This window comes from Passer domesticus, chromosome Z (assembly GCF_036417665.1).
Source record: "Passer domesticus isolate bPasDom1 chromosome Z, bPasDom1.hap1, whole genome shotgun sequence".
Lineage (NCBI taxonomy): Eukaryota > Metazoa > Chordata > Aves > Passeriformes > Passeridae > Passer > Passer domesticus.
The window spans coordinates 65,168,871-65,313,049 of NC_087512.1; the positions used below are offsets into that span (position 1 = coordinate 65,168,871).

At 36.7% G+C, this 144,179-nt stretch overlaps 1 protein-coding gene and 1 long non-coding RNA gene across 3 annotated transcripts; both read left to right on the top strand.

The window, feature by feature from the left end:
* The first annotated feature begins 374 nt into the window (after positions 1-374).
* Positions 375-63,643, top strand: HSD17B4 (hydroxysteroid 17-beta dehydrogenase 4). Of its 2 annotated transcripts, none has more exons than XM_064402820.1 (24): positions 375-530; positions 3,344-3,397; positions 7,474-7,581; positions 8,110-8,169; positions 9,195-9,216; positions 9,313-9,359; positions 10,308-10,392; positions 13,142-13,329; positions 15,702-15,793; positions 16,384-16,408; positions 18,036-18,164; positions 23,923-24,029; positions 24,681-24,914; positions 25,330-25,381; positions 26,709-26,780; positions 28,280-28,383; positions 31,026-31,091; positions 41,181-41,250; positions 45,425-45,531; positions 45,840-45,926; positions 48,329-48,418; positions 50,944-51,082; positions 61,161-61,288; positions 63,226-63,643. In XM_064402820.1, the coding sequence occupies exons 1-24, from the start codon at positions 470-472 to the stop codon at positions 63,313-63,315; spliced, it is 2,217 nt and encodes a 738-aa protein (XP_064258890.1). In that variant the 5' UTR covers positions 375-469; the 3' UTR covers positions 63,316-63,643. The 2 variants fall into 2 exon arrangements, with proteins under 2 accessions (XP_064258890.1, XP_064258891.1); XM_064402821.1 differs by lacking the exon at positions 375-530 and adding an exon at positions 2,986-3,084.
* A 62,577-nt stretch (positions 63,644-126,220) lies between these two features.
* Positions 126,221-134,010, top strand: LOC135291411 (uncharacterized). Its single transcript, XR_010354211.1, has 3 exons — positions 126,221-126,404; positions 126,679-126,799; positions 133,442-134,010. It is a non-coding gene; the product is annotated as an uncharacterized LOC135291411 (long non-coding RNA).
* Positions 134,011-144,179: the final 10,169 nt, after the last annotated feature.

Genomic DNA, 144,179 nt, shown 5'->3' on the forward strand with positions numbered 1-144,179 from the left:
GAACTGTTTGTAAAGACAGTAGCACACATCTTCCCTATCACTTTCCCCTGCTCATGCTCCTCCTTTCCCCATCTCTTCCTCTTCTTCCTTTCTTTCCCTCTCTTCATCCCATCCCATCGTATTTCCCCCCTTCTTTTGCACAAGGCTTCCTTCCCCTTCCCCCTCCTCCCCCGTTCCTTCCTAACCTTCCCTCTCCTTCCCCGTTCCTTCCTATCCCTTCGCTCCCGCCCCTCCATTCCCCACCCCTTCCTTTCCCCTCCCCATCCCTTCCTCTCCTCCTCCTTTCCCCTTCCTCTGCCCATCCCAGCGCACACTACAGTTCCCAGCGGGCGGCGCTGCTGGCGCATGCGCGCTGCGGGCGCGCCTCCCCGCCCCGTGTTGTCCCTCCCGCGGGCGGGCCGGGGCCGGGGCCGGGCGCTGGGGTCGGGGCGGCTGTGCCGGGCGGCGCGGAGCGGAGCGGAGCGGAGCGATGGCAGCGGCGGGGCTGAGGTTCGACGGGCGGGTGGTGCTGGTGACAGGCGCCGGAGGAGGTGAGCGCCGGCCGGGCTCTGCGCACCCGCGGGACAGGCGGAACGGCTCGGGGGCAGCCCGGGCGGTGCGGGCTCCGAGCCGCCGTGGCCCCGGCAGGTGCCCCGGGAGCGGCCGGTCCAGCTTCGGGTGGGAAAAGCGGGTTGTTTCCGCAGCGGGGAGAAGCGGGGCTGCGAGAAGTGCTGTCCGTGCCGTGCCTGGCCGTGCCAAGGCCGTGCAGGGGTCAGGGCCGTGCTCCTGCCGTGGCGAGCTGCTGCCGTCCCAGGCCGGCCCGGCGCTGCCCACGCTGGGGACCCCTCCGAACGTGGGGCATTTCTGCTGTTTAAACACCCGCGGGGAGCAGCGCCGCTGCGTCCCGCTCGGTAGTGGATGTCCTCCTCCTCCTGTCCTGGTGTCCTGATTCCTTCCACCTGAGCTTGGACGTAGCGTCTGAGGCGTGTGACCCGTGCGGCTTGGCACAGCGCTGCTGCAGCACGGCTTTCACGGGTGCCGTCGGTGCTGCGGAAAGCAGCCGCCCACCTGCTGCTGCCTTCCCGGCCCGCAGGCAGGTGGGAGCGGAGGGAGATCCATCTCCGCCAGCAGCAGGGCTGGCCTGCGCTGTTGGTGGTCTGCAGGCTTGATCTGTCCGGGGAGCGCAGTCTGCCGTGGAATGCTTGGTTTAGCCAGGAAATGTTTTTGTATTTCCTGTTACGGCGTGGCGTTGGTTGGGTGGTTGGGGTTTTTTGTTGTTTGTTTCTTCCCCCTTTCATTATTATTTCTTTTTAATTTCTCTGCGCCCATGCTTTGACCATTGCCTGCTGTGGTGGCTGAGCAAAAATACTGTCAGTGTGGATGATGAGTGAGAGGCAAAGTTTGTGTTGGTGATGAGCTCTTTAGGAAACTTATTTAGCCATACTCGGAAAAGGTTGTGCCCTTCCCACAGTGGAGTTTTGCTCTCATTTTGTGGTGCGCACATAGGCAGAGGAGTCATTTTGAGGCCCTAGATTAAGTGATGTCTTGTGAAGAAATTGTTTTGGAAAGCACTGAACAGTCCATGCACATCACCTGAAAGTGACCAACCTAATAATAATTGAGACCAGGTTTTTTAATGGTGCTTTTCTGCTTTTACCAGATCTGTATTTGTGGCCTTTTCCCTATATAGTAATTTTCACTGAAGAACAGGTTAAGATCTTGCATAATAGCAAAACAAGGTCACTGTGGCAGTCACAAAGCTTCTGAGTAAAAGTTGCATGTCATAAGTGTGTGTACAGTGACCCTTGTACTCCTAGGGTTAGACTGCTTAAAAATGGTTTGCTAATAGAGAAAATTCCTCTTGTATGTTTTATTTCACAACAGCTTTTTAGTAAGCGTTGATTAAATTTAAGCCAAGATTAAGGGAGGTCCTGTTGTCTACAGATTAGTTATTGTTTTGCTTTTATTTAATTTACATCACTGTAGTAGGATTGCATTACTCATAGCATTGTTTTCTGGCATTGATTTTTTGGATGCTGGTGATGAGAGCTGGGAATTTATTTAGACATCTGAATCGCTAATTTGTGTCAAAGTGATACCTGTTTTCACAGGCGCACATATGTGAATAGTGTTTCTTTTCAGTTTGAGCAGATCCTCTGTGAAGTACTGTGTTGGACATTGTTTATGCAACCTGCCTTGTTTTTTTTTTTTTTTTTTTTTTTAAAGGTTAGTTCTGGTTCTTAAACGTTCAATCCTTGCTTAGCAGTTGAGAAGGCGAGCTCATATAACATGGCCTGAGTTTTGTGTGCTTATTAGTGGCTTTCCAAAACAAAAAAAGGTTTTCTTGGACTTGGGTTACGTGAGCAGTGGGTATATATGCACCTCACATGTGAAATTCTCCGTTGCTGAGGTCTAAGAGAGTCTTAAGGAAATTTTCAACTTATTGCTGTGAAATTAGTGTGCTTCAAAACAGTATATACGGTTCTTATTTTTTTCCCCCTTTTGTTTTGAGTAGTGGCTTTGAATGTCCAAGTGAGGTGCAAAGAGATACTGTTTGTATTCTAAGAAACCTTCTTCTGACAGATGATTTTTTAATCATTCCAGTCCCCTTTTTTTTTTAAATTAATAAAAAAAGGATCAGTGCCATTAATCCCAACAACTTTTGATTGGTACAGTGGATAGTATATCTGTAAATAATTTATTGCAATGAATGCCAAACACAGCTAGAATCTAAGCCAGAGTGAAGGTTCAAGACCCTTGCTTTTGTTTGCAATGCAGAAATGACAGTTTCTCTTAGGACAGGCAAACTATGTATCTGTTTGGTTAACTGAGGTATTAGGCATTCCTTTGTATCCAAATGATTTTGTCACTATATCTTCAATCACAGTTAAATTTTGTTCAGTTTCTTTTTCAAATCTTAACTTTAACTAGGAAAGTATCTTATTCACTTAGTGCGTAATTAATTAACTTGAAACATGCCCTCCTTCTTCAGTGTTACCTTAGGACGTTAAAGGTTCTTCCTTTCAAATATATTTTTCTATCACAAGCACAAGCACAGCAGCATACAGCTTTCCCAGATGCTTCGGTTGAATCCCATAACAAAGCGTAAGCATGGTTTGTTTGGGGTTTTTTTCTCTTGACCGGAAGTTTTACTTACTATTTATCTGCTTGTTTACTTTTATATTTTGTTCTTATAAAAGATTTTTTGCTCCTGGGGGAAATAATGTTTTACTTTGAACCTGCAAGGTGTTTGTTTTGAATTGGTGCATTTTCCTTAATGCGATTCATTTTTGTGTAGCTTTTGTTTGAATTGTGATCCAGGAAACAAATTCACTCTTGTTTTTCTTTTTTTTTTAAAAACTAGGTTTGGGCAGAGCATATGCTCTGGCTTTTGCTGAAAGAGGAGCTTCAGTAGTTGGTAAGTTTTATCTTAACTAACTTGATCTAGACAGTAACCTTTGCCTTTTCACATAGCTTGCCTCCGACAGTCCATGCCCTTTTTGACAGTAACCTTTGTTATTCAGTGGTTTTCTGTCTTATCTTTTGCTGTTTAATTTTGCCTCTAAGCTTTATTTTCTTATGAAACAAGTTGCCCAAGTTTCTCCAAGGGCTTACCTTTGCTGGAAAGCCAGTTTCAGATAATTTCTTCAGATTCTTCAGATTTAACTTTCATCTATGCATACAAGTCTTTACTGCAGTGTGTGGCCAGGGAGTGTGTTGTCTTAGGTAAATTCTGCTCAGAAGCTTCCAATATGACCATTTGAATATGTGAATATGTTGTCTTATTGTGCTTTCTCCCAAGAAATAAGTTACTGAAATGTAACTCAATAGCATTGTTTCTTTCTGCAGCTCATGGGACAGAAGAGCTGTCTGGTATCAGTGTCAGTGCCAAATAGCTGTCAGTAGGGGATTTCTGGTGGTTTTGTAGTTCCTTGGTTGAACCTTAGCAGGACATATTTAGTTATGAAAAATGCTGTATCACAAGGCAATCCTGAAAGTTGAGCTGTATTTTGGGTACTCACCTGCAGTCAGCATTGCCATTTTTAGACTGGCTCTTTGGAGAAGTCTATTCCCTGAAAGGCTTGTCAGGCACTGGAACAGCCCAGGGAGGTGGTTGAATAACCACCCCCGGGAGTATTTAAAAGATGTGTAGATGTGGCACTGGACTTAGCAGTGTTAGGTTAATGTTTGGACTTAACCTTACAAGATGTTTCCAACCTAAATGATTCTGTGATTTTGTTGCCTATGAATGAATTTGTACAGGTACTGTTCATGAGTTCAAGATTAAATGCTTAAAGAGATTATGGACAAGACCTTGATCACTGTTTTTGTTTGTAGTTTTCTAATGACAATACCAATCTCAGTTTACAAAATTTCATTAAAATTGTTTGGTTTTACTTCATTGATTAAAAATGTGTATGTGTGTAGACAACTTCAAAAAAATCTGGGTTGTTTCTTCTTTTTTTTCTGTTAATTGCCATCTTTGATACTTGCTGTATTTATCATGGACGTGAATAATTCACATTGAGTTCTTATTTAGGAAAAATTGTGTCACTGAAGCAGTCCAAATATTTTATATTGACTCTCTGTATATGGTGGTGGTCTTACTTTCCAGAATGATCTGAAGAAAATGTATTTTATTGCCTGACCATGGCTAATGCTCCTTTATCTCTTGGCCTTATTGTGCAATAACTAAACAGTAAGTTAAGAATTGACTGTAAGGGCAACTTGTTGTTTACTTTTGGAAACTTCACCACACTTCAGCTTGTCTTGCAGTATTACCTTTACATGCTTGTATTTTTTTTCTCTTGTTCTCTTACAAATCTGACTTCAAGGAGTTGAGAAACTACTTGTATAAACACTTAGTTTTTAAAAAGCAGATATGAGGCTCATATCTGCCTTGTCTCTTTGAAACAATTTCCCTTTTGTAAGCTATGGAAATGAAGGTATGTTACAAGAACAATGATCAAATGATCAAACTCTGGAGGAATATTTTGAGTAGTTGGAAGAATAACAGTAGACCCCAACATGATGCCTTTGTCCAGTCCTGCATCTCTGTTGAGTGAGTTGCTGTTGGTGTAGTTAGATTGACAAGAGCAACCTAGGTGGAAAACTTCATTCTCATCACCCTAAGGCTGCCTGCTACAACTGCTTTTTGTTTTTCTTTATCTCTTTCATGCCTCTCATCAGGAAAGGTTGAAAGCAGGAAGAAGGGATGGTTTGCTTTTGTCTTGCATCCTGTGTTATCTCCAGACCTGCTGTTTCTTCTGGTCTATCTGAGGGCTCTTGTGTTGCTGTTTTAGTTTAGAGTTATGCTTTTGAAGCATCTCTCCTGATATATGTCTTTTTTGTATTTTTGCTTGTATAATGAAATGGTATTGAATTGCATGAGTGCTTTAAAAACAGACTGGAAGATGCAATCTATCAGCACACCAGCATTGTTCATGTGTGTTTGGTTTGTGACACCAGAATACCACAAGAAATCAACTGCCTTACTGTTTAAAAAACTTGAGTGAGGTGCTCTGCACCAACTGTTTCACCCTTCAGATTTGCTTCTGCTACTCTGCTGTGACACACTCATAGCCTTAGAGGAATTCTTCTCCAAGGTTCAGACTATAGTCTTTGGCTCTTTTCGACTGCGTGTTCTCAACTGAAAATTGCATGATGTAAAGTTTGGGCTTAAAATAATGTTATTTCTCTATTTTGTTGTTAGTTTTTTTTCATTGTTCTATCACACTCATGGAGTTACTATTTTTAAAGCCTGTAATAACTCAACTCTTGCTTACATACTCATTTCAGTTTCAACTCCATTAGTGCCTGTGCTCAGCCTAAGGTACTTTACCACCTCTGAAAAATTTACCAAATATTTAATTAAGTTTTTGTCAGCAAATTGCTATTGAAGTGTGGGACAAGCATATATAAACTTGTCTGTGGTAGAGAGTTGTAAGGTCTTAAAAGGACTGAATGGTTTGTATATGTATACCACCCGAATCTTTCCCAGGTGTAGTTCCTGATTCGCTTTCCTCTAATACCATGGATGTTGCAGACTTAGCAGTCTTCCTGCGTTGCCTATCCTAACACATCACTACATGCAGAAATTTTTCTTAATGCCTCACTTGAATTGTGTTGGCTGCATGTTTGGATTGTTAGATATTGATCTATTAGCTTGGGTATTTTTGTCTCCTTTGTTTTTTGCTTCAGTCTTAAGGTCCTTGTACTTCTTGCCTAAGGCTGGGTATTTTTTGCATTTGGTTTGATTTGTTTGTGCTTTGTTGTTTTTTCTGTTTTGTTTTTTTTTTAATATGTCTCTCCCCTTTTGATGCTCATTTCTTCTGTACTTTGGGATTTTTATTTACTAAAAAAGTTTTCTGCCATGTTTCTACATTTCTCTTGAAGTGCTGCACACAAAGCTGAATATAGGATTCCAGATGAGGCTTCTTGATCTGGAAAATACTGAGTGATTTTGTGGTGTGTCCTGCAAGCTGTGTTCCTGTTTACATGGAGAGTTTAAAAAAAAAAGCACAAAATGGGTGTGTTTCATTTTGTCATGATGGAACAGACTTGGCATTGCTGTTTGCATCAAGACCAGCAAGAATATCCTGCATATTTTGTGGATTTCACTGTGTCTGGTTTCTTGAGGATAGAAGTTAGAAGGCAGAAAGCTGGAATTCACCATAGCAAAAGTCTGTTTAGCAGAACACCAATGTTTAATTTAAATTCAGTCAATTCTGGCTTTCTTACAATTCCCTTTTGAACCCATTTAAACAACTTAGAATTTTTAAAAATACTTTGTCTAAATACAGTGTTTTTATGGGATTTTGGGGATTGTTTTTGTTCCCCTGGTAATTAATTCTGTGAAGCTGTGGGATGTGCAGGAGTGCAGCAGAGTGTGGCAAGGGTACATTCCAGCTGCCATTAGTGACGTGTGCCCCAGTGTGGAGAGCAGCCTGGAACAGCTGTGTGTCAGGTGGACCTCTTATGCCACCTGAGCAGGATCTGGAGCTCCAGAGCAGGCACTGGAGCCTGCTTTGTTCAGACCGCTGGATCTTTTCGGTGGTGGTGTTGACTAGTAGTGGTTTAGCTACTCTATTAAACAGGAACAAAGTCTTTCCAGTCTTGCTTACTGTTCTTGCAACAAGAGACTGGAATAAATGGCCTATGGTTGGGGTATAGTCTAGATCCTTATCTCTGAACTACAGCACAATTACAGAGGTAGCCTGAGCAGGGCAGGCAAGTTGAATACATGGTGGAGGGCAGAAAAAGGTTCTGTTTTCCATGTTATTTAAAGAAAAAGGGATAATGTATGTTGCATGACTTCAAAAAAATAGTCATATGTCCTACTATTTTTCTCTTGTCATCTGTGGTTCTCAATAAGATCCAGATGCAGCAGGCTTTATTAATATGCCTTACAACTTCCAATGTGATAATGAGGTAAGGACAGACCATGAAGTCTGAGTGTTAACAACAAAAATTTCATTTCTTTTTCATGTGCAGTGAATGATCTTGGAGGTGATTTTAAGGGATATGGCAAAAGCTCCTCAGCTGCTGACAAAGTTGTCGATGAAATCAGAGCAAAAGGAGGGAAAGCAGTACCCAATTATGGTATGTTATTTTTCCAGATGAGTGTAATGCTTTATCTGTATGAATAATGGACATGTTAAATGAAAAGTTGATGCTGCTTAGTGAAAGATTACTGCCAACTTACCATTAAATATACATTAAACAGGTGTGATATCATGTGGTGTGAGGAGACAGATGCTAAAAGCAGGTGCATTAATTGCCTCTTTTAATTAAGATTTGTCTACTAATGCCGATCTCTTTTATCTCACTTTTTAAAATTGATGTATTAAGCAGGTGTTCATCCACAGTCTTCAGAAGCTAAATGGGAATGGATAATTCTTGCTTGCTTTGCTTTGTGTTTTTCTTGCAGTGGCATATGTCGTGCCATTTAGATTTGCTGTGTTGGATTTGCTTTAGGCCACATGCAGATAATGGCTGTATTTGAATTCAGTTTTCACTGGAGCTGTGCACAATTTATTTTTCTTAGCTCTGTGGAATTAGTTGTTAATATCCTGGAAGTGTAGTGTATCCAGTTAATTTTATTTGAGAATTTGTACTTTTTTCTTACAGATTCCGTGGAAGATGGTGAAAAGCTTGTGAAGACAGCCCTTGAAGCTTTTGGGAGGATAGGTACAGTTGCCTAATTCATGTTGAAACTTGTTTCCAAGTGCAAAGCCATTATAAGCAGTGCAATTAACAACATGTGTATGAAATACGTTTTGACCACAGTAGTACTTACCTGTAGTCATGCCTGTAGTCAGTGAAATCTGAATAAGGAGCTTTCAGCTTTTAATCTGACTTACCAATTTTCCTGTTTGTTTTGTATTTCTTTTTGGTGGTTTTAGCAGAAGTTTAAAGCTTAGTTTATGATTCGTATTTTCCCACTTCAGAATTTTGGAATTTCAACAATTTCTATCACAAAGCACAAAGTCTATGAAGTGTTATAACTGGCTGCATAGAATTAGCATAAATAATGTTGCTGAAAACATAATTTCATGTTTTGTAAACTCTTCTGCTTACATAAGGTCAACACGCATTAACAGAAATGAAAAAAAGAAAATCCTAAGGTATTTTATCTAACAGTTAACGTTCTTTTTAACCATGTGATTTCCACGATTTGAAACCACTTGGTGAATTTAGCTCAGGGTTAAATAGCTTAAAGTACACATAAACAAAGTCAACAGGAGCCCAGTTAAATATCTGATGAGAAATTGTTATGATCCAGGTCACTTTATCAGCTTTGACACTCTATAGTTCCTCTAGTTATCGTTTGGGCTACTGCAACAAAGCTGTTGGCATAAATTGCATAATCAGGGCATTCTGAAATTCAGAGCAGGCTTCAAAGCTGTACAGGATGGCTGCATCCTGCAGGTATTGGATTCCCAGGCAGCCAGCACTTCACAGCTGTGCCTGCCTTTCAGGCTTTGTCCCATTTAAGTCTCTGTTGGGTTGAGACTTGCCTGTCCTGAAGCATGATGAAGTAATTTTTGTCCAAGGGTAGAATTCATTAATCAGGACAAGGAGCTATAGAATATATATAATATGATACATATGTTGAGTGTTGCTGTCTGTATATATTTGGAAGTAGGAGAAAAATAGAAACAAGTTTGTATTTTATCAGTGCATTGAATTAGTTACCTTTTTTTTTATTTCAGATATTGTTATAAACAATGCTGGGTGAGTATACCTGTCCTGTTTGAGTGTGGGCTGTCCCTTTTGTGTAAACAAATGTTGATCTTGTGTTTGCTTTGTTTCCCTAATGTCACATTTTAGGATCCTGAGAGACCGTTCCTTTGTTCGGATAAGTGATGAGGATTGGGGTGAGTTGATTTTAAAATGACTTTCTGTGCAAAATATTCTTTCTGTGCAAAGGGTGACATGTACATCCCTCTCATGGGAACAAGAAAGAACAGAAGACAGGGAAGGCTTACCTTTTTCCCTGCAAGCTTAATGGAAAGCTGCTTGCAGTCAGTGTGCAAACCAGGTCTGTGCTGCAATGCATGGTAGGTGTATGTAGTTCCAAAGGGGAAGAAGGGCTTTTCTTCCCACTCCTGGTTGCCAAATGCAGTAAGAAAAAGAGCTGTGTGAATTACACACAATAGTTCTTCTGAGCACAGCATTGCTAGTGCCAGGACTGAGTGGCTGAATACTAAACAGGCTTAAAAGACTCAGAACTAAGCAGAGAGGAAAGCAAACTAATGTGACAAGGGACCGAAGAAAAAGCAAAACCTTAATTGAAATAGTAGATGATGGTAAGTCAGTGGAGGAGACTTTACAAAGATAGTCTATCTGCTGTACTTCTTGTCTGAGTCTACTTAAGTGCAGGAATTTTGAATGCTTTTGAATTCTGTACAGGAGAGGCCCATCCAAGAGGTGGTATATGTGGGCAGCCCCTTCATAACCTGTGCATTTTCAGGCAAGTGCTGAAAAATGATCTGTCAAGCCAAGAAAAACCCCAAAACCAACCAACCAACCAACCAAAAAAAAACCCCAAAACCAAAAGAAAACCCCAAAAAGCCACAAAAAACCCCCCAAAAAACCCCTAAAAAACCCAAACCCCCCCCCCAAAAACCCAAACAAAAAACCCCCAAAAAATGCTCAAAAAAACCAAACCAAACAAAAAAAACCAAAAAACAAAACAAACAAAAAAAACCCAACAAAAAACCAGTTTGAAGGGAGTGCATTTTTGTAATGAGGAAGAAATATGGTGCATTTCAATCTGGGAGACAAAGCCTGGAATTACTAAACTGATGTTAATTTGTTCCTAGATATAATTCACAGAATTCATTTGAGGGGATCGTTCCTGGTCACACGAGCTGCATGGAATCATATGAAAAATCAGAAATTTGGGAGGTAAAAATGTGTGTTCTGTATTGCATTTTTCAGTAGGGTATAACAGACTGATGTGTGCCCAAACAGTGAAAGAGGAGTCTTGCATTCTTTTCTTTCTCTTTCTTTGGATTGAAGCAAAGTCACTGAAAATGTTTTTACAGTTCTGATCCCTCCTCTCCACTTCCTCAGCCAAAAGTTTAAAGGTTTTTTTCCCAATATATTTAAATGTATTTTTCTGACTCCCAAACAGAAGTTACAACTATGTAAAAATACCATTTCGGTTTACAAGGACTTGTTAGAAATGTTTGTTACTTGTATGTTACTGCAAGTTTGAGGGAGTCTTGTTCTGCTCCTTCTTAACTCAAATGACTGGTACATGCAATTCTGCTTGTAGGCCATGGACTTTTTTTTGTTTGGTGTAGGATTGTCATGAGTTTTCTTTGTCAATTTTAACCCTTTGGACAATTGTATTTGTCTTAAAAGTTATGGGAGTGTTCTTAGTCTGTTTTGGTATGTATTACTGTTAACTCAAAAACTTCAGTGAAATCAGATTTTTTTTTCCATTTTTGTATTTTATCAAAAACCTTATCAAAGCACTGATTATATTAATATTAACCATACCCATGTGTTGAAAACTGTGTGAGCTATGTTCTCATCCTGTGACCTGAATAACATTCATTCTCATCCAGGGAAGTGAACTGCGTGGGTAGCGAAAGTCTTTAGTCTGGGAGATGAAAATTAAATTTTTTCTTCAAAAACAGCTTAATTCTAGAGTTGCATCCATTTAGGATAGTGTTTCCCTTGTAACCTTTTCTGTATTTGCTCAGATAACAGTGGTAGTGAGTGCTTCTGCAGTTTGTGGATAGACATGTGCCATCTGCAAAATGCCTGCTGTACATACAGTTGGTAGCTTTTCTTCATTATATTGAACCACTACTTGCAACACTTCTCTTTACTTAGATTAAAAACATTAGATTATTGGCAGTGAGGCAGATAAAAAAAGTGAAATGTATGTAGATCCCAGCTATGCCCTGTGTTTACAAGTAGATTTCAACAGCATCTGATAAGGCTTCATGTTGGTTTTGCATGGCCTGGTTTTTGGTAGCGGGGGGATTACAGAGGTGGCTTCTGTGAGAAGCTGCTGGAAGCTTCTGCTGTGTCCAGCAGAGCCAGTCACTGGTGGCTCTGAATAGGGACATGCTGCTGGCCAAGACTGGACCAGTTGGAGGTGATGGTAGTGCCTCTGTGTGCCAGATTTAAGAAGAAAATCAAACCAAAAGGACACACAGTTTTTTCTGCCCGGGGAAGAGAAGGAGGGAAACAACATGGAGACACCGGGGTCAGTGGAGAAGGAGGAGCAGGAGGTGCTCCAGATACCAGAGCTGAGATTCCTCAGCAGGCTGTGGTGAGACCATGGTGAGGCAGCTGTGCCCCTGCAGCCCATGGTCCATGGGAGATGCAGAAATCCACCTGCAGCCTATGAGGGAGGTGCCCATGCCAGAGCAGGTGGATGCCTGGAGGAGGCTGTGATCCAGTGTGAGACTCAGTGGAGAGAGAGGGCCCTTGTTCCAGGCTGGAGCAGCCTGTCCATGGAGGACTGCACCCCATGGAAAGAGTGACCCCCGTCACAGCAGTTTTAGGAGGACTGTCTGTGGGAGTGACTCACATTTGCAGCGGGTGCGGTGTGGCTGCTGCTTGTGACAGTGGACCCATGCTGAAGAATTTCAGGGAGAACTGTCTCCTGTGGGAGGGACCACATGGTCTCACAGGGGATGGACTCCTCTCCCGGAGCAGCAGAAGAAAATCTTGGTGATAACTGACGAAACCAGCTTGCCCTGTCTCCCTGTGATGTTGGTGGGAAGGAGGGATGGGTTATTTTAGAAAGGGCTTATTTTACTTCTCATTATACTTCTCTATCTTTCTTAGTAATAAATTCACTTTGTACATTTAAGTCGAGCCTGTTTTGCCCTTGGAGTGTTTTCTCCCAATCCTTATCTCAACTCATGACCCCATTGTTAATTTTTTTCTGTCCTCTGCCCAGCTCTGGCAAGGGAGGGTGAGCAAGGAGCTTTCGTGGCATTTGGCCAGTGTCAAACCATGACAGGGTTCTTTTAAAAGTGGAGGTGTAGACCCATTTCTATTGAATTGAGATAACCTGCAGCACAATGTTTTCTTGCCTCAAACCAGCTGTGAACTGTAGTGATTTTAGAGCTCTTGCATGACCAGTGCAGTCACCTCCAAAGCAATAATGGGAACAGCAAAGAGCAAGACTTTCTTTTCCTGTCTTCTTCTGTCATGCATTTAATGCATATTAGAATTCTTTGAATGTGAATTCTGTGAGAACAGATCTTCAGATATTACCAGGTAGATAATATTAAGGAAAGTAATTTTCAATAAAGTAATTTTATTCTGAGTGATGAAACCTTTTATTAGTTGTGAGAATAAAACCATGTGAAATGAGGAGAAAAATGAAAAAAATTACTTTTCTCTCTACAGGACCTGATGTCACAGAATGTCTTTCCTAGTGTTGCAATATCACTCAGAAAGCCTCATGACTGTGTTGGTTTTCTGCTACTCTGACAATGGTCAGGATTTGTGAGATGTTTGATATCCATCAAACATTAGTTACCTGATTGTTAGCAAAACTAACAAATAATATTTTGTTTTGTGGAATATGGAGACTATAATGCCAAAGATGGCAAATGTTGTTGTGTAGAATCAAGTAACTTGAAGAAACAATTTAATTTTTTTTCCTCTCTTCTCCCCTAAGAATAATTATGACATCCTCAGCTGCTGGAATATATGGAAACTTTGGTCAGGCAAACTACAGTGCTGCAAAACTTGGCCTTTTGGGTCTTGCAAACACAATTGCAATTGAAGGCCGGAAGTATAACATCCACTGCAATACAATTGCTCCTACTGCTGGATCCAGGCTGACCCAGACTGTCATGCCACAAGGTGAATAATTTAAGGTCTACATGTACTGGTATTTTTCAATGAATTGAAGCACAACAAACTTTCTTACCTCTTAGAAAATGCAAGTTCTTCACACTTCATATACTATCAGTTCATTTTTCCTACTATCATTTTGTCTTTGAACTGTCAACTTATTTACTTTGTCTGTTGTGAGGAGTTTTACTTTCTGCCACAAGATATGAAGCAAATTTTCTCATTTGCAAAAGCAATTTCATGTAGCAAGCTCTTTAATTATAATCTCTTCTACGATCCTCCTACACTAGTGGAAAGGCTTGTTTGTTTCATCACATGTGACATCAAGTATGTTCATGTGGTGTCTGCACTTGTTGCAGTATTGCCTAATTGCAGAATACTTAGTTTTTACACAACACGTCATGTGTGTACTTAGTGGTTCCATGACCAGCAGGAGATGATAGTGAATTGCTTAATTTTTCTGTATTGCACAACTGCTAATCTTTGAAAGCTTGAACAGATTTAACAACATAAATGTAAATTTAGGATAAATAGGCTGACTAATTACTTAAGCAAATGACCAGAAGAAAAATAATTTGGAAAAAAAAAGGTCTGTTAAAGGAAATTGCTCTCAGAAAATCTTCTACAATCAGCCTATTTCGTTTCACGCCTGACCTTCTTTTCCCTTATGATGGGCAGATTTCAAATCCAAGGAAATCATCACATTTTTCAGACTGATAGGGTATTGGAGAGTAATATGTTTTGTATGTTATGCACAGATCGAATGTTTGATTTTGTTTGACTGAAGTAGCCTGGTTTAGGTCAAAATAATCCAGGAGGTCATGGCTCCAGCAATCTTGTAAGTTCTAAGTTCCAGGATTTAATGGAATTGTTTATAGGAGATCTAAACACATGAAGCATGCAACGTAAAATGGATTACAGTAGCTGGCAAGTCTGAAGATATTTAATCTACATAGGATGATAAAAAATACCGCAGAATTTTCTTTCTTAGTCATTTTAAGGAGAGTAAGATCCTTTGGTCTCTCTGTAAGATACTTACAGCTCTGATGATTTATTTCTTATCTTGTTCATTCTATCCCTATCCAGTTTTTCAAGTACCCCTAAAAGATTTGAACACCAAAACTTAAAATCATTTTCAGTGGTCATCAAATTATCCTTGTTAATCTTAGTCAGGACTTTCCTATTTGTCTTCAGATGTCTGCAGGCACCTATGCTTTTTCATTGCCATACATTGTTATTTATGTTCAACTTCACCCATATATTCTTGTTCTTGCTAAGAACTCTTAAATGCAGTTTGCATCTTTTGTGTGGTTGTTTTTGGGTTTTTTTTTTAAACTTCCAGTACCTATTTTTAAATTATTTTAGGAGTGGATTACAAACATTAATGATAATGGCATAGGGCTAGATTTTAAGACTAAATTATATGTGGCATAAAGTAGAATACTTTGGAAAAACCTAAGGGGTTTGCTGTACGCTTACAACATGCCATATTAAATGGAATTCAACTTTCTTCTACTTTTATGGAACTTCTGAAAATGAACTTCTTTTTATTTTAGTTTTTGCTATTAAAGAAGTACTTGTAATAATAAGCTTTTCTAGCTCTTCATCTGGGAAAATCTGGCTACAGTTGAAAATGCTTGATGACCTTTAGCTGAGGAACAGCTGTATATCTATTTACTGCTGTTGAAAAAATAATATTCTAAATGCTGAAAAAGGACATTAATCAAAGTTAATATTCAGATAGTGGATAGAATATGTGATAAGAACTGCCTGGACAACCACACTGTTCCATGACAGTGTCTCAAATTTCAGATAGCTTTCTTTTGTCCTATATGTCGATGAAAATCCCAAAATAGGATTGATATGTAAATTTAGCAGGGTGATAATTCTCTACATCGTTTGGAAAATCAGCATTTCCAAATGAGATCATTCTTAAACAATCAGCCACCGCAGTTATTTCCGTAATGTCTTGTCTATATAGTTGACTAGCATACTAAAAGGAAAATTGCTCAGGTACGTCTCTGTCAGGATTATGTATAGCTATCTTATCCTTACTTCAGGCTGCCTGTCAGGTGGAAATTTAGGAAGGTTATCTGGCTTTGCAGTCTGCATGTAGCAGTGTTCCAAACAGTTGAACAGTCTTTCATCTCTCTGGATGAGAAGCGATGTCATGGGCTTAGGCAGCATATATGTATCTCACTAGACGTTCATATTTATTGAACCTTCAAATGTTTCATTTACCTGGTCCTTTCTTTTAATTACAGAATACTATTGATAAAATTCTCCTGGTTCCGCTGTTCATAAGAGGGTGTTAGAAATACTCTATGCTTTCACCAAATTATTTAATCTATTTCATGTTTCCCCCCTCCGATTTCCTCTAGATCTGGTCGATGCTTTCAAACCAGAATATGTTGCTCCATTAGTAGTTTGGCTTTGCCACGAGAGCTGTGCTGAAAATGGCAGTCTGTTTGAGGTAATTTTTTTTATTTTTCCTTTCTTCTCCCTCCTTCCCTCCCTTTGCTCTTTCTCCCAAACTCAGTTGTTTTATCTTGTCCAGCCTTAAACTTTTTGCTGAAACTAAATTACCACGTGTGAACTACATACTCAGCATAGACAGAAGGCATATTGATCTGGTTGTACAGTATTTGATAAGTACTTCAGGCAGTCGCAGTTTAGTCAAGTTCTGTTCTGTGCTCAAAATGCTACTAATTTCATTGTTAAAATTCTTATTGTACTCTTTTAAGGTTGAAAAGATACCACAATTCAAAAGACATTTTTGTGCTCAAAGTTCTAACATACCAAGTAGCTTGCAGGAGGGAATAATTACTTAATTATGATATTCATTATAGGTATTGGATCAAACTGCTAACTCATATATTGATGGAAACTGTTTTATGTTGGTCACATTCAGGTGCTTAACTAAACTGTTAAAGACAACCAGCAGTAGTTCAGAAATTCTTAATATATTGAGTTTGTTCTGAAGTATGGTTTTGTTTCCCAGCATTACCAAAGCTTTGCTTTGTGACATGTCCTAAGCTGATTATATTCTTTCTTTCTTGGCAGGTCGGAGCTGGGTGGATTGGAAAATGTAAGTATTTTATGTTGGAGGATTGGTCTTGATTTGGAATTGACATCTAGACTGTGCAAATTTTCTTTAGACTTAATGTGTATGCTCAAGACATTTTTTACTCAGGCAAGAAGACAAATAAAAGCCTAGGGTTCTGAGGAAACTGCTTATATTTGGTAAAAGTTAAAACTTTTAACTTCATGTAGGAAAAACTGGTAACTTCAGTATGTGCATTGTTATGCTTTTGAACTGACAGTGACAGAAAATCTGCCTGAGAAACTTTAACTCTTGGATTCTGGGCATAATTTGAAGTCAAATTTGTAGTGCTAAGTATACGTTGCTGCTTTTCTTGATAACTTTAATTTTTCATGATGTAAAATACCACATGCTGATAAACAGGCATGTTTTTAATTTTTCATATTTTTCATTGCTTTCCACCATTACTTATGCTTCTAATAAAATACTAGTATGTAGGCATGTTAAGACAATTAGTCTTCTTAAATAACCAGTAGCTATGCTACCCATGTATTTTCCTTAGTGACTTCAGTAACTAACTTAAATACTAATTTAAGGAAAATTTGCAGGAAATAATGAGGACTTATGAGAAGAAAAAAATACTCTGTGTGTGAGATATCTTGGCTTTCTTCCGAAATCCATTGAACCTAGTACAAGCACTGTTATGATCTGTACAACTTTTCAGCCTTCATGAGTATCAGAGGGTTGGAAGTAGCGCTATTAATTCCGGAAGTCATTCTGCTTATTTTTAATTATTTTTTTCCATCTTGATAACCATTTTGTACATTTCTAACTAACTGCAAGTGTTCTGTGTAGCTGGAATGGTGTTTCCAAGAGGTGTGGCAAACAGATGAAAAGAAGCAGGGTAGCAGCACAAAATGTTTTGTTGCCCTTCAGAAGCAGTTAGGTTTTAATACAGCTGAAAATCTGCACTTTGATCAAGAGAAAATAACATTTTTCATCATTATAATGGCTATGGTTGACGTCACTGAAATGAAACCAGATTGGTAATGAGGTACCAGTATGGTATGGTACCCATGTTCATTGCCTTCTGCTATTTAATGGCAAAACCAACAGGACTGGTTAAGTATTCGAATTACAATCCAGGAAGTCAGTGTCCTTGTGGAACTAATTTCACATTGGCTTTACCAATTTCTCTCAGGTTACAGTATTGAAGTGCAACTTCAGAGACTGTTTAGAGGTGCTGGCTACTGGTATTAAGGTTCTTTTACAGATAACAAGCAATTTTCACTTTTTCCCTGTAGTTTTCTATGCTTTCAGAAGACTCCTAAGCAGTAGTAGTCAAAGTCATGTCAGAAGAGAAAGTCTGTAGATAAATACTAGCTACAACTTCTCAGTAGACAGAATCCTAAAACTAGTGTTTCTGGGTAGAGTAAAAAGTCTGTTACAGCTTCAGTGAAACTTAAAACCAATGCTATTCCCTTTCTAAATGTTAGTTAAAGCAGTGAGCCCTTTTAGTCCAGCTGGAAGTTATACTGGTGAGTTACATTGGAGTATTTAAAACGTTTCCCTTACTGTACCATCTTGAATGTAGTGGCCTAGAGGAAAGTTGTCTAAAGAAATTAAAAACTTTGTTTGTTACTGGAACTCTCTGGTTGATGTTTCCCATTAGTGCGCTGGGAGCGATCCTTGGGTGCCATTGCCAGGGGAAAAAATCAGCCAATGACACCTGAAGCAGTGAGAGATAAATGGGACAAGGTGTGTGACTTTGATAATGCCAGCAAACCCAGAACCATCCAAGGTAAGGGAGACTTGTAAGTTGGGGCTATTTAGCGTGGGGAACAGAATGTTTTTGGGAGACCTTACTGTAGCCTTTCAGTACTTTATGGAGGCCTCTGAGAAAGACGGGGAAAGATGAGACAAATGTATACTGTTGCCATAGGACTAGGGGTTATGGCTTTAAACTAAAAGTGTATCAATTTAGATTGGATATAAGAAGGAACATTTTTACAGTCAGGGTGGTGACACACTGGCATAAGTTGCCCAGAGGGGTGGTGGATCCCCATGACTGGAAATACTCAAGGTCTGGTCAGACACGGCTCTCAACAAACTGATTTACTTGGAGTTGTCTCTATTCAGGAGTTAATGGAGGCTAGGACTAGCTGACCTCTAAAGGTCCCTTCCTATCCAAACTATGCTTTGGTTCTGTGTATGTGGATAGCTTGGGTACGCAAAGCTTAGAAGAGAATGATTTCTTTCAAACATTTGGTGAAACTTCAAAATCTACAGAACTAACAAATTTTCTTGTAAATGTGTTACATTAATCGTTTACTGTTTCAGTATGGTCAGATTTTTCTAAAGCAACTGCTGAGTTCTTGCATATAGCATTAAGACATTATTTATCATAACAGTTTCTAGAGAAGTGACATCATTGTCATTGGAAGCATTAGAGTCAGACTGATGACAGTGTTTTATTTGATTGCACCCACATGCAGACAGCATAGTAATAGAGAAATTGTTTTTTTCTTTTCAGTCTTGGAATCTTGCTTTTTGGTGAACATTTCACTACATAAAAGCTCTGGTTAAATCATGGGATATATTACAGCAAAAAAGTTCTTACTGTGCCCTATGTTCTTGGGTCACATCACCCCCTTGGCTGGTGACTGAAATGATTTTCTCTTTCAATGCTTTGTTTACTTTTATTGTTCCTTGCCAGCATTTAAGACAGCAGGGCAAAAGAAGGAAAAAGGCATCCGTGTATACAATGTCAGTTGCATTTCAAAGATAATTAAATACGCAGTAGTTTTTTAAGCTGTTGGTTCTGAAATCCATTACGATATTTTGTTATAAATCTGAAAGATATGTTTTTAGATGCGTTTACTAGAACCAGAATAGTGCACAGTTTGTCCTTTCCCTTACATCTTGGCACACTGAGGAATATAACCATCCAAATGGTAGTTCTAGGTCACTTTACTGATCCTTATCTTACAGGTATCCTGTTTCCAAATGTATGCAAGTTTATACATGTTCTCTGTTGTGCTATGGAATGGTATTTATAAGAACATAATTCCAGCTTCATCACTCCTGATCTGTTCTAGGACCTGTCATGTGCACTGTGTTACTTTTATAGGTTGCTAGCAGAAAGGTGTTGTAGATGGGGATTTCTTTTCAAAGTTGCTTCAATATTATATATGGTATTTCACATCTGCCAGTTGATGCTATGGGGAGGAAGAACTGAAGAAGATTTTGAACTTCAAGTAAAAGTGCTTACAATACAATATGGCAGGAAATCATAAATGTTACATTGGCATGGATATTCCTTGCCTTCTGTTATGAACTTAGTCAAGATACAGCTTTTTCCTTCCATTGCCATCAAGCCACAGATACTGAATAAAAACTTGTGCATTAGTTGTTGTATTGTGTATTTGTGAAAACCAGCATAAGGGTGGAGGAAAATTGTTAGCTGAATAGAATTTTTAGTTCTATTAGAAGTTTCTATTGCTGTCAAATTCTCCTCTTTATTGCTTGAAGATATTTGACTGTGAAATAAAGGAAACTAATTAGAGTACTTATAGTAAAGATTAAAGGTACAATACCTAGCACCTGCAAGTTAAAACTCTTCCTGCAGATTTCCTTAATTTGAGTAGGATGATGTTGTGAAGAGCATTTGTGTACTAAGCATTAGGTTTGGTAGGAAAAAAAAAAAAACCAAAAAGGAATTAGATAAAGTATTTGCTTTTAATGTAATAGAAAACTCTTGTAATCTGAGATGCTAATCTTATTTCTTGTTTTAGTAATACTGATAGGAGAGGCTTGACTTTATGACTTTGTATTCTGTGCATAATGCAGAAAGACCAAATTAAGTGTGATGCAGAAGCTTCTGAAATGTCTGGTGCAGGGTGCAGTAGGTCACAGTTGCATCATGCACTGCATGTTGGTGCAACTCCCAACTGTTTTCTCCTTGCCTTTGTAGTGTACTACTTGCTCTTGTGTCATTGTCCAATTTTCCTATTGTGGAAAGGGAATCAGACTGTGTTGTGGTAGAGGCAGAGGACAGCCATCCCTGTCTTGCAGGCTGTATACTGTACACAGCATTCTGTAGTTTCTCTTGCACAAGTTAGTGTGTTGTTCTGTTATTTAGGGAAGCAGAATTTATTGTGTCTGTGACATGGGTGAGGCACTCTGTCTCAAGCTTCTCTTTGATTGTGATAATATGAGCCAGTTTCAGGTTACTACAAGGTCTGTAATTGGCTATTAGAAATTTTTGTGCCTTTTTAATTCTCTTAGAAGGTATCTATTTACAGAAAATAACTTAAGCGTTCTCATTGTTTGACTTCTGGCACATCTTAAAAGCTTATGACTGACATAGAGCAAATTAATGTAAAACACATTGAAGGTGTATATGTATGCATGCTTTGTGTGTATATGAAGAATCTGCATAAGAGAAGTGTTCCGGCTTCAGTGTCAGCTTTCCTTATATGTATTTTAAAAAGGTTTAAACACTTGTGGTGTTTCCTCTGTTGTTAAAGGGATATGGTTCATATGCAATGTCCCCTTATTGGAAAATTAATACTTTTGGAAAGAGATGCCCTTTGTTGTGACTATCTTTAACCTTTGTTCTCCAGCTTAGTCTTTTCCCTTTGTCTGCTAATGATTTTCTGTCTAATAGCAGGCCATTCTGAGGTTGTGAACACTTAAGGTTTTAGAGTTCACTGATAGTCCAACAATTTAAAAAATATCCCTATACCAATAGTAAGATAATTGTGTTAATTAAAAAGTTTCCTACTGGGTTTGTTTCTGACAAAATTATACCCGTTGGTATAATTGTATATTTCTTGGGTCTTAAAAAAAAAGTTAGAAAGTTGGGAATTACCAACCTGTGAGCCTCAACTCTGTGTGTGGGAAGGTCACAGAGAACAGGGAGGTGATTTGAGACAGCCAGTACAGACTCACCAAGGTGAGTCCTGTCTGACCAACCCAATGGCCTTCTGTGATGGAGTGACTCCATCAATGAGTAAGGGAAGGCCTGTGAATATCAACTGCCTGAACTTGTCTAAGGCCTTTGACACAGCCCCCCATAACATTTGTCTAAATTGCTGAATCTGATATTGCAGATGAACTGTTCAGTGATGGAGGTGTTGGTTGCGTGGTCAATGTCTCAATGTCCACATGGTAATCAGTAATGAACGGTGTCCCTCAGGGACCTGTATTGTGAACAGGACTGTGTAATAGCTTAATCAATGACGTAGACAAGGGATGGAGTACACCCTCTGCAAACTTGCTGAGGGTGCACTGAACTGAGGAGTGTGGTGACACACCTGAGGGATGTAATCCAGAGGGACCTGGACAAGCTTGAGGAGTGAGCTCATGGGAGCTTCATGAGCTTCAACAGTGCCAAGTGCAAGGTGTTGCACCTGGGCTGGGGCAAGCCCCAGTATCAATATAGGATGAAGGCACCTGAAACATCCCTGTGTAGAACAACTTGGAGATGCTAGTGGATGAAAAGTTGGACAAAAGCTGGCAATGCACACGTGCAGCCTGAAAAGTCAGTTGTATCCCAGGGTGCATCAAAAGAAACATGTCCAGTAGGTTGTAGGAGTTGATTCTGCCCGCCAGAGATCTCCTCTCCACTTGGAGTGCAACTTCCAGCTCTGCAGTCTTTGGCACAGTTCTGGAGCAAGGCAAGAGGAGGGCCACAAAAATTATAAAAATGATGGAACTCCTCTTCTAAAGGGAAAGGCAGAGAGAGTTGAGCTTGGTCAGTCTGGAGAAGACTTCAGTGATACTTTTTTGTAGTCTTTCAGTACTTATCTTTTTGGAAGGGCCTGTTGCAATAGGATGAGAGGTAGTGACTTAAAACTAAGGCTTGATTTAGGTGAGCAAGCAGTTTTTTACAAAGGATGGTTAAACACTGGAAAGGGTTTTTCATAGACAGGTAGTAGATGTGCCATCCTGTAACATCCAAGGTCAGGTATGATGGGGCTCTGAGCTACATGATCTAGTTGAAGATGTATCTGATCATTGCAGGGGGGTTGGACTAGATGACTTCAAGAGTCCTTTCCAGCCGAAACTTCTAGGACTCTGTGATCTCCTTAGTGTTCAGCCAGACACTAGCCAAGTCACCAAGTTTATAGTCCACTCACATCATACATTCTGAAAGAAAGACTCCTTGCAGAGGAGATTACTTGTAAATTAATAGTGGTGCAGAATACTACAATCTTTATACTGTTGGTCTTAATAATGACAAATAATTGTGTTAAATATGCATGTTGTTAATCTTTAGGTTTCACCATTAAAAGTGATCTTTATATTCCTGTATGTAAGTAGTTTATGGCCATGCTAAGTTGAGGAAACATTCAGGTTTGCTTGGAAGTCAAACCTGTGTTCTCCTGTAAAGATTTTAAGGCAATGTGAAACCTTCCTTTTGTTCATGCAGAAAAAGTAGAAACAGTCTGTTACTTCTCCCAACAGCTCTGTATTGTTTTTCTTTTATTCATTTAATGAATGAACAAAGGGATAAAAGAGATTACCATTTAAAAGGTTCTTAAAAATTAGAAATCTTGTTTTGCACATTTTCACATTTTATAAGTGTCATAACCTCATGTCATATTGTGACAGAGCTTGTATCCAAAGAGCAAGCTTCTTTGGCAGAAGAGGTGACAACATAGGTTTGTTTCTCAGATGTTCCTTTTCTTCACAAGATTCAGGCCACAAACAAATGTTACGATGATTCTGGCAGTGAGACTGGTAAGCAAGAGATTAGGAAAACAGGATGCTGCAAGAGGGCGTGCAGTTCACCTTGCAGGCTGTTTAGAGTAGTGCTGTGTGATAGAGCAGCATTGTCTTAATGCAAGTAGCAGTGCAAGTCAGTATGAGCACAGGGGTTTTGAAGTGGAGGGGAGTGACTCTGCATTAACGTAGTTAAGAAATGATTTTGCACTTCTCTGATTTAAACACATTTTTATTTTTCTGTGCGAGATTCTAATCACCTTTTATTTGATTCCTTCTAATATTTAATGTTGATTTTAGCCCTATTAAGCTTCAAGGAACAAGTTGTTCTTGATGGCCTGCCGTGACCATAGCTGAATTCAGCCATGCATCATCACTTTTATCATTGTTCAGTCTCAGACTTTTTTTTTCTATCTGTCTGGTTCAGGAAAGAAGGTAGCAGTCAGGGGATGAGACCTGTGACTTGTATTGCAAATAATTCCCCTAAGAGTATCAGTCATAATTTTCAGATATTTGTTTCTCAGACAGTTGAAACATACAGCACTCATTATCTTCTCCTTGACACATTGAGATAAGTGTCATGATTGACTGGTGGGTGCAGAACTGATGGAACCTGTGTAGAAATCACTTTTCCTCTACTTTTGTGTGCATGCTTGTAAAATGCAGCATCATGCTCAATTTGCAGATGTATATTTACTGTGTTTGAAGGTGAACTGAGAAATACCAGGCTATATCTCATTTGCTGATTGATATGTGTGTTTTGTGTCTGTAACTGGAGTATGTCATGTGTGGTTATCTGAAAGTGCGTTTTTTTCAATTCCTTTCTCTAGAGTCCATAAGTGTATTGAGTGATGCTCTAAGTCAGATAGAATCTCAAGGGAATGTTTCTATGAATTCAACAAGCTCTGGATCAGTGGTCTCTTCTTCTGTTGACACAGTAAGTACATCTGTCTACCAGATACACTCAAAGCTGGGTGAAAACATTGAGCAGAGAGACCAGTGTTGCTGCCCAGCTTGTACTCTGGTTTGCTGTCTGCAAAAAGAAAGGTGGGGTTTAAAATGTGAAGCAAGGAGGCAGAATGAAAAACGTCTCCAGACTCCAGTCTCTATTCTTCCTGTTGGTGATAGGAATCTAAGCGCTTGTAAGTTCTGTTAAGTGTCTCTAATTAGAGTATTATTCAGAAAAGTGACAGAGCTTGGGTGTTGTTGGGCAGTGTCATTTTGCTCTGGCTCCTTCTCTATAGAAAATTTTTCCTCGTTTCAGTCTTATTATGGTGTTAATTATTTCAGTTGTGGTTTGTTTTTGGAAAAATCTTATGCACTGCTGGGAGTGCAGCTGTATGAAGTTATGCCAGTTATACTTGAGGTAGATTGCTTGAAGCAAGGTATAATGCCTTGCATTTGGGTTGCTTGTATTGCAATGAATGCATTAATATTTTATGGTGTATTTATTCCTCATACTTTATGTGTACATGTGACTGTAAAGAAAATCCTCAGGCATCAGGTTTGATAGAAGAATTACACAAAGAATGCAAGTTCAGTGTTAACTGGTTTTGATTTTTACTTGATGCTGGCTTCTTATTTCCAGGCAAGCATTGTTGGCCGTAAATTGGGTACCAACGTGTATAAATACACTCACTTGGAGCCTATTCTGTATGCACTTGGTGTGGGAATGTCAACTAAGGATCCAGACCACCTAAAATTTCTCTTTGAAGGAAGTGAAGAATTCTGCTGTTTACCCAGCTTTGGAGTAATTCCTGCTCAGACATCGATGTTTGATGGTGTTCCTTCTCTTTCAGGACTAAATATTGATCTTGCAAGGGTATGGAAGAGTAAAGTACCTAATTTTGCTTGTGAGTCATATAACTGAAAGATGACTTCAGTTAGTATTTTTGTAATATTGTTAAGTTCCTTTTGTTCTAGAAATTAAAAATTCAGTGGTTTGAATTCTTACATCCTAAAAAATTATTCATTTACTTCACTTGTATAATGCATCTTCCTATGATGAGATGTACGATGAATTTGATGTTCAGTTTTACTTTGTGTTCACTATTTTTAAACCATAAAAGCTCAAAACTTTATTTGAAAACATTTTGGGGATGAAGTTAGAAAAACAAAATAATAAAACGGGGGTTTTAAAAATTTGTTTGCTCTGGACACTTTCTAAAATAGCTGTGTATTGACTTGGGGGAAGGTATCTGTTGATTGTTATTACAACACTGTCTTTCTCTACATAGATGCTGCATGGTGAGCAATATCTGGAGCTTTATAAACCATTACCAACCTCAGGTCAGTCCGTCTGTGTTGTTGATGTGTTTTTCACTATGACAGCAGTTCCTGTAGCCATGTTGTAAATGGAAATAGCAGAGCTTTGTTTCAAACTGCAGTACTGCATATCGTTTTTACTAGGAGTGGGGGAAAAGAGAGGCAACCTGTTGTGTTCTTGAAGGAATTCTGAAACTGTGTTTTTGAGATCATGTATTGCTTTTCTACAGTATACTTAGTAAAGTATGCATCATCTTTGATACAATAAGCAAATATACTCCATAGCTATGGATTATTCATCTAATTTGATACTACCAAAACTTTAAAATATTTCAATAAAGTGGTATCATAAAACTTTTGGGATGTTTACCTAGGAATTTTTTAACATTGATTGTGTCGGTGTGCCTGTAAGAGGATAAGATTTAAACTATGTATGTAAAAACCAAATGGATGTGCTGATGAGGAAGCTAATAACAAATACTTTTCTTCCTGTCAAAATTCTCAAGGCATTAGTTACTGCAGTAGCATTTTCTTTTCAGAGATGGCTGATTTTTCCCAGATTACAGTATCTGAGAGATACTTGTTACATTAATTCAGATTAATGTAACGTGTCTGGATATGCATGTGTCTGGATTTCCTCATTGGTAGTTTATAAAAACCAAGTTTTTGAGATCGTAGCAAAAAAAAAAAAAATTGCAAGCTGCAAGTAAATAGCAGAATTTTTTGTTGAAACAAAAAATTATCTGAAAACTATATTTAATGCAGAGAAGTCTGATGATTAGTAATGGATTGCCAGGACTTTATAAAGGTTTTTGGTTTTGCATTCTAGAGGCTGATTTGTATACACATGTGTCTCTAAAGCAGTAATCTCTATGACAAATGTCAGGGACCCCTGTGCACAGGCTCTGAGCTGAACTTCTGTAGGACTGTGGTTGCCTCAGTCCTCCTGAAATCTATGGACAAGCCTTAAATGATTGGGGCTATCTTTGAAGATAGCAATATGTTTGAAACTAAATAGAGATGTGTTTAGCTCTGAATACATGAACGGTAGCAAAATTCTATTTTAAAAAGACCCCAAAAGTTATAAAAATACCCCCAAGCAAAACAACACTCAGATCTTCAAACCAAGACTTGCAAAGATTCCCAGACACTGTTGTTATCGTCAGGACGATTGTAATTAATCTGACTTTTACAATGCTTACGGTGATGTTGATAATAACAGCAACAGTAATGATAGTAGTAGCTAAGGAAGTTAGTAAATAGGATAATTAGTAAGAAGGAATAATGAGTGATCTGTGGGCTTTGTTCCTGAAGCAAAACCTTACAATGTGTCCATGTTCTATTCTTACAGGAGAATTAAGGTCAGTTGCAACTGTTGCTGATATTCTGGACAAAGGATCAGGAGCAGTCTTGCTAATAGATGGTAAAATGTTTTATGGCTTTTGATGGGGGTGCAGTTATATTTATGAGGCTTCATTTTTAACTAGCTATACCAATAACTGCCAGCCCTTCCATGCAGAAGACTTTTAGCTTTTTAAATCTCAGTGACATGTGGCTGTGTAATTGTTCTTGGTCAGTTAACCTACTGAATTAGAAACACTTCTTTCCTGTGTAGGTAGAACAATGCACTGTGCAAACAGATCAAAGTGTAATTGTTCTTGAGTAGTTAGCATACTGAAATAAGAACACTTTATTCCTGTGTAGGTAGAATAATGCAGTATGAAAACAGATCAAAGTTCTTAACAATAATAATACTTTCTCCTGCCTGAAGGTAGCCAGTTTATATTCCACCACCCCACAGGAAGGGGCACGTGTCTACATGTTTGCATGTGTTTGGTGGATGGTTTTGCAAAGGTTAATCATATCATCATATTATGTAGAGCCATCTGCAAAGCATTGATCTTTAAGAGCATGTCCTGCATTCCTTTTTTATGTCTGCATTATTTTATTCTAAACGAAACCCATTTGCTTCCTTTTAAATCCAAGTTAGAGGATAAGAATGTCTCCACAAACTGATAACTTGCAGTTTTCAGAATCTTACTCTCATTAGGTGTGATTATGCCAAGGTCCTTTGGGAAATTAGACTGAAAGAGTAGGTTTACAGACTCTGAATCTCTAAATGCTGTTGACCTTTTGTTCCTTCAGTGGTCAGATAAAATTGTAAAAGGTTTTTTACTGACCGTTCCTCATAGCTGTGTTTTGTTTTCATACAGGGCTAACATGAAGCCTGTCTATTCCTGCAATATGCAAAAGTTCTTTTTTGTGAGCAGAGTCTCTGGTTTTTAAATTTCTTTTAGAACTGGAAATGAACAATATTAACAAACCAGTTCCGTAAATTCCAGTCTGACATGTAAAGGAGTAAAATACCTATGAACCACAATAGGAAGCTGAATCTCAGTTCATTGTAAGAAGTCTGACTTTTTCAAAAGAAGAAACAGGTGACCTTAATCTGGAACTCTTCTCATACAAGTTGCTAGTACCACTTTTTGTATGAGTTTATAGTCTACTTAACACACTGGGTATTCTCAGTAGCTTTTAATACATCATATTTTGTGGTACAATTCTATATTTAAATAAATGAATGCAGTCTGAGATGCTGAGATAAATCTGATTTCAGTTCTGTGTTGTCAAATGTTTTTAGCACCTTGAATGTTGTCACAATTTTTTAATTTAATAGCTCATTTTTTAATTTTAATGCTTTCAAATAGATCAAGTTAATTATATTATTTCAAACATATTATTACTCTTCCCTACTAGGAAAGTGACTTGCAACAGTGCAGTGTGAAAGTGTGACCACTGTCAGTTGTTAAAATGAGCTTGGTAAAATTTCCATCTCAACTTGTCTCTTGTAACAACACATGCTAGTTGTATGAAAAAGGAGATTGAGGACAGTATATGACCTTCCTCTTCTTTGTCTTTCAGTGAATACCTATTGTGGAAAGGACCTCGTGTGTTATAATCAGTTCTCTTTGTTTTTTGTTGGAGCTGGAGGATTTGGTGGAAAACGAACATCAGAAAAGGCCAAGGTAAATCCACACATAAACATATTTAAAAAAAAACAAACCACCAAACACATAAACAGTTCCGTCAGCACTGCAAGAAAAATATTAGGTATAAGAAGTAGGAAGTATAAACTAGCATTTAAGCAGTGTGGCTGAGCAAATTCAGATGGAATTTAAATACTTCTGTTCACTGCGGAGCCCAAGTGAAAAGGTACTGTTCAGGTCTTAGGAAACCAGTGTTTTGGTTTTGAGAGTTAGAGAGAAAAGTGAGTTGATAAACATTACACAGACTAAATATTCCTACACTGAAATATTTGAAATGGTAGAATATCCTAATGGAAAGCAGTACTAGGGTTGAGCTTGCAGTTTCTAGAAAAGATCTCTAGGTGTAGCTCTTTCTAAATCTATGTGTTTGTATGGAAGAGGCTTGGAAACCATCAAGAGGAAAAGAAAAGTAGCATTATAGTTTGGAGCTGAACTTTACTGTTTTCAGAGTTAGCAAGTAGCAAACATTGTCACATGAACACAGAGTGTGTATGTCAAAATGCTTGGAGGTAGCTATTTGGGTACCTGACATTGTCCCCTTCAATGCTGTGTTTGAGGGCAGTGTCAGCTGTGACTACATGTTGTTATTGTGAACTAGAGCACTAAGGCACTACAGCAGTAAGAGGATGTTAAGCTCAGTAATTTTGAACATTAATGATGAAATACCTAAGTTTCATGTATCTGATGTTTTTTGGGATTTTTAGATGTAAACTTACAGTTTTTTTTAATTAAACCTGTATCAATTATATAGAAGTTTTATGATATTATGATATATAGAAGTTTTATGATATATAAACTTTACAAATCAGGTACTGAAATTCCTGCTGCTTTAAAGAGCCTCTCTATAGTATAAAAAATTCACAGGAGATTGTTGTAGGCAGTGTATCGAGGTCTTTGAAGGAGCCCTTAATTGTTCTGCAATCAGATTTTATAAGCAGTGCATGTAAAAAACCCGTGGTTCAAGGCTAACCTATTGTGATGACATCCAAAAGTCCAGTTAAACATTGCACTTCAGGCAACTGCAATTTCTTCACTCTATTTAGTGAAGTGTGAGAATGTTATATACATTATTTTACATTTTAACATTTGAAGAATACCTGTTTCAGGCAGCTCCTTCCCATGATTAAAAAAATCCCTCAAATATAGTCTCATTAAGACAAAAATACAGCAATTTCAACAGAGACATCAGCATGCAGGAGGCCAGTTTTCCATTGGTGGATTTTCCTGCTTTTTCTTTGCAGACCTTCCCAATTAAAAGAGTTTCATGCCCCTCTGTGCAAAAAGAAATCCCAAGCTGAACAGACATATGTTGTAGTGTGTCTTTTTGTCATGTAACACTTTTATTGCATTTGAAAATTGTATTGCAAGTCAAGAGGAGCAGATTTCCAAGTAGAGGTCTGTGGTGAGCAGTGTGTTGTGTAAGTCATGTGTCTCCTCTTGAGTTGAGGGTTTCTTGACCCGTGGTAGAGGGGTTTTGTTGATTATTCACTTTGGCTGGTTTTAATGACTCAGTAGGTTAAGCTGAATTTCTTTAAACGAGCCAATAGATTGGCAAATCATGCTTGTTTTGAGAGCATGTTTAGGTAATGTTCTCGTTATCAAGCTGATTGTGTAGGTCCCTGTGATTCTCCGAAGTGACAAGAGGAGTGCTGTTACCAAGTCTTCTGCCCAAGAAGTGGTCTTGCTCTGTGTTAATGAATAGGGGAGAGCCTTTGCTTTTATTAGACATGAAACTACAAAGCCCTTGATTTGTTTTTATTTCTCTTTCCTTTGGAAAAGACCTTACACAAATTAAGATAAGTGAAATTATTACAGGTGAGAATCAATTTGCTTAATTTCATTTTAGAGCTTGTGCTAGTTTCTTTCTGGACTTTTCTGTTTGTTTTGAAAATACAAGGAGTAGAGGAGAAAAACTTATTTCAGCTACTTTAAGAGCTTGGATTGATTATGGTGTACTTTATGGTTGTCATGATATAGAATGTTCTCTTTCAGTCTGTTGATAAGATTATGTCTTCAAAATGGAACAGTGAAGCTGTAGATTGCACTAGGAACAGCTTTTTTTCAGTAAAGTGGGGCTTAATATGCAGCATGTAATTGCAAAAAAAAAAAAAGGTAAAAGAAAAAAGTGTAAAACAAAAAGGCGCTGGAAGCTCATAAAGGTGAAAAATAATGAAACAGATTCCACAGGTGAGGTAGTAAATAATTTTGTTCTTCATTGTGCCTTTAAAAATATTATTTTAAAAGCTTCATTTTTGTTTATGTGTTCCAAAGCATTTTACTGTTCTGTGAGACAACTACTTTTTTCTGAGTGAATAATTTTTGCTTGGCTTTTTTTGAATAATTTGGAAAAAATGTTATCGGACACATCAGGTGAATCATGTAGCTGCAGGCAGGATCTGATGCCTCAGAATCACTATCTTTGTAAGGCTAACCTTGATAAGTGATGTTTTCTGTACTAAGTATCTTTTTCTATTTGTCTGTAAATGTAGAAAGGCTAGGAGGAAGCGTACCAATTTGGCAAATATTTTTTCTTTTTATACATAACTGGTATATTCTGGCATTAGGTATAGATAAAAGATTTCTGCTGTGAAATACTAATAATACTATTATTTGTGCTTTAGTTAACAGCAGTTCCACCAAAGAGACCCCCTGATGCTGTAATTTCTGATGTTACAACAGCTGATCAGGTAAAGCTTTGTGTTCTTTAGAAGTAGAAATCTTTGTTTTGTTTGGAGAAAGGAGTGTTAAATAGTGTTAACTAATAGTTTGTTTTTCTGATATACCTCAGGAATTTATACTTGCTTATTTATGTTTATGTGTGTGTGTATGTATGTGTAAAGCTAAAATTTCTTCTAGCTTATGACATTGTGTTCAATGTACTGTGTGAAATATTATTTTCTTAAGACTTACGAAATTTTATAATAGTTTATTACAAATTTTGTATAAAAGAATGAGATGAATGTTTGTACAGGTTCAGGCTTCCTGAAATTTACACCATATAGTGCAAACAAACACATTGTGACCCAAAAAAAAAAAAAAAAGGAGGAATTGCTTGTGACTTTCAGTTTTGAAAAAGTTAAATTTGTGTAATAGGAGGAGTCAAGGGAAACCTAAAATACTGACAGACACTGTCCAAATATGTTTCTATTTGTCCACATTCCCACTGGTTTACAGGCATCTGCTTTCCCCAGGCAGAAACCTGTGCAAAGAAATATAACCTCCTCTCAAGGTAAAACCTGCAGGTGTCAGACAAAGAAGAAGGGAAAGTCTGGAGCTACGAAGGTTAGGACACAGAGTGGTGTTTCCAAAATCAGCTCAGTCATGGCAGGTGGCTGTGGCTTTGGAAGATGGAATTAAAATGTTGAGCATTAGCTGAACTGTGGTGATTGCAATGTCTGCTTAGCCTCTCAGATTATATATGGAATAATTAAGTCTCATCCAGCTGATTCTTGTGCTTGAAGTCCAAGTTAGCCCTACCCATTTCAGCTGGGAAAGAGAGCCAAGATCAGCATTTTTGTTTACGTTACTGATGTACTGGCTGCATCCTAAAATTCACAGCATTGGTCTAGGAGGTACAGGTGTCTTATTCTTCTCGATAGGCTTCATTGAAAATTGGCAAGGAGCAGGGAATGGTGAGGGAGTACTTTTCTCCAGGCAGGTGGCTAAATGTGGTGGAAGGTGCTTTCTAGCAGCTGACTCTTTATTAGGTGAGATACAGCATCTCTGAAGGTTCAGTATTTAGAAGTATTTATTTTGAATGTTGGAAAGATTCTCCACTGCATGATTATTTTGGAATTGATTCCAGGCTCATCAATTTTCACATGGTATTTATGGTTGCCTTGTTCATATGGTAATTTTAGTTTCTGAGCCTTAAACCATATGTCTAGAATTGATATTGTGCACAAAATGCTTGAAGTTCATGAGATAAAAGATAGTAATGACACTATAACACACAAGTTGGAAACTTGCTATTGCAAAACTGATTCTTGGAAATAAAAGAAGTAGCAGAGCCACTTCACTTGCTTTTTTTGAAGATCTACTCTGACAGGTAGATATATAAAGAGAATTATTCTCTAGTTCGAAATTAAAGGAGCCACAGCCAGTGGACTTTGATAATCACTTGATAATCACAAGAAGGCTTCTGTACCAAATAAATTCAGTAGCATTTGTGTTTCAGTAATGATGACAGAATGGGTGTACAGGAGCAGGGAACATGTAGCACTCGGGAACTTTATGTACGGATACAGACTTTCATGGGAAGGACAGCTTGGGAAAATATTTTACATTTACCAAGATTTTACATTTATCTGTCTGTGGAATGACACATAACTGCCCAAAATCTTCTTTAAAAAATGGAAGCTGGCACACAAACTGCTTCAAAATTTCTGAATGTCTTAGTGTTTAAATGAAAAGTGTTAGCAGAAATGACTATTGCCATTTAACTATTGAATTGATACAGAGTATAAAACAGACTGGAGGAGTCAGTTTGAAGATGGCATTTGATTTAACTTAAACTGTACTTATGTCCAGTAATGGTTGTGACACTCAGTTTTTATGTTACCATAATTACCTGGCTAAACTGCTCTTCATAATTAGCATTGTTTCCTTTTTCATATTATAATCATGTAATAAACCATCTGATAAATAGACTTACATGCATAATTTAGAGATATTTAAACACCTGTCTTTCACTGAAGATAATGACTGTGGTTACCTTGAAAATTTATTCAGTTCTAACTCTACTGCAGTGGTTTTTTTTTTTAAGAAGAAGAAAGTTGCAGACCAGATGAAGCACTGCTTAGTGAGGAGGACACTGGGAATGGGAGGGCTAAATAACTATTTCTGCCCACTACCGTGTATTCAGCAGAAGAAAGGATGCCTATAGTTCCTTGACAGATTTTTGTGCTGTGTGACCGTTGACTGAACAAAGTAATCCTTTTGGTTAGTGGTATCAAAAACTAATAGTAAGAGGTATAATACATGTTTATCTCTCTCAGATCTGTACCCATTTCTGAGAAGTTCTTTAAATTCCAGCAGTGCTTATGAATGAGTTGCAGTACCATGATGTAAGCTGCTTAAAGGTAAAAGTGGCTAAGAAAAATCTAGAAGGATCTGATCTTCTAAAAGCCTTGAAAGCTTAAAATTGCATCTTGCTGAAGAAGGACATAAAATTTTTCTTCTGTATTCATGAATTTTTCTGCAAAGAACTAGATGACAATTTTTGCATCTTGCCCTGTAGAGATGTGTGGTGGTATTTTTCTAGCTTGTTCTCTCTCTGTAACCTGAACTTCACTTTACTAGACACACTACCATAACTCTTTTGAATTAAATAGACCTTCTGACAGAAGATCAAGATGTCTAGAGGGTGTTTGACTATTAGCCATTAGCAAGGAATGTATCATTCAGTTTCAACCCTATAGGGAATATTTAATGTAGTTACACAGCTTTTGTCCTGACAGTTTTCAAACTGGGTGCTTAAATTAATCAATCAAGCTGATTTTGCTGAATGGTTGCTAATGCAATGAAAAATAACAGGCAGGCAATGACCTCTATCTCTGGAGAATTTTGTCTGCATGTAGCTTTCACTCACTTTCTAAATGTGTTTTCTTGGGAGCTCATTTTCTGACAATACACAAGGTAAGCTTCAGTGCTTATTTAAAGTGGATAATACCGTAACTAATACAAGTCACTTTTGAGGAAGCAAACAAGTAAGGTGTCGAATTTGTTGTGGGCTTTCTATGGTTTGTTTGTTTGCTCATGGAAAAACGCAGTGTTCTGATATTCTAAAGTTTCCTTCCAAAAAACTGTTATCTGTCTTCAAGTATGAGAAATAATATTCAGAATACACAGTGTATTGACAACAAATAAACAGCGTAACAGTAGTGCACAGGATGAAATTTTTGACCGTGTAATTTCAGTTTTACTATTCTCTGTTGTCTTTCACCTTCCTCTGAAAGCTACCTGTTTTGTTTGCAGTATGGCAAAACTAAAGCTGTAGTATTTGGAGTCTGCAGGACTTACAAGTTTTTGTTTATGTCAGCTCATCTCAATAAAACATCTAGTAATTTTACAAAATATTTGTCAGTAGAAAAATTCTCTTTGCTTGCAACAGTATCATGTATTTCTCCAAAGCATTCTTCTACTCTGAATTCTGACTCTGCGTGCTTGTTACTTATATTAGTAGGGAGAAACAGACATGACAAAAAAGCAAAACGGCACATTTAGGCAGGTTTTGAGAAAACATAGTGTCTCAGCCTGTAATGCTTTTGAATCAGCTGTGTACGTGCAACTGTGAACCCTTTAAGACTCTGCAGTGCTGTGTAGTGTGAGCTATCACATGTAGATTTCAGCTACAGCTACTTTTCCATGCAGTTTGGAGATCTCAAACACATGGTACTTCTGCTCTGACGCTTCCATGATCAGGCAGTTTGGCCATTCTTGCTTTCAAGAATTTTTGAATTCTTTAGAGCTGATGAAGCTGAGCCTAATACTGGTCAGTCAAAGGAGCTTATTTATATCCTGTCATTTTAAAGTTGCTTTTATTTTTTTTTTAAGTTTGCTTTTATTTTAAAGTTTATTTTATTTGGAAAACTATGATAGTGTGTTAAGTATTACAGATATCTCAAAAGATAAAAATTCCAAGTAAAGGTTGTGGTTTTGTAGTCTTAATCTGATTTGTGTGCAGTGTTTAATGATACAGTTTTCAGTGATGCTGGCATGAATGGTGTGTTTGTTTCCCTCTTCTTCAGGAATGCCTTCCACATGTGAGGAAAAAGCTGTAGGCATCAAATGAGACTGTGTAGGAAGTCAGTTTTCCTGTTACTTATTGCAACAAGTTACATTCTGAGTAGTAATGAGAGGAAAATTATCTCATGGTTAGAGACTGGTTGGAACTGCAGTTGTTTGGCAATGGATTTTCTGTACTTTGGTCTGTGGGCCACTGTCACCCACGTATCCCAAGCACTCAGGCAAGGGTGCTTCTTTAATCGGTGACTGGTAGAAGAGGATTAGGCAATAGAATTTGGAAGATGGGATTTGGGAGTAGGACTAGCTGGAGGATGTCTGAGCATCACAGGCTGAAATTGAAATCCACAGAGGCTGTGTTCTGAGCTTGTAGATCTCAGAGCTGTAGATCAAAAATGTGAGGTGCTTAAAAAAGCTAGGCCTTCAAATTTTCCATTGGAGAGCTGGAATTTGTTTCTGCTGCTTGACAGTTACAACCTTTTCTCCTTGTAGTTTCTAACCTATAAAGCAAGAATGTTTATAAATGTTTGAGGCAATGTAATTGTACAGAGAATGTTTAAATGAGTGGCATACAGCATCAGATGGTAATTTTTCTGGATGTGATACAGTTAGCAGCATAAAAAAGAGACATATATATACACTATATAAGTGAATATTATTCTTTACTCATTCAGAGATTTTGAGAGAGATTCAATAAATCTTACCTAGACTAATCTAAAAACTATATAAAACCTTCTGTTCCAGGTATAAATCTAGCATTGATTGACAGGTTATGAAGAAATCACTGGTTTTTAGTGCATTGGTGTTTTTTTTCAAACATACAGTTATTTTTGTTTTCTCTGAAAGAGGAGGAAATAATTGGCCCCTGTCCTGTTTGAAGTAGTGTTATCAGCATCCTGTGATTAAGACTGCAGGAGTCACCATCCCTTCCTGAATCATTCTGAGTCCCGCAGTCCTGCTCATACTGCAGCTACCTGAGTTTACTTTTTCACTGTCAAATTCAGTTTAAAATTACAGTTCCTAATGTAACTGGAAGCAGTTGAGAAAACAATTATGCAGAAATCTAATTTGTTGTCAGAGAGTGGACTTTACAATAAAAACTTACTAAGAAGAATTTTTTGAATGAAAGAGGAGCGTGGGAAGCATTTAATGAATGCTTAATGAATTATTAAGCTAAAATCTACTGTGAAATGTTTTCTGCCTGTTTCCAGTAGGTCCATTATTATTACGAGGCTTTACTTTGCGCCTGTGGATGGTGTGATAAGACCCTTTCAAGCTTCTGTGTAGCTCGAATGCGAATCCCTACCTGTGGAAAGCCATCTTTTATTCTGCAGTCTTCATGTGTGTTTTAATCCAAAGCATATGTAAATATTTGTGGTTTTAGACAATTTAGGGAATGATGAAGGAAGAAACAGGAAGACACAACAGATCAATAGCTTGCTGTCACCCTGGTGTCAGTGGCATAATTTTGGCTTTATTGATCATGGGTCAGTTTGCACAACAGCAGGCTTGCTGTCAGCAGGTGGGGTACACCTGTCTCAAAGGCATAAAAGATCTTTGCACAGGATTTAGCAGGGCTCATTAAATGAGTTTTAAACTAGATTTGAAGCAGGAAAGAGATAAAACCAGGCTCACTAGAGGCAAGCATGAGGGCAGCATGACAGTATTTGAGGGAGAATGTCTCAGTGGAGATGGAATCCATGTGTCAGCAGAGATAGAAGAGTTATTGATGTGTTAGAAAACATGGAAGCACTTGAGAGCATAGTGTAGGAATTATGTCTTCATACCTACAAAAAGGTGGTGGGATTGGTAGCCCAGCTGTATTTATACCAAGGCACAAAGCATGGGCAGCAAACAGGAGAAAATGGAAGCTGTTGTGGAACAGGAAAGGTATGACATAGTTCCCATCAAAATATGGTTGTAGAACAAATTCTGATTTGTATCCTGTTCTGTAAAGACTGTAGTACAGCATTGCCTAAAGGTGTGTAAATTTAAGTGAATTTCAGGCAGTAGCACAAAAGAGCCTCCTGAAAGATTCAGTGATTTTTTTCCTATTTATAGCATAAATAATTTGTTTCATGATAGAGAAAATGATGTCACGCAGGTTCACAAATATGGACAGCATGACAGAAGAAAAAGTACTAAACAAAAAAGAATGATAGAAACCAAACAAAGGGATGTGAAGTCTTTGCTGAGGTTTGATAACCTTTCTGTTGTTTGTTTAGAAGTTTCACTGTACATAAATGGTACTCCCAGAACTCTTGTATAGTAAGTGTTTGTAATAGTAATTACTTTGAAAGTTTGTTATTAATGTGAAATTTTATATAACCTTTAATCCTTTGTATTTATTATTGTTGGGAAGATCAGAATGTAATTGTGTAATCATGGCAATTTTGACAAATATTTGAGGCCTTGGATTATGATAAAATTTTGTGTATTAAGGTGATAAAAGAAAAGGTATGAATCTGGCAGTCAATTTGTTTCGACAAGTCGGTATTACTTACCGACTTTGTTTCCTGCCCTTCTCTATACATGTTATAGTAAAGGCTGTAAAAATTGTTAATCCATTTGAAGTTCCCCAAAATAAAGAAATGTGTTTATTTTAATTAAGAGAGACACATTGTTAAGGGAAAGGCTTCTTGCATATTTGTCATGCTACTGAAAAGTGACTAATGTTTTGTGAAGTCTGTGTCAGAATATGTAAGTTGATACTAAATTTGAAAAACATTTGATATGGACAAACAGAAAATGCATGAATAGTGCAGGGTGAGGAAGTTTTATGTGCAGTGAATTACTTAAGTACTGTGCTAAATTTGAGCCCTTGAAGCAATAACACTGCCATTTTAACTGGAAATTTTCACTGTTCTTAATGTGAATGAGAGCCCATTGGCACACGCAGATGAGATTGTTGATGTTTTCTTCACAAGATGGCTTGACTACTTTTTGTCTTAAATAATCTGTAAAAGCATTCCTATACACATGTCCATGTCCGTATATACATGTATTCGTATATACACACCTTTCCTTGGTAAGGTAAGCTTTTGGGTAGAGGTCTTCTTCTGCCCAGTTAGAAGGGAAAATATGTGGATAGTTGGCTTCCTTTTTCATCAGCTTTACCACTGACCTTTATTACAGTCTGCAGAAAGACAGAAAAATTGGCACCGACAGGCTTGATATCGCCTTTTCTTGTGTGGTCTGTCAGAACTCCTAAATTGTTAGGAAATGAGACTTGACAGTTTGTGTTATTAATTGGAGAACAATTTAACCATATTATGACTGACTTCAATCTAATGCTTTACATCAATTGATTCTTGTAATCTTTCAAGGATACATCTTTGGTTGGTTGCTTGGGTTTTTATTTTCTTTTTCCCCATGTACCCCAGAATGCTGTCACTTGTGAAATGTCCTTACTGGAGGAATACAGAAACTAGAGCCAACAAGGCATTAAAGCAGTTCTGTTTTCATGTTGACTTTGTTTATATAATGAAGATTTACCAAATATGGTAAATGCAATTTGTTGACAGATCTGATTTGGTTGCACTGAATCTGAAAAAAAAAAAAATTATTGATGCCTGTATTTTTTTTAAATTCTGACTGTTTTTTTCCAGCTTTGACCAGCTACTGTTATTGAAAATACAAAAAGACAAGTATAATGTGCCAGATTAATATATCAGAATTTTAGTTAAATATATTGACCATGTTTAATTCTCTGAACCCAGTTGTTTTCTAACTGCTACATTTATTTTGTTAGCAAAGCACAAGTATTTTTTCTCCAGTAAATTTGAAAGTCATTGGGTACAAGTATTGTCTCCCAAGTAGTGCTTATTATCACTCTAAATAAATGGTTAGATCTTATTGCAGTTTTAGTAAGCAACAGCTGCAAAGCTAAATTTGAGTTTTGGGCTAAACACAGACATTTGTCTTTTTTCTTATGATCCATAAATTGAATTTTCCATTACTGGAACTAAATTTTATTTAGCTAGAATTAAGATTTATTGCAACAGCTCTTTTGTGAAAACAGCTTCCTGACAACTTTTGTAAAAGTTCAAATTAATTGAAGAATTTCAGTAAGACCCTATAATTTTAATTTAGCTATGAAGTTACTCAATTATTTAATAATTTAGTATCTGGCAACTTTTTTTCTTGAGTAGCAATTTGCTGTTAGATTTCAGACTCTTTTGAAAGAAAACTTGAGTGATGAAGAGAGCCTATTTCATAGAATTCTGTTGAAGAATTCTCTGTAGATTGTCAGATTTAAATTTACTTGTGTGAAAAGACAGTATGGGTCTGTCTCTCACTAAAATGTCTTTCATAGAGTTTTAACTTTTATATATTCAGGAAATTATTTGCCCTCTCTTTGGTCTTCTTCAGGATCCTAAACAGATCCAGCTGAACTTCAGTCTTACACTAGTATTAAATTTCCAGTCTTCATTATTTTCCCAAGAAATTATACAATTAATTATAAGATAATTGAAAAAAAAGAAAATGTGATAAATGCACATTTTTGGCAAAGATAAAACTACCATTAGAAATTCCAGATGCACTGTTGTCTTTTTTTTCTGAAAGAAGTGTTTCAAAAACAGTAAACAAATATGTAAAGAGCCACAGAGAGATATTAGCTTACTGTTTGCCTTTCTAAGAATTAGCATGCTAATGCTATAGTGCAGTTTACAATTTTCTTCTTGCTGTTTTTAGTATCTGGTTCCAGCTCTCACAGAAAACAGAGACAAGGTCTTTACATTCCACCTTAACTCAGGCTCAAAACACTTGCTGTATTGATGACAATTGCTATGAGAAATAACAGAGAGGTACAGCTTAGTGTTAAAGCTGTAGATAGGTGGAGAAATGACCCAAATATTAACAGACTAAAAATGAAAAGTGGTGCATTATGGTTTAGAAAGATAACAAGAGTTCAGAATCTTTCTAGTTATACTGTCTGCTTCAGACTTGATAGAAAAACAGTGTTAGGCATATATTGGAAAATTCTTCATTTTGGGAATCTTTTTTTTTATCCTTGTCTTTGAAAAATCTGCTGTCTTCTTGCCTCCAAACAGAATTAGTACAGTTTACAATATTTCAAATAAGTGCATACCATTTTTTTATTGTCCTAGTTCAAAATGCTGGGAAAAAATTTTTACTGACAATGTGTTCTAAAGGCCAGTAATGTGCTTGACTAAAATACAATTTGTTTTCAGTTTAAAAGCTTTTTTCAATTAAATCTGTGTTCAATTTGTATATGTCATCATAATTAAGCTGCTAAATTCTTGGAATCTTCATTAGTTAATGTAATATACTGATTTTCACTGTACGTCTGGGAAATTTTTTCTAAGGAGTACTCCACTATCATTTAGTCAGTGGATTTCACTGTAATCTGTTGGGCAGAGAAAAAGCTCTTATTTCAGAAACAGCAGAGGTTGGCTCTTGATATCTCTTATAATATGGACTGCTGGCTGCTCTGCATGTACAGCAAATAGAAGATTTGATAATGAAAACGCTAAAGCTACACAGGGAGAGAAACCTGAAGTACTATAGCCGTATTCTTCATCTCTTCTCAGGTTTATTCACATTCATAGTGTATAAAACACGCTAAATCTGTGTTTCTCTACTTTTTTTGGTAACAAAAGAGACTATTTAACATGAAGCAAAAGTCTTCGAGAAAGCTTGGAGTGTTACTTTGGGGTATTGTTCGTTTTTGATAGTGGGATCAGCTACCCATGAATCTGCTATGAGAGAAGTATATAATAATTTGAAAGGAAAAAAAGAAAGGTTATTTCTGATTCCCATAAGATGAATCTTTTGTTGGAAAAACATGATACTGTGTTTGTACATTATTAAAAAAATTTGTATATATACTTCTGTTTTACACTGTCGATAAATTTGTCAAAGAGAACAATAATAATTAGTTTCTATTTTACATGCGTTGTTGTAGAGTATATTATGTAAGGACTAGTAACATAGATTGTGATATGTTTCTTACTTTGTCATGAATTTCCATGTGACTTCTGCTTGTTCTGACTCCTCTGTTCCTGCAGGCTGCCTTGTATCGGCTGAGTGGGGATTGGAACCCTTTACATGTGGACCCAAGCTTTGCTGCTCTTGGAGGTGAGCTGATGAGGATACCATTGTGTTAATATTTGGATGAAGGATAATGTAAATGTATTTTTAATCTATTTTTCATTATGTACATCTTTAACAACCTGGAAAAAGTAGTGCTTGTTTTATAGCTGTTCTTAGAGTCAGCAATAAAATAACTTCAAAGTTCTGCATGACGCTTCAGTTCAAAAAATGGGGAATGGTGCTTGGACTTTACTTACAGTGGAAACATACTTTCTAACCTGTTTTCCTTTAGATCTTGTTTATTGCCACTGTCCTGTTTTTACAATGTCTGTTTCATAAACAGAAATAATTGACTGTCAAAGTTTCTGAAGGAATTCCATAAATTCTCTAATATTTAGTTCTTTCCATCTGAATAATTTTGAGATTATATGGGTCTCAGTGGAATTTTTTGTTCTTCAGTTTAATCTTCTCTATCCCAATAAATCCAGCAGGGCAGGAAGAGTGGGAATTTGTTAGCACTTCTTTCCTATAAGATTGCTTAACTACACCTCTTGCTAGTGCATTAGCTTGTTAATTTACATAATTCTACATGCCAAAGCACCAGATCAGAGACTGCGCTAACTAATTCTTGAAGAGATGCAGTTAATGAAACAGGCTGTTTTCTTGAAATCGTGTTCTAAAGTTATTTTTTGGACATATTTTCAGGCCTTGTAAGTAGTGTATAGTTTGATTACTCTGGGCAGGCAGCAAATTGATTTACTTAAGAAATTTTCCTGAATGTGTATTGGTATCATCATAAACATTACATGAGACTACTAATCTGTAATAATTAGTTTGCCGTTTCCTGATGAATTCCTTTTTAATATGCAAGTATCACTGTATGGTGTTTTTATCAAGATAAACAGAGCAGAGCTATGCTTCCTTGTTCAGATCATGCTTAACATACATTCACAAGTTATCTTCCATAAATGCATACTAATTGGTTTGTTAACTCAGTTTTGTATAATTCTATATAGATTTGTGTTCATAAGTAATGATTGTCAAATGCTAGAGTTCAAGAAGAGATTTCCCTGGTTTGTTAATGCATTCTGTTTGTTTGTGATGTTGGTTTGTTAATGATGGTGATGGAGATGAAAAATACATGTTTATAATTGAAAACCCAGTGTTTGGAATAATAATGATGATAATACTTTAAAAACCTAACAAAATAAGAGAAGTAGAAGTCTTCTACCTGCTCACACAAAGAGCATTGTCACATAGACAAGGAATATGAAATTAATACTATAGATAAGACGTCCTTTTGTCTCAATGTAAAACTGCCACACTGGATTTTGGAACTATGAGAGTACGCTACCTCTACTAAATGCAAGTACTATCAAAGAAGAAATGACTGTAGAGAACCCACAAATTTTCTTTCTAGATGTGCAAATGTTTTTTTTTTCCTTCAGCTCTATTCACACACCTTCTTGTCATGTAACAGTCTCTGTGGATGCTCTCTTTACTGGTTCTCACCAGTGTTGCATGGGAAGCAAGTATTCAGCATAATGCATTCAGGTCATTCCTGGATTATTGTTAAGACTGCCTGTGGGTAATGTTTCAGAAGATATAAATTACATGAAAACACCTGTTTATATTCTTGTGCCTTTATTTCTGTATCTTGTGTTTCCAGATACTAGAAAGCAATATTTACTTTGATTTGTTTCAGTCTAGATACAAAGTAACAGAATTTAGCTCACAGGATTTTTCTTTGAGTATGCATTAGTTTTATAAAGAAAATACTGGGAAAAATAAGATTGTGTATATTTGGCTGGTTTTGAGTTCTGATTAGAGTGGGTGGTTTCTGGTTCTTGCATACTGAATTGAATTGAGTTTTTAAAGAGCTAGATGTCACAGTAACATTCTGAATGAGAGATACTGAAAACTGATGATGTTAAAATAGTGCAACTTTGAGCTTTCAGAACAGTGCCCATTGAATACAAAATAGAGTGTTGGTAAAAGTGTACATACTCTCTTTTAATATTTTAATGTTAATGAATTAAATCAATATCAAATATTGATTTTAATATTAATTAAAAGTAAAATTAATATTAAATAAAAATATTCTGATAAATAATTTTGTGGGAAAGAAATTACAAAGTGGTCAGACTGCAATACTTATGGTGAGAAAACAAGCTCATATTCCTTTGAGCCTGTCTTTCTGTCATGTCTTCTAATGTAATGTGACAAAATTTCTCTTTCTCCCCCTTAATTCTGCTAGCTTTGTCTTTCTTTTGGTCTCATCATTTCCATCTTTCCCAGCATTGAATCTTCCATGACTTAACTTCAGTATGCAACTAGTTACCACACAGCCACTTGCTCTCTCCTCCCTGTTTTTCCCTTCACTTCCCTTTCCTCTCCCATCCTCACTCCTGGTGGGATGGAGAGTAGAGTTGCAGAGGAAAAAAGGTAAAACTGGTGGGTTGATACAAGAACACTTTAATAACTAAAGCAAAGTAAAATATTATAGTAATAATACTAATGCTGCTGCTACTACTATAAATAATAATGGAAAGGACAGAGAGGAAGTGTAAAACCTGTGAGAAACAAGTGCATGACACATTTGCTTATCACCTGCCAACCAATGCTCAACTCATCCCTGAGCCATGATCAGTAGCTCCTGGCCAGCTTCCCCCAGTTTATATCCTGATCATGAGATTCTGCCACCTCTTTGGTGGCAGATCATAGGTCATGGAAGAGTGTTTGGCATATGTAAGACACTGATTAGCAAGAGCTGAAACATCAGTGTATTATCAGCATTACTGTCACACTAAATTCAGAGCACAGCACTGTACAGACTATTAGAGAAGAAAATTCATTATAACCCAGCCGAAGCTAGGATGGTGTCTTTGTGGCTTTTTTGTTTCTGTCTTGATTGTGCCCCTTTTCCCTTTTCCCTTTTCCCTTTTCCCTTTTCCCTTTTCCCTTTTCCCTTTTCCCTTTTCCCTTTTCCCTTTTCCCTTTTCCCTTTTCCCTTTTCCCTTTTCCCTTTTCCCTTTTCCCTTTTCCCTTTTCCCTTTTCCCTTTTCCCTTTTCCCTTTTCCCTTTTCCCTTTTCCCTTTTCCCTTTTCCCTTTTCCCTTTTCCCTTTTCCCTTTTCCCTTTTCCCTTTACCCTCTCCCTATCCCTCTCCCTATCCCCCTCCCCCTCCCCTCCCCTCCCCAGTTTCTCCTGTCTCCTCTTTTTTTGTTTGTTCCATTTGCTTTTCTTCCAGCTGTTGTCCCTTGGGAGAACATTTTGTGCTGTGTAGATGCAATAAGAAGTTGTTAAGTGCTCAAGAAAAACAGACTCTGGCAGACAAGAGTAGCATATAAGTTCTGGGCAAAGCAACTAGTTTCACTGCCAAAGCTGGACAGCTCTGTCTGGATTCCATGGGCTGTTGCAAGTGTGATCAGTTACTGTTTACCTGCCTTGTCAGGTCAGAACAACCTTAAGGAATCAGAATATACAAGCAGCATCTTTATAACTTAACAGTTGCACTTTAGCAAATCTGAGGCCAGTTGGCAAAGGTTTATTTTGTCAGATTTTTACAGTACTGGAAAAAGATGGAACACTAATATAAAGCTTATCCTCTGCCAAGGTTGAGCTCCTGCTTCAAAGCATAGGAGTTTGAGGAAACTTGACAAAAATGTCAGTATAACAAAAACAGAAAAACACTGCAAGTTTTCTTTCCTTTTTTTTCTTTTCTTTCTAAAGAAAGGTAAATTAATCCTAAAGTAGGCATTGCATTAGAAAACTTTGGCCAACCATGAATAGGAATTCAAAACAGGAAGTATCAAATGATCTTAGTGTTGCTACTTTTTAATGCTTACAATACCTCTTACCCATAATGTACATGCTTACATTTAATTGCACATCTGGTGTGCCTATGCATGCATACTCAAACAATCTCCTTATTTTTTTATTTTGTCACCTCTACAGACAGGGACTAATTCTGCTTCTGAGTCTCACAGAGCACAGGCAGTGCTAAGAGTAGAGCTTGTCACCAAGCACTTTCCTTTGCCTAAAAGTAGGGGAAATCATAAATAGTAACAGACACTTTTTCATTGAGATAAATAAGTTAAAAAGAAAAATTATTAAGGACACTAATGGAGGAAAATACTGTGAATAAGGTATAGCTATTAATAGAGGCTGCATTCCAGGTCCTAATATGAAAAATGCTAAAATGTTACCTCTTTAAATAGGATTTAAGAAGCCTATACTTCATGGACTATGCACCTTTGGGTTTGCTGCTAGGAACGTTTTGAAGCAGTTTGCAAATAATGATGTGAACAGATTCAAGGCAATCAAGGTCTGTGTGTTCATTCTTTGCAGTAAATTTCCTGGATTTTTCTGTTTTAGTGCCGAAAGAAATCTTAGGTGTGGGGGAAGTCTTTCATAATGTCTTAATGACAGAATTGCTTTTACTTACGGCTGCATGCTTTTTAATGCCTCTGTCTTGTATGTTTGCTTACATATAGAGGCTTTCTGCATTGATAGTTGACTTAATTTTCCTCTTTTTTCATTTCAGTAGAGCCAATTTGTTTAAGCTTTGTATTTACATATAGCAGACATATATTTTCGCAACCCCACTTTTTTTTCCGTTTTTTTTGCTTTTAGGTTCGTTTTGCAAAGCCAGTCTATCCAGGGGAAACTTTGCAAACAGAAATGTGGAAGGAAGGAAATAGAATCCATTTTCAGACCAAGGTCAGAACAATCTCTTCATTGTGAGCTTCAGAGAAAGATGTATTGGTTAAAACACTGGGGATATGAGGGGAGCAAGAAAAGATGACTCGTTAAGCAGCACACCATTAGCAAAGTCTTTGTAAAGAAATGAAGTAAATAGAATGAAATAGTCTTACTTGTTTTATGGCGTCACTAGGTTTCTAATAGAAGTACCATTAGAATCATAGGTTATCACTGTATTAAATGAGGACTCTTTTCATTATGTGTGCATTTTTTTGTGATTTTCCACTGGGGAAAGTGAAAAATAATAAAAAAGCTGTCATCATCAGGTCATCATAGTGTGTACTTGTTTTCTGGAGTTACTCATAACTTTGTGTATTCTTTTTTTTTTTTTAACCTTTATTTATCTGAATCGGCTCTTAAGAGTTTATGCATGTAAGTGTACTGCAGATTTAGCTTAGATTGGGTTAAACTTAAGCTGCAGCTACACAGAAGAACTTCTTAAAAATGGAAATTTTATAGCAGTTGAACACAGTAACTACGGTGAAACAGAGTTTACATTTTTATAAGATCTTAGTTTGCATTATTCTATTTTCTTGGGTCCTCCTAGTAGCATTTTATGTGGCTGTCCTGTAATCATTATCTCCATGTCATAGGGTACGTAGTGGGAACTAAGGCTAAAATTCTAGGTAAAGGGCAAAAAGTAAAAGTGAATGTCATCACATATGTAGCATCATATGACATTTTCACTTTCTTTATCTATGATTTGATACTGGTATTTGTCAATATTTGCTTTGGCTTATGCAGTGAGAGTTACACTGCTTTGCTGGCCAAAGTTTTGCAGCCTCATCTCTGTAAAGACGTAGCCAACTCTTGATTAGTGAGTAGGGTAGCTGGTATGGTTGCAGCTGCAGGGAGGATTGGGCAGGCAAAATCAAACAAGGAGAGGCATCATAGGAACAGAGGAATGCTGTATTCATACAGCTTTCTGGGATGTACATTGATTCCAGGAGGCAAATTTTGTTTGCAGACCTGATGGGTGTTAGCAGCTACAGAATTTCAGAATGGAGGCAATGTAGAGACTACTGTGTACAAAATCTCCATTTCTAATTGTTGGTAGCAAATGAGGTAGTTTGGTGCCTCAAGTGAGCTTTGAAAATTACTGTAGTTATATTTAAAAGGTGCTATCACCCAGTCCTGACAGAATCTAGAATTCATATGTTTACTTTTGATGGTTTCCATATACCATCAAATTATAGATGTTAGTTAATAGAGTTCATAATGTGCTTCCAAGTCCTTCCAAATTTGTAAGCAGGGTGAGCTGTTGTGTTGTGTTTAAAGGCAAAATTTGTAATTCTGCTTGGTTTAATAATTGCTAATATGTAGAGTTTTGGTGAGTTTTGCTAAGGATTTTTCTTCCACAACTTTGGAGTAACTGATTCTGGATAGAAATTAGAACATTTAACAGGATTATAATAAAGCATCTTAAACAGTTATGAGGTGTGCATAGTTTTGTTTCTTATTGCATGTTGGATTTGTGAACTAAATCCATCTTTGTGCTGAAATGAACTCTGGTTAAATCAAACTACAGATGGACTTAAAATTTTGAGAGGGTGATTTTAATCCATTTTCAGCATTGTCTGAAGTACAGTGGCAGCAGGTGACAAGCTGTCAGGCATGATTTGAGTAATAGTTAATGTAGTGCAATAAACTAGGCTGTGATACTTGATATTTCTCCAGTTTGGTATTTGGTATACACTTCTCTATATGCATTATCAGTGAATCAATTTGCTGTCTTCTGTTAGCTGCCATAGGTCAGTAGGATTTGTCACATCCCTCAAAGAGAAAATGCCAAATTGTAACCTGTTTTCTTATCTGAATTAACTATTAAAAAAAAATTAAACTGGGGGGAATTCAGGTATTTTCCATCATTCTTTTTGTAATCTCTCTTGTTTGCAATCCTTAAAAAGATGTTTCTAGTGTAAGTTGAAGTATAAGGCATGTGGAGATAGTGAAATTGTCTAAATGGACTCTTGACACTTGAATATCTACCTCAAGGAAAAACATTGTAGAGCAATGTCTTTCTAAGAGCTATTTATGAAGAAATATTGACAGCAACTTGTAACACTAGGCGTAAATAAGGTTTTTCAGCTGTTTTGTGAGCAGAACACCAGCAATATATTTTGGTACAATTTCTCCAGAGGAAAATAATTATTTTGCTTGAAGAGCTGTTTGGAAAACATATTATAACAATTTGCCTCAAGACTACAGCACATTTATGAGGCTTTTTTTTCACTCTGTAACTTTTATGTTTTCTCTTTACATCACTGATTTTAAAGTATCAGGAATACTCCTTAGATGCCCTTCTTTTGTGACTTTCTGCAAATAAATCACCTCTTTAATGTATTTTTCCCTCACTGCAGATCAAGGAGACCGGAGAAGTTGCCATTGCAGGGGGCTATGTGGATATAGTACCAGCCTTGGAAAAGCCTTCTGCTCGAGAGCCTCTGATGGTAGGTGGAAGCAATGGAAGTCTTAACTTGCACAGATGGATAGTTAGGCTTTATTTTGGTGAAAAACACAGGAAAAATATTTAGGTCTCTTACCAACCTTATTTGCAATATTCACAGGAGTTACAGGTGCAGAGATGTTAGCATGTATGTTGTTTAAGATACAGATGTTAGTTGATCTGAGAGGAAAACTCCAATTGTGTACACTGGATGCTGGTGTTTGATGTGCTTGATGCTAATTGAACTCTCAGGATAAGCATTGTGCTGTATGTTACAAAACAAGGAAGGGCATGTACCAGTGAGCGCCATGTTTTGAGCACTTGCATAGCTCAAAATAGAAATTGTTTAATGTAATTCAGCTGTGTTACTGTAGAACAATGCTTTTCTTATTATTTTGTAGATGTTGAAGATCAGACTTTATATAGGATGTAAAATGTGTGACCTTTCTCAATTTTTTCAGAGACACAGGGAGAGGGGCAAGAACGCATTAGCATAAGTGAAAATGAGATAACATACAGAAAAGAAGTTTTGTCGTTGAATGATTTTGAAATAAGGCTCTGAGAGCTGTTTGTACATGTGGTTAGGCCTAGCACACAATATGCTCTTCATACCGTGTATATTTAAAAAAATCCCATGCATGCATGCATGCCTTAAGCCTTGGGTACCGTACTTGCCACAAAACACAGAATTGTGTATGCAATAGTGAGGATGACCCTAATGTGGTCTAAAAGTCACTTAAGGCAATGCATATTTGTTAAGTTTATTATTAAGGCAATGCCTTAATAAACTGTTATCTTTTTTCCCCATTGATTCTTGCGTGCAAACAAGGAAATTGTAATGCTTTGAAGTTTATGAAATACTGGGATAGTGACATTCATATAAAGATTTTGATCACAGATTGAGGACTATTGAGTGATACTTGGGCTTCATCCAAAGCAGCATGGCCAGCAGGGTGAGGGAGTGGATTCTGCCCATCTGCTCTGCTCTGGTGAAACCCCACATGGAACACTGCAGCCAGCTCTGGGGTCCCCAGCACAGGAAGGACATGGACCTGTTGGAGCAAGTCCAGAGGAAGGACATAAAGAAAATTAGGGGAATTGAGCACCTGTCCCATGAGAAAAGGCTAAGAACATTTGGTTTGTTCAGCCTGGAAGAGAGAAAGCTTCAGGGTGACCTAGTTGTGGCCATTTATTACCCAAAGGGAGACAAAGAGGAGCTTTTTACAAGAGCATGTAGTGACTGGATAAGGGGGAATGAATTCAAAATAAAAGAGGATAGGTTTAGATTAGATCTTCAGAAGAAATTCTTTACTGTGAGGCACTGGAACAGGTTTCCCAGAGAAACCAGCAGGTTGTGGCTGCCTTATTCCTGTAAGTGTTGAAGGCCAGGCTGGATGGTGCTTGGAGCACCTTGGTCTAGTGAAAAATATCCCTGCCCCCCAACAGGGGGATTAGAACTAGATTATCTTTAGGGTTTATTCCCATTCAGGCCATTTTATCATTCTATGATTTATCCAGGAACCTGTTTCTTTTTGCTGCTTGTGTTTAATCTTCTGAGACATTCTGAATTGTTGAATGAAGTTCAAACATTAGAACTTTTTTGAACTGCTCAGATTTTCTTTTTTTTTTTTTTTTAAACTTGGCAGAACAGGTGTTCTTTAAGCTTACTTTGAGAAATTAAGGTGCTTTGGCAGAAATTTGCTGACAGGGTCAGACACCCACCAGGGGAAACTAGCCTGACTGAGTGAAGATTGTCAAATTTAAAGGCCATTGGGAATCCTTTAATAGAATGGAAAATGTTAGGCTTAGCCAAAGTGGTGACGCAATAGCAGCCTGAAGAGTCTTGTGTTCTGCTGTACGGGTAGGTACAGCGAACAGCTAAACCTCTGAGACTTTCTTTGCTCCAGTTGCAGTTAGACGAAACATGTCACTGAAGTAGCTTCTCTAAAGTGTAGCCTTTTATCCTGTAAAAATATTAGTAAAAAGAAAGACAGTGAAAGGTTGCAAAATAATGTGCTTGGAAAAGCTGGAAATCTAAATGTAGCTAATCGCACTGTTAAATTTTGTCTGCACTGGAGTTTTGACTGTTTTCATAGTGCAGTACATTTTGAACATCTTTCATGTCAAAGTAATGTACTGGTAAAACCTTTTTTTTGTTCTGAAAACTAACATAACATTCACTGTGGAAAAAGTGGCAGTGGTTATCGTGAATAGGAAAAAAAGGTCAGTTTAGAAACTCTTAGAGCACTAATTAAAAAATATGTCTCAAATTGTAATGATAAATGAGAAAAAGTATAAAAACAAGATTTGAAAAAATTTTAAATGAAAATTTAAAATGAAGCATTTTCTGCTTCAAAGTACTTTTTAGTGCTGATGGTGGCTAGAGGTGTTTATTTTGTGGTAGAAAAAATCTCAGCTGCATTTAATAATTTTGATGTAGATAGTTGTGTGCTGTAAAGTGACATATTTAATACCTTTTAACCAAGTTTGAATTTTAAATTCTTCATACCTTTTTTTTTTTTTTTTAAGACTGGAGGGCTGCAGAGTAACCTTGTGTTTGAAGAAATTGGTCGTCGTGTAAAAGAGATGGGAAATGAATTGGTAAAGAAAGTAAACGCCGTATTCCAGTGGGACATCACTAAAGATGGAAAAACAGCAATGCAGTGGAGTAAGTTGTTGTGTTTATATGATACCCCAATGCATTTTTGTTATGAAATGGGATTAATTGTAATAATTCTAATTAAACTGATAGTTTGGAACTAAGCATAGGATAGTAGATGAGTAAGCAGTGGGACCTACAGGTCTGAATGCATTCTGGGTTCACAAATGGCAAGAAGATCAGATAAACTTTGCAGGTACTAATCTTCCAAGGGACATACTTCTTTAACTTGCCTATTTAGATGTAGGCATATGTTATATCATCTTTTAGAACTTCAGTGCATTTCGATTTACATTTTCCAGATTGGATTGCTAAATTAGCCCAGTAGGAATGTTACAGTAATTAGTCTGCTGGTGATGTACATGTTAACTGATCTAAAACAAATAAGTAATTATTTCTACTGCATTGTTCTTGTCACTTCAGTGAAAATGTAGCCCAGTTTGTTTCCATTTAAACTTTCTGAGATCAAGGTTTAATGGAGGCATAGTCATGATTTCCCATTGTTTAAGCATGGGACTGGTTCATGGTGAGAAACTATAGCCTGTAATAGCAATGACTCACAACTGAACTTTTTACTGATTAAATGAATAATAGAATTACACAAAGTGGTCTGATGGAGGAAAGCGACTTCCTCAAAAACCTCTTCTTCTTAAATTATCCTTTGCTCTCATTATAAAGATATGTATTTTTGAAAACAACCCCAAATCTTCTTTTATTAATTGGATAGATTTTTTTATTTTTGGAATTTTTTTTGTTTTTTTTTAGTTGACACGTCTACTGCTTTATTGGTGGAGTGTAAAGATTTTCCAAAAGGAAAAAGCTTAGTGAGGTTGTAACTTTCAGGCCTTTTTGTGGGGAAATGAATGTCAAGCCTGTTGTTTAGACTTCTTTTTGTTTGGTGGTTGAATGTAGTCAAATGAGTGAAGGGGCTGCTCTTTGACAGGCTGAGACGGGAGACTCACAGTAGGTCAGATGAGGTGTGCATTATGTTTTGTTCTGTACACTGTGACTTTTTTTAAACTGTTGTTGAGCAATTCAGAAGCCTGTAATTTCACCTAATCATTTCCTAATGTTGACCAGTAGAGATTCTGAGTAGCAAGATGGCTGTTAAGTTTCAGAAAAAATATTTTTCAGAGATTGGGCAGGATAGTTGTTTTCTACTTGCCTTGCTTTTTAAGCAGTTTTTGAGGGATGAAGAGTGATTTCCATTTGGATAGAAGTTAATAAATATTATGAATATACCTGCGTGGATTATGCAAGCTGAGTGCCTATACATCAAAATGAGACAAGGGAAATACTGAATAATCCAACTCAGACTGTTCTGTCTTAAAATTAATTACTGCTCTTAATCATTACTATTGTCTGCGGTTTTCCATGTTTGCGTGAAGTAATTTAAATTACAAACATGGTTAAAACTTTGAGAAAGGTCTTATGAAATTTTACTTGCGTTCTTGGTTACATTTTAGGTGATAATTAGATAATTAGATAATTAGATTATCTAATTATTTAATTATAAAATTAGATAATTTTAGGTGATAATTGTTGGTTAAACTCCTGAATATTTGAAGTGGCAACTTGTGTTGGTTGCGCAATCACTCTGTACTCCACATCAGTCCTAGTGATTCATGTGTAATAAATTTGATACAAGTGATGGTCATGTTTATAACAACAACTAGAAAACTATTTTGGGTTGATTGAGCTTTGGCTTTAACTTTGGAATTGCTTTATTGATCACCTGAGTTCAACATTACGTATGTCCAGAGAATAAAGGGACAAGTCATTGGAGGAGAAATCTGCTGAAGAGTGTTTCAAGATATGAATAGAATTTCTCACTCAGGAAGTTCTGAAACTGCAAATTGCTTAATGAAGAACAAGCACACTTAGAGATTTAGGTCTGAGTAGTGCCCTTACTTGCCTCATGAGATCACATTTTATTAGAGGGGAAACAGGTGAATGTTTTTGCTATTGTATTCAGATCAAGAGAATCCTCCTGCTTTGAATAAATCAATAGTCAGCCTTTTGTCCTCTCATGCTTCTCCTACTGAAGCAGTAGGAAGAAGGTACTGCTTTCTTCCTGTTCATATGTCTCTAGCTAAAAGAGATTAAATAGACATAGCTTTTGTTTGTCTTATTCCCTCTGCTTCTGTTGCACTGAAAATTTTCTGTACTATTATATGCATTTGGAAAAAAACTTAAAGATCCCTGTGGGATGGAGGCTGGAGAAGCTAATCTAATATATTAAACATTTCCTGCTGCTGACTGCTATTAAGAACTGAAATGAAACTTTTTCAGAAGCTTGGAAAAGTTACTGTGAAAATTTTTACAGTGTGGTTAGTTCCTTATGAATTACTGTAGGCTCTGTGGTGTAGTAAATATGTAAGGCTGAAGGTCATTGTCTAGGTGACCCAGCAGGGTGTCTGTAGAAAATGTTGTTTACTTTTCCTTTTGGGAGTACTGGTATGCTAATACTTCCTTTGTATATGACTTTTTTTAAAGAACTTTCCGTGTCATCCTGTTTCTGTATTTGTTTGTGTTTTCTGAATATTTTTGTGTGTATTTAGATTTCAAATAATTTTTGGATGAAGAAAACAGGAGTTGGTTAGTACTAAAATAGTTAGACTGCTACAAATAATCTAAATACTAAAATTTTATATTGTCAATATGAAAATAGTTATGAAAACTCACTAGCAGAATTTTAGGAGTTGTGACAACTGTAGTATCAACCTTTGCTGTTTGTCCCTACATGGAAGAAGTGCCTACTATTTTTGATGTCTGTTTAATCCAATGGCATATTTTTAATGGCAAGCTGTATATGAATCTGCATTATGAAATTTTTATTTGGGGAATATTTGAAAACACTTTCCTGCCATTAAAAAGCATATACCCAAAAAAACCCATAAAGCAAAAGACCTTCCAGAGGCAAGTACTTGAGATTTATAAACAGTTGCAAACTTAATTCTTTTTGCATGTTTGCATATGTTACATTATTATTCAGTATTCAAGTGTCTCTTGTACCTGGTATAATTCATTTTTCATGGTAAGTGCAGAAGAAGATGGTAGTTTTTAAGTCTGTGTTCCAAGAAAGACAGCATTTTTGCAGTTGGGATATTCTCAATAATCTAAACGACTTCTGACTTCATGTGATCCTTGTAAGATCTCTGTATGGTCATCAGTGAGACTTTTGCAATGCAGATAAGCAATGACAATCAGTTCAGAATATGTAAAATTGACAATGCCATTTGCTTACTTGAATGCTTGACTTTTTGAATTGTTAATGTAAGGTAGGCTTCCATACACAATTAGAAATTTTAGTCTTTGTCAAATTGATTTTTTTACTTTAAAAACTGAAGATGACAGTACAATGTCACCTTTGCTATAGCTTGAATTTAGACTGGTTTTCAAAGGTGCTTCAGATTTTTATGTTACTCAGCTCAGTTAGTGGAATTGCACTTCTTTACTGTACATTTAAATTCGGCCTGGTGGTTATTAGTTGATCTTCGGTGTACAAGAATTGTAAATAATTTTTTCAAATGTTATGCTGCTAGATTAGATCAATTATGAATTATCTTGCTGTCTCTTCTGAGTAAAATTGCCATTTGGGAGGGTCAATCCCATGATATACACGGCTACAAGAAAGCAAAAATGAAATTAAAATTAATTCACAATTTGGTTCACATATTACATACTATTTCAGTGTATGGTCAAAATTATTGACAAGTTATCACTGAAACAACTATTATGAGGAGGAATATTATTTTGGCTGATTTTTTTGTTTTGTTTTAAGCTATCACTTGATGTATATGATCTATCTTTTTTTCAGGCCTCTTTGTAAGGGCCTCCTAGGCCTTTACAAACAGTGTTTCTGGTTCTTTTGGGCTACCTGATAGGTCTCTTTCTCTTATTTAAATGGATATAAAGTTGTTCTCTCTTGTGTTTTAATGTTCTGACTTGTCACTTTTACACAGCTTTGTGCTGTTGTGATAAGTGCAGCAGTTGACAGTGCTGGAAACAATCTGGGCCCTGCAGCCCATTGCTCCCTTACGCAATTGTTGTAGCTCCTGCATTTTCTGCTAATGTCCTTCAGCCTCTTCAGATCTGGAAAGGAAGCAGATGAGAGAAGGCAGCAGCCACAGCATGAGTGCTGTGTCCATTTCTGGGCCCCTCAGTTCAGGAATGACATTGAGGTGCTGGAGCGTGTTCAGAGAGGGGCAGTGGAGCTGGGAAAGGGTCTGGAGCACAACTCCTGTGAGGAGCAGCTGTGGGAGCTGGGTGTGCTTATCCCGGTGAAAAAGAAGCTCAGTGGGGACCTTATCACTCCCTACAACTGCCTGCAAAGAGGTTGTCGCCAAGTGAGGGTCAGTCTCTTCTCCCAGGCAAGAAATCACAGGACTAGCAAAAATGGACCTCAATCATGGGGTGTTGATGTTGGACATCAGGGAAAGAATGGGCTGTCCAGGCAAGTGCTGGGGGTCACTATTCCTGAAGTGTTCAGGAAATAACTGAGTGTGGCACTCAGTACCATGGTCTAGTTGTCAAGGTATTGATCAGTTAAAACTTGGACGCAGTGATTTCAGAGATCTTTTACAACCTTAATGATTCTCTGGTTCTGTGAAATTTGTTCTTGTGTATGCAATCAATGTGATATTTTTCAAACTCTAAGGAAATAAAAAGTTATTTTATTTTACTATATTTACATTTATTTCTAGTGTTCTAACTGCAACTGTGACTGTTCTAACTGCAGGTATGTGTGATCTCTACTTTCTGCAGTAAACCAGGATTTTTAAAAGTAAAGTGAAATTTGTGAATGGAATGTGGCTTTTGTTGGTACAGAGAGACATCTTTATGGAGGAACTAGTATTATAACACTAGTCTGTTTAGCAGTGTCCTTTCCTTCTATGTAGTTCTCTGTGGATGGTGTGAAGCCATGAAGAGGTGTAGAGCAATTGATTGTGCACTCAGGATGTGAAATTTTGGGCAGCTCATCTGCTGTGTAAACTATGCTGAACTGTAATCCCTGACAACTGGCCTTAATTAGTGGTATTTCTGTGGAAAAAAAAAAAAAAGCTGTTCTAATTCAAGAGGGTGCTGAAAATTCTTTTAAAAAAGATAAAGCAAGTATCAATACCTCAGAAATAAGTGTAGTGGTACTGAAACTACCTTCACTCTTTAACAAAAAACTTAATTGCTAACGTACCTCAGCTTTTTCGATTTTGCTTCATTACCTAAAGCATGCTTTGCTCTCTCCTGTATATTGTTGTATTACTATACAACAATACCCTTTTTTCAGGGATTATAAAGTATTAATTTTTTTTTTTAGAGTTAAGGTTTCACTTAACTTTACTTTCCATAGAGAAAAGGTAATGCTGTTGAGATCTGTTGGCTGATAGTCAATGGCACTCCAGAACAGTATTCAGAAGAGTTTACCCATTTGTTGCTTTTCTTCATGTTTCTGAAGTTAGTGCTGAAGGCAGGAGATGTTTCTGTTCCTTTCCAGTTCTCAGAAGAATAAAACTTTGTTATGAGAACTGGGAAGAAATTGTTGCCTGTAGTTGGTTGTGAACAGCTGATAAATTAAAGGTGAAATTGCTCAATAATTTATGATGCAATATGACTTCAGGCAATGAAGAGTGGGTAATACTTGTTTTTATTTGGTTAGTGGTTGAGTCTTGTATTGTCCTTACTTATCCACTGTAAAGCAGAATAAAACTCAAATCGAAATAAAAAAATCTGACTGTTAATGTTTTTCTCCTAGAAAGAGTAAGGCACTCTTCAAAGTCAAAATAAAAGTCTTACCCCAAATATTAGGGTTTTAGGTTTTTGGCAACCTGCTATAAAATGTCAGTGTCTACTGTTTTATCTAGTGTTTTGACTCCTATATATGTGAATTTTCTCCTATTTTTATCTCATCTCTGTCAACAGCATTTTTTTGATGATAATAATGAATAGATTTTTAATTATTGTAGTATAACACCTATATATTGAAGAAAGAGCAAAAATTTCAAGGAAAACTAGCATTTCATTCTCTTGAACTTCTTGATTCTACTTTTCTGCCAGATGTGTAACGGAATGTTACACAGTTACAAAAGGATGCTCTCTCTGGTCATTGGAAGGCTAGGATTTTTCTGTTTTGATGCTTGGCACCTGTTCTGGCATTCAGCTTATTTCTTTCATTGCTAGTTTATCCACTAGCTGGTACTCTAGTTTAGTCTCAGTTGTCTTTTCAGTATTCTAGACTAGGTATAGGTCAGGAGGGAAGAAAGTGGATTGTGTGTGTTTTGACTCCTTCTGTTTGCTTTTTTTGCCCTGCAAAAAATTGAATGAGCAAGTTTCTGTGCTAGTTTTTCATTCTTTATAAGTGGGGAGTTACTTTCCTTCTCTAAATACTAATATCTCATATATTTTGGATCACTCTTTCTCCACAGTGGTACCTTTTTTTTTTTCCCCCACTACTTGCATTAGAGAGGTCAGCTCTCATTTATGATGAAGCCTAGGAAAAGGGATGGATCAAGTAACGATAATTCTATTGTTCGGTCTCCATGTTTTTGTAGAAAAGACAGTTTTGCTGTCAGAGTGCTTTGCTTTTGTGGCTGTTTAGTTTTTTTAAATGTTTTTCTTCCTTATCAAAAATCTTAATATTATTTAAAAATAATCTAGAGGAAGTGGAAGTAACCTTTTTGACATTTTTGGGAAAAGAATGTACCACTAGATTGGTCCTTTAAAAAAGGACCAAATAATTAAAATAAATTTTTTTTCTTAGAATTTCTAGTAACTAGTAAGGATTAATTTGAGGTGGGATTAAGGATTTGAGGTGATCAGCTTGAGCTTGGTACCCAGCAAGGTTATGGAGCAGACCATCTTGATTGTGATCACTCATCTGGGAACCAAGGTGCCAGGATCACAGCCAGCATGGGTGTAGAAAAGGCAAGTCCTGCCTGGTCAACCTGGTCTCCTTTTATGACCAGGTGATGCACTTCAGCAAAGCCTTTGGTACTGTGTCCCACAGAATTCTCCTCGGAAAGCTGGCAGTCCACAGCTTGTACAGTCACAATGTTTGCTGGGTAAAAAACTGGCTGGATGTCTGGGGAGTGGTGGAGCCAGTCACAAGTGATGCTCCCCAAGGCTCAGTATTGGGGCCAGTCCTGTTTAATATCTTTAATTCATTGTTGTTGGTCTGGATGAGGGAATTGAGTGTCCCCTCAGTCCGTTCACAGATGACATCAGTTTGGGTGCAAGTATTGATCTACTGGAAGGTAGAAAAGTTCTGCAGAGGGATCTGGGCAGGTTGGATCAATTGGCTAAGGCCCACTGGATGAGGGTCAAGTGCCAGGTCTGGCCATTGTGTTACAACATCCCCAGGCAATGCCACAGGCTGGGCAGAGTGGCTGGAAAGCTGCAAGTGGAAATGTATCTGAGGGTTTTAGGTGACAACTGGCTGAACATGAGCTAGTGTATGCCCAGGTAGTCGGGAAGGCCAGTGGCATCCTGGCCTGTATCAGCAATAGTGTGGCCAGCAGGAGCAGGGCAGTGACTGTCCCCCTGTACTGGGCCCTGGTGAGGTCAAACAGCACCTCAAGTGCTGTTTTGGGCACCCCACAAGAAAGACTTTGAGGTGCTGGAGCGAGTCCAGAGAAGGGCAATGGAGCTGGGGAAGGGTCTGGAACACAAGTCCTATGAGAAGCAGCTGAGGGAGCTGGGGATGCTTAGCCTGGAGAAAAGGAGGCTCAGAGGAGACCTTGCTGCTCTGTACAGCTGCCTGGAAGGAGGCTGTGGCCAGGTGGGTGGTGGCTTTTCTTGCTGCTCTAGGACAGGACAACCAGCGACAGGACAAGAAGAAATATCCGCAATCTGTGGCATGTTGAACATCAGGAGAAATTTCTTCACGGAGAGGGTGGAGTCACCATCCCTGGAAATGTTCAAGAAACTGCTGTATGTGGCATTTAGTGCTGTGGTCTAGTTGTTTAGTTGGTCTAGTTGTTAGTGGGTCTTTTCCAACCTTAATCATTGAGTGATTCTGTAAACATGAAAGATTTACCTTGATTATGGGTGCCATCATTGTGCAGTGTTAAAGGTGTGGTTGTGATTTGAGAGGTTAGTATTAACTGTACCTACTGATGGTAAAATGACGATCTTGGGATTTGGCTAGGAAATGCAGAAGAACAAGGACTGTAATAATGTTAAGTGATATCTTAATGTACGACCATGTAACAATTGTTAATGCTGTACTATATTTAAAATAAAACTTAAGGGTTGTGAGAATTTTTCTGAGTCATTAGACCTGTTTAATTGTTTTTGTCATCTAAACCTGATACTGATGGGACTGATGTATCAGTATTATCAATAATATCAGTATTATCTTTTCACCCAGTACTTAGTGAAGAAGGAGAAGTTGTGTCTTGGGAGACGGTATGTCAGGCTTTCAGTATCTAAGTCACTTCTGGAGTGGTGTAGGAATGGTGGTGGGACAGGAAAAAAAAAATTAATGTCAGCAGAATTAAGTATAAAGAGCGAATCCTAAGGTCCAGAAGTAGTTCAAAACAGTTGGTTAGGAACTGCAGGCATCCTAGACACCATGTCTGTGTCTTGTGAATTAATCTCTTGTGCTTGCTGTCCTTGCTGTTTGTCTCAAAAGGAGCAGTTTGGCTACGCTGGAATGGTGCTTAACATTATCAGCATTTGGGTAGAGGTGTATTTTAAAAGCGCATAGACAGTTAGGCCTGGTATCCACTCTCAGACTTTAGTTAGTGTGTGTGGCTTGCATTTCATGATTCAGTAGATTTTTTTTTAATTTTTGTTTTCCTAATAATAGTCTGTGCCTGCATAACCTACAGGAGCAATGTTAAAGGCTCAGGTATGTCAGATCATATAATAGCTGTTTTGGGTCACAAGGATGTTGTTATACAGCCCCTACCCACAAACACAAATATACAGGTAATTCATCTGATGCTCAGTAACCTTTTTTAATTTCTTCCCATATTCCTTGAAGTTAGTCATATGCATTAAATCTGTTCCAGGATTTATAATTTACCTTGAAATCAACTGGAAAATAATAATCCAATATGTCACTTTTCACTGAGCAATGTTATATACTTAAGTCCCCTTCTAATTCTGTGGTAAGTGGATAAATATTGCTTAAAGCAGATTTCAGAAAATGAAATATTTAAATAGAGTAAAGCTACTCCCAGTCTCTACAGTTCCCCTTACCCTGTCAAAAAAATATTTGTAAAAAAGTTGCACATAAAATAGCTTATGCAGAAATAAAGCTCCATTTTAAGGCAAGGGCCTTAAAATCTGTCCATGAAGAGCAACCGTCATCCATGATTCTGTAATTAGAGATGCCATGCTGTTATAGAAATATCCACATGAATAATGTGTAGGGTGGGTGCGTGATGGATCAAGAGGCAAAGGTGTAAAGGAAAGACAGGAATTTGCAGAGTCTGAGAATGACTCAGCAGAGCACATCCTGTCAAAATACTTTTCTAAACAAATGACACAATACCTGATAGTGTTAGCTTTGTAGTAGATTATTTTGGCAGGTCATTTGGCGTGGGTAAAGAACACTGTGAAGCTACAGACACTTGGAGGAATTTTTGTCTTTCCAGGAGAGAAAGACAGATAATTGGCAAGGCTTTAAACACTCCTTGCATGAAGCAGAATAGGCTATATTGTGTTGCCTGGGGGACAGACCAGGGAAAATGCAGTAGTGTGTTTGAACACCACTATATTTGCTTTGTCTGACTACAGGATGCTGGTTTTGAACTTTAGAGGTTTATTACTAACTTGGATGTTTTTGCAGTGAGTGCACTAATTAATACCTTGTGCATCTTCAGTGTGATTCGAAAGTAGATTTTACCATCGCTGCAAGAATTTTGAAGTCCTTGCTGTAAACACCCTCCCCTTCAGTACAGGAATAATTTTTTATTTTCTTTCACTGGTGAAGAAGAATTATACTTCAATTATTTTCTAAGTAGCCGATGGCTGATAGTTTAGATTGGCTGCTTTATAATAATAGGTAAGGCAAGTACTGTTCTGAAGCTTGAAAGTTTTACCTTTACTTTGAAATTAAACTGTCTTTGCTCTTGCTTCTCAGCAATTGACTTAAAGAATGGCTCTGGAGCAGTGTATCAAGGACCTGCCAGAAATTCTGCTGATACTACCTTCACTCTCTCGGATGAGGATTTTATGGATGTGGTACAACAAAAGATCAATCCCCAAAAGGTAAGGCCTGGGAGTCGCAGACATACTCTCATGTATATAGACATATTATTTGCCTTACATCAAGGTGTGGTTCATGACTGTTTGCGTTCTGAAATCCTAAACCCTGGGATGTTTTGACAGTGGAGACCAGAGTCAGATGAGGTATAAGCACATCAGTATCTTATACTGAATTAGCCAGAAAGTGTGAGGGAGCGTTTATGCCATCTTTATTATTTTAAGACTAAGATAACCACAAAGGGCTAAAGCAGGGTCCTGGTAACACCAGGGTTGTGGGTTCAATACCAATATGGCGCATTCACTTCAAAGTTGGACTGGATTATCTTTCTGCGTCCCTTCAACTTAGACTATACTTTGATTCTGTGACATAAAGCCTGGCAGTGCAAAGTTAGGAGTTTGTTTACATCCTGATACTTCACAATATACAATTTGCCAGCTTAGATCTGTCAGTTTGATCATTCAGGCTGTTTTGATTGTCATTTTGCAGGAAGTTGATGTTTGTTGCAGTGGTTTGATTTATTGCTAGTAGTGCAGCTCAGAGAAATGTCAAGACAATGCATACATGTAGATGGTCAAAATTCACCTAAACTGGGATATTTTTCAGGGAAGTAAAGATTTAAGGAAGGTCTGTAATCTGGGTCTGCACTTTTAGCTTCTTGGAGTAATCAACTGCTTAAAACGACTAATTGTACTAATAAAAATGCCTTGTGTAAAAGTAAATTAAACTGTCACAAATTTAATATGTCAGCTTACGGATTAAAGCTTGAGCAAATTAAAACTTTAATTAAGCTCATCATATATCAGACAGTTCCTTTTCTTTGATCCCAAGCAGAAGTTGTTGGAGACTTTGATTATAAATTGGAGACTAATGATTACAGTGAATGTTTTTTATAACATTACACTTGAGTAAAATCCTTTGTGACCTTCTGTTTGCAGCAGGCATAAAGTATAAACAAACAAGATGTTGGTGTGTAATCATCAGAATGCTAAAGAACAGTTATTGCAATGCAGGAACATCATCTACGTTTAGGCATTTGTGTTTCGTTTGAGTTTCTGTGAAGTTTTTCATCTAAAGAAACTCAAAGCATCTATTCAAATTCTTTTCTTCTGGCTCTCTCTATTCTTTATTTGAATGTATTTCAAGCTAATGGAACTATGCAAAAGAACATTTAAGGAACTTAAGAAAGGCTTTCAGACTGCAAAGACGTAGCAAAGCAAAACTAGTTTTAAAAAATTACGAACTAGATTGAAACAGCTCTTTGAAGTAGGGAGAATAAAAATGTAATATACCAGCACTGAAATGAAAATACTGATTGATTTATGACTTGCAAATGCAACAAAATCTTGCCTATTTCCTGTTTGTGGTAATATGCTATGTACAAAACCATTTCATTTCTTTGGCATATATGTGTAATGTATTGTGCAAGTTTGTGTTTGTTATGAATTTGAGTGTGTTGCTTACATTTTCATTAGGTCTTTGATTTTCATTATATATCCTTTTCATTCCATTTTCTCATTTATTATAATGATACATGGATATTTGTAGTGTGAAGGGATGATGCTGGGAGCTTTATTTTTTGTGCCCTGCTGAAGTTTTGCCATCAGATTCTGTGATGGCATTTGTCCTACAGTTGGAGAAATGCTCTGTGCTATATATGGAAAGATGACACTGAAGTTGCTTTATGTATTTTATTTGATTTTTTCCATTGAGTGACAGAGTTGGTCTTGTCTGGACTATACATGTAATCTGATTCTGGATGATATTAGAATTGAACAGTTTCTTTAAATTAATGATAATCATTAAGCATTGTGCACTGAAGGCTTTCTTCTGAGTGCTGAACAACCATTCTTTGGCTTCTTTTTTTGTTCTATGACTCTTTGGTTTGTGAGTAAACAGTTGAATACATGTTTTCCCCCTGCCCCTTCTGTTTTTTTTTTAGGCATTCTTTTCTGGTAAACTAAAAGTGAAGGGGAACATCATGCTGAGCCAGAAACTGGAAATGATCCTGAAAGACTATGCCAAACTCTGAGCTGCTTGATCATCTACCACAGCAGTGAAGAACTGTAGAAGACAGAAACTTACATAGTTCAGAAGCAATGATTTGCAGACTAGTTAACATCAATGTACTGATTCATTATACTGCTAATACACAAGCTGATTTAATTGCTGTAGACAGAAGTTACGAAATGAAAATACCGTTTCTATTGTCCTTTTTAGTTTCTGAGCAATGGTAGAGAATCATACTTTTCTGATTGTGCATCTTTATCTAAATAAAATGTATTTAGTTCTTACAAAGAAGCATATATTTCTATGTTAATTCTGAAGAAAATTAAACCAATATACTTCATTAAAATCTCCTTTTATGTGTCTGTCAGTCTTCATTCATCTTGTCTTAGATAAACTCAACTTCTATGAGTCTGTCTGGTTTATTATTCAAATGAATGGTTTTTGTCTCAAGCTCTCATGATTCTGTCAAAATAAGTGGAAGATGGAAATAAATTCCATTTATTTACATTGTGTCATTATGTGGGGTTTTTTTTCTGCACCAGAAAAAACCTCTTGGAACTTTGGAATCCATATTGCCATTTTCATATGTTACTCTTGTAAATCACAAAGTGGTTAATGTTTATTCTCTAGGGGAAGCTTTTTCATGTGAGAGCCATTAACACTGCACCAAAGTCCATCACTAGAGTCAAACTGTTCTTCATGTAAATTCATCCTCACAAGCACCGGCATCATGGCAGCAGGGAAAGGTGGAACTGAATTCCTCATTTTGAACCTATGGCCAGAACTGAGTTAGCATCTCTAGCCATATGTATTCCTAAAGAAAGTATGCCCTTAATCACCGATTGTCACATGAACACCTGGAAATTTGATTTCATCAAAGTTACGAACATTTTGCATTCTCAGTTATCTTTTTTTTTTCACCTTCAGACCTGTACTGTGTTGTTACTTTTTGGAGATGGAAGAATCCAGGCTATCTGAGGCTTTTCTTCTTGATCAGAGAATCTTTTAGAAGATGAAATTTTTCATTATTTGGGTTGTTTTTTGTCCCAAAACTGGAGGGTACTTCCATTCCCTGACTTTGTGAGCAGACTATGGCCATTAAAGAGCCTTGTGGGGCTGCAGATGAGCTTGACAGTTTGAGAATAAATTGTACTCGTTCTAATCCTAAGTCATATTCTCAACAAAATTATTTTTTCACAGCTGTACTCTCAGCCATGCTTTGGTTCAGGTGGAGAAACATGAAGTATGTTGACAAGTATCTCATGTAATTCACATCATGAATCGATGGGAAACAGAGCAAGTAAGAAGTTTGCCATCTTAAAGAGGCCATCAAGTAGAAATTATGGAAGAAATGGGAAGAAATGTCCTTTTACCACTTACTATTTACTTTTTACACAGCAGTCGTTTTCATATATAATACAACTTAATAATTGCATGTACTTCCCAGCTTCTATTTGTCAAGTAGGTTTGTGTCAAATAGGTAAAGGTATCTTCTATTAGTTTCTCTGAAGAAATTGTATGAGAAAGAGAGATTGATTTCAGCTTTGTAATTTTATGCATGAACCTGGTATATCAAAACCCCCATTTTTTTACATTACATACATATTTTCTGCCTGTATATCTATATATATTGCCATAAAACTACAAGTGTTAAAGAAAAAGGAACTGTGAGTAACTAACTGTGAGACTAGGAAAGCAATTACCAAATCATCCATATAAGAATATGGTATTTGTTGTAAGTTACATGGTCTTGATAATTCCCAACAGGTGTTATTTTTTTTTCTCAACCCCATAAATAGTCTGAAATCTGAAAGTACTGCTTCACAATGAAAGAACAGAGTTCCAATAAGCTTTTTTTTCTTTCCTCTGTTTAAGTGCGAAGCAAAACTGTTCAGATGGGGGAAATTGGTAATACTGAAATCTGTTGCGATTTAACAGGTTGAAGATTACTAAAGAACATAATTTTACTAAATGTCTTGGAACGTGTTGGTTGAGAAAGAAAGATTTATAGCTACTCTTGTAATTTCTACCCTGCATAGTTTCAGCTGGACAGAAATCTTTACTCTGGCTTCAGCTTTCTCCTGCACAGTGAATAGGTCATATATGTTAACTTTGAGTGGAACAGAAAGTCCTGTTCTTCCTTTTGCTTCCCATACCCAAGCTACTTGAACACATCCCTCAGGATTGTGATAAACTTTTTTAGGCGTATAATTGAGGTGTTTAATTATTTAATCTGTTTTATGGCTTCAGTAGTCACTATTGATTTTTTTGGCATGTTGATTTTATTTCTGGTCCAGTATATTTACCTTGAGAATATTTTAATGAGCTGATGCTAATTATAACTTGATCTGCTGCAGGTAGGTTAGTTTGCTGTGTTGAATATATACATGATGTGGTTTGGAAATTTTCTTTTGTTTTCTTTTCTTTTTTTTTTCTTTTGTTTTCTTCCTAGTACTTGGAAACCTGTTTATGGTTACTGGCTTTTAGGAGCAGTATTCTAAAGAACAAGTAGTAAATTCAGTGTTTTTATGAGAATCCATGGACAGAAATGTTGGCCGGTTTGGAAGGTGGTTGCTCAAGTGTGGATGATTGTCAGCTGCTTTCATCTAGAACAGTCTTCCTGTTTCAGGGTATTGTGTGTTCAAACCTTTCAATGTCTCTTTTGCCTGGAGTGGTTTTGGAGACCTTTCTCGTAATATCCCTGCAAAAATACCTCTGTAGTAGCAGGTCCTAAAGATGTGCAACAGCAAAACATCCTTTTCTTTCAGGATAGCTGCTTCCTTGAATATTCTTTCTTTGCAGCAAAGAGTTCCCTGCATTGCAAAGCCATACTTGTTTACCAAGCAGCTCAGATAATTCTGCAGTGAGACTGCAAAATTTAGGAGAAAATGATGAGGCTTTTGCAAGCATTTTAGCAGTAAGATTCTTTGCAGTGTGTATAATCTCTTTAATGTACAGTAGAAGATTATCTGTCCTTAATTACCATATGTGCCTTAGTGTTTTGATTAATAGTGTGAAAAAGGTGATGTCTGGACGTGAACATAAAGTCTGGACATCAGATTTCCTGACACTGACATGAGAATTCAGTTATTCATCTTTTTGGAATAACTGAGTAACTGCTACACGTGGCATAGTATCATTTTATTTCTCTTTTCCCTTCTCCTTACACTCATTACAGTCTTCCTGGTGGCTTGCAATCCTCCAAAAAGTAAATTGTGGTTCCACTGACATATGTCCTCTTCAGTCATTTATGGGTTTTCTAATTGAAGGACAAGTTCATTAATAATGCATGGGGAAAGTTTATGCTTTCTAGTTGGTGGAATTGTTCTTAATAAGTTTGTTTCAGAGGAGTTCAATACACCTTCCAGCTACCATCAATAATTACAGTTAACAGTTCTTTAAAAGTTGACAAGTGCATTCATATTTGGAGAATATTAAAATGAGTAAAAGTGGGGAGGGACAGAGGCCTGAGAGAGTTGTATACTTGAGCAACTTCAGGCAGAGGAACTTGGATATTGTCTCCTCTGAAGCTCCCTTTGAGGAGCTCACTCCTGATGTTTTTTTATTCTGTTTCATTGGGCAGTATTCCCTGTAAAAGGTTCTTTATCAGTCAGGAGTTACTTTGTTAAATTAAAAAGCTTTATGAAATGGAAGGATTCAGTGATATAATAAAGTATTCTAAGTTGGATAAACAGGCATTTAAATATAGTTTAGCATAATTTCTTTTAAAAGAAAAGACTCTCTAATATAATGCAGTATACCCCAACAGAAGTTGATGTTGCTAAAGTTATGTCTTCTATTTCCTTCCACAATGCTTGGGGGCAGAGTAGCATTGAGAAGGTGATGACTTTGTTTTCACATAACACAGCCTCCTTATAGCATGAACAAAAATCTTGCTTAAGCCAGGAGAAAAAGAAATATTAGTATCTCCACATTCCTGCTATGTTTTTTTAAATTCTACTTCAGTTGGTGCAGATATCTTCCTACTTGTGTGAGAATGAGTTCTCCACAATTCATCTGCAGTAAGAAATTTTGTCCTTTAGGCCGTTGCTGTTTCTTCAGCAGACTGACCTAAAAAGCACCAGACATCAGCAGATATGAAGTCAATGAGGAAAAATTAGACTATGAATGTGGTTTCATTTAGATGACTTCAATACTATCCTCATGATATAACTCAAATTTTTAATCTGTCTAAAAATCAGTTAACTGAACTGGCATGATAGGATCTTAGATGAGTGGGCAGGCTGAGCTCTGAGAGGTGCATCTGTTTGTGTCTCTCAGTGAATACTATCAACGTTCCCATTGTCTGCTAACTTAAATCATGTATTGAAAGGTCTCTGGTCTCAAAGATAGAATCAAGCAAGGTATAATAATATGTGAAATTCTCTGAATTATATGATACGTGCATCTCTCTAAGAGCCATTTTAGAATACTAATTTCCTTATATTTCCCTATGCTACATTTGCCCTGATGATGTCAAGTGCCTTTTTTCCACTGGAATCAAAAATCACATAAGCTGAAAGAACAATTGAGAATATCATATTTGAATAAATATATCATTTAGGTTAAGATTAATTGTTTCTGAATTTCTAATTATAGAAGCATATAATCTCATACAATCTTAAAATAGCTTTTAAAAAATATCAGCAAGTTGGTGTATGGAATTAATAATTTCTTTTTAACCAGTTCTTCCTCTTTCCTTTTTCCTGCCTGTACTCTTCCTGCATTTTATTTTGCCAGTTACCTTGTGAAGGCATGTCAGAAGAAGTATGAACATAGGTTAATGTAGCAGTCAGTAGTTTGTGAAGATTTGGATTTGGAATGGGAAAGAAGAACCCAACCTAGATTTAATCTGGATCTCAGTCAATGTCATGACAAGTCAAGCTGCCATAAAAGTCTTACAGTTATGATTCCAGCACTACCATGAACTAAGTAAAAAAAAGGGAATAAGTAGACGTGAGTTTGTGTTCCTATCTCAGTTTGCATTTCTAACTGCAGCCCACGCAAAAAAGTAATGTAAATGCTGAAAAAATAATGTAAATGCTAAAAAAACAAGTGTAGTGAGTTGTTAAGGTTTCATTGCATTCTATAACCAAATAGTTTCCTGCTCCTAAATCTTTACAAAGAAAAAGAAAGGAACTATACTCATCTCATACTAGAGTCGAAGAGTACAATCTGGTTAGTGTTTCCAAAATTATTAGGACAGCAAGTACACATAGAAAATAGAAATTTAGTTGCTGTCTCTTTCAAACAATGTGCCTAGGTTAGATTTCAAAGCAGTACACAAGTATTTTTCGTCTGACAGTGCTCTTTGTGTGCTGTTCTTCACTCATAGTCTCTCCATTGCAATGAAGACCATGAGGCTTGTGAAGCTGCCTGACCGCTCTTGGAGCTGCCTGACCTTTCTGTTCCCAGCTCCCCAGCGTCTCCTTCTCTTCTGGCCAGAGCTGGTCTGTGCTCTGCACAGTTCAGCCTTCTGCTGCGTGAGTCTCAGCCTGATTTTCATGAACAATGGGAAATGCAGTTGTTATCTGCCGTAACCTTATCTGAGCTCATAATAGCTCTGGTGCTGAGAGCCTTGTAATCCTGTTAGGAAATGATGATAAAAGGTAGCAGAGTTTCTGACTGAATGTAATACATGTGGGTTTATAGGTATTTCTTTTTTCATGAAGACAAAATGAGTTCACCTGAGGACTGTATCAGGAAAAATGCAATTTTCCTAGCTCAAAAGATACTTTAAATGAATTTCTGATTATTTTTTCAGTCTTTTTTTTACATGTGTGACCAAGGACAGCTAGCAAAACTGTAAATGTAGAAAAGAAGGAGGAAAAATGAACAAAACCACTCAACATTTTTCTTTTTCTGAATTAAAAAAGAAGGCTTTAAAATGTGGAGATATATTCCCTGCATGGTCTGCTATGCACAACACTGATTCAGATGGCTTAAGTGAATGCCCAGAAATCATCTGTCTCTGAGGCTGCTAGTGGTCAACACTGACTGAGGTCCAGGTTCCCTTTACAGAATTCTTCTGATGACTGATCTTACTCATGTCTGGAGGCAATTAAAACATTTGTAGTCATTCAAATTTAATGTGAAATTTTGGGTGGTTTTGTTCTGTTTTCAAAAAAGATATGTTGATCTGCATGCCTTTTGCAACTTTGAATGTGTTGATTAATTCCAGGCCACTTAATGAGCCTGCAATTACAGTAGTTTTCATTGTCAGAATCTGAGGCCAGTATTGTTTATTATCAAAATACCTTATTTTGTAAGGAGATACCAATTTACAGTCAAATGGCATGCTTTTATTTAATTTTCCAGTATTCCAAAAAGAGCTGCTGAAACCACTCATCAGAGGAGAAGCGCTCAGTTAATCAAATCCCTGCTTGATGGTGTGAGATCATGTGAGGGCCTCTTGCTATTTCCTAGCAGGTCTACAATTATTGAAGGAATTTTCATTTATTTATGGCAGTTTCTGCAACCATAGCAGACAGTCTTACTAAGGTAGACTGAGAGTCTGCAGCACACACGGAATCTATTAAGTGAAGGTCTAGGAGATCTGAGGAAATTTTTTTTTCATAGTGGTTAGACACCAGAGGCTGTAATGTATCTTCATAGCTCTTAATGTAACAGTTTAGTTATAACTGCTTTGGACTCACATGACTATAATGCAGTTTATGTGTATTTCAGCCCTAAGCCCCAATAGTAAATGTATTGCTACACCCAGTTAGACAGTAATTTTTGTTAAGTGCCTTCTCAGAATGTCATAAGTCTGTCAGAAGCTTTCATGGTTTCTGAGATTTTGCAGCTAGTATAAAAATTACATAAAACATTGGTTTTGGGGGCTGATAAAATACTATTTTAAGTAGAAGAAAATGGAGACATTTAACCCATACCAAGCTAACAGTACTCCCACACAGTTTGCTCTATCCCCCTCAAAAGAGACCAAAAATGAAATGAAATGTTTCAAAGCCCCAGTGGGGTCCTGGGTTTTGAAACATTTCTAGGTGGTAGTTGCAAAGTGTGCTTCACTTAAAAATTTAGCCATCGTGAAAAGAGTTTTTCTCTAAACATCTTTGCTATGCTCTCTACTCCAAGAGGTTTAACCTGTCTATTTTATGGAGCACTCTGTTGCTAAGTGATTTACAGAGGCAACCAAAAGGCATGCTACATGATGTTATTTTCACTTACTTTTAATTCCTGAAAGAACCAGTCTGCACTTTGATGGTGTAGTCACTGATTTGATTGACTTAGAATTGTTGTATGAAGGGCAACTAAAAGCAGACAACAAAATATTGTAAGTTCTAATGAATTTGCATAGGGCTGATAGTGGACTGAAGAAAATTCTGTCTTCTGGGATTCCTGGCCCCTTGGTTCTGTTACCAGAGAAGACCTTGGGCAGACAGTACTTCTCATATTTTCTTCTAATACTTCTTACCTGCAGTTTTAGCATTTAAGTGCATTTTAAGGGTTATTTTGGAGCAAGGTAAATGTTGTGTCAGGTAACTGAAGTCATCATGGCACTACAAAACACTTTGAGAAATATCAGTTCTAAACATCTCAGGTGACAGTTCTGCAATTATCATTTAGTGAAATTTGGCTGATAAAAAGATGTGCATGGATATTATCAGTAATTAGTAAACTTGGTGCTGTATATAAGGCTTAGTTTGCTCATCAAAAACACTGTATTATCGTTCTTTAACACAAAGCAGCAATGCACCTTTAAACAATCTACTTTTATGCCTTTTTTGGTGGTCATGAAGGAATATGCAAATATATACAGTTTGAAATTCTGATTTGATTAACAGGCTATGTAGATTGGAATTAATTAATACATTAACTTTGTGTGTACCCTGCATGTTTCAACTGCCAATTCCTTCTTTGATTCTTGGAGTGGTATTCAAATATATGGAAAGAGTCCTGATAATCTCAGATGGCAATCTTGAGGCTGCCAGATAAAACCCATTTTGATTCATCTGTTTGGCAATCTGGGAGCTCATCTGGGCATGGCGAAGGAGCTGGAGAGAAGGAAGCAAATGAAGCCAAAGTTTTAGTTATTTCAGCACAGATCTATTGTCTGCATGAGATTAAGTGCCTCTGCTATGTGCCTCTCACAGCTTCATGATGCATGGAAAGCATCAAATACATTGCTTAAACCTTTGAGATCCATATGGTAAAATCCACCATAAATGTAGACGCAGGTCTTTCATCTGAATATGCATTTCAGTGCTGCCTTCTGTGCAACCACTTCTTAACAATTAAATGATGGAAAATGTGTTTCTTGTCCAGAAATGGTGTTTGTGTCTTGTGCAACTGGAATATCAATATTACTTCCGTGGTATTCTTTATGGCTAAAAAATGAAATAATGTTCTGATAAAAATACAGTGACAGGCACTGTATTTTTATCAGAACATTATGCTATCAGTTGTTACCCACCAAAAACCTGTGAAGGCAATGTTCTCTTATCCAAAAATGGGTGAAAAGCCAGAAACTCTAGGTAAGCTTGTCTAATTAGTGCAGCAAGTGGTTAAGCACAGTAAGACTGGCCAGCAGTATAAATCATTAATATAGATGGAGTGTTTTAGCAATATTATTTAGCTACTGGGATAATTGAAGTTTTAAAGGGTCATCAAATCTTGTGTTTCTCTGTGTACTCTATTATAAGCATAATTGCTTTCATTGATTGCTAGTACTGTTACAAAGTAAGAGTGGAGGGATGCTAATCAATCATTACACAGAACCAGAACAGGCTCTGATAAGAAGATCCTTGGAAATTTTTGTTTAATTAAAAATCCAGACAGACAGAAAGAACTCCTGAGCACTGCTATAGAATGCTGTTTACAGATTTGTAGGTGAACATTAACTCCATTCTGACAATACAGTCAGATAGAAAGCTTTCCTCGGGGGGCTCAAACATTAATTCTCTCCTCCAGTACATCTCTCTGTGGTAATGCTAGATTTAATTTTCATTCATACACAGCACGATAAAAGTTTAAGACTGAAAAGGTTCCAGGTGAATACCTCCTAACTTGAAGTAATTACAGTATTATTCTTCTAGGTTGTTGAAGCTACTTCTGGTTAAAACAGTTCTTTTGTATCCTTAATTTTCTGATTATCTGGTTTCCAGAGATCTTAAAAAAAGATGTCTAGGTTTGTGGGGTTTTTTGTTTTGCTTTTTTTTGTTTGTTTGTTTGGTTTTTGTTTGTTTTTGTTTTGGGTTTTTGTTTGTTTGTTTGTTTTTTATTAGAGCTTTTTAAAAAGCTCTTCCATGGGGATTCAGTTGTTGATTTGGTACTAATACTTTCCTTGGGCAGTGCTTGCCCCGTTTATCTTCCTGGTGGTATTGTTGGCATAGTCTCCATTTTCTCAACTTTTAAACTCATCAGAGTAAGGGTTGGTACATGGAAGCTACTTGACTTGCTCATGGCCATGTAACAGATGAGTGGAGCAGGTTCTTAAACTAAATTTTTGAAGTTCTGCTCTACTGTGCAAAGAACTGGGAGTTTGTTTTATCTTTCAGCGTCCCAATTCCTCAGGAGAGCCATGGTCTAAAGATGCTGAGACCAGATGTGTGTATTAATTCCAGTATTTTTAAAACTAAAGGTGTGTAATAAGTTCTATAAAACTGAGTCTAGAACATCTGAAAGTATCAGGAAGGCATGGACTGGAGTTTGTTTCTAATAATGCAAAAAAATAGGCTTTGGATCCAATGCTGTATTTCTTCATTTATTACTCTGATGTTCTTTGTTGCATTAGTAATAATCTCTTAAATATTTAAAATATTTTCCCAATATGCTGACAGTGCCCTGCAAAAATGTCTGTTTAAAGTGGCACATAGATATCTGTCACAGAAGAACTAATTTAAAAAAGAATCTTCAGCAGCAGAAGGAATGAAACCTGAGGGAAAGTTTATGAATCATTAATAATGTGAATGCATTAAATCTCCTGCAAGAGGTAGATTGGAACTTCCCCTGTTAGATATAAATGTGTGTTTATTTAGCAAAGGTGATACCTACATTGTTGGAAAGATTGATTTGTTAACAATTCAAAAGTAATTTTGATGATAGATTGACATGCAAGAATGTACATGTATTAGTCAGGATGACTATTTTGTCTTGGTGCTGAAGTGCTGCAAGATTTCTTTCTGATGCATATATACTTCTTGGATTCTCTGGTATCACAGTTACCATATGTGGGTGGTAATAACAATTTTGGTGGTTTCTCACCGAAGCAACTACTAATTATTATTTTCTTCTTCAGTTTTTCAATTATTAAAATGGTTCACTGAAATGTGCACTTTATGAAAATTTTACTGGCATTTCAGGAAGTTCTTCTCTGTATCAGCAGGAAATACAACCTGTGTCAGTGTTAATTGAACTTCAGAGAACAGTAGCAGTGCACTAAGGCCTTATGCATTCACAAGAAGAGAATAAAATTCAGATAATCTGATCAAACTGGAGTTGGTACATTGCTGAGTTTATAAAAATTCCCTGTTAGCTCTAGGTAAAATTTCAGTAGCCAAAACTTATATGTGTTATGATCAGAGGGAAGATTTTCACATATAAAATGTCTTTACAAAGCCCATGGCATTTCTGACTTTTGTTCTTAGACATGTGGTTTCTTCTGCTTAAAATTCAGTGTATGTGTGAGAAAAATCTGCTGATGACCAGTCTGTAATTTTATTGCACTAAACTGACCACAGTAGAAGCTGCACTAGCGAATGAGTGATCTTGCTCTGAAAATAAACATGTAACCTTACGCTTTTTCAAATACCCTTTATTAATAGCAGCAATCCTTTCTACTGCAAAATTTTGAATGTCTTACTAGGCACCTGCTGTATCAAATACACAGTGTATAGATTTCCACAAGGGACTGTGGAGATCTAGATTTTTCTTCTCTGTTGTCTCCTGACTGGGAAAACTTGAGGTATGCCCCTCTAATTCCAAGGGTGAACACTGCATATTATGTGATCTGGTGCTTCATCTGTCCCAAGGAAGCCATCCTAGTAAGTTCTGAAGGTATTTTGCCAGCATTTAATTCTGCCCTCTTGTAATGATATTTTTTTCTGATAATGGGGAAAATTATGCACTTTCTTGTCCTCTTGAGATATCTCCAGAGTAAAATCCAGGTTGGTGATTCTCACACTTATGAGTAATTGCTTTTCTCATTGATGTATTTTGATAGAAGACTTCTCTCATCATGACAAAAGTCAGAGATTAAGAAATACATTGATGACTTTGAATTCATTGAAAGTTTGTTGTTTCCAGATAACTCTGTTGGCACAGTATTTTGCTTTAAGGAGAGAAAAATCAAAAATTGGATTAAATGATGAAACCTTAAGAAGAGACTAGAAGAGAATATAACAATTTGAGCTGTTGTGAGATGGTGTTTAGTTGCTAGGTGTAGCCACATCATATAGGTGTTATCTGCACAGTGCTTTTCTTTAACATGACAATTGTTAATATTCCCTGACTCCAATAAAATCAATTTAATTGACTTAAGTATTGAGCAAATGGAAACCATCACATAGAAACTGTTGTGTGGCTTTATAGTAACAGTATCTGTGCTATTATCATCATCTGTTTTGCTATACTCACATTTCCTAAAGGCACTACTATTCCCATTGCTGACCATGTCAGAGGATGAAGAAACAGTTATATTTGCTATAACTTTGATTCAAAGAACATCACTTTTATGTTAACTGTTAAATTACTTGGATCATAATTGCTTGAAAGAAAACGTGCTTATCTGAAGGAGTAAGAAGCTGTGAAATTTATATACTCTCTTACAATGACTTTCTCCTTCATATTTGAAATAGTTCCATTAGGGAATTGTATTTTTCATCTGAAGTATTATTCAGCCTGAACGCTGGCTGGTCATGATGAACATTTCTGTACTGGACATGGTCAGATTTGTTCTGCTGTGTGTCACAGGCTGGGTGGTGTGATTAAATTATACCTGTCAGATCTCTTAGCTGCAAAGGGAAAATCTTCTGCTTTTGGTTTTGGAGAATGTAAACGATTCACTGCTGTGAAAATCCAAGCAGCTGTGAGAAGCCCTTGAAGTCTTTAGATGACAGGCATATTTTTATTGCAGTATTATGCATGCTTTTCTACTCTGTCACTTCAAACATTTTGTATAATAGATTTTCAATATTCAGTGCAGGATTTTTAACAAATCTTAGGCCATATAAAATAATGATCTTTATTAATTAATCCTTTTCAAATTCAGTGAGGTGTTTCCAATGTCTCTGCATTCATTCGGTGAAAAATCTGGAAGCCACTAGAAATGTTTTTTAACATATTAATCTGGATTATGAATCAATTTTTTGGTGACTCGTTTTTAGCATTTATTAATTCTTTTGTATTTTTTAATAGGAAAAAAGTCATAGAATCATTTAGTTTGAAGGACATCTTTCAGATCATCAAGTCCATCATCATACCTAACACTGTACCACTAAAAGATGCCTCTAAGTGACACACCAAAACAAATTTTAAATACCTCCAGCCATGAGGACTCAGCCACTTCCCTGGGCAGCCTGTTCCAGAGCTTGACAACCATTTTGATGAAGAAATTTTCCATCCAGTCTAAGCCTCCCCTAGAGCAACTTGAGGCCATTTCTTCTTGTACTGTCACTTTCTGCTTGGAATAAGAACCTGATCCCCACCTCATTATAACCTCCACTGAGGTATTTGTATAGAGACTGTGGAGAGGTTTGTGCTCCAGACCCTTCCCCAGCTCTGTTGCCCTTCTCTGGACAGGTGGGGAGCACCTCAATGTTCTCCTTGTTGTGAGGTACCTGGAACTCAACACAGGGCTCAAGGTGTGACCTTACCAGTGCCAAGTGCAGGGGGACAGTCACTGCCCTGGCCCTGCTGGTTACACTATTGCTGATACAGACCAGGATGTCATTGGCTTTCTTGGCCACCCTGCATATGCTAGCTGATGTCCTGCTGATTGTTAACTAAAACTCTCAGATCCTTTTCCACTGGGCAGTTTTCCAGCCACTCTTGTCCCAGCCTGTAGCCCCAAATGAGATTGTCAAGTCCCAGTGCAGGATTCCGCTTTTCAGTTTGTTCAGTCTCATCCAGTTGATCAATCCAGCCTGTCCAGGTCCTTTTGCAGGGCTTTACTACCTCCCAGCAGATAAACTCGTTATCATCTGTGAACTTGCTGAAAGTACACTCAATCTACATGTCCAGGTCATCAATACAGATCATTAAAGAGACCTGAGCCCTGAGGAACACCACTAGTGGCATCTGCCACACTGGATGTAGCTCCATTCACCACAACCCTCTGGGCCTGGCCATCCAGCCAGTTTTTAACCTAGCAAAGCATATACCTGTCCACACCAAGGGAAGCCAGTTTCTCCTGGAGAATGCTGTGGGAAATAATGTAAAAGTCTACTAGGTCTAGGTATACACATCCACCACCTGCTAAGTGCATAGCCTTGTCATAAAAAGAGATCAGATTGGTCAATTTGCTAGAGAGAGGGAAACTGAAACTGAAGTTTGGGAATTTGTAGAAAATCTCTATGAAATTTTAATGCTATTTGATACTTGGAGGAACCTTAATAAAAATGGTTGTTAGCTGCACCAGACTTCCTTATATCTCTTAATACCTTTCATTCAGAGCAATCTTTTCTTCTGCATTTTCCTTTTTAACCTAGGCCATGTGGAAAGACCATATTCCCGCTTCAGCTTTGCAGGCATTCCTGCAGCCGCAGGGCTGCTTGGCAGAGGGATGTCCAGGGACTTCAGAGGGTGTGTGGGAGCTGAGTGCAGAGCTGTGCATGCAGAGCAGAGCTTGGAGTGGGCCGTGCAGCTCTGGTCCTGCTGACCCCTGCGGCAGTTCAGGCAAAGATAACCTGCTGTGGTTTTGCTAGTCTGTCACTGGCAAAAACACTGTCCCGGCTTTGATGAAGGCTTGTTCTGACGACTTGATGGAGCTTTTCTCTTTGGAGACAAAGAGATTTACGTGCCTTAGCTGAGTGGTTTGGGTTTGCTCTCCTGCTTGATGTGAAAACTGCAGTTTAATCCATTCAGCTGTAATGCATGTGAATCTGAGACACTACCTATGTATCTGTGAACTGACGCAAGGCTTCCACCTCATAACTGGGCTACGCTTGCAGCTTGGAGGACAGAACAGTGAGCAAGGCATCTGGCAGTTCGTGTTTTGTTAAGAGGTCTGAAAATGTGAAAAATGGATTGGTTTTCATTATGCTGTTTGTATTATTTGTCATAACATTCTAATTATTCAAGTTGGTTCTTAATGGTTTCCTTGATGTTAACTATTAAGGAGAAAGCCTTTGGTAGGATCATTCTGTTGGGGAAAATTTGCTGGCTTCCTTCTGCGGACTTGATGATTATAAAGGTCTCTTTTAGTCTTCTGATCTTTAAACAATGGAGAGGGAAATATTGCTTCTTTGGGAGCAGCAGGTGTGAAACATCCCAGCAACACTGCTCCTGAGGTAATTTGTACAAACCTTGAACAATGTCTAGAGTTGTTAACAATTACTCTGGGAGCTGACATAATTATCAAAATATTTGAGCTAAACCAAACAGATGTAATGACTAGATCAGCGCTGGTCATGTTGCTGTTTGAATGTTGCTCAGGTTAATAAAGTTTGGTTACAAAAATATTGGCAATTTGTTTTCTCTAAATTAAAGATATCACAGTGAGTTCAAAGTAATTCTAGGTCAGAGTGGCCTAAAAATGTGTTTAATGTATTAGTGTTGCTTTTTTATAAACCTGGACAATATCTTTTGATTTAGAATCAATTAGAAATATTTCATGCAGCACTAGCAGTACCATACAGCATATTTTTCAGTTTTTAATTTATATGCACTATCAGCAAAGTGAGCTGCACTGTACTTGCTCAGGTAGCCAGAGAGCAAATAGACAGTCTAAGTAGCCTCTAAATTTATGGTCAGACTCCTGCCCTAAGAATAAACACTGCCCAAAACCAGTGGCCCCTTCCATCCCAGAGAAGCAGAGCAGGATGCTGGCAGCTGTGGTTGATGGTGCACATGTTCTCCTCAGGACTGCCATTGTCTCTCCGCTTGCTTTTCCTGTGTCTGTTTGCTTCCCATGACTGTGTGATCCCACTTTGTTGCTTTTGACTTACTCCAGCTAAACCTTGTGATTAAATACCAGGTGTGGTTATAGCATTTGTTCTTTTGCATGTGTGTCCTGTTGCTTTTGATCTCAGGCTTGTGATGGGGTGACATCCGAACTTCCATGATTACGGCAGCATCTCTGCATACCTGGGGATTGTGTGATTGTGTGAAACCCATTGTAACCAAAAAGAGTGATATAATGGCATCCTCTGTTTCATGTTGGAATTTTTGATATGGTCATCTGCTTTCTCTTTCTGTCCTTAAAACTAGTTCTATCCAAAAATATCTCTTTTGTTTATTTGAGAGCAGGAGGTGTGGATACTTGAGGGCATAGGCCTTTGCTCTTGAAGTTAAATTAACATAAAAATATTTAGAATAATTCACAGAATTTCAGGTCTTGTGAATTACCTGTATTTATTTTAGTAGTCCTGTGCAACAGTTTATGAAAATTAAATATAAATTAAATTAAATATAACATGTAGCAGTTATGTCAATGGTATATGTAGAACAATGTGAACAGTTTCTGAGAAGAGAGAAGAGTTAAGTCATTTATCCCCTTTATTTACCTGACTTAAAATTAAATTAATATATTGAGGGATTGTAATTTGATGTTTATCTCTGTTGTGTCTGCTACAATGAGATCATGCTTTTTAACAGTTTAAGTTTTAGACAGCAGTTAAACACAGGTTCTTGATTATAAAAAGCCTGTAAAAGCATGTGGATTGATTCAGGCATTTTGCTGCTCTGTCTGTCAGAAATACTTAAGAATTACCTCCACTGTGGTAATTGTTTACAAAGCAGAAGAACATATTAAGCAGTTGAAGGTTACAAAACACTTCAAAAAATAATTTGGAGTGATATAAACTAGTACTTAAATGTTGCTAGATAATGGGAATGGCTCAACAACTTAAATGCTTAGGGAAAAGAAGAGTTTTACATTTCTTAAAAATCCTTTCAATTCCTTAAAAATTTGCTTTTTATAATGGGACAGGTGGTTTTTACAGTTGTAGTTTTCTCTGTACTTTTAAAATGAGTAACATTTCAGTAGTCAAAGATTTGCAGACGATGTAATAGATGATGCCTAGTAACAGGAAACATGTCATTCCACCCTGAATGGACAGTATTTTAATGAAAAGCTTAGTAAAGTGATTATATATAAACAATATTTGCAGCAGGTGCATAAATGATAAAACACTGCCTTGAGGAGAAAAAGGTAGGTTACTTTTGGTAAGTTGCTTTTAATATCAATGCATTGCCTGAAGGCCAATATCAATGAGCACATTTTGGGGAAGGTATTTTTTCATGTCAGCATTGCTTATTTTAACCACTTTGGTATTATTCTTCATATATTCTGCTTTTCTCTCTTGCCTGAACTGGTTTTCCCCCCATTTTCCCTTACTTGCTCCAGTCTTGACAGTTCTATGATGTTCTATGTATGCCTTTGTTAAAATGAAATATGGAATGCTAGAGGTTCATTTTTTCTGAACTGATCTCCAGTTCTGAGGGAATTAGCACTGTTAATACTTACCTAAGTAGTACACTCTTGAGGTCCATAGTAATATTTCAGATTTTTTTCCTTCCCCTGCAAGAAGTCCCTGCAAATATTTTATTAGGTGTTCTTAAGAAAGATGAGGACACAGAATAATTGCTGCACTTTCAATGAAAATATTCTGTTTTCACTAGTGTATCTCTGACAGCAAAAAGTAGCAAAATGGAAAGCTTGCTTTCAGTATAGGTCCAGTTTCAGACCTGTATTCTCTTTTCAAGGTTAACTTTGGGTTAACATTGCAGAAGTGTATGGATGGCCATATTATGCTCTTTCAGTTTTTTTCCCTTATGTTTTAGTTATTTCTGAGAGATTACATAAAATGAGGTTTTTCTTATCCACAGTAAAATGTAAATGTAATCAATTCTGATTGAACAGCTTTTTAAGTTGACTTTCCTCTGAATCCTCTAAGTCCAGTTTTCACCGCATAATGCTATTCTCCCTGCTGAACTGAAAAATATGCTGGCCTGTTGCTGTGAATATTATTTCTTTTGGAGAGAAGAGAGTAGTGAAAGAGCACAGATCATCTAGTCTTAAATCTTCTTGCAGAAGCAAGAGCTAAGTCCCTCTGGATTTCTCTTGGTGCAAGTGTAAGAAGGAAACTGCTAACCTGAGATACAGTCATTTCAAATGTGATTCACAAGCAAATAGAAATTCAACAGTTCTAGGAGGTGGAGGGGTAAAATGCTTGGGAGACACAGGGTAGTTTGAATGGGGCATGCAGCACAGGCAATTCAAGGACACTGGTTCAAAAAGCAGTAAATGGATCTCTATTCTTTGGGTCACTTTCCACCATCATGAAGAAGCTGCTTTGTTTCTTAAAGGCAAAGAAAATTATTATTTTGATGAGTGAGGTGGGATGCTAGAGACTGTTTGACACTCTAGATACCCTCAGGGAATCACTTGCAGGTCACAACCACCCTGTGATGAAGGTTCAGTGGTTGTCCAGGTGTGCACATCTAGATCTCATCTGATTTATACTGTCTTCCAGTATGCACACTCTGTGTTCTATTACACAAATCAATAATTCTGTTGCCTTGAAAAAGTGGTGAGCTTTTTTCCTCTCCTTAATTATCTCTGCGTGAGGAAAGTACAAAGCCAGAACACCTCAATTTCATCATTTTTTACACCATCTCAACATGTCTGAGTTACTAGTCACTGTTTTATCTCCCTTGCAGGACTGTATACTGTATTCTCAACTTTCAGACTCACAGGCCTATAATGTCAGAGTCCCTAACAGCTGCATCATTATTCTTACTCCATTTAGGTGAAACTGTGTTTACTTGGATACAAGCCAGCTGAGCTAATTGTCACCAGCAATCTCTGCAGTGATGCCTGGAAAAAAATTTGAATTCTTTTAGCTTCCTTGGCTGTGGACAGTAATGGCAGTCAAAGGTCCTCAGGAAATTTTGACATTCCTAATCCCTTAATTAATAATTTATTTTCCTCCTTATTCCTTACTCATTATTTTTCCTAGGCACTATTGTTTTGGTTTACGATTATTGTGGAGGCTGTAGTTTAGCTGACAACAATTGTGAGAGAGGAAAGCATGACTTCAAAAGCTGCTTGTGTTGTCAAATGCAGTATTTAATTTGGCTTTGCTTCCTTACTAATTATCTCTTCAATGAGGGATCTTAGAACTTCTTGTCATGTTTCATTATTCCTTGTTATCATAGTTTACAGCCCAAAGTAGGTGACAGGATGCTTGCCTTCTCTTTAGTAAGTTTCATCTTTTTAAAAGATGTTTAATTTGATTTTAAAAAAATCAGTGTGTTCTGACTTGAAGTTGTACTTATAATTGATAATTTGGTAGAAACTATTAAGCTGTTTACATGAAAAGTGGCTGTCTTCTGGTTAAAGGTGAACCAAATATTTTTGAACAGTATTTTGAACATTATAAATAGCTGTGGTACAACTTTGTGAAAGCCAAACTGAGTAATCTTGTCTGTATCTACCCTCTCCTTCCTCTGCAATCTTTGGAAATCTGCATTAGGACAAGATTTTTAGTCTTCAGAAGACAGGATATAATGCTAACAAAAAATAATGGCAATAGGAGCAACACATTTCCTGGACTGAATGCTCTCTCTTCCATAAATGTCTGACTTTCTAGACGTCTGGCAGAACAGCCTGTGATGTCTTCCAGGTCAGTTAGTAGCCATCTCAATTGTCACTGCAAACTCATTTACCATTTCAAACCCAAACTTGTTCTTTAACCTGGTATCATGCAAGAGATCTTGTTCTGATGCAATGAGGTAAATCCACTCACAGGAATTTAGTTCTTTACTTGAAAATACTAGCATATTTGTTTTTCTCACATTCCAGAGGGCAACACAGACCTATGTCTAATGTTGCACTCAACATCTGTTTCAAATATTTTTGGAGAGAGTTCTCTTTTTTTATGGTAGCTTGTAATGATTAGCATCTCATGCATGGCTGCTTTTATGCCAGTAAGCTGAAGGATAATATGCCTATATAAGACTGTGTCGGCTGCTGTTAAAAGCTGCAGCTTGGGGTGTGAGGCGTTCTTCCAAAGCTGGTGTCTGACCTTGATCTGTTGACACGGCTGAATTTAATTTCCCTGAATCTCATGACCCCTCAGTCATGCAGAATTAGGCAATATTTTGTAGAACTTAAAATTTTTTCTGTAATCCTCAAAATTTACTTTTTTTTCCCCTTTCATTTAAAAGAGTATTGATCAATGACATTTATTTAGGAACAGGATAGACTTATCTAGATTCCTGAAAATTTACATATACTGTAATCATTCCTGTTTCCAGTGCATTTAATATTGACATGGATCAGTAACAATAATACCTTTCTTAATGTGGCCATTTTTGCATGATAAACATCTCTGAAGCCTCTCAAGAGTGAAAAGCTATTTTTCATATGGCTCTGGATCCTATTTGTATTGAAAATAGAGGATAATACTTCCAGCAGAAACTCCAAATGTTTCATGGAAGTGATAAGAACTATCTTTCTGTTTAGGGTGAAAAAACTGAATGAAAGAAATCCAGCATGGAGACTGACCACAGGACAGAAGTCTTGACATACCTGTGTCACTTCCAGCCATTACTTCTAATGCCTTTTTTAGGACCACCACAGGAAGAAACATCTGTCCTGACTTTTCCGTGTTGCAATTTGGATTCACCATTTAATTTCCCCAAAACTGGAGAGTTTTTTTCACTATTCTTCTGTAAGGGGACAATGATTTCGCTTGTATTTGTTTGGTTAAATTTCTTTTCTAGGTAGTTTGAACTCATAGCAGCTGCTTGTGTTTACTGAAATTAAAACTGAATATTTTTTGACAGTTTTTCTTTCAACAGGCATGCAATTTCAACAATATTGCTTTGTTCAGTAAAACCTCCAAACAATTCTTTAAAATAATACACATTTTTATCAGTGAAGCATTTTGGTAGTTTAATTTGAAAGTTTCTGGTTTAAAATTACTTTGAAAAGTTGTAGTATACTCAGCTTATTTCATGTATCAAAAGAGAATTTTCAATATACAAAAGTGCATTTGTTTGAAAAAATCTTGTTATGACAAGATGTCTCTGTCTCAATAAATGATCATTTATGTGTTAAGTCACACCTGAAAGAGAAGAAATCCAATGGAACTTAAAAAATATTGTAAACCAGAAACAATCTTCAAGTTTTAATTTTCTCTTGATCAGTTCTGAACTATAAATTAGCAGGAGGTTTATATATTCAGAGTGTTACTCTCTGAAATTCTTATATAACTGTCTCGGAACATTAAATCTAATCTCTCCTTAGATTTAGAAGGTTGTAAATTGGTTTTATTTTAGTCTGCACTTTTAAAATGGGTATTTCTAGGTCTAGTCTGCAATGACAGTCTTTTGTTTGAATAAACTGAAATAAAGTGATCAGAGTAAGTAAACAGGAAGCAAGATTGAAGACATTAGAATCAAATGAGTGTTTAAAAAATAGAAAAGCCCAATAGGGAAAAAAGAAAATTTGGTGAATTGTGTGATTAAGCTCTGAGGAGTAGTTTGTGGAAAAATGAGGATTGCTTTAGTTATAACATGAAATCTGTCCCCCTCTGATAGCAAAGTCTAGAAATTCATGGACACAGAATACATCTGTTTTCTCTCTCATTTCCCTTCCCTATCAAACCTGTTTCTTCATGACATGCTGGTTCTGTCAGCTGTGACTGTAGTTAACACTCACTGTGGGACTGTGCTTGGAGAAATATATCTGGGAGAAAGGAGATGGTTTGAAAACTCCCATCATCCATACTTAGGGAAGCCAGCTTTGCATCCCTGCCTGTTTTCCTCTGATGATTATTCCGGTACTGGGCATGAGAGATTTACAATTTAAAGACACTAGTCTCACGAGGCTTCATTTTACAATACTGCATAACCATTTGTGGAGTTTAAGAGATCTTTGTATTGAAAACTCTTTGTAAATAGATTGAAAATTCTTTCTGAGCTACATGGAATAGCTTTACAGCTACTGAAGAAAAATAAAGCTGTGTCTGACTATTCTTTTTTGCATGCCAATGCTGTTGGAAAGAAAAATATCTGACCTTTCTACTGCCTGCCTCTGTCAGGAGATGTGTCCAAAGCCACATGAAGGAAAAGTGTCTTCCAACTTTATCTCTCTCTCCATTCCAAGTCTCAGATGTAATAGCCAAGTACCAGGGTGAGAAATGCTTCTCAATATCTGCCCTTTAGACTGCTGTGCAGAAGGGGAAGGATGCCACTCTGAACTTAAATGCTGCAGCAATCATGTTTCCATTGCATAATATGTGAGGCCTGAAATATGTTACGTGTGTTCAAAAGTTTTCAGGATATGGCTTTTCTTCTCTATGTTAATCAGGTATTCAGAAAAAAGCCAACTCTCAGAATTTGAGACTCATTACTGTTTAAAACCTTAGCAAATACCACAGTATGTGTATACTGTAAATGTCAGCAATATCTTTTCTGAGGAGATCAGTTTTTTGCAGGAGAGTGAAGAATATCAATCAACTGTAACCCAGTAGCCTGTTACTCATTGAGTTTAATAGCAGATGTGTGTATAGCTTTAAATCAATGGCAGAGATGACTGCTTTGGAAAGAACCACCTTGAACCATAGAAAGTATTTTAAGCATGTAGGCTTTCCTGTAGTTTTGCCTTTTTTAATATGGCTTCACTGACTTGTAAATGAAACTTGGTCTCTGTCCAGATATTTTTATGGGGCTGTTTATTGGTTCTTTGGGGGGTCTTAAAAATTTACTGCAATCATTCTTGTAAAGGATGGAAGTTTTCACCTTTTGTTCCCCTTCTCTATCTGTAATCTTTACCATAGTCTGGCTTACCTTTGAAAACATTATCCTCAACCAACTTGAGCAGCCTTTTATGTGTTGATTTGCTATCTCATCTTGTAGGTAGTGCTTCTGAATATTACCAGTCATTTAAATATCTTCATCAAAGTTGAATTATTAGTTTTAGTGGTATTATAATTATCACTCCCAGATGATATCCCCATCAGCTAAGAAGTCAAGAAAAAAATCTGTTCAAGCTGTGCTGCCCATGAAAATATTGTCTTCTAAAGCCCTTGCAGAACTTTGAAGATCCTCCATCTAAGAAACTGCAAGGGTCTAGGAGATGGTTTAAACTGAGCGGAAAAGATCTGACCTGCCGCCTTTTTTTTTCTTTTTTTTTTTCTTTTTTTTTTTTTCTTTTTTTTTTTCCTGTCAGATTTCTCTTTTCAGTTCCTGAGACCAAGCAGAGTCTGACTTATTTTGTATGCTACCTTTTACTATGAGAGAATTGTTGTAAGTTAGTTTTTACTTAGCTGCTTGACCAACACCAGATTCCTGTAATAATTTTCTTGCGCTCCAAGCTTATGATGTAAATTTAAACACATTTAAAGCATATAAAAGAAACTATTATTTTGTCAAGCTTACTTTAAGAATCAATAAAGGTATTTGCTGGGCAGAGAAGACTTATTCATATTTTGGCAGAATTTAAAGATGCATATGGTTAAATTGCCATTCTTTTCGTATGAGCTCCATGTGTTTTATCTGCTTCAGTGTTTTGGTCAGTTTGCTGGTGCCAGATTCTGTTCAGCCAGAGCAGCAACAGGAGGTGCCAAGCAGCAGCTTAGCAGCCTCAGGAGTTTTGGTCAGCCCTGCTCTTTCTCCAAGCAGCCTGAAACTGGCACATTTCCCCCTCATTTCAAGGTCTTTGCTCACTGCATATTGCTGGTCCAGAAAATCTCACCTTCAAGTGCTCACTCTAACAGTCCTTCTTTTCAGGGGGCAATAACCACAGAAGGGGAGAAAAAAAAAAGGAAAATGAGTACAATATTCTACACTGGAATTTTAATAAACCTCTTTCTAGAGACAAAATCTTTGTGGAGTTTTTTATGCTTTAAAATGAGAAAGAACAGTAAACAAAATGGAGCTCAACTAGGATGTGAAAGTCTGTGTTAAGTTTGTCTGTAAGAAAACCAAACTGGGAGGTGTATTTTGTCAAACCTGCAAGTAACATGCTCGAAAAAAGGTTATATGAAAATGTCTTGAAATAAATAGCTATTTTCTTAGCACATTGTTCTACTTTTTGGGGGATCCTAAATGTTAGCATATTGAAAACTCAAAGCTACCCACACTGACACATGGTTAATTTTGTAAATTTACAGCCTCTAAGACCTTGGAAAAGGTGATCATCTAGTCTGAACGGTAGTGGACTAAAGTAATTTTGTGAACCTGAATTCAGTTTTTAGGGGAAAAGACCTTATGTCAAATGGCCGGTCAGGGAAATTCTGTTATGACCTATAATGCAGTTTTGTACTGACGTTAAACAGCTTCAGCTTCCATCCACTTGATGATGTTATGTTTATGTTATTTATGATATGTGGAGATTTTTAAAGTTTTGTTAGGTACTTACAATGGTTTACCCTTCTGTTTGAGAAATAAAGGAGACTGAAATGCTGTAGTTTCTCATAAAGCATGCATTACAAATTTATTATTTTTGGTGGATTTTTCAATTTTCCTTTGATTTACTAACGTTCATCTTCATTCTAAAGTATTGACACCAGTAGTTGTGGAGTGCTTATGGTGGATGATTGAAATCCTCAGAATTTCTCTGTTTATGCAATCAGGTAGAGGACCTACACTCTTGACCCTCTTGACCTGGGAGCTGATGTTCTTCTTTTTACTAGCTGTGATTTTTATGTCCTGTTTGGATTTGCTACTGCCCAATATGATTTCCCATTTTGTAAATATTTGCATCACTTTCATACTGCTCCAGTTTGGGCTAACATAAAATACAGACTGTAGCTGTGGTCTCTGTGGCAGCAGAAAAACAATCTCTGATTTCATGCCATCCAAGGTGAAGCATTCCTATAGAATGTTTTTTAGACAGATTATGAGCTGTAATTATTTTTTCTCATCTATTTAATTTAATTTTTTGAAGTTAATTTTTATTGTGTTTTGTAGCCTTTTAGTTTATAATTTGGTTTTTTTGTGGTGTTCTGTTAAATGTTTTATAAAGGTCTGACTAATAGCGCATTGATGCTTTGTGGTGGGTTGACCTTACTGGCTGACGATTCCCACCAAGCCACTTTGTCACTACCCCCTCATCAAGAGCAAAGGTCAGAAAAATATGACAGAAAGCTCATGGGCTGAGATAGGAACAGGGAGCTGGGACACCAAGGTCATTGGGGAATGGAGCACCACTCTTATGAAGAAAGGCTGAGAGAATTTTTTTTTATTATTCAGTGAGGAAAAGAGAAAGTTTCCGAGCGACCCAATTGTGGTGTTTTAGTACCTGAAAGGAGCCTACAAGACAGGAACTATTTACATGGACATGTAGTGACAGCATGAGGGGGAATGGATTCAAACTAAAAGAGCGCATATTTAGATTAGTTCTCGGGTAGAAATTATTTGCCGTGAGGTTGGTGAGAAACTGGAACAGGTTTCCCAGAGAAGTTGTGTCTGCTCAGTCCCGGGAAGTGTTGAAGGCCAGGGTGGATGGGCTACAAGAAATCTGGTCTGTTGACAGGTATTCCTGGGGGCTGGAACTAGATAATCTTAAAGGCCTCTTTCAACCCAACCCATTCTATGATTCTGTGAGTTGTATATGTGTTATTGCAAGGTAAGATGTGTTTGTATTTGGACAGGTTTAAAACAAACCTGCATCAGACTTACAGGTTTCTTTTTTCCTCCTGATTAAGTAATACCTAGGTTAGCGAATCTGCTGTTTTTGACTTCAGTGACATTTCTCAGCTCCTTTGAGTACAGTGTGTTCTCAGTCTTGTAGGAGTACAGCTGTATCCAGAGCATTTGAGTCCCTACAATGAGAAACAAAGAAAGACAATATCATATTTTTAAAGTTTTTCCTCCTCTCTCTTTGCTTCAGAGTTACTTGGCAGATGATGTTTATTAAGCCATTTTACTGTTGTTTATGCATCTTCAGTCACAGATGCTTTGAATTATCTCTCTATCATTTTTACAGCCCTTCATTTTCCACGCTATTTTGTCTGAGCTCTGTGAAGGATGCTCAAACCACTATGATCAATTTCTATCAAGGGCATAGAGCTGTAGTATTATAATAGGACTAGCCATTAATGGGATACTATTTGCATTTGTTTAAAAGAACAATTTGTTCCTCTGGCTCTCTCTTAGCAGTATATTGTGTATTCCTTTGATCATTTCCCGCTTTCACTCTTGAATCTGTTTCCATTTCCTAGATATAGCTGTTACTATCAGCCCATTTTCCTACCAACCTTCTTTCAAGAAATACTTAGTGCACAAAATCAAAGTAAAATCTCATCTTTAGAGCTTGTGCCTTTCTATCACCTTAGTTGGAACTTGTTTCTGGTAGACTTTAATTATTGCTTGATGCTTATTGTAAGATATTTGTTATATGATGACATGGGAAAATGTTAGAAATATGTGTTCTATACAGAGTACTAATAAAACCTACATACAGTTCCAAGAAATGTTTGTGGGTTTCTTCTTACTGGTGCTCCAACTTTGGTCTAGAAACAGCTGAAAATTAGAAAAGTTGACTTATATTCTTGTAAAACTGTTCTGAGTTTAGTTCAATGGCACAAGCAGTTCCTGCCACTAATTTAGTTTGGGTTTGGCTGTATGACAATGTGCAATAGTGTGCAAAAATTTGTCACCACATTTTGGTGTGAGGGAGGCACAGGCTGCTATTCCGTGTTTATTTATGCCATGTCTGTGCACTAGTAGATCACCTCATTTCACCATTAGATATATATCAGTTGTAAAACATGCCAGTGTTTCTGTAAGTTATGCAAAAATGCAAGTAACACCATGATGCTTGTGGGAGAGCAGGCAACATGTGCTGGAAGAAAGCACTTGCCAAGCAATCGTTTTGTCAAAAAATCTTTCAAAATGTTCTAAGCAAGTTTGGATAAACTGAGATCATGCTGATTTAATGCTTAATTTGGGTTGCTTAGGTCAGTGTCTTATGTTTTTTTGTGCAATAACAACCTTGTTAAAACATGTGAATGTGATTGCAAGGGATCATCTGCTTTTAATCTTAGACATGGTCATAGCTTGCAGAAAATCAAACTGACATTTCTGTGAATATTTTTTTCATACAGTGAAGAACTATCAGCTTAGGCTTCTTTGGACTTTTTAGCAAGACTACCCATCAGATTTTATTAAAGAGGAAATACTGACCAGGAGGAGGCTATTTGTATCATATCACTGTCATTTCCTGCAAAAGTATATGCTGTTTTGTGGGAGAAAGATGGTTGAAAATCAGCAGCAGGGTGTAGGAATTCCTAGTGAGGAAAAGATGCCGGCAAAAGGGAGAAAAAAGTAAAAGAGTCATTTTTGGGCTTACTGGAGTGATGGCTGCATGTTGAAAAGGCAGACTAACAAAAAAAACCCCAAACTGTGTTGAGAAAGTAGGGAGGATTTGAGCAAAGCGACTGCAGGAGAGATTGGAAATAGACCACAAAGACCACGTGCTACAGGGTAAACTGGCTGCAGTTTATGGAGTTCAGACCAAGCTATGCAGCCTGTTAATGTCCAAGCTCTTTTCCCTGTAAAAAATGCTGGGCTCAGAAAGTCATGGTAAGGAAGGAGACAGTACACAAAACAACTCTTCTGACCAGGAGTAAGATCTATTGGATTTTGCAGGAGTGAAAAAATGGAGATCAAATAGGTGATACCTTTGCTTACTTGGTAGTGATTTATTGTGCCATGACAGAATACACTTCACAGAATTTTTGTAAATTTCTAGTCACAAAATGCAATCCATTGGTGTAATATTTTGTACTGCATTTTGTCTATTTAAGGAAAACCTGACTTAAATACTGAATTGCTGTAAACAGTTGAAAATTTGCAATATATTTTTCAAATGGTATGTCAAATTCCTAAAAGATTCTGCATGAGAGTTATAGTGTTATTACCTGTGATACCCCAAATGGATTTTTTTTCTTTTTACATTGCACTCTTTTTTTGTAATGGGGTAATTTCATACTTTGGATTTGTGAAAATGTGAAATCTCACACCCTGTTATTTCTGGTTTGTTAGTTCTGGAAATATCTTGCAGACTGGTGCTTTGCTCTCTGAAGAGATAGTCCTTTCTGCACTGACACTTTATTCTGTATTCTTCACACCATTGCTTCTGGTTTGCAGACATCAGAGAGTTAGGAAAGTGCTTGTCAGATTTGGTTTTCTGTGACTTGACCTTCACTTTGTTCCAGAGAGGTGACGAGGAGAGAAAACTTAAAAATCTGATCTCACACATAGCAGAGAAGATGTGATCAAATATTTTGGCTAAGAGGAATTGGTGATGTACTCAGGTTTTAAAGGAAACTCCATTCAGTTGAAAAAAAATACAGTTGAGAGCCTCTAAACAAGTAGGAGTCAAACACAAGGAAACAATTAATAGTTCCGTTTTTCTCATGTCTCAGGTCAGCCAATATTCAGCACAGAAGCCTTTCCTTGCTTTCTTCAGTTACTCCACTGTTTATGCTGACATCTCATGTGCCTTATTCTTTTATTTTCTCATGTAGTTTCTCTACACATGCTCAAAATGTGAAAACTGAAACAAGTCAGTCTTATTTTGGCATATAACATCAGCCCATATAATTAAAATTCCTGAAGAACTTCCAGTGTGACTTCTGGTTTGTCTGATGACTTTTATTTTTTCAGCCTCTCTAGTACAAAAAACATTTCACTGTTCCCTTGGGCTTGAGATGAAAGGTGATTTGGTTTACCAGTTTCAGTCTGGTTTCTCTCAAGCCATAATTACATTACTATTTTCAATACATTATGAAACTGAAGACTGAGAATTGAACTGTCAGTGCTGGTTACACAGGTATTGAGGAAAGAAATAAGTAAGGAAATGTATGTGCAAGGGTTTTAAAAATTGAGAAGGAATTTGTAGGTAAAAACACCTTTCTATTCCTTTAGGCTTTCCTGAACCTCAGAGCAATAAATCAAAGAGGAAAAGTTATTTTGTGTAATGGAAAAACTATAAAAACTTAGCTAATAATCCAGGAGTAAAATTTGATGGGGAAGAAGTTATATTCTGAATAACTAAGAATGAAATTTAAACTGCAGAAAGAATTTTAGCTCTCAGATGAGCTAAACTGGCATGTTCCTAGTAAAAATTTTCAGTTAATCTCCCTGTTTGCACTTAAACTTTCTAGTGCTACATGATGGTTCTGCACAACTCACATTCTAATTATACTATATCATTCTCTTACATATAATATAGTAGAATGTATATATCCTAAATCAGGTTACCTAATGACGCCTAGTATTTTATGTATTTACTGAACACTCAAACAGCAATCATAACAGTGTATGCAGGAAATAATTTGTGCTTCACCCTGGAGGAATTAATGTAAAGTGTATTGCTTCTCTGTTCTTTTCCCATGACAGAAGCTTATCTTAGTAATTAATTGTATGCTGAAAATAATTCTGAAAAGAACTAGGTAACTGCATGTTACTTTGCACTGCCCTTGGATAATGTGCCAATTCTGTACTGCTGTGCTTAAGCAGGATTAACAGAGGTGGCACAGGAGCCACAACACTTTATCCTTATTAGTTAAAAAATACAACTGGGAGACCCTTAAAACACGAATTCGGTGACTTTTTAAAGCCCAGGGGGCTTGGCATGAAGAATATAGTGTCTTGTTGGGCTGTCATAGTTTGCTGAAAACCTTGAAAGCAGTGTGAAATTTCGTATTTTTCTATTATCAACATTTCTTCTTTTACTCTAATAAGGATTCTATTAAGACAGCCATTTTACTGTCCTTTAAAACCCTAATGAAATTATTTTAAAAAATAATCACTAAAATGTCAGGCTGAATTTAATTTTCTTTATTATTTTCTTTAATTTTCCTTAATTTTCAAGAACTTAAATTAGTCAACATAATGTGCTGCTTTAATCTATTGCCTCATTCTCTTTCATATTTGCTTCAGTGCTCATTATTAACAGCAACAAAAAAAAAATTAAAAACTTTTATTAATTTTTTTTCATATTGTTTCTTAGTAATGGCAAGTCTAACTTTATAATGGAAATTACAGCTGTTCTGGTATATGCACAAAATATGTGAAATAACTCTCAACATTCAAAAAATATATATTTAAAAATAAAATTGTGAAGGCAGAATGATTAGTGGAGGAATATCTTCTGCTCTTACATGGTTGTCACCATTAATGGGTAGATGGGCTTGAGAAGAAGGCTAGAAGTCCCTTCTAGCCTGCTGTGTCATGCTGGAATGAGAGGCTGGCTGTCCCTGAGAGTTTCTGGAGCAGGAGCAGATTCATTCTCTCACACAGTGCTCTGAGGCCGTGGTACTGTACCCTGGAGAGTCTGAGCTTGTAAACACCATAAGGAAAAGGGCTGAGAGTTGTTTCCTGGGAATATGCAGGCTGAACAGTGGGGAAAGCTCTAATTACAAGAAGAAAAGACTGTTAAAGAGTATGAAGATTGATAAAGAGACTGATGAAAAAGCATGGTAGTGGAGAGGGGCTGATATACAGCTGACAGGCTGTTATTGCTTGCCTTTCTGCCTACAGTCACCTGAGCACTTGGGACAGGTAATAATCTTGTCTCAGCCCTAATCTGCATAGCATGTAAAAGTATATCAGAATCCGGGTGAGGTGGAAGGCTCTGCTGGAGTGTGCTAGTGGCACTGCCTGGGGACACGTCAGTAAATGCAGGTGTCCCATGGAACAGCTGTGCAGGGAGCTGAGCAGAAAATACCGAGCACTTTATTGATTCAGATGTTGTACTGTGCTCAGGACCTATTCTAGCTGTCACTGCATGGCTGTATCCTGCTGTGCTATGGAGCATTCCCAGGTTTCAGCCTGGTTGGCCTCTGCCATGTGGCTTGCTGCATTTGCTGTTTAGAATTCAAGCTCTGTAAATTGCTATAGCTGTCCAGCCTCTCACAGGACTGCTCCTGGTTGCTTATTATTTACACATCTGTTACAGTTAGGCTGTGGTGTTTCTATGATAGGTAAATGGTTTGACCTCTTTTTTTCTGGTAACCCCAAATGGCTGAACTGTTTCAGTTACTGCTTGTACAAGATAACTGCTTGTTACCTTACATCAAATAAGAAATTCATGGTGTCTCTTCTGAAAATGCTACTGCATCTCCAGGCTTTGTGCTGGGAACCTGAACTCTGTCAGTGTGACTTTGTCAGGTGTCTGACATTTGGTATAACTGTAAAAGTCTGTCCAGATTTGTCTTTTGAAGTGCCAAAAAGTGGGCATTTTAAAGAGAGAATTGACAATTGCTGTGTTCACAGAAGGTTTTTCCTAGTTCTGAGTATTTTCCAGAAAGTTAGTTTATTTTTATCAATGACTGCATATGACTAGGATGATTTTCTTTAAAATGATACTAGGGTGAAGAGAGGTTAGCAATTTAACCATAACCCCTTTCCTGCTGCAAAGACTGGTATTATGTTCAGCATCCAGGGTCAAGGAGAGCAAAGGAAAGGGAATAAAATTTATGAATAGAATTAGAAAGGAGGTTAGGGTAAAAGAATCAAGTGAGATGTCAGCTGGGGTGGGAAAGTAAGAAAACTTTTGCTCTAAGTTAGAGGATATTTAGGGTAATTGGGAAGAAAACTGAGCTGCATATATTTGGGAAGAATGTCCTCACTTTTGATGGGAAAAAAGGCTTGGACTGTTTGTCTGAATTGTGGGTTTTCAAATAGAGGGAAATCCAGCCCTTGTAAACTCAATCTCACCAGCAATGTAGAGATATCCTGGCAGTAGTATGGTGAAACAGAGGACTAGATACTGCTTGTAGTCACTGTCTTTATAAAGGGATCTGAGACACACACCAAATGTATGGTATTTGGACTTGCCTGCTGAAAGCTGAGGCTGGTAAATCATCAAATAACCAGGACTCTGTCATAGCTGGCTGCATGTGCATATGTTGTCTAGTGGCTGAGTTTAAGGAGAAAAAAAAAAGATCTGAAAATTTTGAGGTTAAAAGAGGTGGGAACAGCTTGAGAGAATTTCAAGCGGAGGACTTTGCTGACCTGAACATGGCTCTGAACAAGGCATTGTATGTCCCTGTGTCTTTTGAAGAAATTACTTGGCACCAGGGAAGATGAAGCCTTTTACCAAAAAGAGGTTTTAGACCAGTGAAAGAATTTGCAAAAGCCAGCCTATCAATGCCCAGTTTTCTAGTCCTAATCTCTGGTCTTGAAAGGGTGAAGAAAACAGTAGACTTAGGCTCCCTGGTCGCTGTCATGTCCTTCAATGAAAATTTTAGTGATGGGTTTAAAAGGCTCTAGCTCATTTGCATTACAAAAAGCCTTGTAATCTTATTATGCTGATAGATACAGCTACTTGTGCTTAAATGATAGAATTAAGCAATTGTATTATGTCAGAACTTCCTAGGCTGAAAAACCATTGTGCTGCAGCATGCTAGCTCATATTTTTGATGCACTGAAGACCCTAGTCCAGTTAACAAGGTGCTCACTAGAAAAAAACCTTTTATTTCATGCTTATGAATTTAAAAACAAGCCCAGAAAAACAAAGAATTAACGTCTATGCACTGACATTTAATTCAGTTTATGTCACCTCAGCTGAGAATGGATTTGTATGAATTTAAGGAAATAATATCTGTAGCCTGTTACATGGATCTGAAATTATTCATTGTTTTGTGAGCAAAGATCAAATATACAACCATCATGCAATTAAAAGGTTAGTTATTATGGCAAAGGTACTTACTGTGTTATACAATCTATATGTAATTGGATTTTGCTCTACTACTCCTGAGATGAGGATGTGATATATGTGCTCTGGGATGTGGCCTAGAATTTCTCACCTGTGATTATACTGCATTTCTCTACTGAAATTGGATTTTTTTTCTGGCAGAGATTGACTGGATTCAAGAAGGCAGCTTGAGTACCAACATTCTGGGCAGTTCAGATCATCTTCATCATGTCTGAGAATATCAATAAATCTTCACCATCTCCTATGCAGCCTGAGATAATAATTGGCATGTCATTACCTTTTCTTCATATCAAGAGCTGAGTGAAATGTACACTTATGTACTGTGTGAAAAGGATGGGTGAATGGCCTTTCCTGGACCTTGTTGCGTCCTTGGACAAATGTTTAATGTGCCCTTTTTTTGCAAATTTTCCCTTGCAGCTGCTTAAAAAAATATTTCTGCTTTCCAATTGGAAGGTTTTACTTGAGATTTGGCTGTTTTGAATTATAAATGCCAGTGATACATAAATGAGATACATAAAGAAACTGGCTCACAATCGGAATGTGAACCAGTCTAAACAATTAATATGTTAATCATATATAATATTTTTAAACTACAATTTCTAACAATTTTTCATTACCTTTCTTAAGACCTTATTGTTTCTTGCCCTGTGAAATTTCTTCCATGTCCTCCGCAATAGTTCTTAATTTAATTGTCAAAGAATAATAAAGCCTGTAGACAATTTCATAAACATTTAGGTTTCAGGAAGATGATGATGATATGTCTAGCTACTTTCTTTCATTTTGGGTCATTCTCAGCAACACTGAATATAAGAATTTAAATAAATAATTTTGTATATATTAAGATTAAAAAAACAAACCAAACCAAATATGTAAAAATAATTTATTGCATACCATCAGTATGATATTCAGAGTATCTAAGTAATAGAAATAAAAGGTGTTATTGAATTATAATAGTTAAACCTGGAACTTTTGATGCATCTCATTCTAAATGAGAGATTTGGGAAAAGAAGCATAGTTTGAAAGAGATATAGTTTGAAAAAGTTTATGATGTCTAAAAATGAATGATGCATATATTTTGAATTTCTTAGGAAGAAATTATCTTTTTATAAGGTGATGATCTTTAACCAGGCCAAGAATGTCACAGACATGGGTGCATGGGTACACCCAAGAAGGACAGGAGAAACTTGGTAAAACAATATATCCATCAAGTCAGTCCTGATGGAAAACATGAAGAGTTGTTTTTTCAATAAAGTGTTGTGTCAGGGAAGGTTTAAGTTGGATATTAGAATAATGTGGTTCACCCAGAGGGTGGCCAGGCACTGCACAGACTCCCCAGGGAAGTGGTCACAGCCCCAGCCTCACAGAGCTCAAGAGGCATTTGGACAGTGCTCTCAGGCACATGGTGTATGCAGGGCCAGAACATAGACTCGATGACCTTGTGGGTCCTTTCCAAGTCAGCTTATTCTGTGATTCTGTGATTCTGTGATGATTCTGTGCAAAGTGGTCTTTTCCCTTAGTGGTGAAAGCAAAAAGGGCGGGAACAGAACTGAAAAAAATGTTGGTGATATTGTTAGGCATAAGTGAAAAGAATTATATTGTATTCCCAGTATTGTATTTACTGGGAAGCAAAGCATTTCACTTTCATTTACAGCATTTCAACAAGTCAAGTGTATGTAAATCTCTGTATGGTTGCTTTTAGAATAATGGACTGTTTTCTTCCCTAGGAACTTTGAGGACATGAAATTATCAAGTGATTCTGCCTTTTTGCTTAATGCTGATTTGAACGTGTGGACCCATTGGACCACTTCCCCAAGTGCTTAACATGCTCTTAAAATTTACTGAAAAAGAAAATTTGTTCACATTTCATTTATCTCTTTATGCTATCACTTTCCCCATTCTAATAATAGAGTATGTTTTGAAAACATTTTATGAGGAAATAGGCAATTGAAACAGAAATAGTTCTTGTACAGTAATATATCTTTATATATAGATATTAGAAGTTTGTGCTATGAGCAATAGGCACATTTGCTGAGGAAATCCTCCTCACTGTAACTGTAGTAAAAAAATTATGTACAGTGAGCAAGAGAGAAAATCCTGTGTCTCCAAGCCATATGGCAGGCTCTGGTCCCAATCCCTTATGGATGTCCTCTTTGACTCCGGTAGGGCTGCAGGGTGATGCAGCCCACACTCTCTGCAGGTCATTTATTAGCTTAGCTTTGTGCCCTCAGAGTATCAGCCCTATCAGCCTTCATTCCTACTCTTGCTTTTGCATAAGAGGATGAACTGCATAATTTTGTTGCTGTCCTGAAGGCAACCCACATTAGCTTGCAGCCTAGTACTGTTAATGTTCTGAAGTAAATAAATTCTCTACTGTTTTGGTTTTGATAACACAAGGATGATTACATTGAGAGAGAATTTACAGCTGAATTGTGTAAGTTAGTCAGTACTGAACAGTAAATCTCTTTACAGCATGTTTGTCCTCTTCTTTCCCTTTTCTTTCAGTAGAAATTTAATTTGAAAACAGTTTACTTCTTTCTTTGAAAATAAAATACTGAGGAGTTAATAATTTTTTAAGTAATTTTTTAAAATTACTTTTCCTTTTGTGCATCCTGGTCTGACAATTTTGTAAAAGGCAGTTTCTTTTTTATCATTCCTAAAGAACAAATATGCCCAAGGAAAAACAAACAAACCCATTTTTTCCAGGTTAAAGGTATAAAAGTTTCCAGGTTAACCTCTCATTTTAGCTCATTATTTTTACATTAGCATGTGTCCTTTAATTTCTCTCTTTCTCCTGACTTCAGAGAAATCCATGTCATGCTTTGATATCTTTCCTTTGTTTCCGTAATTTTGACATAGTTCAGGCTAAGCTGAGAACATACTGCTGTTGATGGGGCAGTCAGGAAGGCAGGCATGTCATTTGCCTCTGACACCTTTCCTTAATTTCAAACTGCCTTTGGAAAAGCTTCCCTGATTAGATGCCACTCTGAGAAACACGCTTAAACCTCTTCATCAGCCTGAAGATAACTCCTTGGTAGCTTTTCCTTGTCTTTAGCAAGTGGATTGCTTTGTCTGCTGAGACTTGTTTAAAGCAGTCCGTGCACTTCCTTCACTTTCACTTGCAAGGTAGTTTCAGCAGCTCTCCCCTGTGTAGACTTGACTGCAGCTAGACACATCTTTGTTGCTGTTAAAGTAGAAAATTTCTTTATCCTGGAAAACACTCAGGCACACTTTTGCCAGTACAGGATCAAAGTGGAAGGATGCTGTCACCTGATGATTCATAAAATCCAGCTGGCTCAGCTGGTGTTCATAAAGAAGCATAAAAGCATAAAAGAAGCTGATGTTATCCCAGGTGATATCTCTGAGACAGGCAGAGAGCAAAATGATTTTAGACCCCTACTGTTTCTTCAGGCACAACAAATACCATATTCTGCCTTTGCAACATCTCTGTTGACTTGATTACCACATCATGCAGAAGTCCTCTAATTCTTCAGATATAGGAAAATACATCAACATCCAGATACCTATTTGCTTGCTCAAGTTTCTGAAAATACTTAACAGTATTGTGGTGTCTATAAGTAGATGTATTTTAAACTTTCACCTGTTTTCCTAGCCATGCCTTCAGTGAAATTACGCCTGGACAGTCTTCTTTGTTACAGCAATTATTCACTTCATCCTGGGTAGTGTTGGGATATTTTGGAGCTGAAAGGTTAAGAGGACTGATGAAGCAGCGGCAAATGGAATCTTCTTACTACTCCTTGGAGATCTCCCTACTAAAGATCTCCCACATCTATTGTGTAATGAAATATCTGTTAACGTCCATATAGCCTCTCTGGCATTTAGCACTCTTCATTTTATGTTGTCTGGTTTTGAAACCTTATGAAGTGTAATGTTCTGTAACCTTTCAAGAACATTCATAGGTGTGATGTCAATGTTTCCCAAGTACTCAGCTGTCATTACTGTAAGCCTGACTTTTGTTTAGAAAAGCCCAGGCTGGTAATTCACTGACTTGCAGGGAAAAAAGTTGGGGGGGGTTGGGGTGGAAAAAGTAATATTTTGCATCTTAACACTTTGTCTATTTCCTCTTTAAAGTTCCATTCATCTTTGAAAAGTGAAATGACCTTTTTTTATGTACATTTATTTTAAATTATTCAATGCATCCCAAGCCTTTGCTGTTATTTATCTTCATGTTTTAACTTGTGCTAGCTTTTTTTTTTTCCCATTGACCATCATAGATACACAAAAAAACCCCTTCTGCACTTCATTTTTACTTAATCCAAATTTAAGATAATCTATATTATTAAAGAGTAGCCTTCTAGTAGAACACTGTGATGTACCACAATTTATATGTTGGCAATTTGCCCATAGTGATACTTTTAAAAGTTTTTGCTATTCCTTTGTTGGAATACTATTTTCATAGGTGGATTTTTTTTATTCTAGAGTATTGTGGTTATTCTTTTTGGTCCACTTACCCATTTGGAGAATTAAAGAAAAGATTTTTTAAAAAATATTTTCTTTCTGTCTTTGGAAGCTGTTAATCTTGTTACTCTCTACTGCAGGTTTTGATGAAATCTATTTACTTACTGAATACTGCAGGCAGCTCAGGAACAGTCACAGTTGTACCATCTCCTCCACTCTGCCATTTGGAAAAACAGAGGCTGTTGAGAACCAGCAGTAATGTGGTATGCCTAAACAAGAAAGAAATTGCTCTTTCTGTGAAAATGTGAGTTTTTGCCTATTGTGTGAGCACTCTGGATCTGCACACAGTGTCAGAAAGTTTGTGGGGGTAAAGAGCCTTATTAGTCATAAGGATGACTGTTGTTGGTGGTATGAAATCATGGATGTGTTGTTACTTCATCTACATTCATAGCATGGTAACATCTTCCTTGGAAAAAAGTATGGACAGCAGCTGTTGATGTATAAAAGACTCCTAGTAACAATCATTGTGGGCTCATAAACTGATCCTTGTAAATGAAAATAATGGTTAAAAATCTATAGATTCATTACCAAATTTTTGATACAGGCAAAATGTTTAGCCAAGGCAGTTTCTTTTCACCATTAAATGTTACCTTCCTTTGGTATGATAAAATACCTTTTTGCTTCTTTATTCTCTAGCTTTCTGATTTTTCTTTTCTTTAACATATAATCTTCTTGTTCCTTTCTTTCTCACAGGAAGGGTGGTTAGTTTTACCCAGATGCACTGAGCAATATTCAGTAGAAATGTCTGATTTTATTTCTTTTGTAGTATCTTGATGGATGTGTTTTAAAAGGTTGATAGCCTTACAAAGCAATAGGGAGATGGGCTTTTTTTGTTATATGTAAGCATCACTGAATTCCATGTGATGCTCAAATCTGATAAGCATATGAGAGGCAAATATGTTTCAGTTTTGTATATAACTAAACAAAAAAGGAAAACCAAAGTCTATAGGGATGAATCTTAAATTTACAGGGTCAGTAAAATTTATTCTACTGGAAAACACTTTTTAGTTTTTCCTTCCCTGCAGGTTAAAAAAATAAGCTTGCTGGCATGAGTGGCTTTACTTCACTGTTTTGAGATCAACTCTTTTAGGGAAACAGAATATTTACTTGAGTGAGTGCCAGATTCCTCTGACAAATGACTTAAATTCTCATAATCTCTGTTTAAATTAAAATATTATGGATTTAATCCATAGCCTTTTCACATAAGAATGTATTTCTTATTTAATTTACGATGCTTATTGAAATACAGAAGTTAATGACAAAGTTGCCATCATGGAAAATGGGAAAATGCAGCAAAATAGAGGAAATATTTGTTTGGGTTTTTTTGGGGGCTTTTTTTTTTGTTGTTGTTTGTTTGTTTTTGGTTTTTTTTCTTATGGTTGGCTTTGCCTTTGTATTTTTTTGTTTGTTGAAATGAAAATCTATTGCAAGCAGAAAGTCTGAAGCGTCTGAATAAACACCAGATTAACATTTAAACAGTGTTTTGCCAGTCAACTGTGTTAGTAGCAAAGTTTACTTCAATTATTTTTAAATTTGACAGGAATTCTAATAGGCGGTAAAATAGGCATATAAACTATTGATTAGGATAAATTCAAAAACATTGTAATTATTTACATTTTTTGTTTAGATGAATTTAACATGAAAGTACTCCATCTCCTGTTCCTTTCATCAGAATCTTTAAGAACAGGGCCATGCATAAAAAGGTCTTTGTTTTCTGCTAGGATTTTAATATCAAAATTTAGCTGCAATGGAAGACCATACTTTGCTGCATAAGCAACATGTCTATAAGGCTTCTGGCAAAAAACCCCTTCAGGCACTGCAGGAAATGAGTTCAAATGGCTTGCCTATTTACTTTCATCTGCTGAAAATAAGATGCAACATCAATTGTTTTGGTTGTCTTCACAATTAAGGAAAAATGTTTCGTTTGTAACAAGATTTCCTTTCTTACACAAAGAGCATGACAGCAGCATTCTAATGGATTATGAGCATTGCATTATAAATATTTGAGGTTTATGTTTTCTTTTACATTACACACGTAAGAGGTTTTTTTGAGTGTGGAGGTAGATATGTGTACATGCATATCCTTTGTCTCTAGATACACATGGTATTGGCAAAAGTGGACTCAGAGAAAAAGATAGGGTTATGGAAGTAATATTCTTTGAAACTGCAAGAAGAATAGATCAGACCATATGGCCTAGGAATATTTATTTAGGAAATAGAATTGCTCTTTTAGAACAGTGAAAATGTCCTCGAAATATATAATTACATTATATAATTACATGAAGGAAACTGCATTGGCAAGGTATTTCTCCATTGATTTTTTGCTTGGTCGGTTTGCAGAGGAAGAAAGCCTATTTTTGTTTCTACAGCCCTTTTGTGAGAATTTTGCTGAGTCTCTAACCCATTGTCCTCTGAATTAAGTACTATTTTCTTTCCTAACCTCTGCTTTTCTATGTATCATTTAAGGCAACTTAGGTGTTCAGGGAATTAGTCTGTGTGTATTTAAAACTCTGTTGATCCTTGTGGGTTTTTTGTTTAAAATTAAGTACTGTGAAAATCACAGAAGTTTAAAGAAAATGCATGCATCTGTTTTGTGAGACAGTCAAATTATTTGAAAAATTATTGAGAATTTTGAAATTATTTCCTTCTCCCTTGTATGACAAAAATGAAGGGGCTTTATCAGCAAGTCAGTAGCTGTACTTGTAACAGCTACAGCCATTTTGACATCTTCAAATTCTCAATTGATTCCCCATCCCAGTATTTAAAAAAGAAGAAAAAGCTACAGGTAGTGTTATATGAAAACAGATGCTTTCCTTCTCTGTCTTGTAATTAGTAGAATATAATAATGAACTTTTCACATCTTATGCAGTAATTTATTTTTGTTTATTTGCTATATCTGGAATGCCTCCTTTGGGCTCAAGTCATACCTGGTTTTCCTGCTTGCAAACAAGAGTCTTAGTGGTTCTTGAATCACGGAGTCACAGAATGGGTAAGGTTGGGAGGGACTACAATGGGTAATCTGGTCTAAGCTGCCAAATTTGGCTGTCTGGTTATTGACAGATTGCATATAAGGCTGCACTTTTAATTCCAGTTGCAGCACCTGTTATTGATTTATTGCTGGCCATTTTCCTGGTATGGTCTCATTCTTTCAGCATAGCTGACTTTTTCTAGTTTTACTGCTTGTTCCTTTATGTATTAGTCCTTTTCTAGAAGGCAGTTTTTCATTTTTCCACTGTTGCATTTTCCATAATGGGAACTTGTTGTGGAGAAACAGTATTGTATTTTATGGCTTACCTGGAATATTTCCATGCTGAGAAACCCTCTCTTAGTGCACCCATTTATATGAGGAGCCACAAATGAGAAGCATAGATGAAAGAGAAATATCAAAAGCCAGGGTTTGCTTTGCATTCAGATCTAAAAGTCCCAGACTATTCCTGAGTCCTGTGTGTACTGCCTTTGAGTTTACAAACACACCCTTGAAGTTCAATGCCCTTCATGGCTGACTTTCACTAGAAACCCCTTTAAGTTCTGTTTCTGTGCTTAGCATGTGCCACTACTGTGAAAAGCGATTATAAGACAGAGACTTTTTAATTCAACAATTGTGCCCTTTTTTGTATTCAGTGACATATGTGCTGACTTCAGTTTCTATCAATTATCTGCCTGGAAACTGGATACATTATGAGACACCACGGATAAGAACCATACTGATCACCTGAAAAGATAAAAGTGTTCTATAAGCAAAGCAGCAGCTGACATTGGCTACTCCAAACTGCAAAACCAGGAAAACAGTCTGGAAATTCAAAAACTTGTCCAAGAGGTTTGAAAAAAATAATTCTCTGTTTGATGTCGAGGTTAAATTAACAACATCCACTGGATACCTTTAATAGTGGTGTCCTGAACCCTCTTATAATTCTGTGTAAAAAATGACTAGTTTTTTATTCAGAATAGTGCTTATCTCTCTTAGAATTTGTCCTAGTACATGCAGTTTTCCTTTTCTCCATCAGGCTGAGCTCTCTGCATGACCTCTCTTCTGATATTCTGGTCACTTGCTATGGGTGCCTGTCTGACTCCAAACTCTGTGACTCAGATCACCTTGAAGTCAGATGATTTTATTTGTCCTTCTCCAGGTCCACTTCTGGGGTTAATTTGATTTGTCCTTCCCTTTGAGATGCTTTGGCCCCATCTGTATTCTATTTACTGTGCCGGGTACCATATATATACATAAAAGTATTTTATTATGAGCATATCTGCTCTCACACTATTGATAAATATTTTTAAATGGTGTTAATTTTGTAGTATCCTGTACTGTTATAGGTGTGCTAGTTGATGCTATTATTAAATGCTGCTGTTATTTATTGTTGCTGTACTATTGAGTACATATAATTTGTAATAGCTTACAGAGAGACAGAGAGATATGTACATATATATGTATATATATGTGTGTTTATATATATGTATCTATACATATAAATATTCACTTTATTAATCATAGGTATACTGAATAATGGTGATTTTCTTAGTATTTATGGTAATTTCTAGTAAAGTAGAGAAACACAGGAGCTAAAGCCTAGGTGTTATGTAGCCCTGAGGACCCTGGTCATGATCGCTGCCATACTGAAGGCTGAGTGACCCATTAGGTTGTGAGAGCAGGCAGCCTGCTTCATGTAGGACAGTGGTGCCTGTGCTAAGAAGGACTCAGTTTATTGGGTTGGTTTAACACAGCTATTAGCAAATTAAAAATATCTATTCACTTGTGATATCACGTATCCATTGTTTTAGTCTTTAATATCTGACTCCCAACTTTTCTGTACTAAGCATAAGGTTTGTCTTTCCCTAAAAGATTAAGACTCTATAGACAATATAAATTTATAAAGTTGTAATGCTCAGTGAATATATACTATTTTAGCTTATATACATTTATGAAAAATGGTCACAGCAAATTTTCAAATTATTAAAAAGTAATATTCAATTTCTTCTCTAATCTCAAATATAATATGAATTTAAAAATAAACCAGAGATAGGAAAATAAATTGGGTGAAGTTTAGGAAAATAGGCTTTTTGGCCACTAGTATATGAAATCAAAGATAAGCATTTTGAAAAAAACATTGGGGCTTTTAAACCTGGCGTTTATTGGAAGGGATAGCGAATCCATCCAGTACAAAATATAAGGAAGTTTTGTGTACACTCTACGTGATTCTCCATGCTGTTATCATAAATACAATCCACCACAACTCTGGGAAAGATGGATCTCAGATTCATTTAGCACTTCTCTGTGGCTAATCAGGTTATGAAATGGAAGGCATCTATTTCTGTTCTGGCCTACATAGTCAATATTTCTGCATGTGAAGTTGATAATGCATGAAGACTTTTTTTTTGTCATTTATTATTTCTTGAAAAGTGATGTTTCAGACTAGCTGAAATGTTGTGGGAATTTAGGCAGATTTCCCAGGCAGTTTAAATGCAAGAAGATGGCCAAGTATATTGAACTATTAAGACAAGTTGAAGGAATTTCAAAAACATTTTAGGAGACATGGAATACAGTGTCTTGCAAGCTTCTGGGGAAAGATTTATGATGGTATATCCACAATAGGCTTAAAACTCTCATTAATTTCTAACTGATTCAGCACCTAAAAAATGCTGCCAACACATTTGTAGATTTCCTTCATAAGGCCTTACTCTCACCCTTTCTGGTATACCAGAGCCTTACAGTCAGAAACTGAACTTTGGGGCAAAATCAATGACAATTACATCCTGTAGAGTTCAATGTCTGTCTTCCTTTGAAGATTCTATGTCTCTATGTCACTAAATCTTAACACCCTGAGTTGGTGATGAAACATTTTCATGTCCAAATGGATGTCTAAATATTGCTCTGAAAATGTTGATCTACTAAAGCAATTGCTTGTAGCAGGTTGACATGTAGTACAGATTAACAAAACATGGTAAAGTACAATTTTTGCATGCAGCCTAAAGCATTGCCAGGAAAGCCAACAGAAAATAGGAGGCTGAGGTTCTCTGTGCAAGAGATATAATAAAAGAGGGGGATCTTGCAAGCAAAACTTAGTGGTCATCTGAAATAATTTTGCTCTGTGAAATTATGGTTTAGTCAAATTGACCTAAGATATGGTGGACCAAAAGGTATAGTGAAAAGTTCTGTGAGATTTCTAAATATCTTACTATATAAACCTCCATTATATGCAGGAAGTTTATATGACATAAAGACAGAATAAATAGCTGTAAAGTTTTCTTAATATTTTCATGCATCTTTGGATGAACACTGTCGTAATGTGAAACTTTTTATATGCCCTTCTGTCATGTATCTGTAAATTATTGACACTCATTAAATCAGAGCAGCTCTTGCATCCAGTTGCTGATGTAGATTTAAGCTTTCAGTGTAACTGGTGCAAATAAAATGTTGCTCATGGTCTAAAGATAGTTCATCATCAGTAATCAAAAACCTCAATATTTTGTATTTTTTCAGTACTTATGTCAAAGGCAATGTAGAGCAATTTGCTCCGAGATTTATAGCCTGTGAAATTAAACATTTGTGAATCACTGGTATGTAGTTGCTCATATTTTGGAAAAGAAGAATTTAATTCTACAAAATTACTTTAACTTTCTATTGCATTTCTTGTAATGACCTCTAAAGGCCAGATATTGATGAAGTGTGTTAATGCAATAATTCCTTTGCTTTCTGGGCATGCTTCATGTTTTTTCAGGACAATTTGATTTTCTCTGCGAAGATGAAATGTGCTATGAATATATTTAGTTTATTTCCTCTTTAACATTTCACCCACTAGCTCACATTTATGACTGTTTCTTACAATATATAGCAGCAAAAGATGACTCTCAAGTGTGAATTTTTTTTTCATGAAACATTTATAAAACTTTAGAGCACCATAATAGGTATATTAAAGTGAAAAGAAATAAATATGTTGTTAATTTCCCATCATTGTTGACCATATTTGCTCGCTTGACCATCTTGATTCATGGAGATATTATGGACAGCAAACATAAATTCAGAAGGAGAAAAAATGTTGTTATAACTGGAAATGTATTTAAAAACTAGCAGGCTGCTATAGAACTTCAAAACCTTAATAGTTTGATGTGTCTGACCTAGTAAGAGAACAAGGAGGAAGGGCTTATTCAGATTATTAAAGACTTCCTTTTCGCATTTTCTCAGATTAAAAATTTAAGCAGCTGATAAAAAAAGTTTTTCCCCATTTAAAATTAAAAAGTCTGTTGAATGAAACAGAAAAATGAAGTTGTGAAGGCTAACACATTTCAGAAAATTATGCAAAAAAAAGGTAGTAACTAAATTATATAGATTACATATATAAATATGTGTATCTATCTCTCTATTTTATCTACCTGAAAAAGGTGGGGTTTTTTTTCCAAATACTTTTTTCCTCCTAGTCCTTTCTTTAGATTTGAGTTTAAGATTTATTTTACAACCTAAAATAGAATGTGATTTATCTTGGTAAGAACATATGTATTTTGACATTTTTTCTGCTGACAAACCAGCAAAAACATTCAAAACAAAGGAAAAAAAACAGGTTACAGAGTGGTCCTTCATTGGATCAGACTGTGAAAGAATGTGATGCAAATTTAAGGAATCTGAGAGGCAGGAATATCTTGTAACTTAAGGGAGAGCCAAGACTCAGACATCTGACTCAGAATGTGGAAAGGTACTTCTTGCTTTGTGTGAGACTGATGTGTTCATGCAACAACCTATGTAATTTAGGAAAGAAAACAACTAACACGTGCAAGATGTATATTTTGGAGATCATGGTTTTAAAAGTAAATAATCTCATTTCTGACGTATTGTCCTAAATTGCTTAGATTTGCTTTTCAACTCTGGACTCAATCAGCTCTGTGGATTCAGATGTTTTGTGGGCAGCTGCTTTGGTGGGCTTTCTGAGTAAAGCTTTGTTTGAAAACAGACGAAACATCATGAAAAGGGGCTGATGAAAATATCAGCTGGAATATTAGAACCCAGTTTGGTGCTTCAGATTAGGCACGTAGTTCAAACTTCCTTATAATGACTTGTTATTTGAGAGGAGAATAGCTTCTTCCCTTCAGAACAATCTTAATGAAAAATGTTGACCAAATGTGCTGGCCCACAAGGGTCTAGTATGGTCCCAGTTCTACAAGCGTAAAACAACCAGTTTTATATTCTAAAAGTAACTAGGGCATGCTATTGGCAAGATATATGTATCAAGATAGTCTTTGGGCCCATGCTAAATAAAAGATTGGAACAGCAAATATGGAGGATGGAGAAAAGATGCTGTCATGTTAGATTAGGTTCATAGAGATCAGATTTTTTGATAAATGTAAACACCGTAAGAATGATGTTTGTTCTAAAGATAGGCATGTTACTATGGTGACTACTGCATGATTCAGAATTGTAGATGTCCTCTTTCTTGAATAATCCCTGCAGTGAGTAAGCAGGAAGCATGCCTTTGCCATAATTTCCAAAACCAGTCTCTGTAAGACATCATATTTGTATACTAATCGAGGTTAAGGAAATTTCTGATGATGAATAGGTAATTTTAAAATCATTACTTTGCATTGATTTGTATTTTTGATTCTTTAATTTGTTAGTTTTGTAGAATTTAAAATATTATACTTTTTTTCCTGATGAATAATTCGACCATTCTTCTACCTGGACATCTCTTAAGCCATAAATACATGTTGGCTTGCTATGTCTGCTGCTGCTAGGATTTGTCAAATAATTTACTAGACCAGGAAAATTTTCTTCAGGAAATGAGGAAACTATCTCCATATAAGTGTTCAAATGCCCATATATAATAAGTCTTATCAGTAATTTAAATATTGTATTTTAATGTTTTTAAAGAAACTGGTGGAAAACTTTTAACCTTTTTTTCTGTCATACTTACTTTAATTTTCTTACAATAACATTATCTGTGTGTACAGAATTTTCATAAGCTGGTGCTAAGATTAATACTTATTTATGAGACAGTAGTTATTTCATTTACAACAGGTGAATACACTGCACTGCACTCTTAGGAAGTTGAATGTGTCCTGTTGTTTTGTGCCAAAGCCTTCTTAATACTGTGATAATGTAGTCAAATAGCCTTCAGCTTTGAGCTGTATAGTATAAGAAATTATTAGAATAATCCAGTGGGTAGTCCAGGTTATAAAAATGTCCCAGAATATGTGGCAGCAGTTGATAATATTTTGTACGGTTTTCTACTTTAAAACACACATCATCTTTGAGGTGAGCAGGCTCACAACTCTCGGTGGTTCCCTGAGGAGATGGTGTGTGGAAAAGCATGTATTGATAGTTATCATCCAAAGTTCTAATCATGGAAATACCATGATTATCCTGAGGAGTGAAAATGTCATAATAAAAACCAATACTGGACTGCAGTAATCTCTAAGTAACAAAATCCACTTCCTCCAAACGCAACCGAGAAGCTTGTGAGATTCTCGAATTTTTGTTGCATTTAAGAGTGTTAAACTTGTTTCAAAATATTTGTTGCCAACTTCAGTCCACTGAATGGGCCTCCAGTAATTTTTTCTGTGTTTCCTGAAGCCTAGTCTGCCTACAATAGATCAGGTATTAATATGATGAGATATTAATATGATGCATCAGATACTGGTTAGTTGTCTATTTTGTAGTCTGAATTGATGAAAATAAGTACTAGTATGATGAAAGCACACTAGTAATACTAGAAAGCATACCCCACAGCAAGCCCACCATAGGACCCATCTGAGCCCATCAACCAAATGTGTGGTGCCTCTGTGAAAATAGAGTTCAAAAATTGTCATTAAGACCAAGAGATGGAAGAGCAAGACCAGAGAGTATGTCCATGGTTGAGCCTGAAGGCATGTGCTGTGCCCTGACCCCAGCCTGCTGCACTGCCTGTTGCCTCACCAGACTCACATAACCTGCAGGGATAATGGGAGATGTGGAGACTGGGAATGGAGGAGGAAGGTGTCTGGAGTGAAGCTGAGACTGGGAATGGAGGAGGAAAGATGTCTTCTTTAGGCGTTTAATTGTTTCTTTTTTTGTGTCACAATCCTCAGTTAGTAATTAATGTTTTATACTAAGTTAAGTTTCCAGTGCTGTGTCTGTTTTCTTGTGATGGTAAGATCTATGAGATTTTTTGTTATGGTTATTCCTATTTTCATTCTTTCCTACTTGTGGGGAGTGAGTAAGAGGCTGTGTAGGCAATGTGGGTGCCTGGCTGCTAGCTGGGAGCAACCTACCACAATGTGATCAGTTGGTACTGAATTTTCAGCCTTTCTTTTTTTCCTTTTTTCATACGTTCTAGTGGCTCAGTTTTTTATGCAGATGCAAAATTAAACTGTTCAACAGAAATTATTAAAAAAAAACATAGACAAAAGACAATGAAATTTTGAGAAATCCTAGGATACTGTGCAAGAATAAATTTTCCAGGTAGTTTGCAAGATCAGTATGCTGTGTTATGTTGATTTATAATGGGAGAATCCCCTTATGCTTGTTGTATGAGTACAATGTTGTATAAGTATGGGGACAGGTAGTCCAAAATCTTCAAAGGACTGGAGTCTGGGAGAAATGTGCTTGTGTTGTTCTAGTAACTTCCTTAATCCATCTACTTTTTAAAAGCAGCTAGGTCTGTCTTTGCTCCAGTTCAGTTACTTTAACTTTCTCCTGTTGTCCAAGAAAACAGTGGAGGTAATTTTTCTTAATGTGAGGCTCATCTTTGCAATAGCAGTACTGGATAAGGAAAATAAGTTAGAATGTGATAGATCACACAGAGCCAAAGATGGAAGGTATAAAGTCGCAGGCAGATATCTTCCTACACAATTTGCTAATGTAATATTTTTCAAGAGATTTTTTTTCTCTGTTCCAATGAAAGTTAAGCCTGGGCACTAGAAAAATAATGTGCAGTGGTGCTCTTTATTTCACAACCACTCTCAAGATGAAGGAGGCTATTTACCTCTCTAGACTGCACTATTGGCAGCCCAGACATGTCTGTATTTAGGAAGATTCTGGAATTGCTGAGCCAACCCTTGTTAATGTTATTGGAGAAAGGGGCTGAGATTTGACAGAACATGTGGATCTCTTTCCTGTCTCACTCCCCCAGCCAATGACAATGAAGCAGGTCTAAATTGCAGTGGAGGGAGTCTTGCATTTGCTGGGTTCCCCGACGTTGAAAGGAAAGGAAGGAATCTGACTCCATGTTGTTAGAAGGCTAATTTATTATTTTATGATATTATATTATATTAAAGAATACTATACTAAACTAAAGAATACTAAAGAATACAGAAAGGATACAGACAGAAGGCTAGAAAAATACTAATGAAAAACTCATGACTATCCTCAGAGAGTACAACACAGCCATAATCGGCCAATAAGTCAAAACAATTCACATGCAACTGATGAAACAACCACCTATTGGTAAATAACGTCCAAACACATTTCACAGCAGCAAAACACAGGAGAAGCAAATCAGATAATTATTGTTTTCATTTTTCTGCGAGGCTTCTCAGCTTCCCAGGAGAGAAATCCTGCGCAAGGAGATTTTTCCAGAAAATATGACAGTGACAAGGGAGAGATAAGAAGATGCTCTTGGAGCCACAATGGGCTCCTTTGGGTAGCAACAGTTTATCAAGAAAAGATACTGAGGTATGAATTGCACAGCATTTGCTTTTGAGTGACAACCACAAAATTATACCTTCCTACACATTGTAGTCCCTGTGTAAGTATCCCAGTGAAGTGGATACTTAAATTCACAGGCCACAATGAAAATTAAAATGTGGTTCAGCTTCCATTAATCATGTAGAAAAAGGTTTTTTTTTAATTCTATCAGAATGTCGTGATTCAGAAAAAGGCACTCTCTATTTTTAAATCTTACTGTTTTAAACATCCTTCTCTATGCTTAATATTGATTCTACATAAATAAAGGTATCAAAATCAATGTAGTGTGATTAAAAATGATTTTATTAGGCAACAGGTTTTATTTTGCTCTTAGATGTTCTATTTATGATTCACCTCTGAAGAAAACCTCTTCAAACCATGAGTATGCATTCTACTATTTGAGAATTAAAAGAAGTTGGTGAAGTTTTGCTTAATTTGGTAGGCATGTAAAACTTCTAGAAGTTTATTGCACTTGACATTGTCTTCAGCATTATGTTAGCTTCCAAGTGCATTGTAGTTTTCTGCATAGGCAAATAGATTTGATACAATGCACAATACATTTTTGGTGTGCTCTCAGGAATGTCACATGATACTAATAAGACTAGTAGATATTTGAGTAATTCATAGCTGACTGCTTTGTTGACATCTTTTGCTGAACCTGACTGATTTACTGGTTTTGAGAAGTTATATTAATTTCTTGAAATAGATATTAGAAACATAGACTCATTGAACAATTTGGGTTGGAAGAGACCATAAAGATCATTTAGTTCCAAATCTCCTGAAAAGGGACACTTCCCACTAGACCAGGTTGCTCAACATGTCTTTGAACACTTCCAGGGTTGACATGTCTACAGCTTTAATATTTTTCTAAATGGTATGAAAAATTAAGTGAATGATGATTTCTGTCTGCACCCATTGGTCTTAATGCATCAGATGTGAAATTAGGATGCTCTCTAGTTCTTTGCGGGACATTGTGAATTCTGCCTGCTGTTGTAGCTGTCATAGAAGAAACACTTTCTATTACTATGTGAATTTTTGGCTCACCAATACAGAGACATTGAGGAAAGGAACTCTGCAGAGAGCCTTAGAATTTGCCAACCCAACAAAATCCTGGCAGAACCTAGTTTTTATTGTTTTATTGTAGCAAAGCTGCATCAGTTCCAAGTTACACATATGGAGAAATATGCCAGCTAAATGTTTTATCAATTACATCAATGTACTTGTGTCAAGAAAATTGATTTCTCTGTTGTACAGACATGAGACAGAGAAAGAAAATTCTTATTTTTTGTTTATGTAACTTTGTTTTCATTTAGCATGGTCCAGATGTTCATGCATTTTAAAGGCGACTTTTACATTCATTGTTCTTATTAGAAAACACCAGTGGATTATGTTCCAGAAACCCTTTTCTGCTTTTTGAAATTGAGATTGGATTAAGTGGTTTTGCTCATGATATTGCATACTGAAAGACCTCTTTGTTCACAAGTATTTAGTTTAATATTACAAATTCTACTATTAGACACATGCAGAGTTCATCTTGCATAATGCATTTATTGACTTGTAATTAAAGCTGTTTTCTTATTTTTAAAGGATAAGGGTTATGGGTCTCATTCTTCTGTGTTTGTCAAGAGTTCATCTCTTGGACTAAAGCCTTTAGATTTTGAACTGAAATGAATCATGAATCTGGATGGTCCTCATTATCATTTCAATCAAAATCTCCATGTTTTTAGGGAATAATTTTCTCTGCTGACTAGATTTTCATTAGAGACCTTTCACCAGAGCAGCAGAGTGCAAAATTAACCAAATTCATTGTCTATTCATGCATTAGTTTAGTTTTAGATTTTTTCCTCCTAAGCATAATTTTTCAGATGTGTATTATTGCATCATATAGTAATTTCAGGGTAGGTACACTCTTTAAAACACTAGTTTTCTGTCTGTGTAAATTTTACTATCACAGGTGGGTTGTTTTTTTTTTTGCTTGTTTGGGATTTTTTTTCTTTCTGTTGTTTTTTGTTGTTGTAGTTTTATTTTGTTTTGTTTTGTTTTTTGGTGATTTTTTTGAGAGAAGGAACTAATACTTTCTGTGTCTTTCTAGAAGAGAGAACAGGTGAAAATGAAATATGATTCAGTAAATGCCTTTCTGAAATTCTTTAGAGAAGACAAACTGATAGGATAAAATTTTTTGTATTTATGATAAGGTGGTCTGAGAGAATTTTCAAGGTAGGAAAATGGGAATCAACTTGACATATTCAACCCAAGTGTCAAATTAAGCTCAAAGCCATTGAACTTACTGAGGTATTCTTAACCCAGTGAAGAATCACACAAAACATTTGTATAATTTGCGGTAGGATAAGTCTTCAAATTTCCCATCTTTGTTGTATATTGTGAGGAAATCAAGTATTCAATTTGGTCTTTCAAGCTTTATTTAAGCACATTTATGTTATTGAGCACTAGATTTACATCTAAACTGAGCAGCCAGTAGCTCTTGGTGTTTTTTATTAGTGTTGACACCTTTATGGCAGTATTATGCAGTTTGATATTGAATCTAATGGTATCGAGGTACTAGAATGTTTCTTTTGTCGAGGTGTCACACAGTAATTTTTCATATACCATGACTCTGAAGTCAGATAGTTCTTTTGTTATGAATTTCATGCCAGTTATGCAGTAAAACCATGTCTTAATTGACAACTTGATTGGAAGGAATTGTAGAGAGGTTCTCTCATGAGATGATTGCCTAGAATTTTGTTATGTCACTAGAAGTCTCCAGTGAAATGTCAGCTTTTTCACCTGGAACATTGCTGATCAGCACAAAGCTGAACTAATTGCTCTGGCAGTATGAAAGATGCAAATGAAAACTACAAGTTCCTTTACCAGATTTCTTTTGGAATGGAAAATATTAGTAGTCTCTGATAAATTTGTGATAAGAAAGAATTTATAGCCATGTATTGCACTAGAAAATGTCTGTGCTGAGAAAAAAACCACGAGTTTTCTCTTAAAATCAGGTGTCACTTGTGCATGTACTGTGTATGTAAGCATTTATTCAGAAAGATACAAAGAAAATGTGACCTCTGCATGCAAATAATTCTAGATACCAAATATAATTATTATTATTATTTAAGTAATGCTTTATCAGTTGGTGTCCCAGTTTGATGTTCTTGGCAATATGCTAAGTCAGAAATTGTGCTTGCCTCTAATGACCTGTGAGGATAGATATTGCTCCTCTATGAAGTTGATAACTGGTCAGATTTTGTATTTTATTGATGAAGAAACACCTTTTTTTTTTTCCTTTTTTTTCTTTTTCTTTTTTTTTCCTTCTTTTTTTTCTTTTTTCTTTTTTAAGCAAAAGCTTTAAAAATGGGCTGGAAAATATCCTCTGCCCCAAGGCTGAAAAGAAACAACCAACAATTACCGATTTTAGCCAAGGTGATACACTGTTTACCTTGTAATGATAATGTATGTAATGAGATACATATTCTTGTCACTTTGCATTATTTGCATTATTTAAAGCTATTCTAATCAAATACCTGGTGTTGCATTATTTCTGGTTTTGTTTTTCCTGGAAAATTAATAATAAGCCTAGCTCTGGTTTCGCATTAAGTAGAACTATGCACATGTGTACATGGAACCTTTAAATTTTAGAAGCAAGATTAAGAAACGTAATCATCTTTTAAGAAACGTAATCATTCTATCTTTGCAGACTTTAGTAGCTGAAAAAGGTAAAATCATTGCTAGAATAGAGAATAGAAAGTAAGTTTTTCTCTACATGCTGGGTATGTCCTCAGAATTGAGAAGACCAACTAGAGCATTGCTTGCAAATGTGGTACACTGAAGTCTGGCACCTCAAATACGTCAATGGAATAAATGATGGGTATATCTGTAGTAGCACTAGGACTTTAATATTTAAAAATTTAAATAGTGGGGAAATCAACATAATTTTCTCTTCTGTTGGAATCCATAAGGTCCTGTTCAGAGGGAGATAAAGCATAATCTACTGATAACCAGATTTTGTCACTAGCTATATAGCAGAGATTAGTGATTCTTCAGCTTAGGAACATGAAAATCTTTTTTTAGCCTTTATATTTTCTACTCAGTGCTATCAACACACAGGACTGTACCCTATATAGATAACACAGCATATACTTGTGCCAGGCCTGGCTGTAAGTTTCACAAGAGGGCCTGAGACAGTTAATTGTGGATTCAGTGGAGTTTCACCAGTTTAAATTAATTTCATTTCTACCCATTATGTGCATATTTGGGAAAATGTACATGGGTGTCAACAGTATTACTGTGGATGCAGTGTCAGATTGCCCCAATATTCTCAGAATTATTAGTCAATTTTCTGACCCATCTATTTATTTAACACCGAATTAAAAGAAGAATGAATGAACAAGACTGCAAAGTGCCATAAAAACCTGCATTTAAAAATAGTTGTCAAGCAGTAACAAAGAGACTGGACCATTAAAATCTCTCCTTGGGTCAACTCTTTTTTGCCTTGTCTACAACTTGGACTTTCAATTTCAGTGACTGAATTTTTGCACAGTTTCTTTCCTCTTCAGCTGGTGTGCCTGTGTACCATTCTCCAAATCAGATTAGCAGAGAGCATATATTATTTCCTTCTTGGTTCTAGCAGATTTCTTCTTGAATTTCATTTACTCATTGTAAAATGAACACCTTCCCAATTCATTCTTGGCAGTTGAACCTGAGCCACTAACATAACTCAGTGCAATTTCTTCATTCTTCCTCCACAAGTAGAGGGTTCAGAGATTTACTGTTCTGTTTTGTTCTGGTCATGCAGCCACAGCATGAAGGATCAGGTCTGCTCTGGGAAAGGAGTCAGCTGCAAAGCTGACAAAGTAAGAAAAAGGGAGATACTTCATCAAAGCTAATTCTTTAGTCCTTAAATTAAAGCAACAGTCTAAACTGATATTCATAATGCTTCTGTTGGCTAGGACTCCCACAAATATTTTTTGCTTCTCCCCAAATTCAGAAGCTATGAGACAAGACAAGGCAATCTCCAAATTTATGTATTAGAACAAGGGTGTCTTTTTAATTGTGCATAATAAATGTGTAATATCAGCAGACTGAAAAATCAGAGTTGGATGACAAGAAGAAAAATAGGTCACCAACTCTTGTACATAGCTTTCTGCATAAAATAGAACAGACTTTTCAAATTTGGGTCCAGACCCAAAGAATCAGATGTCAATAGTGAAGTCACTCCAGTAAAGTGTCCATCTTCTCCTTAGGTTTTTTTTTTTGCTGCCTGGTGTGGTGTAATTATCACTACACTGTCATAATCTCTCCTGCTGCCAGTGCTGTCTCTTTTATATGTCTATCAACAAGTTGATGATGCAGTTCTAGTGTTCATTAGCCATTATAAAATCTTAGTAGCTACATCACACCAAAAATCTGTTATAATTCTTCAGACTGACATATTTAAGTATGCTGTACTTCAGAAGCTGTCACAACCCCCGCTAGATTCCCAAGAAATGCCTTCTTTTTCACTGTCATATTTCTGAGCAGTCTTGTAGTCAGGTTGAGTGCTAGGAACAGTTTACCCTTATCCACCATACACGTCTACATGTGATGCCAAGTGCAGTGACCAATGTGGCAGGATGACACCGGTAGACGGTGCGTGTGGGCAGGAGCACTCCTCCCAGCATGGTGACTCGGAGCTCAGTGAGCAGGGGCTGACGTGGTGCCAAATGTGTGCCCAAACAGCTCTGCATTGTGCAGCGTTGGTGGCTCAGGTTGCTGACAGCACACACTGTTTTTATCTTGGTGAGCTGGTGCTTCACAGTTCCACTTCCTCTTTGGCAGAGCAGCGTGGCCCTGTACACAGTGACCATGCTGCCCATGGCCCCTGCTGGCGTGCAGAGTCCTGCTGCACTCGCTGCACAAGTAACTACAGCAGCCATGCCTCCAGCTGATTCATGTTTGAATCATTCCCCTTACAGTAATCCAATTTCAAGCCCTGGCCTGCAGGTATTTACTACGTATTTCACAATGCTTGTTAATATTTACTGTTTTTTTCTGTTCGTGTATTGTATTTGGTGATTCTCTTGCTTTAGGCATCCAACAACATCGTGTGCTAAATGATCAGTAGCTGCTGTCAATCAGCTGTTATCATTGTGCTTCCAATCTTAACAACTACGCTTATTAGGTTACTGGTGCTAGAATGTGATGTAACACTGCACAATGGTGGTGAGTGTTTTTTGCCTTTATAAACAATATTACCTGCAAATTTCCAAGTTCTCACTTTGAAAATGCTCAGCTGTGGATGATGCAGGTGATGAAATGGTGATTTGAAAGATCAGACCCAAAATAACTGTGATTCTGCATTAATACCTGCAATTAAATCTGACAACTCCAACCTACCACAAATGCCACTAGGTACGTTAGATGAAGTAGACCTGGAAAATTGTAGTATTTTATGTATTTAAAAAGAAAGACAAAGCAGACTGTGAAGCAATTTGTTCAGTGTTTTCCTGTTCCCAAAGTTAAGAACAACTGGCTACAAACCCCAGACCTGGATGGAGTTCTGATCTCCATGAATTTCTTCTGGGTAAAGTCCTGTGCACAGTGCTTACATGATTTTAGTTCTGATGTTTATTATAATTTGTACCTGATATCAGCATCACAAGTGAGAGATATAACCCCATTTCAACCAATTTTAAAATGTAAGGTAGTTGCTGACCATATCTGACAAATACAAACAGTACAACCATATGCACTTGCACAATACAACACAAATATAGAGACCATTTAATTAAATGTTTTCTACATTGTTGTAGGAGACACTGCTGTGAGATACAAATAATTATTTAATCTAAATACCTGGAAAGATGGAACTACTGTTTTACTTTACCATTGCATCTTATCATTACTTTCTGGGAGTTTATGCCATCTCTCTGACAATTCAACTCATGCTGATAATAGAGATGAAATTATCACCTGTGTAACTGTGTCCTTCTGGGAAAAATCCAATTTTAGAAACCAATAATTTATGAGAAGCAAACCCATTTTTAGCTGCTTGGGAAAAGTTGGTAGCTAAGCAGCAAACAGTCCACAGTTTCAAAGCATGCAAACAAAAAAAATTGAAATTAACATTCTCAAGTCTTCTATGACTAATTATGTCACATAGCCACCATTAACCAATATCACAAAGGAAGAGTATTACAGTTATTCTGTAGAATAATTTTGACTGTCAATACATAGTTTAATGTATCTTTTTAATATTAAAGAATAATCATATAATATTTGCTAAGTAGAAAACTAGGTGACTAGGAAACTGATAATTATTTCTCTCTTTGTGGCTTTCTGGTCCCAATTACTTTCAGTCATATAAATATTATATTTATAGTGCTTGTGTTTTTTTCTTTGTCATACACTATCACTACAGATCTGTCCATGAATTAATTTTGTAAAATATACCCTAATAGTTGTCTGCATTTAAATTTAGAATTTAGTGGCCCAGAATGTACAGTTTTGGTAATTGTCTCTTATTTGGAGATCAAATGTCTAACAACTAGAAATAGCAGCAAGTGCTGTTTCAAGGTAGGTTTTCTGAACAAATTTCTCCACTGGCTGTTTTTCTAAAGTGAATTGTGTTGTTATATATTTCATATTTGAGATTCATTAAATAATCTGGATAATTCTGAGACACTGAATGTAATAAGGGAATCAGGAGGAACATAGTGTCAATTCAACTATTAATTTTATTTCATTAAACTTGAGTTGGAGTCGGCAGCTGTGATTGAAATAATTTCAGTAAGTTCTGGGTTCAGAAAGGTTCTTTAGAGTCCTTTTTTTGTGTGAGCTGAAATACCTGAGGGTTCTAGTTTTAATGATTGTGCTTGATTTTTCTTCTCTGCCTCATTTCCATGCAAAACCACCTCTAGGATGTGTGTGACCAGACTTGAAAAATGTGTCGTGATAACAGAATAGTTAAGCTACCAATCATCCTATATTTTTGAAGGTTTGCAATGCAACTTCTCCTGTAAAAAGGTTCATTGCTTAGTCCCAGTGTTTAAACATCAGTCCAGTGTTTTTGTGTGCTAAAGGTTTCCTCAGATCACTAGCTGACACAGATTAATGCCATCTCCAAACCTTTGCACCACATGCCCTATAATCACCTATGACTAATATAGAAGAGAAGACAGAGAAGTGAGGGACACACAGGCTCAAAAGGGATGTACAGTTTTACACACAGAGGGACAGGCAAAGTCCCTCTGTGTGTAAAGCAAGTGTTCTCCTTGTGCACCTAAGGCTTCTACATTAGCTCTCCCAGATCACAAAATTTATTATAGTGACCTCAAGCAGTTTGGGAGAAAAAAAATCTTTGATAACGGAAGAGAGCAGTTTATGCTACAAATAAAACTCCAAGAGCATATGAAAATACACATTTAAAAATGTGGTAACAGTACCTCAAGACTCTATATTTACTGATAGCATAAAATTGTATCTACTTTCTTTTAGTTTTATGCTATTTGAAATAAGAAGTGTCTGCAGTAAATAACCTGCTACCACGTGGTATTTGTAAATAATAGCAGGGTCTTTTTATTTAAGGTAAAATAAACCAGTTTTTTACAGCAGCTACTGGAGCTTTGTCAATGCATGTGCTGATTGGGATAATCTGAACAGGGTTTAGTCAACAAGTTTAATGGCACTGCTATTGTACTTCCCTGATTTAAGTTCCAGCTCCTTCTCCCCTGTATTTCACTATCTTCTGCTAGTGCTTGCTCTCTCTGGTAGTTGCTGTAGACTTAAAATCACAGATGGATTAGAAGTAGAAATTTTCAAAATTAGTTTAACTCAATGAAACTCAGAAATCCTACTATGACTTCATCCATAAGCTTCTGAATCTAAATTCTTTCTAGGCCTTCACAGAAATCTAGATTTAGCAACTAAAAGTGATGAACTTTCAGTGATGAACTGCAAATATTATTTGGCATTTCAGTGTACATAATGGCTTCCTTCCAAGACTTTTAAATACTTCCTGGGTCTTGAATCTTAGTTGCATTTTCTGCCCTTCTTTTCCCATCTTCTCATGACAGTGAAAAAGTATGGTGTTCAACTAAAACATGCACACTTAGGTTGTCTTGCAATGACTCTGAATTTTGAAACACCTGGAAATACTAAGATGTGCATGCTGAATTTTCATGCAGTTTACTAATATGTTTGACATAGAAGTCTTGTTTTATTGCATCTTTCAGTTTTCTCTTTCCATGAGGGGTTTCACATTACAAAGTAATAACAGTAAGAAATTATCCAAAGTAGCATGTACTAACAGTTTTTTGATTCTATGAGTGGCTTTGCTTTCCACATTGAATTTAGTGAATATAAAACTGATGATACTGAGTGAAAATAATAAGATGATAATTATCATTTGGTGCTTTCTGTGCAGCTAAACCCTACCTATCTTTTGTGTTAAAACATACTGTAATATAGTAAGTGCAAAATACTACTGGGAAAAGATGAATGTGTGAAAATGATGTGGATTATATTAGTAGAGTTTTTAAGGTTTAGTGGAATCTTCGGAAGATACTTAAAAAAATTACTGTTTGGTCTACTCAGCTTCCTTTATGAATTATATATTCTTACTGCTATATGGATTTAGAGTAACATTTGTATTTCTTAATGAGAGACTTTAAAAGCCTCATTTGATGCAAATTAGGGTGTATTTTTTTTAGTTAGGATTAAAAGGAAGTATATAATTTCAGCTTTGAGGTATATTATTGGCCAACTATCTATTCTGTTGCTGGATTGTGACCAGGACCAGTCTTGAGGTAGAAGTGCCTGAGGCTGTTCATCAGCTATTTCCAGAGTTGTTTCTCATCTGCTTTGTTACAGGTGTTCTCAAAGCATTCATATCTCTTTAAAAAATACTAAATAAAATTTTTCAGTGTTATTGGCAGCAGAAGGACACAGTCTCACTGTGGCAATTATGAATTCTCATGACCACATCTTATCAGAATTGACATGTTTTTGTTTTTTTTCAGTTTCAGACTTAACTACGTGAATTTTCAAACAACCAGTAATGCTCCCAAACCTGTGGTTTTGATTGTTGTACTCTGAATAGAAACTGGTATTTAAAAACAAATTGTCAAAAATATGGATAAAGACTGAAACTTCAAAACTGTGAAGGGGTATTGTTTTTGAAATTATTGCATTTAAGATGCTTACAGAAGATGATGGAGAACTAGATCAAATTTCCTGCTCAGTCTGTCACTGGTTCCATTATTTTAGCTCTTAGGATTGGTTTAACCAGCATTGGGAAGAAACAATGAATTCCATTGTCGAAGCAGTTCCATTTTTTAGAATAAAAATTAGTGTATTGAAATAGTATCTGACTTTTAGAGTTGGAGTTTGAGAATAATAAAAATGTTGATTAGGGTGCTTACCTTATATTTGAATTTCAATGCCTATTTTACCAACACAAAATGGAGCAATTTCTACAGGAATATTGTGGGCCCTGATTTGAAGCAGTATAATCTTGTTGCCCTGGGAGACATATTGTCTAAAAGTATTGGTTTATCTGGAAAATAAAAAAAAACCCACCCTCCCTAATCAATCTCCAGAATCTTAGGTATGGGAAATGCATTCCCTAATAAGATAGACTTTAATTTCGAAAAAGAATTGTAGACTGTGAGCACTGGAAGCTGAAGTCAAACATACATGGTCATGGATATTTGGGAAAAAAAATACTCAATGCTGGTAGTATAAAATCTGTTTATCGAGAACTTCCATTACTTCCACTTTTAACACTGAATGTTGATAGTCTCTAAAAAGTCTTTGAAAAATCTATTTATTTAACCTGTCTGAGCTTCACACCAGAATTTGTATTTATTAGTCATTCAGTAGTTTAAATCTTTCTGCATCAGAGAAAGCCTTCTTTTATTTCTGCAGGTATCATTTGATGCTGGGAATTGATTTCAATTTCCATGTTGTACCGTCAGGCATGTGCAAAGTAATTGAATTGGTGAAAATGAAGAAACAAAAAAGTAAGCATGTAGAATGCAAACAGTTACAAAACTGTATTAACAACTGTCATATGGTCTTTATTTAATTACTTTGCAGCATTCCCAGACTTTTTTATTCAGTTCTCCTTCAATAAAATGCTGATTACTTTTTATGTAATTTTTAGCATTGTATTTTATAAGTACCATGATAATATACTGATTTATTGTTGATGTTAATCAGACTATTATTCTTCTAACTGCAAAACTTAAAATTATGTCTTTCATTAAATGACTAATAATCTAACACTCAGTGAAGCCTGAATAGCATCCGTCAAACTATTTAATTTTTTTTTGACATACACAATCAATGCAAACAAATATGGTTTTAATTTAATTATTCATCAACAAAGACAATCTGACAATATGTAAATCATTAATTGCTTGGATTAAAACATTCTGGCACATGTTATGTTTTAATATTTAACGAGAGTTTAATTTTAAAACTGCCTTCCCTAGCTGGAGCTACACTTTATGAAGGATTTCCCTGACATTTTCTTGAGTCACTCTAACATGGCCTCACTGCCTGTCTGTGTGCTGAACACTCCCCACAAAATACATGAGATCAAGGCCTTGCCTTTTTCTGGGAAGGAGAAATGTTTGATCAAAGGATATGCTTGAAAATGCAAATGTGTCTCTCCTGTGCTGCTGAGGGAGCCGAGGGGAGACCGCTGGGTGGTCTGTAGGAGGACTCATCACACGGGGCAGCAGCTGCAACATGAGCCTCTTGCCTAGTGTATGCATGCACACAAGTACAGGACGCCATTCCCCTCTCTTCCCTGGAATCGGAAGGTCAGGATGACGCAAAATAATAGGGTAGCTAAAGATGCCTGGATTTTCATAAGGACATATTTTAGAGCCATTTCACCTGTACCATTTCTGAAAAATCCTGAGTTTGTTTACTACGCCTTTGTGAGTCTGATATCAGATGATCCCACAGGCCCATAGAGAGTTTATTTTTATAATGTTTTCCCTTCACATGTTATTTTCTATTTCTCATTCTTGTGTTATCTTCCTTACTGAGCAAATACTATCACTGAGTGTAAGACTCTATGACAATGCCTCTTTGCTTTCTTTTTTTATTAAAACTTGTCATTCACAGCATATATTTTGCAAGCAGTAATGACTGAAAAATCACTTGGTATTTTTATGCATTTATTCAGAATAATTTTATCTGTGTTGTAGTAGTAATTATTATCTCCTACTTATACATAGCTTACTGTACTGCTCAGTTTATTGTTCTGTAATTTATACTTCTCTGTGTCTAGTTTGGGGCATTCATTCATAACAGGAATTATTATGGTCTCTGAGGTTGGGCTGGCAATGTATTATAGCTGTTGCAATTATTCTCTGTTCACCTGGAAACCACAGTGTCTCCAAATCTGGGGCAGAATGCTGACTTTTTTCACAAAGGTATTACCACTGCAGCAAGAATGGGTATATACAGATGCACAAAGAATCCACTGAATCAATCAACTGGTTTGTTGCCAAGTGCTTTCTCTGCCTGACATTTTCTTAGGTTTCGTAGGCATAATGACAAAAAAGTTGGAAGAGAAGCTAAGTTTTTGGACTGTTGCTGTAGCTCTCATCAAGTCCAGGAGTTAGTTGCTGCTAGTTCATTAGTTTAGGCAGATTGAAGGAACTGTTACAGACCATCAGAGTTAGACACCACACAGGGACAAACAAGCACTCCTAGATATTTTAAATCGTTTTTTCTGCATATTCTTCCTAATTTTTCACTTAATCAGCTGCATCTCAAAAAAAAAAAAACACAACCAAACCAAAAAACCAAAAAAAACCCCAACCAAACAAAACAAACGTATTTTGCCAGGATTTTGAAATGGGGTCACTAAATTACAAAAGATAAAATAAAAAAGTTAATCAACTGCCGTATGATGAATGAGAAAACACCAATCTAAAAAACAGATAAACAAACACCTTTTTTTGTTTCAAATGTAGTTGTAGATTTGTCTGGACCACAAAGTCTGTTATTCCCTCCTAACAGCAAATGGATATTTTCACATTCCTTACATGAAACATTCCTGTTTTACAGCTGGAGGCAGTGCTCTACAGAATGACAATTTTTGATTTAACTTTTTGGCAGAACTTCTGATGATTATAGAGAGTGCATGGTGGCATAGTAACTCTTTTTTTGTTAAAAGTGGCAATGCCTTCCCAAAGGGCCTACTTTTCTGATATGATATATGGCAATAGTAATAGGTAATTGTAGATTTAATAGAGAAAAATAATCACAATTGCATTGGCAAGCTTAGTCTAGCTAGGCAGAGAGTTCTAAGGAAGCCACATCTCCCTTGCTTTATAGCTGTTCTGTCAATTTCTGTGTGACATATTCTGTCTTTTATACAGATGCAACTTCTAGTGCTTAATAGACTAAAGAATTTATGTTTTGGCAGGATTATGAAAGACTCTGTCATTTTACATTAGCAGAAATATGAAAGACTTGCAAACTAAATCTTCATGCCCAGCCAACTCCCAAACAAAAAAAAAAAGATAGATGTTAAATTTCTCTAATGCCACTAGCTAGACTGTATTTATTAATGCTGTAAAATTTATATTCTTTCAGACTAAAATTATGTAAGAATTAAATTGATCAGATTAATTAATATGAAACAGTGTTCAGCCTCCAAATATAATGAGTAATACTAGAGAACCTTAACATCTTCAAGGAAAGGGAAGCAGCTTGCTTACATTTTATGTAACCAAGTTCGAGGTGATATTACTTGATATATTTCTGATATTTACATGTCAGAAATATATTACTTAGGAGAAGCCAAAGAATCAAAGCTCATATTTTTGTTTGTTTTTATTCGGATTGCTTTTATGGAATCACCTGGAATTCATGCCTAGTCTTTAATCTCTAATGCTGTAAACAAGAGGGAATGAGACCCCATAACCACTTTGGCCATTTGCCAGGGAAAAACTCAAAGAGTGAAGCCAGCAAGACTCTTACATCTTGTCCCATCTTACAGAGGGAAGAAAGCATCAAGGGAGAAGAAACTAGGAGGAACAAAAAATGAGGCATCTGTAAACAAATAGGAAAGGGAGGCTGAAACCTCCAGCAGCTGATCAAGAAAGAGAGAATGACTATCAAAACAGGAAAGGACAAGAAACCAAGAAAGGAAGGAAGAAAAAGAAGAAAAAGTAGAGAAATGGAGAAGGTCAAAAGCAACAGCACAAACAGCAAACATCTCCAAATATTCTGGGCAGCAGTGTGGAAAAACTGTTACGTAAGATTGTGATGTATTTGCCTTAATAATGGGGTTGGATTTGATAAGCTCAGACAGCATGACCAGTTTTGTGCACTCAGGGTGTTCAGCAAAAAAGGCAAAAGTTTTCAGTGAATATATCTTTTTTAAGATGTTAGAAAAAGAATGTTATCAGTGATATATATCTAGCCTCCTAGTAACCTGTAAGTCACTGCTAGTAACCTAAAAGTCTTTGAACAGTGTGCACTTTGAATCTACATCAACCAATTTTTTATTTCACTAAGACTAATTTGCAAGATATTCCAAAAGAGCTATTTGGCCCATTTCCACTGAATTTTGAAATAGTTGGAGCATGTCTCTTTCTAGAATGAGCATTAATAGCAAAAAAGCAAGGAGGATTATGCAGATGAAAATAGACTACTTCATATATTATTCCTGAATACAGTCACCAAAACATAAAGGTGGAATTCCATCCAGAGATAAATTTGAAGAATTTACATGTCTTTAATATAAGTAAATAAAATTTACAGGTAACTGTTCTTTGTAACGCATCAAGAGCCATGTGGCCAGCAGGTCAAAGGAGGTGACTCTCCTTCTCCCCCTTGCTCTGATGAGACCCCACTGCAGTGCTGTGTCCAGGTCTGGTGTCCCCAGCATAAGAGGACATGGAACTGTAGGAGCAAGTCCAGAGGAGGAACGTGAAGTCGATAAAGGGACTGGAGCACGTCCCCTACAACACCAGGCTGGGACAGCTGGGGCTGCTCAGCCTGGAGAAGGGAAGGTTGTGTGGAGGCCTCATGGCAACCTCTCAGGATCTGAAGGGGCCATCAGGGAAGCTGGAGAGGCACCCTTCATCAGGAACTGCAGTGACATGACGAGGAGTAATGGGTACAAACTGAAAGGGAGGAAATTTAGGTTAAATATTGGGAGGAGATTCTTTGCTGTGAGGGTTGTGAGCCATTGGAACAAGTTGCCCAGAGAAGCTGTGGACGTCCCATCCCTGGCAGTGCTTAAGGCCAGGTCGGATAAGGCCTCAAACAACCTGGTCTCGTGGGAGACGTCCCTGCCTATGGCAGTAGGGGCTGGGAATAGATGACCTTTACTGTCCCTTCCAACTCTTACCATTCTGTAATACTGTGATCTCTGAATCTTTTCTACACAGATATGACACGTTTAGGCTTTCCCTCAAAAACATGGGCAAGAACAGTAGCATTGTCTGCAGAGCAGAGGGACATAGCTGGAGAAATGAACACAGTGCACATGCAGTGCCTGGCCTGAGCCTGGTGAGTGTTGATGCTGCATGGTTTTAGCAGCTCCTGGGGGCTGTGGTAAAGACAAGGCATGGCGAAAGGCCTGTGCCATGCTGCCAGCCTGGTTCTGGGGTAGAGTGGTGATGGCAAAACCCTTATACAGGTGCATATTTACAGACAAGCAGTGCCTTAGATGCTAATAAATGCAGCAACTTATTTTGCAACATCAGTTAATCAAAATAATACAGCTGGAAAATGACATTCTTATTTAGTACACATTGAATATCCTAGGCTTTTCAATTGAGAAGTTAGGCTTTATGAAGTTAATGAAGATAACTTCTGTCTTATCTGCAAAACATAACAAAACATATACAGAGTTATTGACCAAAGATATAGATAGAACTTTACTGGAATTTGTGGTTTGTTTACTGCTCCCTTGTTTGTAAAAAACCCCAAACTTCTTAAGAGGCAGTGAGCCTCACAGTAGATGCTTCCTTCGTTATTTTATTTATATCTTGTTTATTAATTCCCCAAATCATTTCAGATTACTGTATGACTAAATAAATAGAAATACCATTTGAGGGAAAAAGTACCCCTTGAAGAGAAAATATGCTGAGAGGCAGGTAGATAACAGTGATAAGTTTAGCCTGTCAAATGCACACATCTGAAAGATGAGAGAGAGCTTCCATGATTCCTTAATGGAGGGGAAGGAGTCCTGCAGCCATGGAGTCCCTGAGACAGCCTCAAAGTGTTCCAGGGTGAAAATCTGGAACATACCCTGGAAAATCTGGAAATTCCAGGGGATGGACAGAAGATGCAGATTCTGTGGGAGAGCTTTGGGAAGGCCAGGGTACAGAGCAGCCTTGGCTGTGGGGCCCTGCAGGGACACTGGGGAGGCCCTGGGGAGGCAGGGAGTGACAGGGCCACCGCCTGGCACAGTGCTGCTCCCAGGCATTTGTCTTGGGTTTGGAAGTATTGCTCTGACAGCATCCTGACATGGAGAGAACTTGAAGAGATGTGCCAAATCTTCACTTACATCCAGACAAAGGACCTAAGGGAAGGAAAGAGTTGTTTCCTTTGTCCTTCTGGCCCCGCATGAATCAATGCTTTCATTAATTCTCAGGTCCTGGGTTTTTCATAGAATAGGTGTGCTTCACAGTATATTGAAAACTTAAAATCAGGTGTTTTATCTCTATAGATGTGTTAGCAAGAAAATCTTGTCTAAACAAGTGCTTAAACAGAAGAGCCCTAACGTATTAAAGTATTGTATTGAGATCCCATTTAAGAAACTTCAGCCTGATCCCTTTTGCTGTGCTTTGAAGTGCATGTTGAAGTTTGAGTTCTATTAACTTGACTGCAATTTGGCTCCTCTTGATGTTTCATATACCTACTTTTTTCCTTACCTGTCCTTACCATCAGCAGAGGAAGAAAAGACTTTTAGAAAGAGAGATGTAGAAGTCAAATTTTAATTAGCTTGCATGATAACAGGAAAGCAGCAGAAGTATGACCTTAATCTGCAAAAAACCCCACTATAACTAGAAACAAATTTTAATCTATAGCTTTACATTTGCTTTTATATTTTTACATTTGCTTTTATATTTTGTCCATTTTATTTTTTCAACTTATTATTCCCATAAATTTGAAATATTCTTCTTGGAAACTGGATTATAAGGAATTCATTAATACTTTCCTGTACATTTGCATATGTGTTCCAATTATGAGATTTAACAAAAAGTGCTAGGGCAGGAACAAAGAGGTATGGATATATACCAATATACAACATGTGCATATCAGCAGAAAAAACCAAAATCCCAGAATTCTCAGCAATTATTTCCTGAATATATATAGGGATCTAAGGAATGACCAGCAGCTCCAAAGAGCACAGGGACTGCTGCTTGGTGAAATATTCACTCCAGCTTTTTAGTGTACATAAGGGTCACAGTGGTGCAAAGCAAGTCATACAGGGCTGCTGACAAGGGAGCCATCTCCAGGCAGGAAAGACACATCCTGTGGGTAAAATATGCAGCCTCTTCGGGATATCAGCTGTGTGATTTCCACTACAACGGAAAAATTAAGGTGGATTTGCAACTCAAATTGGCCTTTAGTGAACTCAGAGTTTTAATCTAACTTTTAATTGATTGTGCTGTGTAAGTGTTCGCACACAGACGTGCCATTGCATAACTGCTAGCTTTGTAACAGCAGGAAATGAGTCTGGGCCTCTGGAAGGACTCTAAATGACATCAGAACTGTCTTCTGCATGGAGGCACAGATCTCACAACTCCCAGTCTCCACAGCAATAAAGATTATGGAGCTGCACAAAAACTTGCTCCAAGTACTTCTTTAGGCAGACCCTGGGCCTTGCCAAAATTCATGTCAGGAGTAACCCAAATGATCAGAGTATGGAGGACAGTGCCATTTTCCAACTCAGCACCACAGACACCAAATAACCTGAAAGTCACTAAAGACTTCAGAGCAAGAGCACAGACATTGAAACTCATGGAAAGCTGGCCATTCATATAGTCATCTTTTTATTTATACTAAAGTTTTCACATGGTGACTTTTCATATGTTAACTTCTGCTTCTTTTTTGAAGGCTGGCAAACAAGACTGGAAAAATTGGTTTCTTTCTGCAGGATCTGTGTGTAATGTGGACCTGTAATTTTTTCTAAGCTACAAAAAGTCTCAAAGAACAATCACAGTTCAATAACACATTATCTTTTCAGCAATATTTTCCCAATCACAACCAATTCATAGACAATTCAGCACAACAATATTGACACAAAGCAGACATAACAGCAGAGTACATCTTTGAAGAGATTAAAAAAACACGTATTTCACTGAAAATATAATTAAAATATTAAAATTTTAAAGTTATGTGTCTTATATGCATGCATAGTATCCTAATAGTTTAGGAAAGTCAATTAATATTTGAATTTTTACTTGATACTCCTTCATACTTTATCAATATTACTTTGTTACAATGACTGAACCCCAAGCAGCTTCTGTGTAAATTATACATGGAAGGATATGAGTTGCAAGTATTTTATTTACCTAGGCTCTTCTAATGCTTTATGTCCTTCAGTGTAACTTTGCATTCCTATCACTTGATCAGGAAAACACCTCTGACATTACTTCATGTATTGACTTTATGTTTCTGCTCTCCAACTCCCAATATCAGTTGCATGTATTTTTTCCTGATTCCTGTAGTCTCTGATATCCTCTTTTTCTCTGAGCTTATCACCCATTTGTCACTGTATGAAGTCTTATGACAGTAATTCAAGAGATATCAGCATGTTATTTGCATAGTTCCTATAACAGAGTGTATATAAGTCTATCCTCTCCTATATTATCATCTCTATCTTGATAACAGCAATGAAGACAGTGGGGGAAAATGAGAATTCATTTGTATTAATTCCAGAAAATAAACCTTGCTCTTGTTTTCAAATCATTCATTACATTCTTATACAATATCTGCAGCTTTCCAGTACAAATTTGTTTCCTTACCATTGTCATCTGGTTTGGAGGAAATTCTGCTTCTTTTCCCTCAGTTTTCCTGTACACTCCGTTACAACCAGCTAGGTATGGTAAGGGCTTTGGACCAACATTAGAGCAACTTTATGTAACATCATTTCCCATTCTGTTCCCAGTGGTTTCCTGCTCTCTCTGAGATAACTCAGTTCTTTTGTGACAACATCTTAACATAAACACTCCTAGAAAATGCCTATTATGTTCCTGCTCTATGAGAAATATACCTTTGTTTACAAAACTTTCATTGTATTGCCCATTTTAATTACTATTCCATATTACAACCTTGATGAGTGATTTTTGCTGTCTTGGAGAGACATGCTTAGTAATTACTTCAGTAGGAATGGAAAAGTTATGATAGCCAGGATCATAAATAAAATATATCAAAACCAATTTTGACTATATCAAAATGTTCCATTTCTTAGAGGTTAAATATTTACCTCTGCTAAGGCCATCAGTATTGTGTTCTGATATAATTTCACTTTGAATTGAGTGCTATTGTGAAAGGTAAATATTCCAGTGATTGTTCATTGCATTTTTGGATGAAGCTTATGTTTTCCTGCAAAATGCTTTAACTTTGTAGATGCAGCATTCTCTGTCGGAAAACTATCCCATGGGGGAATTTCTAGAGAGCTCAACCCATTGTGGACTATTGAGCTGCAGTAATTAATTTCCTTGTTTCTCCCCTAATTTGGCTTTTATATGTAGGAATTCAAAGCTAATTCAACTACCACCTTCTTGGTGGTTCCAATGAATGCAGCTGTTGCTGGTTTGGGTAGCTGTGGAGGTGACTACTGGCTGAATGATGATCTTCTGTATGAGCTGGTAAAATATGCTTATCATTTCACCACAACCTTGATGCCTTAATTAGAACACGTTTATATTTATGTGTATGCTCAGTAGAGTTATCAAATTACAGACTGTAGCAATGCACTGGTTTTAATCTCTGTAGACAGCTTTATTATTATTTGTTTTTATTTGCATCTGCTCATATATTTTATTTTCTGAGAAGCTTTTTGCCCTAAGCTACTTAAAGAAAATGCTAATTTGTTGTGGCCCTAATCCTGGTTTTGATTAAACCTCATTTAAATGGCTTTATTTATACTGCTGTGTTGCATATTGCTTTCTATTTTTTGTGGAGTTTTGTCATAGTCTTTAATATTTCCTCACTATAGAGGTTTGTGATTATAAGACTAATTTTACATTTGCCTCTTTTTGAAGGACTCAGAATGCCTTTTAGTTGTTGTGTTTGGGATCAGACTTTTCTCAGAGAGGAAAATCATAGTAATTTCCAGAACTGAATTCTGTTATTTATTGATCGTGTATTTCACTGGCTTAACAATCATTTTTGGTAACCAATGGCATTGACCAAAGCTCTATCTCAAACCAGTGTTTAAGTAGCACTCATTAACTGTATTTCATAGAGTTTGCTTTTTACTTCACAATTTTTTTCTTTCTTGCTTATTTCTATTTCAAATACATCTATTAGAAAGGACCAGGGTGGCCTGGGGAACTGGACAAGCAATGTGCTAAATCTGGCAGTAGGGCTGACTGTGCTGTATCTAGCCTGAGGAAGATAGATGTGGCAGCCAGAAAGCTGGAAAATAGCAGGAAATAAAGCAAAATGCTGCAGGCTGATTGTGTTGGTTGTGGATCACAAAGGAGGTTTTATTAGAGGAGGTAACATTAGAAGAAAGTGTGATGTATGGAGAAAACTCTGTAATTGAACATTGGACATTATGTCATCTGTAGAGGAAAAGTAGAATAGGCTTGAAATTGGAGCTGGATAATGATAAATCTGTGTGAGGGTCCCAAGAAGGGAAGGGTAGAATGCAGAGTTGCTAAGCCAATAAGGCAGAGACACACAGAGAAGAGGACAGTAGAAGGCTTTGTACTGGCCGTTGTACTAAAGGATTTTTTTATACAAATGTTGGGATAAGAACTCAATGAAATAGGTATTCTTATTATATATGATGAATACAGAGAAAGACAGATGAATACACTAGAATTTGTCATGCTAGTGCCCTAAGAAATGTTTTATGTTTTTGATAAAAGATAATTTCTCCATTAAAATTTAGTTTTATTTAATCTACAGCATTGGCTTCATCCAGCAATATCTCTTAGGGGGTGTTATGATGCTGCCCTGAAGGAAAGGGTAACTCAGGTTCTTTTTAATAAATCCCTGGGGACAGATTAGAGTGAAACTGCACTGAACAGCCAATTTTTATACATATCTATATGTACACATACATACATACATATATATATATATGTGTGTGTATATATATATGGAGGGTTTACTTTACCACAGTTTGGCTGCAATGGATAAGAAGTATGTAGCCATTTTGGTTATTATTATCTCTAGTAATATAGCAATATAAAAGTATAAAAATTTAGATGCTTTCATTATTACCTGTAGAAATATAGCAATATCAAAGTATATAGATATCACTTAAGCAAATACATAAGGAAAAGAAAAGAAGAAAGAGAAAGAAAGTTTAAAAGTAGATAGAGAAGAATGATAATACCACTCATAGATCTAGTAATGAAACTTGGTTATAATTGCAGTCTTCATTGGTGGAAGTCATGTTTGCAGTCCTGATCTGCCAGAAATGAGGGAAGCCCCCAAACCATAGATTTCAGTGGGTTAATACATGTTTAGGTGGGAATATCCAGTTCTCCCCCTGGGCAGGGGGCAGTTTTACACTGTGAATCATGTGCAGTCTGGTGGAAGGCCCCAGAAGTGAGTCTGGGGGTGCCTGGAGGGACCTTGTAAGACATGGCAGCTGCCTCTCACCTCAGTGAGGCTGAGCCAGTTATGCCCCATCAGAAGGAATGAAAACCCTCAGGATAATGTTTGAATTTCCTGATAACCTTCTCCAATGGGGTGGGAGAACTTTTTCACCTGACAAGGCTGTGTAAGGGAGGACATTTATATGATGAAAAACACTATCTCACCTTCACAGGTTCTGCATTTTATTGACCTTCTCCCTTATGTGGCTCAGACCCAGCTTGCAGCCTCCAGTGGTGGGTGGTCACCCTCTCTGCATGTGGGCAGTTACTTTGCAAACCTGGTCTCAGAAGAGCACCTGCTGCTTTTGCAAGTGGTGGGTTGTGAGTGGTTAAGCATTAACATTTCACTCTCCAACAGGGGGCAATGAAAGTTTATCAAGCAACATCTCACCTTTTCTAGAGAACCAGAAGACTTAGAAGAGAGAGCTTCTTACATTAGGACTGTTTCTTGTATTTTCAAATCAAAGTACATTTCTAATCAGCCATTTGCAGATCCCAGTGTCCTGGATTTTGTGAATGTTTGCTGCTCCCCATCTAAAGACTGCACAAAGATGCAGTGTTCCACAGGCAGAATCTTGCCAGAAGCTCTCCAAATGCTGAAGGAATGACAGGTAGTCAGGAACTCTGGGGAAAGGGTAGTCCTCTGCCTTAATATTTGAATGCCACACTGAAAGCAAGTCCTGGTACTGGAAATGCAGAGTGTATGGTTCAGCTCTTTGCAAGTAGGAGTAAGTGGTAGTTTAATGTATGGATCTGTATAACCATGGGAATCTAAGATTCCAGTCAGCTGTTAACTGCAGCTCAAATACTGTGGAACAATATGACACACTGTGTAATATTACAATAAAAATACATCTATGTGTATATATATAATATTACTGTGTAATCAAGTAATCTTGATTATTATTTTGTAGTACACATTTTTGGAAGACATATTGATTTCTAATATATTTAATACTATCAGATCTTTGAATTGTTTCCTGCTGTAATTGAAGGTAGAACAAATACAAATATTATCCAATAAAATCTGAGTTCAAACTAAAACTTATTCTAACAACTGAGTAGAATTTAATTCTGTGCATGTCATGTTTGAATATTATCTGTGCAGATCATGTTCTATTAATTTAGTTGCCACGTATGGTCATAAGAACTCTTTTAGAATGCTTATTGGTTTCACAACTACTTGAGTTTAACAACAGAAGTAGCAAAATAGGAATGCAGTTAATTTTATTTCAGGGTCTGGATACACTCATTTACATGTGACATTTTTGTTACACTAGAAATATATTTTGCAAATTTCTTTTGTATAAATAATATTATTAGGATTAATCTTGTATTCTTTTAAGTCCTTTTTTTGGCTTTTGCATGCTGCAAAATTCATGATAATGAAAAAGCAATAAGTATTCAAAGTCTAAAATTGAAAAATCATGCAGATAAAGAGCATTCATGTTACTTGTGTTAAGTGCACATTCTGAATAATCTGTCGTATAAGTGGATATAAGTGGATAACATCCACTCAGCTTGCAGCAAACCTGGTACTCAGGTGATCTCTTTCTCAGCCTGCTAGTTTCCTGAAAAGTGCTGCCCATTAGGTGCTCCAACATGATGAGGAGAAGGTGATGCCAAAGAGAGAACCAGCAGTGCAATGCACACAGACTATTATCTTACTTTTTTTCAGTTTATATTATATAGGCATGTGGGAGTGGAGAACCATTGTTGAGTGAAGAATTTCAGTCTGAGGTGTTGGTATTCCACAGAAATCTTTCCAGAAGACTATTCCCAGGGATGAGAACGCTTTTCATCATTTAGTTCATGACAAACTGCCAGTATTCTGCTGTTCCTGACAGATGCCAAATGTGTTGTTATGAAAAACGTTGGTGGAGTTTATCAAGGTCACACAAGTTATGTGTACCCATCTTAACAAAACCATAGCTTGTTTTAGTTGGGTCTTGGATAGACAGGTTTGACAAGAAACAAACTCAGAAGTTGTGGTATCTCAGCAGTTTCCCTCTCTCAACCTTGTCTTGAAAGACATAAGTCTATTAGTAGTTAAGAAAATAAAAGTCTTTGTCTATCTTTTATAAGACAGAGATTCTAGTAGTCTTGTTTCAATATTGTTCGTGAGCACTAAAATACCTGTAAACTCAGAGAAGTAAAATCATGCAGCTTTATGTACAACATTTTCAACATTACGTCACACGAATGCAATGAGAAATAGCGTGCACAAAACCACCTTTTATTTGCCTGCAGATCTTATTAACATTAGTGGAGTTCACAAATGTAAACATGAATGATTACACCAGTCGAATCCAATCAGCATTTGCAAACTGATATCTCACAATTTAGATTTAACTAGGCAGTGGTAAAAGTGTTAAAGCAGGATTAAAGTTGGCTGTGATTATTTAAACTCCTGCCATTGGAATTCATTGCTTCAGCTCACAGTACTTTAAGTTGTGTGTTGAGATTCATCTACACAGAACTGATACATGTAGAGAACAGTAAAGAGAGAACAGTCAGCCAGAATGGGGGTTAAGGTCTAGTTGGAAAGGTCTAGAGCTGCTTGGACAATTGTTTCCTTACAGGCACTTGAAATATTGGGAAACAAAAACATGTTACTTTAAACTATGGCCTTATGGAAACAAAAGTTTCTTGGAACACAAAGGGATTTATGAGTAGCAGCAGCAGCCTGTCAATACCTAATCTGAGGTACATTACCAGGTAGTGAAACTCACAGACTGAAGGTTTTTCTGCTAGAACTAAACATTAAAATCCATTTATTTGAAATGGAAAATAAATTGTGTTTCTTTTTTAAAGGATATTCAGTTTTTCTTAGTGGTGCACTTGGGAAAACCTCAGTGCATGAACCAAACCCTCAGCTACAGGTGTCATGTGCTGGTTAGATCATGTCCCTGTCAGTATTAGGATGTATTTATGCAACCCAGTGGAAGGTGCCCTACAAACCTCTCACCTAAGCCCTCTTTCAAAGTAGTTGGAAGTTTTGCTTGGAATATATGAAACAATATTAAATAGGGACTGCTATGTCAGCTCAATAAGCAGGTTTACATGATGGAAAAGAAAAATTATTTTCAGCTCCAGAATTTTATCCAGCTGCAGCAGTGTGAGGTTGTCACTTGTGATGTAAGTATCATGGGTTCCAAGCATGTGCCTGAAAGCACCTCTCAGACAGGATGAGGCTGTATTATGCTGAAATAAAATAAATTACAATTGTGATAATTTGAAATTGTAAGATAGATAACATTTTAAAATTGGGCTGTTTTTCATCTTTTGATTGAAATGAGAAATAAATTTAATTTTCAATTCAGTGTGTTCTTGATATGTAAAAGAAAGGAGGTTTTTTTGAGATATATCTTTTGAGATATATATTTTGAGATATATCACTTGAGATACTGTGACATTTTCTATTTAGCTTCCACTTATTTTCTCTACTTATATGTTTGGTTTTTGTGTTTGTTTGTTTTTGCTTTGTTTTGTTTTGTTTTGGTTTTGTTTTTTTTTTTAAGTTTCATTTTCTTGACTAGTCATATAAGGGCAGATGACTCTTGTGGAGAATTTTTTGTTGAATTTGCTTTTGCCTATCTCCTGTTTGGTCCTAGAAGTACCCTAAAAATGATAAATATTGGAAAGACTTACCTCTGAGTTTCAGTTTACGGTCTTCATTCAGATATTGAAAGAAAATCATTGTAGAGACCCAGGTTTGCCTTCCAGAAGCATGAAAATATAAATGGAAAGAAGGTAGTGAATCACTATATTGTGCTTGGTGACATCACATACCATGTGAAAGTGGGATATACTCATAATTTTTGCTCTATTTTCAAATTGGACATGAAGATAAAATATGGAAGCAGGAAAAAGCAGGAGTATAATCAGGAATATTATAACATCTCATGAGAATTAACCAACCTCTGCTTTTTAAAATTATTATTATTTTTTGCAGAGGCTTGACAGAGGAAGCAATTTGAGATACTTTTCATATTTAGCTTATGACCCCTGCATGAGCGTAGCATAACGAGCGCTGTCAGCGTAGTCACACTTCTCACTTATGTTCTATTTATTTTTTGGAAAGTATTTTCATGATTGCAAGGGCTGGTGTTTCACATTCCACAGATTGAGAATGGTTGTCTAAGCGCTTAGAGCACTAACACATTACTTGGAAGACCCACATTCAGTTCACAGCCCAAGTGTGGCCCCTGGCAAATGGTTTACTCTCTCTCTTTCATTTGCAACTTGGTAACAGGAGAGACTAGCACTCCACAACCACAGCCCAAATAGGAAAGAAACCAGGTTTGTTAAAGCATTATGCTAGGTAAAGTTTCTATTAAAAAAATTGATACAAGAAGAGGATACATCCATATATCCTCTTTATCTGTAAATACACGTGCTTTCAATTTATTTAGGAGAAAATATTTGCTTTCTTTTCTGCAGAACTCCAATAAGAAATAAGATTATTGTTACAGGACTATTTTCAGGTAGCTGTTGTTGTATCAGTGTCCAAGGCAACTTACTTTTCCAGGTTTTTTCTTCCTATTTATGGTAGAATACACAGTATGCAACTCAGTTGTTGAGTTGCAATTTTGGAATGTGAGCATTAACGATCTTGAGCTGATTGTATTTTATTTGGTATTTGAAGTATTGCAGTATTATAAAAGATTATATTGTACATTGGCAAAATCTGTGCATGTTCTAACATGTGATCTTTAGCTTTGAGTAAGATACTGTCTTGCTTTTCTATCCAGGTATATTTTAAAGTCCAAACAACTACAGCAAAAACATGTATCTGTAGGGTACATGCATCAGAAGAATTTTGCTTCAGACATAGCTGCCATTTTCGGCATATTTTACCAAATTTTATATTTTATATTCGCAAGTTTTATGTTGTGTAAATGCATTACGTTTCCTTCAGCTGAAAGTAGGAGGCTGAAAACATTGGTGAAATACCATGCATTTAAGGCAAATATTTCAGTGTCAGTGTCTTAACAAGAAAATGTATAATTTCTAGTGTTAACTACATCTAATGTAACAAAGATAGATACTGAATATTTTGATCTGAAAATATTAAAATATGTTATAGCCTTACTCATTTGCACTTTCTTAATTCAGTTATCTAGTAATTTGTGTAAAAAAAAGCCAATAGCTCTCTTTATATTTCTGAAAGGATTAAAAAGATGAAAGCTATATTTTAAGGTTATTATACTTCACTATAATCAGGAATTTGTCACAGAACATTTATTAATGTTGTTTGAAGTTTTATTATAACTAAAAAACCTAAAACTTACTTGCTCCTCACAGATGATGCAGGTGAGATACACTGTTGCTCTGTGTCTTAGTACATTATTTCTTCCAGAAAATCAAGTGATTTTCAGTAATTTTCCCAGTCTCAACAGTAATGAGTGAGAATAGAGGCAGAGTCTCACTGGTGCTGTGCTCACTGATGGAGAAAGAAGGTTCATTAGGGATCCAGTTATGGCAAATTTAGGAGGCACTTAGAGCAGACAGAATACTCCTGCTGACAAATCAAGACTAGAGTCTGAATCTGCTCTGCAGGGGTAAAACTTCAGTTTAATAGCACCCTTTGGCATTAGCAAATTATTTTGATAACATAGTGCCTGCAAACCTTGTTGCCTTATTTTGTTCCATTTGCCCATTTCAGTCTCCTTCACACTCATTGTTCTGAGGAGCTAATTCTTTTTTCGAATTAAGATTGGAAATAAAATAAATAAAACAACAAACCAACCAACCAAAAGCCAAGCCTGTTTTCTCATTATTTACAGGTAGTCTTCACATGGGAATTGATGGGATCTGATTACAAATACTTTTTTCTCACAGAGAATTACTATAACAGAAGGCAGATATTTAGCATTGGATAATAAGGTGCAAAGAAGAAGGGGTAAAAGGAAATACAATAAGTTTTCTTCAACTGGACTGTAGTGTGCCTGATTTCTGGAATGTAGGCCCTGAGCTCATCCTGAATTTCTGGATGTTAATTCTGTTGTTTCATGGATGGGAGTTTTTAATATTTTCAATATTTGCAGATGGAGAACATGATGTTAGAACTATTTGCTATTAAGTTTTTTAAGCCCATGATTTCAGGAATGAAAAAAAAAAATTATATGGGTGCTCTCTTTCACATGTACTTTGACCAATGCTTTTAAACTGAATCAAAAAAAATGAGGATTTACTTATACAGAGTTTAAAGTAGGGACTATTACTCAATATTTTTTTTTTTTTTTTACTTCTGTCACTGAAATATATAATTTTGTTTTCCAGACATGGACATCTAAACCCACTATAGTTGAAGTGCACAATTTATGTAGCCTAAGGGTTGTATTTTCTATAAGGTTAAGTATGACTCATTGGAAACATCTAAATCCTGGGTGGTGATTCACCATAGGAGTGAATTAGTGCTTTTGGATGCAGGGTGACCAAGGTAGGTCATCAAAGATAAGCACAAAAAAGAGAACAAACAGATGACTCATAGCATTGAGAGCAAAACACAAGAATCATTCAGAATTTCGTGATCAGTTTAACAATGTTTCTAGCGAGAAAACAAAACAGATCTCTCATGTCAGCTGCTTTTTCCTTCCTTCTGTTGTAGTGATGTCTAAAAAATTAAATAAACTTGTAGTCCTAGCCAAAACTTCTATTTCAATGAACTTATATTTAATTTTAAATAAGTCATGGCAAATTAGTGAAATGGATATTGTGAGAGGATGAGTGGAACATCAAGACAACAAAATTATGTAAGAAACCAAATGCAGCAAGACAAAGCGATGAGAAGCGTTTGTCACACACCTAAATGAAAGCAAACTTGCCCAGGCAACCTCCATAAACAACAATGGATTTTTGCACACATCACAACAGAATATGGTTTCATTTTGGCACAAGGAGGAGAAAGTGTTAGCCTGGAACATCAGTTTTCAGACATGTTCTTGGTTTTTGGGAGGGTGCCATAGGGCTGAGAAGTGCTTTTGAGAACATCCCAGTAACAGAACGTTAAAGCTCATGTTACTGGGGCAGCATATGAGAGGCTGCCTATCTAATACTACTTTAAAATTAAATATCCTGGATCCACGAGAGCTAGAGATGCCACATAGGAGGGGAAAGAAATTGAGAGTAATCTGTGAGAAGGAGAAGTTGATGCAATAGAGGGACAGGTGAAAACCAAAAGAAAGTGGGTAATCTTGGAAGTTACAAAGTTGCTACCAACAAAATACTTGTAAGAATAGTTTCTGTATCTGATATGTTTTTTTTTGCTGATACAGTTTACAGTGGGGTAGTAATATCTTTGATACACTTTTCTAAAACAAAAACACTTATGTGGAAATCTTTTCAATACAGTGTAATATTGTCTGAGATAATCTATTAATTGCTTCCTGCATTGGAATTGTTAAACAGTTACCTTATGTTCCCCAAAACAACCTCTATTTTAAAAAATGTTTAGACTGATGAAACTGTTGCTGCAAGTCAGGCTTGCCTCCACAGGTTAAGGTGAAAGATAATTATCTTAACATGGCAAATATACAAAAATATTAACTATGCTCTTTGACTGAAGACAGGTCTTATTGTCTCTCTGTAAATGCCTAAGTTACTATGGAACAATGAACCAATGTCTACATGGCGTGCAATGTCTGCATGTCCAAGAATTATTGCTCTTGGCCTCCAAAACTGTCTTTACAGGTTCCTGTCTGGGAACTTTCATCTGGTATAGTTGCTTGCTCTTCTGGAAAAATTAGATCAACAGAAGTGTCTGAATATAGGTGTAGATGAAGTATTTGTGGATGGTCCAAAGACAAGAGGTTTAGTACTGTATATAATGTAAAAAGGACTCATCTCCTGAGCAGAAGCTTATTCTGGTAAAATAAATATTAATGAGGCAAACAGGCATGAACATCCTCTTCCTCACTAACACATAGTTAAGATGTTTGTGAACTTTGTCACTCAACCTCAATAAATTTTTTGAGCAGTTTCTGAAATGTCTGAAAAACATTTGCTGAGTTCATAACCGATATTGCAAACTGATTTTCCTAAGAACTTGCTCTTCCACAACCCTCCCGTGAGTCTACAACTGCTTTGTCTTGTAAAGGATAATGAGGTAGAGCTACAAGGTAGCCACAAAAGCAAAACATGGATTCATTCACAGCATCAGGGATTGCTGGGTTGCTTCAATTAATGAAAAGGTATGTGTTGCTGATTCAAAAACCTCAACCAAAATGCAAATTTTTATAGACCTAATAAACATAGAACAACCTGGTTCTCATGTATGAAATGGGAATCAGTTTCCCCCTAATAATTAACACTATTGGTACAGAGTTTAATTATAGGAATCAATAAATCATGCAAATCCTGAAAAATACTGTTCCTATCACATAAATCTGATAGTCTTTATGACTTAAGATAATGTCCATTGTGAATGTGAAGGAAAGTATCAAATCAGAGTGGGAAATTTATTTAATCAGTCTTTGTAGAAGTGAAGCTAAGATTCACAAATATCTTGTAATATAATTAGCAACATTGTTGCTAATTGCCAAATCAGTTATGATTATTGGTTGGTGTAATCTACATTTTTTTTACGGTAAAACATACTATTTTCTATTTCTGACTATAAACACATGGAGCATTATTTTAAGAAAATTAACAGCTTTAAAAACAACAGTAAATAACATGTTTTATTTAAAGCCATTGACAGTGTTCTGCTTAATTACATTTAAGAATGCTGGGATTCTTAGTGCTTATGACATAAAATGGTTACCAAAGGCTTGCAATTGCCGATGGTCTAAGTGAAATTTTCTAACAATTCATTCAGATATAGAAAGAAAGGAGAATTTCTACTGCATTTTAAAATTCATAGAGAATTACTTTGCTTAGTGAATGAAAAGGGTGTGCATCCCAGCATTTTTATTCTTTTCCTGCTGTGATTTTTTTCATCAAGACAGGCAGTCTGAATTATTTTAAAATAAAGTTAACCCAACAGATCAGACAGAACAAAGATAAAATGTAACAGGAAATTTGAGGTGTCACTATGATTTTAGTGTGTTCAGGTTTTTGATGGGGCCAAATTGGCATAGAATTTTTTGTTTAGAACTGAGTGCAGTAGCTGAGAGTGCTTTGTGGCTGGAGAAGCATGCATTGCCATTTGCCATCATCACAAGAAATAAAAAAAATGTTTGTAAGAGTCTCTGTTCCCTAAGAAATTGAAATTATCTTATTTTAAAAGTGTACTTAAGTGAAATTTTTGTAATTGTACAAAACAGCTTTTACCTAGGTTTTTTACTATATATGATACAGATTTATTTTGCCATCGTGTTTGTATGTTATAACATGAATTAGATAAAGCACACAGTGATAATTAGACTGTAGTAAAGACCAGAAGGATTATCAACATATTTATTTGATGCTTGCTTTTTGCAAAATGAATAATGGATCAGTTAATAAAAATACAAAATTTTGGAAGAAATGACGCTGTAGTATAGTATGCCCTCTGTTTCAAGAGTGTTGCTAAACATCCTAGTGGGCAGATGGAGGCAGTCAGTGCTGTGTGGTTGTACAGGGGTCAACCATCAGGGTTACCCTGGCTGTCCAGGGCTGTGCTGTTCCGTGTGAGGACTGTGATGCTGGTGCTCCTGAGGGCAGAACACTTTGATGTAGGGCTCTAGCCTAACACTCTTCTGAATGTCAAGTAGGTTTGCTAGTGACATGGAAATAGAAATTACTCCGTGCTAGGATGAATCGCTCATACATGAACGTGAGTGTTTTATGTTTTGATTTTCAAAGCCAAGAGCATCTCCTTTTCCAGTGGCTCAGCCATTGCCAGAGATGTCTGTAATACCCTGAGGGTTTCATATTTGCAAATGGTTTGAGTCCAGGTAATTTCCCTGAACACTGGGTGGAGGTTAGACAGCGATGAGGACTTCCGCTGTCTGAAGTTGTCCCATGTGTAGCCTAATCCACAAGAAGTCCCCTCTCTGGGACTGCCTTTGTATGGTGTTACAATGCAGAGATATATAGACTTCTGCACACATACATGGAAAGAGAAAAGCATATTTATATGCATATAGTGAAGTTCACATGAGCTTGTGCACAATTAACCAGCTCTGACGTGTATGATAAATGTGCTTACAGCTTCAGTTTGTTTGGAATACTGCTTGCACTACAGCACATGCAGAAATTGGGTTTCAACTAAGAGGTCTGTGGAGTTTCAAAGAAATGTCAGAGTAAAAGCTGGCAAGACACTGTGGAGTGATAAAGAATCAAAGCAGATAATCATTTGTGTGCAGAAAAGCAAAAAAGAAATAGTAACAAAGGGTGCACCTCACACTGTGTAAATTAATTTAAAGAAATAGTCTCTCAGTTATACTTTTAAGTGAGAGGAATATTAGGCACAGTATGCTCCAAAGGCCAGCTTTAACTAAAAGCCAATTTTCAAAGATCTTTCATGTTTTATAATGGTCAAGAAGTTCTTATCACCTTGTAATCTTTTTAGAATGGCATCCTTAAGTAAAGTGAGCATGACTTTTTTTCCTTCAAGTCATTTGTGATAAAGAGGACTCTGATTTTCCATTAGTAGAGTAGTAATTTCAGCATTAGCACAACTCTCTGGAGATGAACATTGTCATGATGTCATGAAAGCATGACAGAGAAGAGAATCTATATAACTTCAGACAAAAAAAAATAGGGAAAAAAAAGAAAAAAAAATGGAGAATGCTTCTACCTCTCACTTTCTCCCTTGGACTATTTGTACAGAGAATATGTAGAGTTAAGCAATTTATTACTGTGGATTTTGATAAAAGCTTATTTCCAAGAGCCAGTTTGAAACTTAGGTTTTGATGTTGTATAATATGAAGAATAATAAGAAATAATTTAGATAAATTATGTTGGGTGAACTTGAAAAGTCACAAGATGTTGAGGTTCTTAAAAATGTTTTCATTGTGTTTTCTTTCTCTTTATATTTCCAGGATAATTGGTTGAACAGGAAGGCAAATCATGTTTGCAAAGAACCTCTGAATAACAATTTATTTCTTGTGTTTTTAACATTAAAAGTTCTGTAAACTACCCAACCCTATTCAGTCTCTTTGCTGGCA

What these genes read in the sequence shown, in the direction of transcription:
- HSD17B4 (XM_064402820.1), top strand. Translation starts at nt 470, where the DNA reads ATGGCAGCGGCGGGGCTGAGGTTCGACGGGCGGGTGGTGCTGGTGACA. An exon ending in ATTGTTATAAACAATGCTGG is followed by an intron (nt 9,217 to 9,312) that starts GTGAGTATACCT and finishes GTCACATTTTAG; the next exon opens with GATCCTGAGAGACCGTTCCT. An exon ending in AGCTGGGTGGATTGGAAAAT is followed by an intron (nt 16,409 to 18,035) that starts GTAAGTATTTTA and finishes GTTTCCCATTAG; the next exon opens with TGCGCTGGGAGCGATCCTTG.